At 51.8% G+C, this 140,877-nt stretch overlaps 2 protein-coding genes and 2 long non-coding RNA genes across 6 annotated transcripts; 2 read left to right on the forward strand and 2 right to left on the reverse strand.

Annotated features, from left to right (window-relative positions):
• Positions 1–702: 702 nt before the first annotated feature.
• TIGAR (TP53 induced glycolysis regulatory phosphatase) lies at positions 703–23,278 on the reverse strand. Of its 3 annotated transcripts, none has more exons than XM_017343388.4 (6): positions 23,001–23,278; positions 15,476–15,513; positions 11,540–11,661; positions 6,993–7,070; positions 3,764–3,901; positions 703–2,761 (listed from the first exon to the last, which is right to left on the reverse strand). In XM_017343388.4, exons 1-6 carry the CDS (start codon positions 23,177–23,179, stop codon positions 2,345–2,347), a joined length of 972 nt encoding a protein of 323 aa, XP_017198877.1. In that variant the 5' UTR covers positions 23,180–23,278; the 3' UTR covers positions 703–2,344. The 3 variants fall into 3 exon arrangements, with proteins under 3 accessions (XP_017198877.1, XP_002712870.2, XP_089159886.1); XM_002712824.6 differs by having other exon boundaries at positions 3,764–3,874; positions 23,001–23,117; XM_089303760.1 differs by lacking the exon at positions 15,476–15,513 and having other exon boundaries at positions 23,001–23,117.
• A 53-nt stretch (positions 23,279–23,331) lies between these two features.
• Positions 23,332–28,624, forward strand: LOC149124695 (uncharacterized). Its single transcript, XR_016212967.1, has 3 exons — positions 23,332–23,411; positions 28,140–28,175; positions 28,506–28,624. It is a non-coding gene; the product is annotated as an uncharacterized LOC149124695 (long non-coding RNA).
• Positions 28,625–42,043: 13,419 nt separating this feature from the next.
• CCND2 (cyclin D2) lies at positions 42,044–65,909 on the reverse strand. Its single transcript, XM_002712830.6, has 5 exons — positions 65,327–65,909; positions 63,439–63,654; positions 61,136–61,295; positions 55,036–55,184; positions 42,044–46,789 (listed from the first exon to the last, which is right to left on the reverse strand). Exons 1-5 carry the CDS (start codon positions 65,516–65,518, stop codon positions 46,640–46,642), a joined length of 867 nt encoding a protein of 288 aa, XP_002712876.2. The 5' UTR covers positions 65,519–65,909; the 3' UTR covers positions 42,044–46,639.
• On the forward strand, positions 64,245–97,568 carry LOC108177000 (uncharacterized). The gene is made up of 3 exons (XR_016212966.1): positions 64,245–64,578; positions 94,248–94,493; positions 97,321–97,568. It is a non-coding gene; the product is annotated as an uncharacterized LOC108177000 (long non-coding RNA).
• Positions 97,569–140,877: the final 43,309 nt, after the last annotated feature.

Here is a 140,877-nt window from a genome sequence, read left to right on the forward strand (position 1 = left end):
GACTCACCAGTGAGATCGGATCATCAGTATACAAATGCGGGGTGGGGAGTTTGCTGATTAGCAGTCATGGAAAAGCTTATTAAAAGAAGGCAATTTTCACTCATTAGATTAGCAAATTTTACACAGCATCAAGGGCTGACAAGGATTTAGGAAACAGGAATTCTACATGAAGGCACTTAGTCCAACACTAAGACACCCATCTCTCACATGGCTCTCAAAAAATAATTCAGTAGAATTCTGAGTGCTGCCAGTCAGTATGGCCATTCTGAAGAGCCACCTGGCTTTTGTAGAACCTGGAGATCCGTTTTTTAAAAGATTTATTTATTTATTTGAAAGGCAGAGTTACAGAGAGGGCGAAACAGAAAGGTCTTCCATCCGCTGGTTCGCTCCCCAAATGACCACAACCAGGTGGATCCAAAGCCAAGAGCTTCCTCCAGGTCTCCCACATGGGTGCAGGGGCCCAAGGACTTGGACCATCTTCTACTGCTTTCCCAGGCCATAGCAGAGAGCTGGATCGGAAGAAGTGCAGCAAGGACACGAACCGGCGCCCATATGGGATGCCAGCACTGCAGGCTGGGGCTTAGCCTACTACACCATAGCGTCAATCCATACCTTATGACCAGCACAAGGAGTCATGCAAATGACAATTCCCTGTAGCTTATTTTTATAGGAAAGTAATAAATAAACCCAGAAACCCAGCAATAAACAAAATTTTTTTGTATTTATTCCACAGAATGCAGTGGCTATCATGAACTAATTTACACATAATCAACAGAGAATACCAAGACATAATAAAGCATACAGACATCCTGATATTTAGTGTACTTTTTTTTTTTTTAAAGCATCAGAAAATACTGTTTCCTTACAGACGTGAGGCGAGAAGGCAGAACAGATGAACACACTCAGACCCACTGTACCAGCTGCCTCTGCGGGCACAAGACTGTGACACCTGGCTAGAGGGAACTCTACTTACATCTTAATCTTATTTCTTTAAACAAAGAAGTGATTTGCTTCTGCATGTGGGAAAGTGGATCCTCTGTCCTTTTCAGTTATCTTTTCAAGTGATGTAGTGTCCTTCCTCTGCTCAAATGCACGCCGTGTTCTGACACTGGCAGAGGAACTGGCAGCACTGGACACTGAGAAAACAATCCTGAACTTCACGTATGATTTAAAGACGCTCAAAGCACATGTTGGTCACACATCGTTTCTGCCTTAACCGACATCTCTAGTATCGTTCCTCTTATTAGCTGAGACTCACGGCATTCATCCACCTGGTGGCTTAAAGAAACCACATGGACAACATTCTCTCCATTTGCACAGGGGTTTCTGAAGGACTGCACAAAATCCCTTTCCGCCAGTGCCCCCTGGTGGAGGAAGCAGTCACGGCATCTGTGGCTTCCACCAAAAATCACTTATGGTTATGAGACCACCACTCCTCTCAGGACAGTGCTCCCTACTTTATCCTGAGGTTTCCTGTAGTGTATTGTTAACCGTTTGCTTTCTTTAGAGCCTGAGAAAAGCAAGAGGTGGGTATTTTTCTCCAACCTCGAAGTCAAACATTTTTCTTTCTCCTTTTCGTTCTGGCTTTCCTGGTTTCCAGAGACTTGCCTTGTCCAAGACACCATTCAGACTAAGTTGTTCTTGCATCTCCTGCTCAGCGTGCTTTGTTAGCGTGCTTTAAATTGAATGACGTTTTAACTTCTTCCCCCAGGCGTTCCACAACCATCAGCACCCACATTTTGAGCCCGCCAGAATAAAACATTCCAACAATTCACCTCTACATAAAGTGTTTCAGTGTTACTTTCTCATTTCACTTTACATAAACTCACGATGGTAGATATTTCATTGAAAGGACTTTTGATATAATGCATAGTCACTATAAATACACAGTGGGAATTATAAATAGTTCTTTGTTCCAAACACTGGATGTAGTAGTAAAAAACATAGAGTATCTTTCCAAGAGTCAATAAAATGGGCTGGACTTCTTCAGATGTTAAAGAAAAATGTCAAGATAAAAAAAAAAAAAAAAAGGGAGGGTGGGAATATAGAATACAGTTATTAATTCCCCAATTTGCAATCGCAAGTTACATGTAGAGATGTAACTGAGCAGGCTGGGAAAATGCCAAAGGACTCATACAGAAGGAGCCACTTCAACATGGTTTTCCATCACTGTCTTGTGTGGCTATGATCCCCCGGAGCCTGCTTCTTAACCCTTTGCAAATCAGCACTAGCAAAGGACAGAAAAAAAAAAAAAAAGAAAAGAAAAGAAAAGAAAGAAAGAAATACAGCCAAAGGCACTCCCTTCAGAAGCTCAAAATCGTGAGACTGCGATGGAGACTCAAACTTAGTGGGTCGCAGTCGCTCCATTGAGATGGTCCTGAAGGTTCATACAGACACACTGCACTGTCGGCTTCGCTTCTCCTCCCTCCTCAAAGCCTACGATAAAGAGACTGAGCCCCGTGTTGGGACTGACTGACATGAGTTCGGATTTGCTCAGAGTCGCTGGTAAGGAACATTTGAGGTCAGTCAGAAAATAACCAAACAGGCTTCTCATGTAGGCGCCGTGACTCACAACTAAGACGCTGGCCGCTAATCCTGAATTAAATTCGGAGCCACAGCTTTCTCCTAAAGGAAAGATCTCTGCCAAAGAACTTTCCAGACAGTTGCTGGGAGCTCCTCGGGGAAACTGTTCTCTTTGACCTGCTTCTTTCAGGATGAGCTGACAAAGAAATTCAAAGAAGTCTTTCCCACGCATTTTCACCTAGAAGGAGAGAAATACAAGGTGAAATCAAGTGACATTAATGACTTCCCGAAAATATGAACATAACTGATGTTTCTCTAATCTGTCAACCTGAGAACCACACACACAGACAAGTCTTGACTTCTATTTCTAATCACTCCATCTTATTTCCATGAGCACACTGGGCACAAAGGCAAGTGGGAAACAGCTTCTAATTCCCGACTCCAAAGCACTCCGGGTCCAGGCAGGGAAATCTATAAGCATCCAAAAACCCATAAGTAGTGCTGGCCAGGAAATTTGAGCTGGCACTCTGTTCAGTTGGAACGAGAACTACAGATCTTGCTCTTATTAAGTTCCAGTTTTGAATCGCTTTGCTTCTTGAGTGATTCGTCCACTCCGTCCTTGAACATGACTACAGTCGCTTTGCTGGCTACCCCTGCTGCTGCTCATGGCACTGCTTCACATTCAAGGACTTTTTCATTTACTTAAAAAAAAAGATTTATTTATTTTGAAAGTCAGTTAGAGAGAGATAGAGATATCCATCTGTTGGCTCACTCCTCAGCAGGCTGCAACGGCCAGCATTGACCGGGCTAGGCCAGAGTCAGGATCCAGGATCCAGGATCCAGGATCTTCATCCTGGCCTCCAATATGAGTGGCAGGGGCCCAAGCACCTGGCCCATCCTTGGCTGCTTTTCCCAGATCATCAGCAGGGAGCTGGATCCGAAGGAGCAGCTGGGACACGGACTGGTGTCTACACAGAATGCCGGTGCCGTAGGTGGCAGCTTCACCCATTTCTTCCGAGTACCACCTAATGACACATTTCCTTAAATCCATTATCAGTAATGACTGACAACTTACCTGTGAATGAGAAATTCAGGATAACTTTAAAATGCAAAAAAAAAAAAAAAGATACAGCACCGTGCTTTATGAACCAAGCAACTCTCAAGCTGCTTAGCCATAATTCACAAACAGCTAATTTACAGAATAAGTGAGATTTGGCCCTCCTGCCATTGGCCTACATACCTCATCTAACGTCTCGCCTCCGGGCGGTGTGAATACAGGGCATTCTTCCCCAGCTGCTTTGGCCATGGCCCGGAGCTCGCTGAGTGCCTTGCCTTCTGCAACCCCATATTTCTGCAATGGGCCAACAGATAAAGGTGCCTCGAATGGATTTGCAACGCAACAATTAAGTGCATGTTCATGGCAAATTTGGAAAAACACCCCAGGAATAAGTTTAGTTTCCTTCTCTCTGAACTGTTCATGGGAACGTACGCTCTGAAGGGCTTTAACCCTAGAAGACAAGGTGTATGTCTTGAGCTGCATGCTCCGAGTAGTCTGTATGGAAGAACTTACTGAAGGTAATTTAAGTGGATGGTGGGACTGCACTGGCAAAGTACCCGGACTGTGGGCCTAGAGACCACCTCACACACCCAGCTCTACCACGCATACCACCTAAATACACCTCCGTATTTACAGGTGATGACGCTGAGTTCCAGAGAAGTGAAGCAATCTGCAGATTCACAGCCAATAATCAGCAAGGTTAGACTTCAAGCCCAGATCTGTGTGCCTTCAAAGCTCATTAACTTCCCAGGTTCATCAAGAGCAAGCCCGAGCCAAGGACACGTAAGTCACAAGAGAAATACAGCCAAGAAACATGGGAAATCTACTGCCCTAAGAATCCATAATGTGAAAATTACAATGACGACATGCGTCAGCTCTTAGAAGGGAAGGGCAAAGAGCCTAATGAGCATCGGGTGTTGGTGTAAAACACACACTCTCTCCTGGGTCGTTCCTGAGAAGACGGATGAATGGGCGCTTTCTGGAAGGCAATGTAGCGATACGCATAAAAGCCTGAAGAAAATGCACACTTAGGGTCAGCACTGAGGTGCAGCGGGCTGAGCTGCACAGCCCGCAACACCAGCATTCCATACCATCGCTGGTTCAAGTCCTGGCTCTCCAATTGTGATCCAGCTGCCAGGACCCTGCCAATGTGCGCGAGAAAGCAGAAGACAGCCTAAGGACTTGGGCCCTCGACACCCTAGCCGCCCCCACCATTGCGGTCATTTGGGGAGTAAACAAAGGACAAAAAATTTCTTTCTTTTGTCTCTCCCTCTGTCACTCGGCCCTTCATATGAAATAAATCTTAAAAAAAAAAAAAAAAAGGCAAAAGAAAATGCACACTAATAATGCCTGCATCTAAAATTGTATGCCAGGCCGGCGCCGCAGCTCACTAGGCTAATCCTCCGCCTTGCGGCGCCGGCACACCGGGTTCTAGTCCCGGTTGGGGCGCCGGATTCTGTCCCGGTTGCCCCTCTTCCAGGCCAGCTCTCTGCTGTGGCCCGGGAGGGCAGTGGAGGATGGCCCAAGTGCTTGGGCCCTGCACCCCATGGGAGACCAGGAGAAGCACCTGGCTCCTGCCATCAGATCAGTGCAGTGCACCGGCCGCAGTGCGCTGGCCTTGGCAGCCATTGGAGGGTGAACCAACGGCAAAGGAAGACCTTTCTCTCTCTGTCACCGTCCACTCTGTCAAAAGAAAAATTAATTTAAAAAAAACTGTATGACACGTGAAAAAATATTTAATACAGACACAATTTAAATAGATGTTTATTAGTTTATTATTTACATCAAAAATTCATTTAATATGTGGCTGTCAGCAGTAGCTGGTTGCATAACTTTCAAAATATCCATAGACTAGAAGAACACCGAGCCACTAATTAGGTAATCATATCAACACAATTTACAAGACTGAAAAACAATCATTATACAGTAAATGAGAAAGGCTGGCTTAAAAGCAGTACAGACAGTGTGATTTTCTTCAGAAAAGTGCACACACACAGATAGATGGACGGGCAGCCAGCCAGCCAGCCAAACACGGAAAAACGTCAGGAACGCTCATGCCAAAATGCTCACAGCGCTTATGCGTGCACAGTAGAAATGCCGGCTGCACTTTTTTCTACATTGTTCTCTTTTAACTCCCTACAATGAACATGGATCACTTGTATAAGGAAGTACTTAAGGAGACAAGTCAGCAGGTGGGGTTTGCCCTGAGGATGACCAAAGACTTTGCCACCATCATCAGGTGGAGGCCCCAGTACTTGGGTCCCTGTCATCCATGTGCAAGACATGGGTGGGGTCCCTGGCTCCTGGCTTCAGCCTGGCCCAGCCAAATGCAACTGGACACTTGGAGAGAACACTAGAAGACAGACTCTCTCTCTCTTTCTCCCTAATACTCTGCCTTTCTAATAAATAAATCTTTTTATAAAGGGGGTGAGAGGTAGGGGAGTGTTTCACAACCTCTTGCAGTAGAAGAGAACTAGTAAACTGCTTTATACCAGGTGTAACAACTGCACTTCCCAAAGATGGCGCTAACTGCAGTGTGATGAGCAGACGGGACAAGAGGGAGCAAGAGAGAAAACAGGAGAATCACGGCTTCAGTGGAGGTGAAGGACGACACTGGCATGGCAGCAGTGGGTTTACAGAGAATGGAGCAGCTCTGAGCGCTATGTAGAGGTACAACTGACAAAGCGACAATAGACTGCACAGCGCGAGAACCAGTGGGTAAAGCAGCAGGTGCGCAGTGCTGAGCTGGAATGAGCGACGGGGCACACACACAGATAAAGAGCAGACAGCGTGCTGTGGGAGCACGCAACTCAGGTAAGAAATCTAAGCTGAAACACTTGCATACAGTTTGAACTATGCCAGAGACCACACAAAAGCCGAGCACAGCAATCCTTCAGAAATGCCCTAGGCGTTGTGTGGCATTTCACCTAGCTGCAGGAGTCATCAGAGAGCTGGCAGGGGAACTGGTAAGCCTACAGCTGGGTACAGCAGAGAACATACTGCTCTAGGAAGGACCGGGGCTCAAACCTCTGACACTGCTCCATGGCTCTGGGTAAACCATGGCCTCTGGGAGACTCATATCTGGTGAAGGAAGTGGGCACGAGAAAACCATGTGTGCTGTAAGTCGGGGAGGATTGCGAAGTGAGAACTTTTCACTTTTCAACTCAAAGTTCATTTGAGTGTCCCTTCCTTTATACTCGAAGATGTTTATTTCAATAACTTCATTAATAATTAAGGCACTACAACATACGAGAGTATGGAACAATGGGTCACAAAGTAGCATTGTAGCATATGCTAGCTAGCCATCTCCCAATCCCCGATGGAATTACATTTAAGTTTCAGTCACATGACAAATGGGGGAGACTAACTGATAGTTTGGGGTGAAGAACAATTTGTAAAAAAAGTCACTTACCCTTTCCCGAAGTCTTGAATCATACTTTACTGTCATGTCTTTGCAAAATTTGCTTTTCTCCAAAATACCATGCATAGTCTAAAAATTTTAAAAACAAGTTTCATTTCTTACAAGAGTGATCGCCATTCTCGCTGAAATGTTAGTACAGTACACACCAGCTTTGGCAGTCACTTTCCTTTGTAGAAGCTGCCTCCATTGGTCCCTTTATGCCTGATGTTGACATTTTCTTCTAACCTACAGACCAAATGCAGACCACCCCTGCTTTTGTAAATAAACTCTTATCAGAACACAGCCACACCATTCATTTAGGTGTTGCCCATGCTGCTCTGGTACTCGGCAACAGAGCTGGACAGCCGTGAGAGAGACCACATGAACCAGAAAACCTAAAATAATTACTATCTGGCTCTTCACAGAAAAAAGCTTGTTTCTTCATCCTCCACTCAAATCTGTCTAAACTTCTGTTAAACCCACCTACTGGGCATTAATTTCAATATGATTTTCAGTTCTAGAACTAGCATTTGATTCCTGATTATTTTTTACAGTTCTCTATTGAAATCCTCAATGTCATCTTTCACCTATGCATAAAATGGTAATTTTTTAAAAAAGAATTATTTCTTTATTTCAAAGGCAGAGTTAGAGGAATCTTCAACCTGCTGGTTCACTCCCTAAATAGGCACAACAGCCAAGGCTGTGGAAGGCTGAAGCCAGGAGTTTGGAACTCCTTCTAGGTCTCCCATGTGGGTACAGGGGCCCAAGCACTTGGGGGCCATCCTCCACTGCCTTCCCAGGTGCATTTGCAGGTAGCTGAGTTGGAAGTGGAGCAGCAGAGGTACTCAAACTGGTGCCCATATGGAATGCCAGCATCACAGGCAATGGCTTAACCTGCTCTGCCACAATGCTGGCCCCAAAATATTTAAGTTAAAGTCTGGGGACTAGTTACCAGGTAACTGCTGTGACTCTGTTGTTGTTTTTAATTTTTATTTATCCAGTTGGGAGGCAGAAAAACAGGGAAGCTGGAGTCAGCAGTTGGAACCAGGAATCAAACCCAGGTACTCCAATGTGGGATGCAAATGTTTTAACTAGCATGTTATCCACTAGGCCAAACAGCACCCCTCTTTTCTTATGTGCTCATTCTTATGTTTCCTTCTCTCATCATACGTCTTAGTGCTTTTGACAAAAGACACTATATTTGCAAAACTGCAAAAATTTAGTCCACAATCTGCCTTTTTTCTGCATACCCTCTACAGATTATCACTACTGAGATGATTTTTATTTATTGGGGCCAGCGTTGTGGTATAGTGGGTTAAGCCACCACCTATGGCACACCAATTCACGTCCCCGCTGCTCCACTTCCAATCCAGCTCCTTGCTAATGTGCCTGGAAAGCAGCAGAGGATGGCCCAAGGTTGGACCTCTGCTACCCACATTGGAGACCTGGAAGGAGTTTTCTGGCTCCTACCTTGACCAGGCCCCACCCTGTCAGTTGCAGCCATTTGGGGAGTGAACCAAGGATTGAAAATCTGCCTCTACCACTCTCTGTAACTCTGTCTCTCAAATAAATAAATCTTTTACAAAATTTGTTTTTGTTTATTTGAGAGACAGAGTACAGAGAGAGGGAGAGAGTGAGTGCACTTCCATCTGCTGGTTCACTTCCCAAATGCCCACAGTGGCGGGGGCGGGGCTGGAGCCAAAGCCGGGAGCCAGGAACTCGATCCAGTCTCAGTGTGGGTGGCAGGAACCCAACTTCTTGAGCCATAACTGCTGCTTCTCTGTGTTGTACAGTTAACAGGAAGCTGGAGTCAGTAGCTGGGGCCAGGTAACAAACCCAGGCATTCTGATGAGGCTTAACCACTAGGCCAAATGCCTGCTCCACGTTTCCACATTTCTTTGTATTAACCTATTATATTCACCAACTGTTTTGCTCACCACCTTTTCTGAAACTCAGATCTTTCTGGAAGCTATTTTCCTTCCCTTCCAATTATCCTTTGAAAGTTTACTTTATGGTCTGCTTGTCTGAAAAGTCTTCATTTTGCTGGGTACAAAACTCTAGGCTGATCCTTCTCATCTCTTAGCATATGAAAAGAATCGCTATCAATATGGAATTTTGCTGACAGCCTAACTCTTGGTCTTTAGTGATGATTTTTTTCTCCTTAATCATGGAAATCACTAGCTCAGTCTTAATCTGCAGAGTTGTATTCCATTGCACATATGTACCACAATTCATGTGTCCACTCATCTACCAATAAACACATGGTTTGTTTCTACTCTTTTTTTTTTTTTTACAAGGAAGCTTCTACGAAACAACTGTCTGCAAGTGTTTAAGTGGATATATGTTCTTATTTCTCTTGGATAAACTTTTGGGTTTAAACTTGCTTCATGATAATGTAAGTATATTTGGATCTGTCCAATAATTTTCCAAAGTACTTGGTTCACTTTACAATTGCATCAGCAATGTCTGACTTCCAACTGATCTACAGTCTTGTGACTTAGTATTAGTCATTCAAATGTACAGTAGCATCTCATTGTGATCTTAATTTCCATTTCCATGACAACCAGTGATGCTGAGCATCTGTTCATGTTTACTGGCCTTCGAGTCACCTTCTCGTGGGACGTACCTGATCAAATTCTAACCTTCAGCCCATTTTAAAGTAGATATTTGTCCAAATACAAAATTCAAAGAATTTATACACTTTGTCAGATACACACACACACACAACATATATATTACATGAGAACACTGTGGGGAAAATGGAATCAAAAGATATCTAAGAGTATTTTAATGAAAAAATTTATGCATAATGTGGTCTTCAAAAAGTTCAGAAATGTGTATCATGTAAAAATTATGCCTGGATTTCAAAACTTTTTTAAATTTACCTTTAAAAAACTGAAAATTTCAATCAGTTAAAATCTAATATCAAATTTTTCTTTTACAGTTCATCCTCTAAGAACTCTTTGGTCAATACAAGGTTGTAGATTTTTCTCCAGCATTTTCTCATATAAATTTTATATACTTAGCTTTTAGATTTATTCAATTTCAAGGCAGTTTTTGTATATGGGGAGAAGATTCACAGTTCATGTTTTTCCACATGGTAATCCCATTGTTTCACCACAGATATCAAAGGCTACTCTTTCTCCACTGAATTACCTTGGCATCGCCACCAAAACTCAACTGACAACAAAAACTAAAACAAAACAATTGATTGGGTCTATTTTTGGTACCTTAACTTTTACATGAAAGAAAATACTTTTTATATCTCCATACTCATCCTTGTGCCCACTCCCCCATTTTCCTTTTGGGACTCCAACTACACATACAGTACATTGATACTGCCCCATATTTCCCTGAGACTTGGTTTTTCCTCCTTTTCTTCCCCAGTTAATTTTCAAATATTCTGCTGCTATGTCTTCATATTCACTGACCTCTTCTTCCATAGTATCTAGTCTATTGGTCCCATATTGTGAAATTTTCATTTCAGAATACTGTTTTTCATCTCTAGGTCAATTTGGTTCTTTAAAAAGATTTTTTTTTTGGTATATTCTATTTCTCTAATTATTTTCCTCCATGGTTAGTTTCTCCTCACTACTAAGGTGTGATTCCTCTGGAATCTATACCATATGCTCTAGGTACTCAACTAAATCTCTCCTGTTTGGCTGACGGGAAGTCCAGTGAGCTCTGAAATCACTCTGCTTATAGTGCCGCATTGACTGTTCCCTCCCCTGAGGGGCCGCTGTGTCTGGACTCATGCAGCTCCCCCAACGCATGTGCACAAGACTAGGTTGCCGAGGATTGAAGGGGATCCCTACACACTTCTAGAGCTGTCCCTTTCCAGCTCTCTTCCAGGACCCTGCTCAACCAGCTCGGCTGTTAACCTCCCAAAGCTCCAAGAGGCTTTGTCTCCTCCACTCACTGAGACTACTGAGCTTTGTCTGGCTTCCCCTACCAGAGGATAGGAACTGGTTCAGCTGCAAAAACCAGGACAAACCCCGGACTCACCTGGTCCTACTTCATTCCGCCAACCCAGGCCCACACAGCCAGATGCCCAAAGCCTGGCAACAGCTGTTTCACATATTTGCTCATGTTTGCTGGGTAAAATTCTACCCCTATCACCCAGTCGTGGTGAGTCACAAAAATCTCGTGTCATTGAGCTTGCACAGGTTGGTTTGGTTCTTTGTAAAATTTCTGGCATCATTTTTATAGCAGTCTGTGCCCTGAGGATTTTTCTAACATGGTTTTTTACTACATCCAGTCATTCTAGTATGGGCTATATTTTTGGGTTAAATTCTCCTGCCTGTTGTTTCTGCTGGTGCACTTTCTCATGACACTGTATTTGTATTCTTAGATATTTCCCTAATGGACTCTAATTTTAAAATGAACCTCCCAAAAATATATAAAGTAAAAATTTTTTAAATGGCATGAGTTGTTTTGGGGGGTTGGGAGGTAGGAGGTAATGGCTGTGTGTTACTTAATTCCTTACAGACTCTGACAGATTTTTCAAGCTTACACAACTGTTGAGACTCCTGACCTGTGGCCCAAGACCCTGAACTTACCTGTTTTGTCCTCGTGAGGTCGCTGGAGAAAGCATGTGAAAACCTCACATTATGCAGAAAGACACCAGCGGCGGCTGCTTGTTTAAATCCAGTTTCTGAAAGCGGTTCATCTACTCCTTGTCCTGTGGTGTTTACAAGAAGGAATGACAACACTCAACAATGTACATAATAAGAGATGCAAATTAAATCACATATAAGAGAACACACAGCGAGTCCATCTGCATTTAACGGAAAGGTTTCCTGGAGTGCTTTCACACAGCTGAGAGAAAATACTATAAAATCAGCTTACAATTCTCTAAAAGCTGAGGTATGCAAATGGTTTCCTAAAGAATGTTTGCCTAATGGAAGTGGGATGATGATGAGAGGTGTCCCCTCCCTTGCATTTGCCCACCTCCTCCTCAGCTGTATTTTCTAACATTGGCTCTGAGCTGCCAGGTGCTGTGCCAGGGTGGCAGGACTAGCACCTACAAGTTGCCCCATCTTTATGTCCACTGTCCAGCTATTCAGTATTCTAACAGTATCACTTTTCTTTTTTCCTTCTGCCCTCCCTTTCTTGTTCTTATTTAAAAATAAATAAAATAAAATGCTTTGGAACCTCTCTTTCCCTGAGGAAGGCTCAGCAGACACTTGGAAGAGCCCTCGTACTACAAAAGCACTGAACGTGGTGTGTTTTGCACGGCTGGGATGTACAGGGACCATCTCCAAGGGACCAGGCACAGCAGGAAACCGACCTGAGAAGAGATGGAGCTGCCGCGCTAAGAGCACCAGCTGTGGGGTGAGGGCAGAGGCTGCTGCACAGGGCAGCAAGGGGGGAGACACAGAAACGGGAATGCAACATTCCTGGAAGTAGGGTCTCTGCAGGGAGGCAAACACAGTCCCAGGCCAGGGTAAAAGCAAATGCTATGGGACGGGCGCTGTGGTGTAATGGGTAAAGCAGCTGCCTGCAGTGCCAGCATCTCATATAGGTGCTAGTTCGAGACCCGGCTGCTCCATTTCCTATCCAGTTCTCTGCTATAACCTGGAAAAACAACAGAAGATGGCCCAAGTCCTCATGCACCCGCATGAGAGACCCAGAAGAAGTTCCTGGCTTCTGGCTTCGGATCTGCACAGCTCTGGCTGTTGCAGCCAACTGGAGAGTGAACCAGTGGATGAAGACCTCTCTCTCTACCTCTCCTTCTCTCCCTGTGTAACTCTAACTTTCAAGTAAATAAATAAATCTTAAAAAAAAAAAAAAGGCAAAAGCTAATCCTCCCCAGAGCAAATCACTCTCAACAAAGGCTAATCCACTAACTGCAAAAGAACAGTAGTTCCTTCAGTAGAAAATCACCCATAAAGAAGCAGAAACAACAAGTAACACATTTGGAATTATTAAGACTACAGACGATTCAAGCAGCCAACAGGGGCCAAAATAACCTTGAATGAAAAATGAAGATAGAATCACAAAAGCAAGCAATTAGCAGGAAATTTCAAAAAACAACCAGCTCTCTAAAAGAACCAAATAGGTCATTTTAGTAAGGACAAGTAGAATTGCTGAGGACAGGCAGGGAATCCCACAATGGTTAGGAGAGACTGCTGAAAAGGGGGCTTAAAGAACTCAAAGGCAGGATTGACGATGTCACCCAGAGAACAGCACAGATGAAAAGAGATGGGCCACATCTTAGAAATACTAGAGATGTGAAGGGGAGAAGAACTCCTAGCAGGCCTGTGTGCCTGCTAGGGGAGAAGAACTCCTAGTGCGCCTGCTGTAACAAAGGATCACAGATTGGCAATGGTGGCTCATAAACAATCAAGTTCCCAAGGCTGGGGGACGGCCAAGATCAGGACGCTGGCCAGCCTGAGCTCTGGTGAGGGCCCCCCTACAGCGTGCAGACTGCCAACTTCCCTTTGTACAGTCACATGGCAGAAAGAGGGCGGGAAGCTCTCGGAAAGGATAACCTGGCCATTGCAGTGGGAAGTTGAACACACTTCACTCATAAATTATCTAGGTCAGGTAGGCAAATTAGTAGATTTGCAAACTAGTAAAGCTTAGAAGATTTGAAAAATAGTCAAGATTGACTGGTATGTAACTCTAACCCCAACTGTTGGAGAGCACAGATTTTTCTCAAGTATACAGTAGATGAATTATAAGAATAAGAACTACATTAACAAATGTCAATCGTAAATCTGTATATGAAATATATGAAACTTGTATACCTTAAATAAAATTTTTTTAAATGTCAAAGATGTAATTATGAGATGTATGAAGTTTGTATTCCTTAAGTAAATAGTTTCTGAGAAAAAAAATGCCAAAGAAGCATTATCAGCTAAACCATATCTTTGGAACCCAAAGCAATTCAATGGGAAGTCAACTACAAAAGATTATAAACAAACATAAAAGGCCCATTCATTAGGAAATCTAAAGATTTTGAACACATGGGTCAAGGAAGAATTCATAAGAGAAATTTAAAATAGTTAGTGCTGAATGCCTACAGAATCACCGTATATCAAAGTGCGGGTAGGAAATCAAAATGGTACTTAGAGGGGCCAGCGCTGTGGCGCAGCAGGTTAACGCCCTGGCCTGAAGCACCGGCATCCCATATGGGCACAGGTTCTAGTCCTGGCTGCTCCACTTCCAATCCAGCTCTCTGCTATGGCCTGGGAAAGCAGTAGAAGATGGCCCAAGTCCTTGGGCCCCTGCACCCACTTGGGAGACTTGGAAGAAGCTCCTGGTTCCTGGCTTTGGATTGGCGCAGCTCCAGCCGTCGCAGCCATCTGGGGAGTGAACCAGCAGATGGAAGACCTCTCTCTCCGTCTCTACCTCTCTACTACTCTTTCAAATAAATAAAATAAATCTTAAAAAAAAAAAATGGTACTTAGAAATATATGAAACTTGAACTCTTCAAAAAACTTAAAGAACTAAGCATCCAACTTACAAAGTCAGGAAAAGACACAAAACCTGAAAATTCATATTCATATTTCACTGTCAGCTAGCTTCTAATGAAGGAAGACAAATGGGAGGTGCTAAGGGAGGTGGCAGGCCACAGGGTCTGATGGAGGGCATGGGTGGGGTGCAGGCCATGGGAAAAACAAAGGTTCATTCAAGTGTCCCCATTTGAGTCTCCAAGAAAGGGAGTCAGGCCCACTGGGCACGAAAACCAGTATCTGCAAACCCCAGAATCCCAAATGTTAAAAAAACAAAACAAACAAAACAACAACAACAACAACAACAAACCTAGATGTTTCTCTAATCACAGCACAGAAATAGTGTGTCTAGCTGATTGAGCGCCCAAGATAGCCTTTTTTTATTCCTCTTTTATTTTTCCCAAAAGAATCCTTTTATTTAAGGAATACAAGCTTCATGCATTTCATAAGTACAACTTTAGGAATATAGTGATAAGATATAAAAAGCCAGACTAGCTGGATCATAGGGCAATTAAAAGATCTAAGTCAGGATTAACAGAACAAGGAGGGAGAATCTCTCCAGACTCCAATAATAACCATGTGCAAGAATAGCTCTTTTTAAACCTCTCCTTTGTTTCTACTAAAATTAAAATACCTTATCTTAGCAGAAAAACACTGTTAGTGCCAGTCAGTAGGCTACATGTTTCCAAATATGAAATCCTCTTAAACCCAGACAGTCGTATTTTAAGACATCTACACCAAATATAGCTCCCTCTCATCAGCTGACCGGGTGCTGGGAAGGCGTGGAAAGAGCAAGCTGGAGAGCCATTCTCACACCAGCTCCATCACGAGCTCCGCTCCTCCGGTCCGAGCTGCTCTGGGCCCAGCTCCGCGGATAGAAGGCGTTCATTCTCGCATCTGAATTCAATTCCATCCCAGTCTAGAGCTGCCCTCAGCAACCTCCCCTACCCCCGACACACTCACCAAATCTGATTAACTCACAGATCTCATTAATACCACAGGACAAATCTAAAGTCACAATCAGATTATACCAACCTTGAAGTATTTTCTGTTTGTTAAATCTTGTCTCGCCACTAAAACAGAAAAAGGAGAAAAACTTTATTACCAAGTTATGTTGCTTTTGAGAGGTCAGAAAAAAAGTAAGCAATGAAGGGTAATGATATTCATAAAGATACTTTTTTTATATCACACTTACACTTACAATAGTCAGGGCTGGGCCAGGCCAAAGCCAGGAGCCTGGAGCTTTCTCTGAGTCTCCCTTGCGGGTGTAGGGGTCCAACCACCTGGATCTTTCCCTGCTTTCCCTGGTGCATTAGTAGGGAGCTGGATCAGAAGTGGAGCAACCAGGACTCAAACCAGTGCCCATGAGATGCCAATTCTGCAGGTGGCAGCTTAAGCTGCTATGCCACAGTGCCAGCCCCTATATCATGAATCTTGTAACATAGCTCATAATCTAACACATAGAAATACAGTTTATTCTAAACTAATAACATTGAGGTAGGAATCTCAAAGTGTCCCAAACTGTACAGTTTAGGAATTAATCTTTAAGCAAATTGCAGGTAGAAAATTCTATTTTTTAAAAAATATTTTTTCTAAATAATATTGCTAAAAATAAACATATTGATCAAAACTACTTTCAGGAACAGGCATTTGGCCCAGGTCTATAGTGGAGTCTCTGGGCTTGGTCTCAGAGCTGTTTCCCATCCGGCTTCCTGCGAATGCAGAAGCTCCCGCCCATGGGGAAGACCTGGACTGAATCTGTCTCCTGGCTTCAGCCTGGCCTCACCCAGCTGTTGTGGGCATCTGGGGGAGTAAACCAGGGAATGGAAGACCTCTCTCTCCCTGCCTTTCAAATAAATAAATGATTTTTTAAAACTCCAACTACGTGAACGTGCAACAGGGCCAAAACATCAGTACTTGTTATTGGACTGAATAAGCAAGTGCAAGGGCATCCGAATGGAATGGGAACAAACAGCACAGACCTTCCAAAGCCCTACCTTCTCCTGGCCCCTAGGAGTTAGCAGTGTCATCTTCCTGGCCAAACGCACCAGGAACTGAGGTTTGGGTACTGTACTTCGAGAATTAAAGGAACAAAAATAAACCCTAACAACCCTGAAGCACCCAAACAAGTGGAAAGAAGTCGAAACCTTATCACAAAGTCGCTGGGGTAACTGAGACTGGAAGGAGGAGGAGGGAAGGGAAGTCACAGGCCAGACCGGATGGCGGGGCAGAGCTGCAGTAGAGCAATTGTCTGGGGCGAGCAGGATGGAGTCGGGGGAACTGCACTCCCATCCTTCTGTGCTTACAAGGCTTGCTGCCCCACACCTAGGGATGTGCAAGAACACCTGGCACTTCAGTTACAGGGCATGCAGATGCCCACTTTATTAGGTAATGCCCAAGAGGCTGTACCAATTTACAGCACCCTGCAGTAAATGCACCAAATGCCTGCCCCTCAGTCAGCAACACACGAGCTTTCCATCTGTGCCCATCCGTACCTGAACAGGTCACCTCACCATGATTTTAACTTGTGCTTCCTGATGACAGTGGAGGACAATCACGCCTCTGCTTTGAGGTGAAGCACCAGTTTAAAAGTACAATGATAAAAACCTTACAGGATTGACAGCAGCATCTCCCACATGGCTAACAGAGGCCCAAACACTTGGGCCATCCTCTGCTGCTTTCACAGGCACACTAGCAGGGAGCTGGATCGGAAGTGGAGCAGCTGGGACGTGAACAGGTGCCCATATGGGACGCCGGTGTCATAGGCAGCAGCTTTACCTGCTACACCACAACACCAGCCCTGTAATTGTCCTTTAAAAAGAGATCCTAAGTATAGATACAGAAACACTAGAGATACATGATTAAGTAGAAAAAAGTGCAGAATAATAGAGTAGAATATAATATGAAAGTATAGGATGCCGGCCGGTGCCGCGGCTCACTAGGCTAATCCTCCACCTTGTGGCGCCAGCACACCGGGTTCTAGTCCCGGTTGGGGCGCCGGATTCTGTCCCGGTTGCCCCTCTTCCAGGCCAGCTCTCTGCTGTGGCCAGGGAGTGCAGTGGAGGATGGCCCAAGTGCTTGGGCCCTGCACACCATGGGAGACCAGGATAAGTACCTGGCTCCTGCCATCGGATCAGCGCGGTGCGCCGGCCGCAGTGCGCTGGCCGCGGCGGCCATTGGAGGGTGAACCAATGGCAAAGGAAGACCTTTCTCTCTGTCTCTCTCTCTCACTGTCCACTCTGCCTGTCAAAAAAAAAAAAAAAAAAAGTATAGGATGCCACCTCTTTTGCAAGGAGGGAAATGATAAATATTTGGATCTGTACAAAGAAACACTGAAAAGAACCAAGGGTAAAAGAACTGCTACACGCTCTCAACACAGCGCCTGTGTAGCCAACCAACTTCTAGCAGGAGCCAAAGCAGCATATAGTCCTTAAGCTTAAAATCAAGGATGAGGAGAAATTTTACATTTTTTCACCCAAAACAATCATTCAAGCACCACCAAAAAAGTTCACGTCTATAAAATCATGCAAATTCAGCAGAGATGGTCACCTTTTGCACCCTTACCAGCTCTCAAGATATTAATTTAATCTCAATAGCCGATGTGATGAAAGACTCAAATTAAAATGAACTACCATACTCTCAAAATGTCACCTTATCAAAGCTAAAATCCCAGTAAATTGATGGCTTTGTAAAGGCTCTGCTCCACCATCCAACAATTTTTAGTGAAAGGAGAAAAATAGCTGTGACAATGAAGAATATCTAGAAGCCATTTAGCTTTAGTCAGGAGAGGGCTGGTGCAGACATAACATCATTAACCACTGGCATCCACATTTAGCTTAGTAGGCATTTTTGCCTTCAAACCACTTTATAAATATAACAAAGCAGAAGTCCCAAAACTGAGTTTTTCTCCCAAACCCCCATCTCTTGTTTTATAGCTTTGATCGGCTTGATCGAGAGGGTTATATAAATTCTTGAAGCAAGTGTTTAAAGTTAGTTTGTTCTGAAGTGGGAGAGTAGATGGCTAACACAGCTTTCCTAGTAATCTACCTCTCTCAACCCAAATTCGGCTAGGAAAGCGGCAGACGAGGTAGGGCAAGCTGAAAGGTCAGAGGATATATTCTGAAGGGGTCAGGAGTAACTCCACTCCTTTTCAAACTCTGCAGTGAGATCCATTTCCAAAACAGAACACCAGCTCTGCAGGAATCCAAATGCGGTTGCCAAGAAGTGAAGTCTTGTGAGCGGCCATTTATAGGCCTGCAAACGTGCATCTTTCATGCTGCCAGTGACCCACTGCTCTCCACTGCAAGGATATTTTGTTAGTCCTGACTCACATTCTGTGGCTTTTTTTTTAAAGAAAATCATACAAAAAACTTAATTCCCCCATTACATCTTTCTACAGAATCCAAATTCAAAAGCAATTTGTTTTGTCCCAAGACATTAATGAAAAATGAGTGTGCATTTGGGGGACATTTACAAAGCACATAGGATTTACTATAAACAGAAACGTGAAGCCTCACTTGATACTTAATCATGAATATAGTTTTTTTTTATAAATTGATCAGTATTTTTTTAAAGACTGATTTATTTATTTGAAAGGCAGAGAGCTACAGAGGCAGAGGCAGGGAGAGAGAAAAAAAGAGGAAGGTCTTTAGTTCACTGGGTTCACTCCCCCTCAGGTGGCTACAACAGCCAGAGCTAGGCTAATCCAAAGCCAGGAGTCAGGAGCTTCCTCTGGGTCTCCCTTGAGGGTGCAGGGCCCAAGGACTTGGGCCATCTTCTACTGCTTTTCCAGGCCATAGCAGAGAGCTGGATGGGAAGTGGAGCAGCCAGGACTCGAACCAGTTTCTATAAGGGGTGCCAGCACTGCAAGCAGTGGCTTTATTCGCTAGGCCACAGCACTGGCTCCTCATGAATGTAGTTTAATCCTTATTCCTCTACACCAATTAATTCACTTGTGAATACAGATTAACAGCTAGTAATATAGAAACTTGCACTCTCGATGATTTGAAAGGAAAAAAATAAACTTGTAAGATACCCAGCTTATGATATACTTTAGTTTATATATAGATTAGCCCTAGTCCCAAAGGCTCTCACCAATTGATCAACCTCATCCCCAGACAACAAACATCACAGTAATGTAACAATTAAGATACAGCTGTAGGTGGTCGGTGCTGTGGCTCACTAGGCTAATCCTCCGCCTTGCGGCGCCAGCACCCTGGGTTCTAGTCCCAGTTTGGGCACCGGATTCTGTCCCAGTTGCCCCTCTTCCAGTCCAGCTCTCTGCTGTGGCCGGGAGGGCAGTGGAGGATGGCCCAAGTCCTTGGGCCCTGCGCCCGCATGGGAGACCAGGAGGAAGCACCTGGCTCCTGGCTTCAGATCGGCGCAGCGCGCTGGCCGTAGCGGCCATTTGGGAGGTGAACCAACGGAAGGAAGACCTTTCTGTCTCTCTCTCACTGTCTATAACTCTACCTGTCAAATAAATAAAAAAATCTTAAAAAAAATTTATCTATAAGCATATTGAATCTGTTAAAAACTGATGTAAAATTAAAAAAGCAAATTCTATGTTCTTCCCCACTAGCCACAGGACCTTAAGCAAGTTAGAGGGCCTGAGTCAACTTCCTCACCTCACATGCAGGGTAGTAGGTCTTATCACTGATATACTGCATATGGGGTAAGGGGGATTTGTTACACAAGTGCCTGACATGTAACCATTTATTTAAACTGTGTTCTTTAAATGTTTCCTGAGGGCCTCCAAATTAAGCTCTTTCTAAACAGCAAGGAAGGAATGAAATTCACATGCACACAACTGTCCTCTATTAAGACTCTGAATACCGTGCCTTCATCCAGATGTCCCATAACTCTTAAGTTTCAAAGACAAATCTGAATTTCCACTTTAATTATGGCCCTGTCTAAATAAGGTCAGAGTTTGTGCACTCAAGAGGCCTCCATAGCCTTGGCAGCTCACGACAAGAGCCTCAGGTGATAACTAATGTCATAAATAAGAGTGTCAATTGTTAAATCAACAACGGGAGTCACTGTGCACCTGCTCCCCATGTAGGACCTCTGTCCTTGATGTGTTGTACTATGAGAATGGTAAAACCAGTCTTCAAACAGGACCTTTATACTTTGTGTGTCTGTATGGGTGCAAACTGTGGAAATCTTTACTCAGTATAGAGTATATACTCAGTATAGATTACTCAGTATACAGTATATAAAGCTAATTAAAAATGAATCTTAATGAGGAATGGGATGGGAGGGAGTAGGAGATGGGGTGGTTTGTGGGTGGGAGGGTGGTTATGGGGAGAAGAACCGCTATAATCCAAAAGTTGTACTTTTGAAATTTATTAAAAAAAAAACTTTTCTGTTTAAAAAAAAAAAAAAAAGGTAAATCTGACCCTGCTGGCTAGGTCCCGAGAGCATACCATACCTCAGGGGAAGGGTGACAGGGATTCGAATCCCTGTGCTGTGACCCTAAGTCAGTCAAGAGTCACTGCCCCCATAAAGTAGTCCAAAAAACAGAGAGGAGTTAAGAGTTAGGGTGGAAATGGATTTCCAATTTTGCTACTGAAAACCTGTGGTTTGTAAAGAACTTTGGCAGAGTCCTGGTATTATCTCCCTATAAAGGAGAACAGGCACAGCAGGTTAAACCACTGCCTGCAGCACCTGCATCCCACATGGGCGCCAGTTCAAGTCCTGGCTGTTCCACTTCCAATCCAGCTCTCCAGTAATATGCGGGGAAAGCAGATGGCCCAGGTGCTTGGGCCCCTGCACCCATGTGGGAGACCTGGAAGAAGCTCCTGGCTCCAGCTTGACCCAGCCCCAATCGATGTAACCATTTGGGAGTGAACCAGTGCATGAAAGATCTGTCTTCACTCTGTAACTTTCAAATAAAATATATAAATTTATGGTGCTATTGACATAGTAGGCTAAGCCTCTGCCTAGGGCGCTGGCATCCCATATGGGTGCCAGTTCATGTCCCTGAGGCTCCTCTTCTGATCCAGCTTTCTGCCTATGACCTGGGAAAGCAGTGGAAGACGGCCCAAGTCCTCGGGCCCCTGCACCCGTATGGGAGACCTGGAAGAAGCTCCTGGCTTTGGATCAACCTAGATCCAGCTGTTGCAGTCCAACTGTTGGGGAATGAACGAGCAGATGGAAGACCTTTCTCTCTGTCTCTCCCTCTGTCTGTAGCTCTACCTTTCAAATAAATAAATAAACCTTTAAAAAAAATCTTTAAAAAATTTATATATATATATAGAGAGAGAGAGAGAGAGGAGAAGGGTAGAGAGAGAGAGAAAGAGAGAGAGAGAGAGAGAGGAAGGAAGAACACAGAAAGACAGCAGCTAGAAGTCAGCTGAGGGATGAAATCCCATTAGTGTTCCATGAAGGCAGAAATCTGATCTTCCCGTCTGTAGAACCCAGGTCACCGCCACACTGTAAAGCATCTACTCAACAGGCTGCTATGATACACTGCACATAAATGGCTCAAAGCCAACTGCATTTCTGTTGGCTGTCCTTGCAGAAGCTACTGAATCCTCAGGTACATTTATTCCCCTCTGCTGTGCCCTACACTTCACCTTTCCCTGTTAGAACCTCGCTGTGCCCTAAAGCCCCCAAACCCGATACAACTGGGCACAGATAGCCCAAAGATTAGCGGAATGGCCGTTGCTTAGGAAGGCCCCTCACCTGGACATTCAAACTCACTGCGACAAAACGCTGCTAAGCACCGGACCTACCACGCCCTTGGGCTACAGACCCCTCCCCAGAGATGACATAAACAGGCGGACTCCATATTCACTTTCAGCCTCCTCACCAGCTCTCCAGGCGGCCTGCAATCCAGTCCCCAGCCCCCTCCGCTGTCCTTTCTACAACCAGTCTTTTCTGAGCCTCTTCCAGCCCTAAAAATCCTAAAACCCAACACCCCACCCCACCCCCCCGAATGCGCACAAGAGCCCAGGAGCTATCATCAACCTCATCTGTGGATCAGGACCCTAAGGTCGGGTTAGCTGCGTTCTCTGGGGCCCAGGCTCCTAGGCTGCAGCCTCGAATCCCACCCAGGTCTGTTTTATTTAAAAACTCTGTGCGTGGACGCCTGGTGGACATGTGCTGAGAAGGAACAGCACGGACGACGCTGTGCTGCGTGCTCATCTGTGTGTGACCCGAAGGCAAAGCGTGTGCTCAAGTCTGCAAGGCCTGAGGTCCTCTTATCTCTCCCAGAACCCGAGGCTGGAGGCAGGGAATCAATCTCAGCCTCACACCGGTGGGGCTGCCGGCCCGCGGGAGGCAGCTAGCACCCAGATCGCCAGACCCCCGGGGCCCACAGCGGCGCCGAGGCCACGGCTGTCCTCCTGCCGTCCAAGGACCGGGCTGGGGGCCTCCATCAGCGGCTCCGGGCAAACACCACGGCTGCCTTTCCTCGCCCGGCGCGGCTAGGGTTAGACGAGACAACCCAGACGCAAGCGCCGTGAAAACCGCTGCCGGCGAGGTTCCCTTCACCAGCCCAGAAACCCTCAGCGAAGACACCGGCGGAGGCAAAGGCCCCGTGCGAGAGAGCAACACTCACTGGCGGACAACGGTCAGGGCGAAGCGTGTCATCTTCACGCGGCCGGAGGCACGAGAAGCAACAGCCACAGCCAGTCCACCGCCGCTGTCCCGCACCGAGCCGCGCCGCTCCTGCACTGCGGGATCACCTCGCCCACACGACTTCCGCCAACCCGGCAGGCCGGCCGGCTCCGCAGCCATAGGCCGAGGCGGCCCCCTACGTCAGGCCGAGATGGCCAATCAGAGCTGGAGAAAGCCCGCGGGGCGGTGGAGACTGGAGCACGATGGGGCCCCACCCAGGGATGTGGCGCTTGCGCCCCTGCGCGCGGGCCTGTGATTGGCTCGTGGCAGGTGCGTGCGGGCCCCGCCCCCGGAGTCCGGCTGCGGGATTCTTGCCCGGGCAAATGTGCGCCCTGCAGGCTGGGTAGATAAGGTAACCAATGTTTCGACTTGGGGTTGAACTGATTTGAGGCTGGGATGCAACCAGTAGTTTTTATAGCTGCTCGATGTGATGAATCCCTCCCCAAACTATGTCCCCGGATTTTGGGGAAGCAGGGCGAACGAGCGAGCCGTGCAGGCTTGGACCTGCCCAACTTCAGCCCCAGCTCCTCCTTGACCAAGCCTGCTTCCGTAACTAACCTGTAGCGACCTCCTTTGATTCCTCTTCTGGACCGAGCCTCATCCTTGGTCTGTTAAGCCGGTTGGTCAAGAATCCACTCAGCTGATTTTCAAACAAACTTGGTGTTATCAAGCGCCACTTCCCTGTTGCCATGGAAACTTCACCGCTTCCTCTTGGTGATTTTCTGAGTTCTCCCTCACCGCGTCCATCCTGCCCCCTGGCTATAAATTTCTCCAGTCTCTGTCCCATTGCAGTAGTCTTAATCCTTGTTACGAAGGTCTTGAATAAGGCCTTCCTTGCAGTTTTTAACAAGGCTCAGCTGGGTAATTTACCTTCAACAACCTCCAGGGCCTTGAGAGAGTTCCTCAATCTCTGTAATCCCTGGTAAAGGTGAACTGGGATAACCTAACCATGGCATGGATAAAAATTGATAACATTAGGTAGGTGTTAGAACCTGTTATATATCCAATATGGGTGTCAGTTCGAGTCCTGGCTGCTCCACTTCCCGCCCAGCTCCCTGCTAATGGCCTGGGAATAGCAGCACAAGATGGCCCAAGCGCTTGGGCCCCTGGCACCCACCTGAGAGACCTAGTGAAGCTCCTGGCTCCTGGGAGTGAACCAATGATGGAAGATCTCTGTGTCTCTCTTTCTTTGTAACTCTGACTTTCAAATAAATAAATAAATATTTTAGAGGAGTGAACAAGAGATTGCTGTAAATTGGTACTTTAAGAAAAAAAGAATTTATTGAGCCACTAAGTTACAATGAAGCATTTGGGTCACTGATGCCTCAAACCCCCAAAACATGCTATAAACTTGATAAAACCATGCACAAATAACCTAAAGCTCAGTGACTGCCTATTCCTTGGGAAAGCCCCTCACCTGGACACTCCAAATTGCTGAGACAAGGGACTTTACCACGCCCTTCTGCTGCAGGACCCCTCCCAAAAGACAACATAAACAGGCTGCTGCCCATTGCCCACAGGGCTCAATATTCACCTTCAGCCACTCCACCACACTCTAGGCAGCCTACAATCCTATCCCAACCCCCTTCTATGCTTTCCTGCAGAAGGCTAAACTTCGGCCTGCAGTGCCAGCTTCCCATATGGGTGCAGGCTCAAGACCCGGCTGCTCCTCTTAGGCCAAATGATCTTCACTTGAGAGATCAGAGGTCTGACCTGCAGGTGAACTTAGCAATGTCTAGGCTCACGTAGCTGGTCAGGGGCAACACAGACCTGGCTCAGAAGTCTGCAAACCCACCTGTACACTAGAATCATCTAGGGACCAGGCTGCTCCCTAGAATAATTAGTTGTGAACCTCTGGAGGAAAGACCTAGGAATTGATATTTCTTAATCCGCAGCTACAAGAGTACTTCAAAAAAATTCATGAGAAATGAAATTAAAGGATCTGTTTATTTTGGTGCAAAGAGGAATTGGAAATCCGCGCATCATTTTTCACAGTGAACATTTCCCAGGAGCTTTGTGAAGGCCCTTCGACCAGTTTTGAGAGCCGGAAGTTTACAGCAGTGCTTCTCAAACTTGAATGTGCAAGAAAATCAGAAACTATCCTGGGAACCTTGTGAAAATGCAGGTTCTGGATTTAGAAAGTCTAGAGAAGGGGCCAAAGTCAGCGTTGCTAATAGCTGCCGGGTCAGCAGGAGGCATTTCCAAATGAGGGTGGAAGGGTATAACAGGGCCACAGGGGTACACCATCTGTTCCCACAGGTACGCCATATAAGTGATCTGAATGTGTGAGTCAATTCGTTCAGCCTAACAGGTTCTCCTAGTAATGTGAACTGGAAAATGAAATGAAGTTAGTAGTTACCTGTGAGGGCTGAAGCAGAACACAAGCGTGGAGGGAAGCCCTGAGATAGAGCTGGGGCTGTGAGAAGGCATGCAGGGTGAAACAGAAACCAGGAATGATGTAAACTTGAGAGCAGAATACAGAGGACAGGCTATGAACAAGTGAGATACTAGAAGAACCACGGGCCAGCACCTTGGCTCACTTGGTTAATCCTCTACCTGCGGTGCCGGCATCCCATATGGGCTCCGGGTTCTGGTCCCGGTTGCTCCTCTTCCAGTCCAGCTCTCTGCTGTGGCCCAGGAAGGCAGTGGAGGATGGCCCAAGTGCCTGGGCCCCTGCACCTGCATGGGAGACCAGGAGGAAGCACCTGGCTCCTGGCTTCGGATCAGCGTAGCTCCGGCTGTGGCGGCCATTTGGGGGGGTGAACAAACAGAAGGAAGACCTTTCTCTGTCTCTCTCTCGCTCTCACTGTCCAACTCTATCTGTCAAAAAAATAATAAAAAAAAGAAGCACATAATTACATGGATACTTCAAAAGGTTTATGGAAAATGGAATTAAAAGCTAAGTTTAGACGCAGGGATTGTGGCACAGTGAACTGAGTTGTTGCTGGGGCTGCCCGCATCCAGTTTGAACCCTGGCCACTCTGCTTCCAATACGGCTTCTTGTTAATGTACCTGCAAAGATAGTGGATGATGGTCCAAGTACTTGGGTTCCTGCTACTCACATTGGAGACCCAGATGGAGTTCTGGGCACCCGGCTTCAGCCCCAAAGGTTGTAGGCATGTAGGGAATGAACAAGCAGATGGAAGATCACTCTGTTTCTCCCCTTCTCTCTTTCACTGGGCTTTCCAGATAAATAAATAAATCTTTTTTTTTTTAAAGAAAAGTTTATTTGAGTGCAAAAAATATTTTGAGATACATGCATAGTTTTTTCATAATATGCATCTTCAGGCTGGTGCTGCAGCTCACTTGGCTAATCCTCCGCCTGTGGCACCAGCACACCGGGTTCTAGTCCCAGTTGGGGCGCCAGGTTCTGTCCTGGTTGCTCCTCTTCCAGTCCAGCTCTCTGCTGTGGCCCGGGAGTGCAGTGGAGGATGGCCCAAGTGCTTGGGCCCTGCACCCGCATGGAGACCAGGAGGAAGCACCTTGATCCTGCCTTCAGATTGGCACAGCACGCCGGCTGTAGCAGCCATTTGGGGGGTGAACCAATGGAAAGGAAGACCTTTCTCTCTGTCTCTCTCTCTCTCACTGTCTACCTCTGCCTGTCAAAATAAATAAATAAATAAAATGCATCTTCATAATGTGTACTCTGATGCAAAATAGTGAAATCCAGGCATAGCTGTTTCGCACACATTTTCCGAGAACTTGTGAGAACCTCACACAGACACAGACACAGATGAGTAATACATTTAATACCTAGTCACTAGTCCCTTTAGCTGCCATGGTAACAGATACCTTGTAGGTTCTAGCTTTTATCAGGTAATCCCCACACACAATTTAAGATTTATTTATTTGAGAGGCAGAGTTACAGAGAGAGGGAGAGACACAGAGAGAGAGGTCTTCCACCTGCTGGTTCACTCCCTAAATAGCAGCAAGGGCCAAAGCTGGGCCAATTCAAAGCCAAGAGCCAGCCTCTTCTTCTGGGTCTCCCACAGGGATGCAAGGAGCCAAGCACTTGAGCAGTCCTCTGCTGCTTTCCCAGGCCGTTAACAGAGAGCTAGATCAGAAGTACAGCAGCCAGGACACGAACTGGAGCCCATGTGGGATGCTGGTGCTGCAGGAAGAGGCTTAGCCTTACTAGCCACAGCACCAGCTTCCGACCCCTTTCTCTTTAAGGTGCTCCAAGCACATTTCCAAAGCCTAAATAAAGCCACACTCTGCTTTGTCTCACTTAATGCCGGCAGTAACTCTACAGGGTAGGAGTTATTATTTCCTTTTTTTTTTTTAAGATTTTATTATTTATTTGAGAGGTATAGTTACAGACAATGAGAGGGAAAAACAGAAAAGTCTTCCATCCACTGGTTCACTCCCCAAATGGCCACAATGCTGGAGCTGGGCCCATCTGAAGCCAGGAGCTAGTAGCTTCTTCCGGGTCTTCTATGCAGGTGCAGGGGCCCAAGTGGATGGGCCATCTTCTACTGCTTTCCCAGGCCACAGCAGAGAGCTGACTTGGAAGTGGAGCAGCCGGGCTCAAACCAGCTCCCATATGAGATGCCAGCACTGCAAGCAGTGGCTTTACCCACTACACCACAGCCCAGCCCCCCTTATGTGTCATTTTTAATGCTGAAAGTTATTTTCACAAGAGTTATTTTGGTAGTAAAGCTAAGATAGTTATAAAGTCAAATCTCTGGACCATCATGGATTTTTTTTTTTTTTTTGACAGGCAGAGTGGACAGTGAGAGAGAGACAGAGAGAAAGGTCTTCCTTTTGCTGTTGGTTCACCCTCCAATGGCCGCCGCGGCCAGCGCGCTGCAGCCGGCACACCGCGCTGATCCGAAGGCAGGAGCCAGGTTTTTATCCTGGTCTCCCGTGGGGTGCAGGGCCTAAGGACTTGGGCCATCCTCCACTGCACTCCCTGGCCACAGCAGAGAGCTGGCCTGGAAGAGGGGCAACCGGGACAGAATCCGGTGCCCCGACCGGGACTAGAACCTGGTGTGCCGGCGCCGCAAGGTGGAGGATTAGCCTAGTGAGCCGCGGCGCCGGCCGGATTTTTTAAAAAATATTTATTATATTTATTTGAAAGAGTTACAGAGAGAAGTAGAGACAGAAAAAGAGAGAGGTCACTGGGATTAAACATGACAATAGGTCTGATCTGATTTCATCATCATTTTAAAAAATCATCTATTATTTTTCACTTTATGTTTCTGTGTGGGAGCAAACTGTTGAAATCCTTACTTAATGTGTGCTAGGCTGATCTTCTGTATGTTAAGATAATTGAAAATGGATCTTGATGTGAATGGAAGGGGAGAGGGAGTGGGAGGGGGGAGGGTTGTGGGTGGGAGGGACGGTATGGGGGGGAAGCCATTGTAATCCATAAGTCGTACTTTGGAAATTCATATTCATTAAATAAAAGTTAAAAAAAAAGAAAAAAAGAAAGAAAAAGAGAGAGGTGTTCCATCCACTGGCCATCACTCCCCAGATGGCCGCAAAGACCGGAGCTGTGCCAATCCAAAGTCAGGAGCCAGGAACTTCCTCCGGGTCTTCCATGTGGATGCAGGGGCCCAAGGACTTGCACCATCTTCTACTGCTTTCCCAGGCCATAGCAGAAAGCTGGATGGGAAGAGGAGCAGCCGGGGCTAGAACCAGCACCCATCTGGGATGCCGGCGCTTCAGGTCAGGGCTTTAACCTGCTGCGCCACAACGTCGGCCCCCATCATGGATTTTTAAAGATACATATCTTTTAAATTGGTGGAGACCTGTTTTATAGACAAGTCCATAGTCATTTTGTGTAACTGCATCATGTGTGGTTGTGAAAAGTGTGGGGTCACTCATTTTTGGATGCAGAGTTCTATAGATGTCCAAGTATGTCTGAAGCAAGTTGATTGTGTGATTGAAATCTTCGATAAATAAGTAAGCAATAAAAATTCTCATGGGCTCACTCACCAAAACGTGTCCTGAATCCACCACTTCTCTGTGTGACCTGCTAGGGTTTGAATACGGTTTGGCTCTGTAGAGACTCATGTTGAAATCTGGTTGCAGTGTGGGTCATTAAGAGGAACTGATGGTGTTCTTGCAAGACTGGACCCCAGACGAGAGCAGGTGTGGCAGAGCAAGGCAGACGCTCGTGTTCTGTCTCTTTCACTTGCTCCTGCTTTCCACTTTCTCCCGTGAGCTGGAGCAGCACGGGGCCCTCACCAGAGCCTTCGTCGGGCTCTTGGACTTCTCAGTCTCCAGATCTGTGAGCCAAAGTCGATCTCTACCCTTTCTGAGTCACCCTGTGTCAGGTGCTCCGTCAGAGCAACAGAAAAATGGACTTGGGCACTGTGTTTCGGTGTCCTAAGGCTGAGTCTTCATCATCTCCTGTTGGGACAGTGGTGACAGGTGGCTAGCCCGGTTCTGCTGTCTGTTCTCATATTCATCCATCAAAGTGATGTCTCTATGATCGCACCATGTCACTGCCTTCCTGGAAGAGTCTCCAGTGGATTCTCACTGCGCTGGAATAGAGTCCGGCTCCCGCAAGGCCTGTGTGATGCCCTCCCCTGGCTTCTCTCTCACAGTCTTTATATTTTACGTTCCTTCTCCTCCCAAAGCTCTTTCTCAAGCTATCTGCATGGCTGCCTCCTTCGCAGCCTTCAGGAACCAACTCTAACGTCACATCCTCAGGGGGCTTCCCTCAGGCAGAGCAGCCTCACTGGTTACTGTATTACCCTAATTTATAGTACTCAGGTCTGAAATGAAATCATTTACTGCTGCTCCAGCTCCAGTGTCTGTCTCCTTGACAGCAGGGACTATGCTAACTAATCTAACTAATCTCTTCTACGTCTCCAGCACCTGGAGTAGTACCAGAAACATTTTAGAAACCCAATCAATATCTACTATCAGTGGAGGACACGTCCTGAAAGAATATGTCATAGTCTGATAACATTCCCCTAATATGTGGTTAAAAGGAAAAAGGGAGCAGGACAGAAAACCATCAATTCTTAATGAACCTGATTTAAAAAAAAAAAAAAGCATTTTTTTAAGAAAAGAAAAAAAACCATGTCATTTGTGTCAAGGTTTTCTCTGGGTGGTAGTTATAATGTGGAAAGTGCTTGTTCTGTCCTACTACTAATTTTTTTCCAGAGATATATGCACAATAACTAAGCAGGATTTTTTTTTGCAAATAAAATGATCCAGGGGCGAGTGTTTGTCAAAGTGGTTAAGATGCTACTCAGGACACCATCTCAGATTGCAGTGCCTGAGTTCAAGTCCCCGCGCTGCTCCAAATTCCAGCTTCCTGCTAAAGCAGACCCAAGGAGGCAGCAGGTGGTGGCGTGAGTGGTTGGGTCCCTGCCATCCATGTGGGAGACCTGGACTGAGTTCCCAGCTCCTGCCTTTGGCCTGATCTGGCTCTGGTTATTATGGTCATGTGGGAAGTGAACTAGCTGATGAGAACTTCTGTCTGTCTGTCTTTGTTTTTCCCTGCCACTCAAGTAAATGAATTTAAGAAGAAGAAGAAGGAGAAGGAGAAGGAGAAGGAGAAGGAGAAGGAGAAGGAGAAGGAGAAGGAGAAGGAGAAGGAGAAGAGGAGGAGGAGGAGGAGGAGGAGGAAGAAGGGGAAGAAGAAGGGGAAGGGGAAGGGGAGGAAGAAGAAGAAGAAGAAGAGGAGGAGGAGGAGGAGGAGGAAGAAGGGGAAGAAGAAGGGGAAGGGGAAGGGGAAGAAGAAGAAGAAGAAGATTATCCAGATGGTTGGTGAAGAACAGAGTCTATATTGCTTCATGGACACGACCATCATACCTACCGAGTGAGACAAGCTGGGTTACTGCTATTGCTACTGAAAAAGAGTACAACTGAGTATTAAAGAAAAAGTTTAGTTGGTGAGTATGGGTGTTTTTGAAATGTTATGTTTGTTTTTAATTCTGTCAACCTATGATTTTAGGTTAAGGCTCTCTAAGACTCACCAGAATACAGACAAGAGGATTTTAAGCCTAAGACAAAATGGACAGGTACAATCAACATCCAAGTACGGACAGAATTTCCAGGACCAACTGACAATGTGTCTCGCAACTGCTCCAGCTTTTCCAACACTACTACTTAGCTGTTTTCTTTCTGTTGCTTAAAAACTTTTAAAACAGGTTAAACATGGGAAATTGTAGCAATTTATGTAGCTTTAATAAAAAGAGAAAGCCTTGAACTTCTATTGGCTGAGATTTTCTTGCACCACCCACTGTCATAATTGATTACATGCTGGACCCAGATGGAAGAACAGAATCTCTTGGCCAACAGAAAGTCACGAATACATGGTAAACCATCTGCTTTGTCCAGTGACTGAGGAATAATAACGTGACCAATGATCCAAGCGACCAGGGGCTGCCAGTCCCACTGTGCCCAGCTCTCCATCAGCTTGCTGTCTGAAGGTGGAGGGAGATTTGTGTTGGCAGCCACTCGGCCAACAGCTGACATCTGTCACTGATAAGTCCCCATTATTGCTGGTTCCAAAAAATCATATCTGCCACTCCAACCGCTTTTCTGCTGATGGGCAGTTGAAGGATGCCTTCTCAGACTGATGTGCTGCGGGGGACGCCCCTTCATTTGCATATAGGCAGCCAGTAATCCTTTTTCATGCCTTGCCTCTTAGCCCGTCAAGCCCAGGTTCACTGCTGTCTGGGAGAATGGCAGCAGCACGCAGGGAGGGGAAGTCACGAACGTTGTAAATGCTTCCAGTCGCATCAAAGCAGCCTCCGTCAGAACGCACAGAAAGCTGCACGGGCCTCCACCCTGCCTTTCGGGCAAAACAACACCCGCATCTGTAAGGCCTTTAGAAAGGATTAACACAGCATCAGAGTAGGTGATTCTTGTTGAAGTTTCCCATGGATTGGGCACTTTAATCCTTTTAATAATCCAGCAAGTTTTCCTACCTATGGGAAAAAAAAGGAAAGCAGAGGCTCAGATCCTATACAGCGAGGATGCAAACTCAAGTCTTCTTGTGTACGTGAGCTCTTGTCCCCCGACAGCATGCTGACTCTTGCGGTCACGATGATGGTACGCGGCAGATGGATGTGTGACGCAGTCAGTAACATTCCCAGCGAAGACACGCGTTGGGAGAGTGCCCTGGGGAGGCCAAAGCTCTTGCTCTCGGCAGAGTGTTAAGGCAAAGATAAGACCTTTAGGCTAAAAAATCCTGCACTCTCGGCCAAATACCTGAAAAGCTTTGGAGCGTAGGGCAAGTTAAGACAGTAGGAAGTGCTGCAGCAAAGTACATCTTCCATGGTGCCTTCAGCTGGGCTCTGCAGCGACACAGGGAACGTGTAGGGTACCGCAAAAAGTCCACAGCAGCGGAATTAAGAGGTAAACTTAGGGTTGGCATTTGACCTAGCAGTTAAGACGCCTGCCTTCCATATTGGAGTACCTGAGTTCAATCCTGGCTCCAGCTCATGATTCCAGCTTCCTGCTAATGCAGAGATGAGGAGGTGGCAATGATGGCTCACCTACCAGGGTGACCTGAATTGAGTTTCCGCTCCTGGCATTAGGCCTGCCCAGCCCTGGGCATTGTGGGTCTCTCTCTCCCTTTCTTAGCTGTCTGCCTCTCAGATACATAAATAAAATATTCTGAAAATATAAATTTATTTTTGTGCAAAGTCACTTTGAAGTCCATTCATAGTTTTTTCACAATCTGCGTTTTGCAGCAGTTGCCATGAGCTCTTTGAAGACCCCTTTCTGAGTGAGTGACTGCCTTTAAAACATCGGATACAAGGGGCTTTCCAGAAAAGTCCGGGTTGAGTACCTGTTATCTGAAATACTAGGGACCAGAAGCATTTCAGATGTTGGAGTTTTCTCGATTTTGGAATATTTGCTCGGATTTTACTGTGATGAGCATCTCCAAACCCAAAATACTCTGGAAGCTGAGTTTTTTTGTTTGTTTGTTTTTTTAAGCATCATTCCAGTGCTCAATAGCTTTCAGGTTTTGGAGCGTCTCAGATTCTGGGCGATTGGATTGGGGACACTCGGCTTATAGTGATCAAGGTGTCGGGAGGCTCCCTGGGCTGGGCAGTGACTGGAGATCTACAGGGGCCAAGAGTGCCTTTGCACTTCTATCCCCACGCTGCTGGGTGATCCCGAACATGACCTCCTGTGCAGGGACGGAGGTGTTCACATCCTTGGCAGGATAATATTTTGGGATATTAATCAGTGTGGTTCCTTTGGTGTTTTCCCTGACATTTTTTGAGCCCTTCATCCTCTGTCCCACTTTTCATGGCAGGGATGTTGAGCACAAAGTGACAAGGAGCATAATTTCTCTTCCTGGAGGACAGTGAAAGGAGTCGACACAGCCGAAGCCTGGGAGACCATGGTGACAAGACAGCGCTCGCTTGCCTGCTCCTGGCCTGGAGTGGTTCTCCGGACTAAGTAGGGGGGAGAGGTAATTGGAGAAGCAGTGACAGCAAGGATATTGGTGGGTCCTGAGTAACAGGAACAGGCCAGAGATGTGATTTTTTTTTTTAAGCAATGTAAATTTGGGGGCTTGGGAGGAAAGCACAACCCATGGTCCTTTCCCAGGTGAGACCCATAGAGACAGCTAGCAGCCGGGAAGTGACTCTAGATAGAGCCGTGGACAGTCTCTAGGCTCCGAGCCCCAGCATGGTGTGGGAACAACAGGATACTTCTTTGGCATCTAGGAATAGGAGGAACGTCATGGGGAAAGCCGCAGTCACGGGGTTTGCAATCTTCCCTAGAATGTTCCCAAATTCTCCACGTGTGTCCATGTGACCCAGGAGGCTGCAGGCAGTTGTCTTGATCAGCTCACAGTGCCGGGGGCTTACAGCACCAGACACTTCCTTCCCACGGCTCTGAAGGCTGAAGGCCATGGTCAGGTGTTGGTGAGGGCCTTCATGAATGTCTCGATGCAGCCTCACCCAGAGCAAAGAGGGCAGCCCCCTGGAATCCCTTTAAAGGGCGCTAGTACCACTGGCGAGGGGTCCAGTCTGACGCGTGAAGTTCAGAAGGGACCCGGACATCCAGGATGGACACAGTGTAGACAAGGATGTCCCCCCTCCCCACCAGGGCTGGACGACCGGCACCCTCATCAACACACTCGCGGTCCACAGGCACTTCCCTGACCTGGGTCTACATTCTGAGGAGTGCTTTCCTCACTGGGACTCTGAAGTTTCACAAGGGGGGGCGGGGGTCCGGGTGAAAACAGCAGCCCGACGGTCGTGATACAAGCTAGAGAGAGGCCTCATGAAACAGAGATAGGCGGACTGACCTCCGTAGCCATCTTAGAGACTCTGCATCTTATGTTGTTTTGTTTTGTTTTGTTTTGTTTTTAAGATTTATTTATTTGAAAGGAAGAGTTACAGAGAGGCAGAGGCAGAGAATCAGAGATCTTCCATCCTCTGGTTCACTCTCCAAATGGCCACAAAGGAGCTGGGCCGATCCGAAGCCAGAAGCCAGGGGGCTTCATTCGGGTCTCCCATGTGGGTCCAGAGGCCAAAACACTTGGGCTATCCTCCACTGCTTTCCCAGGTGCATTAGCAGGGAGCTGGATCGGAAGTGGAGCAGCTGGGACTCGAACTGGCGCCCATGTGGAATAGCAGCACTACAGGTGGCAGCTTTACCGACTACACCACAGCAGCAGCCCTGACTGCGCCTTTGAATGAACAGAGTGAAGAATCCCAGGAGACTTGGCACTGCAGTCTTGGGGTGGGGACTAGGACCTGGGCCATCAGGGGCGAGCTGAGCCCGCTGTCCACCTGCAGGACTGGGAGGCCTTTGGGCTGCTTGTGGCTGACTGAAGGTAAGAGGCCCTCACCTTGACAATGCCTGCCATGTAGAAAGCAGCTTTCAGGCAAGAGGTTGGTGCAGACGGAGCCAGGCTGTCACAGGTGCCGACGATGCCCCGAGCTGATTGGGAAGGCCTGCTCTCTGTCTGCCGAACGTCCAGATGTGGTGACTTGCTTTCATTCTAAGTTGGTGGCCAAGTTGTGAGGGAGTGGCCAATGGCAGCTTTCGATTTTTGGTGGCTACAAACATTAAGTGTAAGAATTTCAGAGTCGGCGGCGCCACGGCTCACTGGGCTAATCCTCCACCTGTGGCGCCGGCATCCCAGGTTCTAGTCCCGGTTGGGGCTCTGGTTCTGTCCCGGTTGCTCCTCTTCCAGTCCAGCTCTCTGCTGTGGCCAGGGAGTGCAGTGGAGGATGGCCCAAGTGCTTGGGCCCTGCACCCACATGGGAGACCAGGAGGAAGCACCTGGCTCCTGGCTTCGGATTAGTGCAGCGCACCGGCCGTGGTAGCCATTTGGGGGGTGAACCAACGGAAGGAAGACCTTTCTCTCTGTCTCTCTCTCTCACTGTCCACCTCTGGCAGTACGCCGAGGTCACAGGTCCTGGAAGGGCTTCAGGGCATGCCCTGAAGGCCTGAAGCCAACAGCGCCTCCCCCAGCCCTCCGTCCCACCCTGAATGCTGTGGCTAAGCAAAGAAAGCCTAACTGGAGAGGGGACCAGAACTGTGGGCGGCTGAGATGCAGGCTGTCCCGGTGAAAAGTAGGGGAAAGCACTTACCTCCTGGCACCTGGGCGCCCGGGGCAGAGAAGCGCAGGAGCCAGGCATTCGCACACCAAGGGCACGGCCAGCAACCTGCGCAGAGTGACAGCGACAGCGACCGTGGAGTAACCAAGGCTGGGGGCAAAAACGTGGGCGAGAAGAACCTGCTCTCTAGGCTGTAAACCCACTGCTGGGTCTCCCGCTCCCTGAGGCCCTTTCCTTTCTGATTGCATGTTGTTTTCACGGAAGGAGACTCTCTTTTCTGTTTGTTTTGTTTCATTTTTCTTTATTTTTTTTTTCGGCATGTGACTTTCTATCATCATTTTACCCATTCCACCACTCCAGCCCAATTCCTTGGGGGGCAGACTATAGATACGCAAAGTAGCCCAGTGCCGTGGATGGTGCATGGAGCTCCAAGCCAGCTACTCGTGGGTTCCCGCCCTGGCCAGACCCCTTACTGTGAGCCGAGTGATGGCTGTGACCTTCACCTCACTTAGCTGCAACACGAAGGCTGAAGTTCACCAGGGAGTTGTGAAGATTGCGTGAGAGGTAATATTTTAAAACTACGGAGTGCACTTAGTGGCTGGTTATCTAAAAGTCTCCTTATCAGGGCCGGGCTGTGGCGTAGTAGGCTAAGCCTCCGCCTGAGGCACCAGCATTTCATACGGATGCTAATTCTAGTCCCAGCTGCTCCTCTTCCTATCCAGCTCTCTGTTATGGCCTGGAAAAGCAGTGGAAGATGGCTTAAGTCATTGTGCCCCTGCACCTGCATGGGAGACCTGGAAGAAGCTCCTGGCTCCTGGCTTCAGCCTGGCCCATCCCTGGTTGTTGTGGCCATTTGGGGAGTGACCCAGAGGATGGAAGACCTCTCTCTGTGTCTCTTCCTCTCTCTATAACTCTGCCTTTCAAGTAAATAAATATATATTTTTTTAAAAGTTCTTTCTCCAGTGCAGTAGGTTTTGGTAATTGAAAGATTGGTTCCTATCTGATTAATAATTTCTATTTATTTGAGGTGTGTGGGCGACAGAGAGAGAAGCATGTACTGCAGGGGTGTGGAACATAGGGCCTGCAGGCTGTGTAAGGCCCTCACAATCCTTTGATCTGGCGCTGCCAAGGAACTCAAAACGCAGTAAATCTATGACAGGCTAAATTTTACATTGACAAATTTTTTAAAGATTTATTTTATTTATTTGAAAGTCAGAGTTTCTGAGAGAAAGAAGGAGAGACAGAAGGGGACAGAGAGAGATATTTTCCATCCATTGGTTCACTCCCCAGATGGCTGCAATGGCCAGAGCTGGGCCAATGCTAAGCGAGGAGCCAGGAGCTTCATCCGGGTCTCCCACATGGGTGCAGGGGTCCAAGCACTTGGGCCATCCTCTGCTGCTTTCCCAGGCACATTTGCAGGGAGCTGGATTGGAAGTAGGACAGCCAGCATCTGAACCGTCAGTCATGTGGGATGCTGGTGTTGTAGGCGGCGGCTTTACCCACTAAGCCACAGAGCCCGTGCCAAGTTGATATTTTGTATGGCCCACAAATGATGTTATAAATATCCAAATGGCCTTGGGCAGAAAAAATGTTCTCCACCCCTGAGCTGCAGGTTCACTCCTCAAATGCCTGCAGCAGCCGGGGCTGGATCAAGCCAAAGCCAGGAGCTGGAACTCCATCCAGGCCTCCCAAGTGGACAGTAGGCGCCCACAGACTTGAGTCATCAGTGCTCCCTCCCAGGCTCTGCGTCAGCAGGAAGCTGGAGTCAGGAGCGAACTCAGGCCCTCTGGTGTGGGATGCAGGTGTCTTCACGGCTGTGTCAGCCACTAGCCGGCACACCTACCTGTGTGTAATTAATCTCTAGAAAGGCCAAATCAGGTGTCTCTCTTGTGCTCTGCTCTGGCTAACGACAGCCAACACCCATTGTTCAGGCCCTGGCTATGGGCCAGGGACTATTTCAGTGCTGAAATGAACTCACTCAGTTCTGGGTAACAGTCTTAGAGGACGGTACTGTTACTATGTAACCCCATTTCACAGATGAAAAACTGAGGCACCTAGTTGACCTGCGAGTTACTGGGTGCGGCTAAGTAACGTTCTGCAGGTCACAAAGCTCATGGATGCCTGCGTGGGGTTCAGAGCAGGCAGTCCACCAGGCTACCACAGAGCAGCAGTGACGCCTTGTCTGTGTCAGCCGTCAGCCACCGAGCCCAGGGCTGCAGGGCCCTCGGCACTGGAGGAGGTGCCAAAGGAGCACCTGTTGAGTGAGGGGCTCTGGACAGCATGCCTGGCCCACATCCAACTCTCATCGGTTCAATGACCCAGCAGTGCCCAGGCGCCCCCCCCGCCCAGACCCCGTGTGCAATGAGGTGGTGAAGAGTGCGGTGTTGAATGGGTGGGCAGAGTGAAACACAGCCTTGGGGATTCGCACTGTCCCAGGGACCACCACATCTCCTAAGTTTGTTTTCTCAGGGGGCCCTGATGGTGTCGTGAGACCCGAACAGGATTCCATACACAGAGCAGCAAAAGCTGATCTTTAACCCGGGCCAGTCCGGTTGCGTGCACACTGCAGACCTCAGTGTGGGGCCGAGTATTTGGGTTTCAGAGACAGTTTCAAAAAGCTGGTCCAGGGAGTGGTCATTTTAAGCCTAGTGCGTGCGCTCCCACGTCCCACCTTGGAGTGCCTGGGTTCGATTCTCAACTCCGGCTCTGGCTTCCTGCTAACGCAGCCCTCGGGAGGAAGCAGCGCTGGGCCCCTGCCGCTCACGTGGGAGACCTGGACTGTGTACCCTGCGTCTGGCTCTGGCCCCGACTCCGCCCCAGCTGTCACAGGCATTTGGGGGCGTGAACCAGTGGATGGGAACTCTTTCTTTCTGTTAATGTGTCTCTTCTCTGCCTCTTACATTAAAAAAAGATATATAGTTCTGCACCCTAGTTGTGCGCCCGGTGCAGATCGGGCTGTGAGCTGCACACCAGACAGGAGGGCTCAGCGAGCCGCGGGGGCGGGGGAGCAGGCAGCCCTCGCTGCCTCGCAGGCCTGTGGTTGCCCGGACTTAGATTTCCCAAGAGTAGTTAAAATCCCGACTTTCATGTGAAAGCTCTCATCTTATATTGGCAAGCAGGTCCAAGACAATTTCAATCACTGTGGGAGTCAAACTAATTATGTCTGCAGGCTGCCAGTTCGCCATCTCGGGATTAGATTCGGGCAAGATCAGAGAGGTGATGAGTCAGCACCAGCCACCCGAGACGAGGGCGGGACGTGGAGGTGGTAGGAGCACCAGGTGAGAGGGCTGCGGGTGGGAGGTGCTTCCCACACGCGGCGGGCGCTGCTGAGGTTTGTAAGTTGGTTCCTCACTGTGGCACTGGTGCCACCTAGTGGACTGAACTGGAAGAGCCGTACATCTAAACCTCCGCGTGGACCCCTGCAAATTATGCGGAGTGATTTATGGAGGGGGGGTGTGGGAACCCTGAGGGCCCTCCCCCGGCCCCCACCCCGAAGGCCAAGGGCTCGTCCGCAGGAACCGGAGCCACACTGTGTTTTCGATAAGCTGCAATGGGATAATGAGATGGGAGTCAGAGGGAAATAAGTCCAGCTTTGTCTTGCTGTTTTCCCAGGCCGCCCAGCTCTGGCTGACTCAGTCTGTGGTCAGCGCAGACAGCAGGCCTCCAGAGGCCAGAGAGAGTGAAAGCCACCAGTCATCTCCCTGAGCCCCCCCGGCCTTCTTCCTCCAGGCCTCCTGAGAAATGAGCTAGGTGGTAATCCCAAGTCAGTGTTTGTGGCCCCGAGTGCATCCCATTTCGGGAGGGCGACCTCTGTGTTTAAAATCCATTATGCTGTGTGTGCTCTTCAAGCTGCCTATTTGAATATTTTCCCTTCATTTAAAAAGTCACTTCCCACCCTTTATTTCTGGAAAAGGTCAAGACTTTGTTCCTACTGTTTCCAAACGCTGCTGCCCCCACACGGACATCGAGTTGGGGCAAACCCGGTCTCCTGGGCAAGAGCCCTCCCCCAACGCGGCCTCGGTGGAACTCGGGCTCGTCTGCATTGGCTCAGGTACTTCTGGGCAGCCTCGCAGGCCCGGGGACACTTCTGAAACCCTGGCGCCTGGGGTTGGCTTCTCTGCCTTGAGGTCCAGTGTAGGCCTGCACCCGGGGTTGGCCATGGATGGACACCCAGAGCACGCCGGAGACGGAAGCCGCATGCGCACAGCCACCAGACGCTGTGCTGTGTGGTTACTGCTAAGGAGCGAGGGAGCAGTCCGCTGGGGAGCGCTCCATGGCAGTGCGGAGAATATGATTGCTAAGCCCGCTGGAAAGCTTTGTTTTATTTATTTATTTATTGACTAATAGGAGAGGCAGAGAGAGAGGCCCCCCCCCCCAAACACACACACACTGGTCCATTCCCCCAAATGGCCACAATGACCAGAGTCAGGGGCTGGGAGCTCAATCCAGGTCTCCTGTGAAAGTGGCAGGGAGCCGGCCCCGCGGCTCACTAGGCTAATCCTCCACCTTGCGGCGCCGGCACACCGGGTTCTAGTCCCGGTCGGGCGCCAGATTCTGTCCCGGTTGCCCCTCTTCCAGGCCTGCTCTCTGCTGTGGCCAGGGAGTGCAGTGGAGGATGGCCCAAGTGCTTGGGCCCTGCACCCCATGGGAGATCAGGATAAGCACCTGGCTCCTGCCTTCGGATCAGCGCAGTGCGCCGGCCGCGGCAGCCATTGGAGGATGAACCAACGGCAAAAGGAAGACCTTTCTCTCTCTCTCACTGTCCACTCTGCCTGTCAAAAAAAAAAAAAAAAAAAAAAAAAAAAAAAGTGGCAGGGACCTCAACTACTGGAGCCACCACTGCTCAAGGATGAGCCAGGAACCTCAACTACTTGGGCCTCCCAGGGTCTGCATTAGCGGGAAGTTGCAACCAGGAGCCACAGCCAGGACTCACACCCAGGCCCTCTGATATTTATGGGACGTGAGCACCTCAACCTGAGTCCTAACTGCTGGGCCAAATGCCTGCCCCGGAGGGCGTTCTTTCATTTGAGTGGCACCTCTGTGTCCTGAATGGACACGCTCCTTGGAAAGTGGCTGGTGGGAAGGCCCAGGTGCTCACTAGAATGACAAAGGTCTTGCAGTGAAGGGTGACCTGGACCTGAAGGAGCGCACACAAGGCCAGGCTGGTATCTCACCCGGAGCCGTGCATGCTGTCTGTGCTGCTCTGCAGGGAGAAGCATTTGGGAAGTGGGGCTTTGACCCTGGAGAGCAAGCAGATAAGGAAGAGGGGAGAAGGGCCCAGCTGATGGGCTGGCAGAGAGCAATCTCCAAGATGGTGCCCAGGGCTCTGGGAGCTCCTGCCTGTGGACTCCACCAGGCAGAAACGCAAGGGAAAAACGTTAGCCCTGGTGTCTCCAAGACTGATGGAAGTCAGTGAAAGATAGGGACAAGGAGGACTCTCCAGTCCTCGTAAGTTTCAGCGCCATGTTGCTACAGTTGGCAGTCTTCCCCCGAAAGCTGGTGTGCTAGAAACCTAACCCTCCACCTCATGCCGACGGCATTTGGAGGACGGCCTGGGGGAGGTGTCTCGCATTTGGAGTCATGAGGGTGGGGGTCCCCAGGACGGCATCCGTGCTGCACGAGGTGGGCTTGCTCTGTCTCTCCGTGCGATGCCCACCCCAGACGCCAGCTCTGGGCCTTCCCAGCCCCCACACTTCCATTCTAGCAAGAGAAAATGTACGGGCAGGCACATGAACTGGGACTATTTGAGATCAGTAGGGACCGCCTCATTCTGGCCTGCCCCAGAGACCAAGTCTCGTCTTACTGCTTGCAGCTCAGTGCAGAATGGAACCGGCAAACAGCCTTCAGTGGCTTGGAAAGAGAGCCACTCGAGTACTGGTGCAATGGCTCAGCCACTCCCCTCTGCATTCCCATTCCTGCTGGGAAAGCTAAGAGCAGCTGGGACCAGGGCCTGGCGCTTTCTGCAGAGGTGAGGGTGACTGTCCCACCCCTCTCCCTGGCTCCGCCTCACCAGCCTCCACCAAGGGCAGCTGTAGCCCAGGCCCCTCACGTGAGGGACGCACAGAGCGCCAGGAATCAGGCAGGAGCTGCTAAGAAGGCTGCAGGGGCGGGGTTCCCCAGAGACTCCCCAGGGTCAGGACAAGGCACGGAGGGCTTCTGATAGCTTCCAAGCCAGGCGGCGCTCCTTCACGGCTAAGGGTAGGTGGCCGCTGGGGCTGGCGTCGGAGGCCCGGTCACGCTGCCGGTGACTTAGCCACCTCAGGGAACGGACGGAGGCTTCTGCTGTACAATCAGATGGCACAGGAAGCGCAACCGGAAGCCACCACGGCGTCACCAGCTCCTTGTGTTGGCACGACACGGACGCACAGGTGGATTACCTTCCGGGCTAGGGTGTGCTGATCCCTGCCCTCGGGAGTCCTGCGGGGAGACCGGTGTATTCCGTTCCGAGGAACACCAGTCTCTAAATAAGTCACAAGCGGCCAGACGATGTAGGTCAAGGTGAGTTTATTGTCCAAATAGCATAACCTAATTGCATCCCAAACCATTTTCAAATCCACCTTCTACTCCATCTTTAAACCAAGTCAGAACAGGGTATGGATTTTTTTTTTTTAAGTCACTTAACACTGAACAGAGAAGGCCTCGTCAGAGGCAGCTGACTACACCGTGTCACTGTCACAGCCAACATTCTGCCACACTTCCTAAAAACCTCGTTTACATCCATCACACTACTTAGCATCCCGACCAGATAAACAGCCACACACCTCTTACAGAGTACATGGTGAGAGGCTAACATGGACTTGCTATGGTATCACACTCGTTTTAAAGCAAAAAAAAAAAAAATTAAAATAAAATAAAAAGAATAAAAAGAAAAAAAAGGCCAAGATGAAAAACTATAACTGAGAGAGAGAGAGAGATCTGAGGTACATGGTACAAGGTAATGAACATAATGGAGAAACAACCAGTGGCCCGGGGATTTGCTGGGGACATAGGAGTTTGGCCGGCAGTAAGAAACTAAAACTGATTCAAAACAAAACAGACGCTTTTCTCTTCTCAAGGACAGGCACCTGTCAGCGTACATGGGAAACTGTAAGGCCACGGTCGGTAAGGCACTTTGCGTCCCCTGCAGGCGACGGGACGGGATGGGACGGGGACGGAGGCTCCCGGCCCAGCCACGCTGACACGCGGGGACATGCGAAGGCAGCACAAAAGTTTGTGCCGAGGGACTCCTGCAGGTGGCTCAGAGCCTGGAACCATGCAAAGCCATGTGCCATGAGAAGCCAGAAACACCCTCCTGCACCTTCCCACCCAATCTTGTACCCACGGACGGACGAATGACTGCATGAGCAATGTCCCAGGTCCGCAGCCACGGAAGCCTGCGCTCCATCCAGGGCTGCACAGGGGACTTTACCGTCTCAGCATTAATTTCCCTTTTAAAGCTATTCCCAAGGTTGGACTGTCTCAAAGATAAACAAAGAGGAATCCTGTTGGTGTGGATGCCAACTGGCGCGCTCCAACGTCCGCCTCGCTCCTACCTCCAATCCCGCACTAACCAGGATTATCTTCTTGAACTAGAAACTCAGTATTTACACGACATAAGGTGCAAGTGTATTTCTTCTCCCAGCCCCGTCCCCCGTGGCCCATGGAGAGAAAATCCCCCTGCCCTCCTGGAGGGACTCAGCCGGTCCTCACCTGTGGGTGCCAGAGCTCCCCGGGCAGCCTGGAGGGGCCCTGAACGTACCGGGCCGCAGGAAAGCCACAGCTCTCTCCCCACAGTCAGCCCTGCGGCTGGCCCAGAGAGGCAGTCGGTGGTTCCTACTCCTCCGGCCTCCTAAGCCTCCGCCCGCCCGAGCCAGGACAGAGCACCCAGCCCAAGGGCAGCCCGAAGCCCCCTCTCCAAGGAGCTCACCCCCCAGCGCACCTGAGGCAAGGGGTTTGCAGAGGAAGCTGCCGCCACTTCCTCCCTGGCTGACCCCCACCTGCACGGTGTTTCCCCACTCAGCATGTATTTTTGGCAATTTCTCCCCCACAAGACTGGGCCAAAATAGGGGAAGGGTTAAAATTTGGCAAGCTGGGAGTGGGAGGACAACTCAGCCCCAACTGATGGAGAAAAAAAAAAAACTTAGAAATTAAGAAAAAAGATCAGAATAAATGTGGAACCCGGTTCGTGGGAGGTGAGACAGAGGGAAAAAAAAAAAGTTCAAATCCATGAGCAGATCTGAACCTCTCTGGGGTGAAAACTCCTTCCTACGGGGAGACCAGGACCCAGAGAGGGTGTGCGTCCCTCCAAGAAATCCAGGGCTCCTGCTTTTGCTTATGTAGGACACAGAAAGAAAGCCTGTTGCCCTGTCGCCGGCACCGGCCATCCCTCGCGGCCCCACGGCTAGGAGAGAAAAAGCTAGAAAGACCCAGACCGCAGGAAGAGGCTGGGAGGGCTGCTCCTCCCTCATCTGTCAGCTTCGCGCACGTCCGAGGGCTGAATCTGCACCAGGACTCCCCGAGAACCCCAGGGACCGGGCCTTCCCCGCGCCGCGCCGCGCCGCACAGCGCAGGCTCTGGGTGAACACTGGCTGCTCCATTTTCTGCTCCCGAACCTCAGGATGCGCCAGCCATGCCCCACCAGCGCCCCCCAACCCCCGAGAATCTCAGGGTCAAGCTAGCTCAGCGAGTCCCAACCCCCTGCCATCACACTTCCTGCAGCCTCTCAGCCACCTCCCTACACTCACCTACCCCGTCTGTTCTTTGTGCCAACTCCATCATGTGATTTTGAACCCCGGAATCTCGCGGTCCAGCCTCGCCGAGGACCTGGCTGGCCTACTGCTTGCCTCACCCCGGTCTGAGCACCACACACGCTGCAAGCTGCAGGCCTAAGACCTGGGACAGCTGCAGAGATGACGGGGGAGGGGGTGGGGGTCTGTGCACAGGAGCGAGACAGAGGGGAGACGGCCGCCCGCGAGCCCCGCGCCTGCTGCAATGCCCTCCCGCTTCCTTCCTGACGCCTACAACTCCCGCGCCCATGCCGCTGGGTCCAAGCTTGAGTTCAAGGTCTGCCTTGGGGGGGGGGGGGTCTCTTGGTTCAATGCATTGTTTTTCCATCATGAGGAGGATACCGGAGTCAGAAAGGGAGCCCGATGGCCTGTGAGCAAGGGCAGGCCCCTGGGTGCGGGGCCTGGCGAGTCCTCCTCCCCACCCGACCTCGCCTCGCCCTCCTGGGGACTTGCTCCCAAAGCAGAAAGTGTTCGGCTGTGAGGTAAGAAAGTCGTTGTCTTTTGTAGTTATTGATTTTGTCCAGTAAACCTGAGGTAAAGAATGCACTGTCTTTGAAGAATGTGATCAGAGGAAAAAAAAAAAAAAAAGAAAGAAAGAAACAAAACCCACTAACCATGAATATGCTACCGGAAGGAACAAAGGATGGGAGGGCTTTTCCAGTACGAAGAACTCATATCTTAACCATCTACTTCAGGACTTGGAACTTAAGCAGTAAAATAATATATTATAAAAATGTTTATAAAATAGCAGCACACTTGGTGAAACATTACAGCTAGGTACTGTTAATGTGAGTAAGGATGAACGATCTCAGCTTCTTAGCAGCGCAAAAAAAATAATAAAAAACTGAACAAAATAAAATGAAAATAAGAGACCCTTAGATTTTTCTCCATCTTCAACCCTCACACTACGAAACAAGGCAGAATCTGTGTATAAAATAATTCTTCAAGGTAGCCCTGTTCTGATTTTTTTTTTTACTTAAAAAAAGCAAATATTGTAACAAATAGCTTCATTACCTGTCAATGACAATTGTGCAAAAAAAAAAAAAAAAAGTTGTCGCTCCAACCTCTCTGCTAACTGAATGCCTCGAAGAAGTGGAGAGGAAACAGAAAATTCAAGTACGCTGAATACGACTTTGCAGTGAAACTAAGGGAGCCGCACGCCACACCCGAGGTCCAGCCGTCCGCGAGGACGCCTGCCCTCCCCGTCGAGAGAAGCTGGAGCTGCGGAGGAGCCCTCCGCGCCATCCACGTGCTAACAGGGCTTTGTTCAGACTTTTCCGAGGAATGTCGTGATGGGAATGCCAGCGGAAAGGGTGGGTACCGGAGAACTCAAGACTGGGGGCAGGATGGGGAGGGGCCAGAGAGAAGAGGGGAGGAGTCAGTTTGATTTGCATAAACCATCCCATCTACCCCTCGGGAACAAATTTTCAAAGTGCTTTAAGAATGGAATGGTTTATAACAATGCTCAACTGTGGACCAGACATGCCAATCAGCACCAAAAGATCAGTTTTTTCCTAATACGGGATGCCACGGTCGCTGTACCCTCTCTCAAACAGCAGGAGAAAAGATCCCATTCCAGATCCCACCCTCTGTTTCCATGTCCCAAAGAGTTTTGGTTAGGGCCCGATAGCTGCATTTCTCTCCCAGATGATACGGCGGAGTCTGGGATGAGCCACGTGTGGAAGGAGAAGTGCCGAGTGTGGCAAGAGAGGTGGGGTTACCACCCAGCACCCCCTGTCCAACCAGCCACATGCTGCCACAGCTGGTGGAGACTGGAGGCACTTCTCCATCCAACGTGGTTCAATCACAGCAAGTTTTTTTTGGTACTCCCTCCCCATCATGCCCCCCCTCCTTATTTCGAATTCCTTGTTGAGTTCATTGCTTGGCAATCTAATCATTCCATAAATGGCCTACACAGTTCCTTGAAATGCCACTACAAAAAGGGGTGTGTATGCACTAGTTCATAACATGACAAAGAGTCTCTTCTAATTGGTTCCCATATTGCAGGCGTACATATTGTCTAGCTACTCTGCAGGGTTTCCGGTAAGCATTTTACTATCACTTTTAACATAATCAAACAACAACTGTTCGCATATACAGGGGATTCCCTTATGTTGTACTTTGAATAGGCACCACACGCTTTTAATTATTGTTTGGATAGGACCTTTTTCTCTCACTTCTAACAGATCTTTAAATATGATCTACGTGGGGGCAGATTTTTTTTTTAAGTTTCATCCTAAAACACAAAGAACAAAACATAACCAGAGAGGAGAGTGCAGATGACGACACGCCTCTCTCGCTCGGCCCGCCTGGCATCCTCACAGGTCGATGTCCCGCACGTCTGTAGGGGTGCTGGCTTGGTCCAGTTCATCCTCCGACTTGGATCCGTCGCGCTGCTCCTGACGGAACTGCTGCAGGCTGTTGAGCAGCACGGCCTCGATCTGCTCCTGGCAGGCTTTGAGACAATCCTAGAAAGACAGCGGGCCAGACCAGAGCAGTCAGTGAGAAGATCAGGACACAGAGCGTCGGGCTTGGGCTTACTTCTTTAAAAAGCAGAGCAAGAGGGAGAGAGATCCATCTCCCACCCACTGGTTCACTCCCCAAATGCTTCCGGCAGCTGGGGCTGGGCCAGGCTGCAGCCAGGAGCCTGGAACTCAGTCTGGGTCTCCCGCGTGGGGGGTAGGGGCCCAAGTACTTGAGCCACATCACCTGCTGCATCCCAGGGTGCAGGAAGCTAGAAGTGGACGTACAGTCAGGACTCAAACCCCACACTCCGACTTGGAACGTGAGCGTCCTAGCGGCTGTGCCAAATGCACACCCCCACAGTTCCACGACTGTTTTCCAGGTGAAATACCCACTCAATGTGAAGTGATGGAGAGGGGCCCCCAGGGCAGCCCCCAGCTGGCAGCCTCAGCGTCACCTGGGAGCCTGTCACAGCTGCTCCATTTATGGCCGTGATCAAGGGGCCAACTGGATCCAGCCTGTGCTGCTGGGAGGTGGCAGTCAACAGAGAGGCCACCAGCAGAGCTACAGTAAAGCGAACCTCAAAACGTCCCTGAGAAAAATGGTACTAAAAGGTAAGTTTACCTGGGGCAAAAAATCTGCAAATCCACACATACAAGGGAGTCCTGAAAAAGCTCATGGAACACATGAACGATGAAACTATCTACATACGGATCCTAGAATCTCTTTGCCCCAAGATAAACTTAGGCTTGAATTCCATGTTCCCATGAACTTTTTGTAGTGCCTGACTTTCCCAGCACCTGGAGCACCCATGAGAAAGAAGACAGAGAAGGAGACCATGCTGACCCTCACATACCCTGGTGCTTAGAAACAAAACACAAACAAAAATCCCGACGGTCTGCCTATTTACCATTCCTGTACTTCTCATAAAAATACAATACAGAATGTTTACCAAACATTCTGGACGCCTGGGCTGTCCAACTGGGGAATAAGGAAGAAGCTGCAGCATTGCTTTTATTAGTCTATATTTGGTAGGGAAACTGTGGAGTGTGCCTGCCTCAGGCAGAAGTGTCTCGCAGCTGGGTGGCATGGAATGCACCCGCTGTCACGGCTGTCACCGGGAAGGACCACAGCTCACACCAGGCAGTGGGAGGCAAGCTGAGGAGCCCTCTCCCAGCCCCTCTGCTCTGCAAAGCTGCCTCTCTGCACCTGCTCAGGCAGCACATGTGGATGGGGAATTCGGAAACGGAATCTCCCGGTGCTTTCCCACAGCAAGAAGCCCTTCCTCATTTTCACCACCGACAGGTTACCACTTTGCCAAGCACAAAAGCATCATCGCCGTTCCCTTCCGACTGCTTTTAAGGAAAATTAAGATGAGGAGCGACAGCAGACCACGAATGTCCCTGGAGTGCCAGGATGATGGAAAGATGGAGGTGGTGTGTGCACTCATGCACCGTCTTTGTGGGCAGCAGCTCCGTGCTTTAACGTCTGATCTCAGTTTCCCCGTTTTTAAAATGATAATGAAACAAATAAAGAACAACTGAGAGAGCATAGAGTGCTAAGTAGTCACTCCCTGGAATGTGAAAGAATTCTTTAGATCTCTTTCAAAAGGCATAGGGAGTAGCACTGACCCCCGAAGGGTGGAGGGAGGAGCGCTGTGTGTCTGGTGCTGGGGACAGGAACTAGACAAGACCCAGCCCAGCGGTCGAGGTCTCATACCACCCTGGACAGAGCAAAGAGGAAGTCAACCTCTCAGACCGCTGCCATCTGCCCAGACTCTAGCCTGCTAAGCACTGCCCGTCACAGGTGGTCAGACACGTGCAGGGTCTCGCCCACCCCCGGGCGTGGCTGTTCCCCGCCCGCCTCCAAGGCCCACCCCACAGGCGTGGCGGGGCGCACAGCTCATCACTGGCTCAGTGGGAAAAGCAGAAGGTGTCCTGTCTAGGGGCGCTAGCGTTTCAGTAGACGAGATTTCAAAACCTTAAGGCTGGGCAGGTGTCTTGGTGCTGTGGGTTCGGTTGCCACTTGGGACGCCGGCATCCTGCATCAGAGCAGCCTGGAAGCTTTCGCTCCCTAGAGAAAACAGCAGGCTTCTCAGCTGATGGAGAGACTGTGTGTGTGTGTGTCGGGGGTGGAGTGGAACAGATGATGGCTCTGCATGGTTCAGTTCAAAAAGAACTGCCCATCAAGGGTCAGGAGGAGGAGGGTTCAAAGGGGGCCTCGTGGGGAGAGGCTGGGTGCAGCCGTACAGATGCTGTTTGGGACGCTTGCATCTTGAGTTCCAGTCCTGGCTCCACTGCCAATCCCAGCCTCTTGCTAATACGTATCCTAGAAGGCAGCAGAGGGTGGCCATAGAACTTGGGTCTCCGCCACCCTCATGGGACATCTGCACGGAGCTCCTGACCCCTGGTTTTGGTCAGGCCCATCCCCGGCAGTTGTGGGAATTTGGAGTGAACCAGCACTGGGAGATCTCTGCGTCTCTGCCTTTCAAAGAAGTTAAATAAATTTTAAAAATTTAATTTAAAAGCGGGCCTTGGGCCAGTGCCGTGGCTCACTTGGTCAATCCTCCGCCTGTGGCACCGGAATTCCATATGGGCACCGGGTTCTAGTCCCGGTTGCTCTTCTTCCAGTCCAGCTCTCTGCTGTGGCCCAGGAAGGCAGTGGAGGATGGCCCAAGTCCTTGGGCCCTGCACTCATATGGGAGACCAGGAGGAAGCACCTGGCTCCCGGCTTCAGATCGGTGCAGCGCTGGCCATAGCGGCCATTTGGGGAGTGTACGCCTTTACTCAGAAGACCTTTCTCTCAGTCTCTCTCTCTCACTATGTATAACTACCTGTCAAATAAAAAAAAAAAAAAAGTGGGCCTCCGATGGTATAACCTCTTGGTGAATACGTCCTAAGACACAGTTGGTGTGGAAGACCCTGCTGCCCAACAAGACACAGGGGCCTACTTGCACATCCTGCTGGCTGTCTTCTCCTCTCAGGCCCTGTGCCATGGGAATCTATGATACTAAGGTGCTAGGACCAACCTAGGACCCATGGCCATCAGTGCACAAACACACCAGCATCCGCCACAGAGCTGCTCCTCCACAGGGGAACACAAGGCTCCAGAAAGCTAGAGAACTTGACTTCAGGCACTGTCGACTCCTCTGTTTGGGTCACCCATGTTCCTAGTCTTGGGGAGGGGGTGGCCTCTGCCTCTCCTCTGGCCACCTGAGACCTTGGAGCAGGGGCAGGGAACATCCAGGCTGGGGGTCATCCAGGCCCACAAAATCGTCTGGTCTGGTTCTGCTAAGGCAACTACAGGCAGGGTTTGAAATTCAATAACCTACCCCAGGCCAATTTGTAAGTCGATAATTTAGTACGGCCCAAAAATGATGTTCTAAATCTCCAAATGGCCCCTGCCTCAGAGGAACAGTCTTGAGAAAATCCTACATGGAGGACCAGGACACTGGACACTGGACAGTCACTTCTACTGGACTTTCAGAGCCATGGGCCTCAAGACAAGCACAAAATCAAGTTCACAAGGGCTCTTCACCAGGTCATGGAAGATGCGTGTTACCAAAACACCACGCATGAGCTTAAAAATTTTTTTCTGCACCAAAATAAACTTATCTCAATTCTACTTCTCCACAACCTTTCTCAAGTTCCAGACAAAAATGTGTACCCACGCTTTTCCGAACACATCGGATGAAGGTTTGGTACACAGTGCATATGAACGAGGTCCTTTATCTGCCCCATCTCAGGTTCAAGCCAGGTCATTACCGCGGCCCCTCGCTCTCCGAGAAGAAGGATCACTACAGCAGTTACTCCACGGCTGATGGGCCCTGAGCCCCCCTCCCTGCTCTCCTGCACATCTGGGACACAGAAGGACCTGGAACCTCTCCGGCGTCCACGCAACCCTTCAGGCTCTCCTTCCTTACGGTTGGCACTTTGATAATGACTACGTGAATCCCCTCCCTTGGCTGGGCAAGGTAAGAAGCTGCCTCGGAGCCGGATCATGTCAAACCTCCTCCCGTCTGATGGTGGAAAGACGGAGTCAGTAGCACCTGCCCTGCGTCAGAGCTGGCTGCCTGCACAGAACGCCCCGGCTGACTGTTGCAGGAACCCTTCCTGGACCCCAGAGGGCACAGGGGAAGTGGCACTGTTACCTGCAGCCGGACACCCAACTCCACAGAGCTCCTTTCCGGCCCCAAACAGGAGGGCGGGAGAGCGCAAGGGGCTGGGGTGGACAAGAGTGACAGGGAGGAAGGAGGCAGGGAGCCGGGCTGAGAGAAGACGGGGGCTACTGTATTTCCAAGAGGGCAGCATCAGACGAGGCAACATCTACCAGTAACCCCAGAACCGCAGGATTTGGAGCTCAAACAGCCAGATGCCCTCATTTTCCAGCTGGGAGCTGCAGCCTGGGGACCTCAAGCAGCCGGCCGTGCCATGACATCAAATTCAATGAAAACTGAGCCCGGCTTTCAGCAAGTCCCACCCCATACCTCCTCCCTGCGCACCTCTGCTTCCCCCGGGCTCTGAGTAAAGGTGTACAGGCCGCAGCACCCGCAGGGGAGGGAGACACAGCCCAGGCGGCTGCAGCAAAGGACCGTGGGCCCTGCGCAGGGGAGAGCACCAGCCCCTGTGCCGAGATGCCCGCCCGACGTTAAGCTGATTAAAAGGAAAGCCGTAAGGCTCGTCTGTCAGCCCGGACAGGTGGCACTCCAAAGCGCTGGAGGTCGGCAGGCCTCCAGCTCCCCCGACGCCCGGCCCCCGGCCCCCACCCCCCAGCCTCGGAGCCCTGACAGAGTGTCTGTGATCCCCGGTGGGCCCCTGACTTCCTCTGCGTGCTGGCTCGGGCTCGGCGCCCTGCACCCTCCTCTGCCTCCATGAATGGGCGGACGGAACTCCTACCATTCGCCCGCAGTGTGACTGCATCACTCCACTGTCACCACACACGCACTGCACTCAACAGGGGCACAAAAGGCTGAATGAGCCCCAGACCCGCGGCCAACTCCAGCGGAGACGACTTAGGAAACTATCTCATTCTTCCTCTCTTCGCAGGCGGCTCGGCTGATTTCCTTGCATACCCAATGAGGCCCGCAGAAAAAAACGAGGCAGGAGAGGGAGACGTCAGCCCCCCGGCCCTGTCCCACCTCCCCACCCCCCGCTTCCAGGAGAGGAAGAACCAGCCCCTCTACCCCCCAGCCCTGCCCCACCTCCTCACCCCCAGCTTCCCTCCCAGAAAGCCCCCACACGGCTGCTGACCACAGGCCCTGGGAAGGCCACCAAAGGCAGAATCAGCAACAGGTGCCTCAAGGCCAAGGTGTGCCCAGCTAAGGAGGAGGACAAGACCACGCAGGGCCAGCACGTGCTCAAAACCCCGGCTTGCTCCCCTGCTCTGCTGACAGCTTGCTCACAAGCCAGGGTGGCCCTGAGGAAGGGACACCCAGGAAGCTCCTGTGGGACACGCCAGAGGCGTGGGACCCAGACAGAAGAGCACAGCAGGACCCGACGGCTCAGCACCTCAGTCAGGAAAGCAATGTTGTGTGAAAATTCGGGGCGGCTCCAAGATGAAGTCCGGTGTGGCGCAGAGGCCTGGGAGGTGCAGCCACGCACCTGCACACCTGCACAGCTCTGCAAAGACCCAGGAGCCGGAGGAGCGCGCAACGCACTTGGAAGCCCCTCTGCCTGCCCTTGGCCTCTGTTCCTTCCTTCCTCCCTCCCTCTCCTCGGCGTCACTGCCCAGGGACTCTGCCAGGGGCGCTGGATAAAGAACTAAGTCAAAGCTGGGCCTCGTTCAAGAGGTTCTGTAGACAAGCGGACAGGGAGATGGACGCTGGCACCGAGCAGGAGCGGATGGGAAGAAGAACCCGGTGCTGCCTGAGGAAGCGGGCAAGGTTCACCAGGGACCTGGGGACCGGTCCCTCCTCTCCAACCCACTCCTGGCAACGGAAGCCGGGGACAAGTTCCCACCCCCGAAAGCCGGAGCTGCCTCTCTGGCTGCTGTCTGTTTTTAGCAACTCTTATAGCTGGAAGGAAAAAGTACTTAAAATATACCACCCTCGGAGACTTTTATTCCCCGTAAAACTGTCGGGCTTCTCACTCAGCTTTCTCTTTGGAATGAAGCATTCCGGTTTGTTTTGGCAACCGGACGGAGCAACGGAGAGCGAGTTTCTCAGAGCTGCCCGCGGCCCTCCCGTCAAGGGCTATCTGCCGCCGGCCCGTGAGCCAGAGACGCTCGTCCGGCCATCTCGGGCCACCGCAGGGGACGCTCTCTGGACGGCCGAATCCTGCCAGTCCCCAACCTGTCTGTTGCCCAAAGTGGCCGAAGAGATGTCAGCAGCAGGACAAGCGGCTCCTTCTGCTAACCTCTCCACCTGTGCACCAGGGCCAGGGGACAAAACACCCTGGCAAAGGACAGCTCAGCACAGGCATGGCCAGGGCTTTATACACGTTCATGCACACACAGGTGCACACGCACACATAGCCACATGTGCATGTGTGTGTAACCTCTTGTTAGAGTAAAATGTACCACTTAACCTGTCTGTTTTCTTTTTTTTTTTTGGACAGGCAGAGTGGACAGTGACAGAGAGAGACAGAAAGGTCTTCCTTTTGCCGTTGGTTCACCCTCCAATGGTCGCCGTGGCCGGCGTGCAGCGGCCAGCGCACCACGCTGATCCGATGGCAGGAGCCAGGTACTTATCCTGGTTTCCCATGGGGTGCAGGGTCCAAGCACTTGGGCCATCCTCCACTGCACTCCCGGGTCACAGCAGAGAGCTGGCCTGGAAGAGGGACAACCGGGACAGAATCTGGTGCCCCGACCAGGACTAGAACCCGGTGTGCCAGCGCCGCAAGGCGGAGGATTAGCCTAGTGAGCCGCAGCACCGGCGACTTAACCGGTTTTAAACACACAGTGGCAGTAAGCACGTACACAGTCGGCACAGCCACTGCTCCATCTCTGAACTTCATCAGCCATCTGAGGCTCCAACTCTCTGGGGCCTGGCGCGCTCCATTCTGCTCTGCCTGCTGGTGTCTGCCTGACCTCACCCACCGTCCTGTGGGTGAGACCCATCTGTGCCGGTTTTGGGATTCCCTTCCTTTCTAAGGCTGAAGAACACCCCGCAGCACGCAGGGACTGCGTTCTGCCACTCCACTCCAAGCCCATCTTCTGCGCCTGGGAGGCCGGCCTCGTATGTCGATCTGCCCACTGCGTTTCTAACCCATCAGTCACACGGCACTGAGCCCGCAGTCGCCCAGGATCTTACTGTGCTGGGGTTCTGCATGTTTCACGCTTGACTCCTGTATGTTCGCTGAAGGTAGAACCCTCACCTATTTCCCGGGCCCGCCCACCCCGCCTTGCAGCACCTGGGGACTGTGCCTTGCTCATCCCTCCACCTCCCAGTGCAGCAGGCTGCGCCAACCGCAGTACACCTCGCAGAAATGAATGCGGAGCAAGTGAGCCCGGAGACACACCTCGCCTCCCGCCAAGTGCTACTGCACCCTCAACGGTGGTCCTTTTATGCTCTTCTGAATGGGAGGAGGCTGAGCCCCTTGGGCAGGTACACAGCAGCCAGCCGGGCCCAGAGCCGCCCAAGCCTTCCCACAAAGCACAGCGTCAGGGCAGACCCGGGTCTGAGCCCCAGCTCCATGGCTCAAGTAGCTGCGTCCCTGCCACCCACGTAGAGGACCTGATCGTGTTTCTGGTCACAGGTCCAGCCAGGCCCTGGCTGATGTGGATTTGCAGAGTGAACCAGAAGATGGGAACTCACGCTGTTTCTCAAATAAATGAAATAAAAAAAAAAAACCATTATAGACAAAATTGAAAGAAATATACTCAAGAGGAGTGAACAAGCCTCTGAGGGTACCTGTGGCCAGCCTGGACTTACTGAGATCTCAAATTTTTAGGTGAACAGTGGCATGCACATTATATCCCAATAACCATGCTCACGCTCGGTTTTTAGTTAAAAAATGAATGCTGAATCCCAGGTCTTAGAAAGCAGGCACGCTGGGGGCCCACACAGTCGTCTTCCCATCACCCCAGCCTCGCTGCCGAGTTCTTCCCTGTGCTCCGTGGTGGACAGGCTTTCTGAACCTGAACAGGAGCCTCCACCTGCTGCATTGGGTACTACCTGGATGTTGGCTTTATCACGGGGACACACACACACACACACACACAACGCCCCAGAGACATCGTCATCAAGCCAATGCACTCTTCCCGAGCTGGGAACGGACATCTGGTTTCGACCAAGCCGGCGGCGGCCACCTACCACGTCCGTGTTGGTGATCTTGGCCAGCAGCTCGGTCAGGGCATCGCAAGTGAGCGAGCTCACTTCTTCGTCCTGCTGGAGCCCGCAGATGGCTGCCCCCACGCTTCCAGTCGCGATCATGGACGGCGGGTACATGGCGAACTTGAAGTCTGCAAGGAATGCGAGGTAGAAGGTCAGGACACAGAATGAACTTGGCTCCAGGAGCTCCCCCGCCTGCAGCAAGATGGCGGCAGTGGGACACCGTGCCCTGAGCGCACGCTTTCCTTTGAGGCCTTCCTTCACCGTGGCCATGCCAGATTCAAGCAAGGAGACTGAGGCAGGGCAGAAAGAGTGCTTATTTGGGTGCACACGGTGGGTCAGAGAGGACTCTGGATCTCGACCCTCCAAGTCCCATGGGAAGCACATGAGCCATCAGCAGGTGCACAGTACCAGGTCTGGCCCCGGTGTGTGGGGCAGCAGGGTTGTCTCTCTGGGGGTGAAGGCGGGCACAGAGGGAAGTCCGAGGCCAGGACAGGAAAGACACCGAATGTGCCACGTAAGTGGGGAAAACCCAGAGTTCAGATGCTGGAGGGAGCGAAAGAAGTAGCAGCAGATGTGATCAGCCCAGTGAAGGGAGGAAAGGGAAGCTGGAAACACGCTCTCTAGAGTCTCTTGATGGGCTTCAAATCCCTCATGGCCCAAAACAACAAGCACAACCAAGTGTTTTTATTCCACAAAGGAAACGAAGGATGGACGCTGTGGGTTGACTTTCACTCGGCTCCCCACTCCTGGGGTCTCACAGCGCCAGGGGAGAGGGCAGGACCTTCCTCGCGTGACAAGGACCGATCGCTGCGTCCTGACCAACCTGCTCCCGTTCCTCAAGGAGCAGACACACGGACACCTCACAGGGGCACAGCGCTCGGCTGGAAGAGCCCTCCCGTCAAGGGGAGATAACCACCGCCACAGCTTCATCCGGCTCCTGCCGCCCACGCGCCTCACAGCCCGTCTAACTCACACACCAACCGTGGACGGCGCACGCGAGCACGTGAAAACCCCCGACTTGGGAATGCGAGCTGCTTAGTCCCCACCCATGAAAGAAGCGACAGTCTCGTGGCTCCTCCTCGCCACAGTCCCAGAGAGCAGCGAATCCAAAACCCACGCAGTGCTGTCTCCAGCAAGGCTCCCGTGAACTGACCCTACTTAGCAGCACAAGGTGCCTGTTGGGGGAGGGGTCACACTTCAAATCAGAGCAGAAATGATCAGGTTGAACCTGCTGCCCTCAGCCAGCTCACCTTGCCATCTCCTGTTCTTCCCAAACACTGCTCTGTTTAAAAAAAAAAAAGTGTTTCGAAGGGAGCCATCCTGTTAATGGCGAGCCGGAGCCCAATGCCCCAGCACCACGCTGGCGGGCTTCTCAGAAGCACTGGAGACCACTGAACCGTGCACCTGCCTCCCCTCTCCTTTCACTGAATCAGGAACACAGAGCCAGCCCGGCCATCTGTCCATCTGTCTGTCTCCTTGGCGTTCTCCGCTTTGCCCAGTCACCGTTTCCACCCCATTAGGGCTGAACGTGTGGCACCCAAAGCCTGCTGACTGTCACCAGCTCCTGTCCCCGGGGCAGGGGGTGTGACAATGCCAGGCTCCCTGCCCCCTGCTCTGCTGTAGGTCCTTTCCACATGGGTCACAGGAGAGCGCGTCTCTGCCCAATAACCTCGTTAGCTCCCCCTGTGACATTCATAACACAAGCAGGCAGCCAGCCCATGGCCCTGGGCCCACGAAAACCCTGCCTGGGAGCATCTGGCAAGGAAGGGGCAGGCAAGGCTCCCCGGCTCCCCTCCCCTCTGCCACAGGCCTTGGCCCAGGAAGCACACCTCAGCCTCACCCGTCTTTGTGGTCTCGGGGCTGGCGAAACCCACTCTTACTTCTGGTGTGTGAATTAGCGCCGAGAAGGCTGCGGGTGTGGGTGGTCTGTGCCGGGGTGGAACAGTGCACGGGGGGCCTCTACCTCCCTCCTTGCTTCATGGAGAAGATGCTGAGGCAGTGTGTATGCGCGTGTGCGTGTGGTCTTGCTGGGGCCACTGTCCAACCAAACCAATGCACGGTGCTCCTCCCTGTCTGACAGCACAGAGGAGACCCCTGAAAACGCAGGGCGCTGTGCCTGGCAAAGCCCCCAGTCTCCTCCAGGCTGAAACCCCAATCTATCCAACAGGACGCGTCTTGCAGACGACAGCTGGCCAGGGCACTAAGAAGTCTCCTCACCTGCAGATAAGGATGTCAATGTATTTATCTCACAGAATCGTCCTCAGGAGTAACTAAGATAGTGCACACGTGAGCACAGTCCCCAGGCTGCCACCCCCCTCCGGGCCACCCTCACGAGTGTCCCCGCTGGACTCCAGTGAATTCTGAGTGTAAGGGGCTTGCTATGCCTCTCCCTCGAGCATCTCCTTTCACAGGTGACCCGATGACATCTTCAAGGGTTAAGTCAAGCGATTTGCCCAGCGTCACCCGCAGAGGCAGACTTCGGACCCCGGGCCCAGAGCTCTCTACGGCCACCGCCATAGGCCCCAGGGAAAGCCGGCTGCTCTCACAGGTCAGCAGTTGCTCCGTGCCGGGGGGATAACCCCCTGAGGATGCACCCTGAGGGTCCCGTGGTCCCCCTAAGCTGAGAGGTGCTCACTGTATACAGCTTACTGTATTCGCTTCCTGCTGACAGCATCCGGAACTCAATGGGTTGAGAACTAAGGGTTGCACGTGGTTACCAGGGCCTCCCAGCGCGGGGAGGGCTGCTCTGCTCTTGTTCGCCACTAGGGGGAGAGCGAGCACGCTGTCTGCTCTAAGGCTGAACGGGAGGGGGAAGCCCAGGTCAGCCTTTTCCCCCCTCTCCTCCTCCAATCGCAGTCTGGTGGAGGTTTCAAGGACCAGAACTGGGCCACCAAATGATGCCAATGGCGTCACTGAGCGCGCACCTCACTGCCACCCCCAGGGCAGGTTTGGCACACAGAGTGCCCGGGCACACTGATCCAGCTATAGAGGCCTAGGAGAGAGGAGCAGCAGCCGGCTCTGGCACCTGTCCCCAGGGCTGCACGCATGTCCCTCAGTCCCAGGACCAGTCTGCTCAGGGGCTCACAGATGGAAAGGTGCCCTTCCCACCACCACCAAGGTTGACCTCCCATCCTGGGTCAAGGGCAAGGCTTCTGACCTCTCTGGCCATGGGTGGTAAACCATGAGGCACCTTGCCTTACGACAGGGAGGGGCTGGGAAAGCGCGGGGTCACCCTCACAGGGGCTCAGACACGGGGAGGGGTGCTACCGGAGGCTGCACCCCAAGAGAGCCCGGGGAGGGAGGGGGAGCCCCCGTCCTGCCAACGCCATTGGCTCTCCTGGACTAACTGCAATCGCCTGTCCGAGCATGACATCATGTCTCAAGGCTCCCAACACTGGGGTGAGATCCTGACTCATCTCCTGGGCAGACCTGGGGGCTCCGAGCAGCAGGGCTGCAACTGGGGGTGGGGCACGGCTTGGGCTGGCTCCCCAGCACCAAAAGCCCAGGGGAAGGGCATGCGGGGAGCTGTCGTGTGAGGTCCCCTCACCCCCACCCCAATGCCTGCACTGATGGCGGACAACTTGAGGCAGTCCTGTTCCTCCCCCAGCTCAAGCCAGAAGGGAGTGGGGAGGGGGCACCGCTCTCTCTGGCTACCGTCCTACCCCACAGCCCCACAGCCCTTCCCGCTCCCTTCTTCCCCTTTCACACACACATCCGCTCCCCACTCCCCACACAGCCACCGCCAGCTCTTTCACAACCCTCTTTCTCCACGAACTGGCCACACAGTCCCTTCCGGAATCTCCCCTCTGCCCCTGACTCCAAGCCCCAGGCTGCAGGTGCTCCATCAGCTCTTGGGCAGAAGCTGGGGTGTGTAAGGAGCAGGCGGAGTACAGCAGGCTCAGGGGAGCCCTACCCCCCAGGCTCTACCCCCCGGCACCTGCTCCTTGCCCCTGGCCCGACCCAGTGCTGGAGACGCACCCACTCGCCCTGCCCTGGCCTTAGAATGCAGATTCTCGCCTCCCCAGAAGGAGTTTTCCCCAGGAGAAGCAGCGCTGGGCACTGGTGCTGTCCGGCCACATGCCTCCCATCTCTAGGCTGTGCACAGTGCACAGCCCCGGGGGGCACACGGGGAAGGTTAAGCCTTAGGAGCTCAGTCCACCCTCTCAGGAGCCAGGAGCCTCCAGAGAGCCCCTCTGCTCCGACCCCTCGGTGCCTGGAGCTTAGGGCCTGGCACCGGGTTTCCACTGGGTGGGAGGTGTTCTTCCCCCTATCCTGCCCCACTCCAGGCACCCCGCCCCCGCCCCCGCCAGCACCCCCGGAGAGGCAGCGCCTGTCTGACTGCCTCTGCCTCCCTTTGGGCTCTGTTCTGAGTCTCTGAATCCCAGGCTCCCTATTCCGGCCCCAGAGTTGGCAGCCACCCCAAGGATCTGGGCAAGAAGGCCATGGGTGGGGGATGGGATCCCCAACTTCAGAGAATGGGCCCATACAGACTCTGGGGACCTGCCCAGGCCTGGTAATTCCACCCAGCACCCCGCCCCGGTCCGAGATCAGAGAGGAGGCCGGAGCGGACAGACCCCTAACCTAGAAGATCTTCTCCGTCAACAGACAAGGTCACAGCAGAACTCTGCCTATCAACAGCTGGGCACTGAAAGAGCTCAGGGCCGGAGGTCGGCAGCCGACAGGCCAGGGGAAAAGGACTGGCTGACCCCTCCCCCCCAGTGAAAAAGAGACAGCTTAGCCTGGGAGACAATGACAGGTCACCCAGGGTCTGACCTCTAGCTGCCCAGGCCAGACAGCAGAAGGGAAGGAGGCGAAGAATGGCTTCTGTCCAGCAGGCAGTCAGAGTGCACAGGGCTCCGGAGGCCTGGCCCTGGGGGGCCCAGGAAGGGCAGTGCCCTGCCCCTGTGCACCCTGTGCAAGCCTGGGGACCTGGGAGCTCTGCAGGGGCAGGGCTGAGAAAAGCCAGCAAGGAGGGCCCCAGCCTCCGGAGCCTGGGTCCCACTGGGCGGAGGAGAGGCGTTGCAAGCATGAAGCCCTGGAGTCCAGGTCAGTGGCAACAGTTTTCCTGACCCCGGGGCAAGAGCTGTGTGTGGGGCAAATGTATCCACGCTGGGTTCTGCAGGTGCAGCTGGGGTTCAAAGGGGTCAAGCAGACTCTCCCAGGTCACTGAGTGAGAAGTAGCAATGCCTGACCTTTTGACTGCCAACAAAAAGCACACACACTCTTAGACATTATATAATCTCCATGCTAACTCCTGGGCAGCATGTAACAAGGTTGAAGAAGTTAACTCCCCGATGTGCCTATACAATTCAGCTACACTTGACTATGGGGGCTCCTTAAGGTTTCTGACTGTGCCAGCATGAACTCCTGACACCTCTACCCTTACCACCACCAAGGAAAAAAAAAATTAAAAAAAAAAAAAAAAAAAAAAGCTGGCCATGGTTCAGTCCAGTGAGACAACATCAAACCAACTCCTTTAGTTTATTTGGAAAATGCAAACGGGCCAGGCAGAACTGTGCGTCAAGTGCTGGCTCTCTCTGGTGAGGGACGCAAAATGCCACCTGCCGCTGTCGTGTTCAAGGCCACAGCCCAAATCACAACAAAGCCACGTGGTGCTGTGAGGGCGGCAGAACCCAGAGCTCTGGGCAAGTTCACTCCCTCCCGCAGCCTGGACAGAGACAAGGCACTAAATGCCTCTGGCCTCCCCTCTCCCCCCCACTTACCGTAGCCAGGCGTGTTCACCTTGACATTGTTCCTGGGGACCTGTGTTTGTGCTCCCGCCCCAAACAAATTTCCTCTTGGGCTTATCTCCAAGCCATCCTTTTCCTCGCAAGATTAAAGATTTGAGCCCCACCGAGTGAGCAGTACAGCTAAGCTTCAAAGAGCACTTTAGACATCATAAAGGGTATGTTAACAGGTACTCATTTTTCTCCCCTCACCACACCTGTCCTCATAAACCATTTATGAGCTCAGCCAAGCAAAGAGAATGGAGCAGCTCCAAACGCAGGAATGCGACCCCAGACCCCCCGGGCGCCCCTCCCCCATTTCTCCCCCTCCCCCCACCTGCCCCCGCTCTCACCGGTGGCGCAGAGAGCAATGAAGGTCTGCGCATGCTTGCGGATCAGAGACAGCTTCTCCCTCTGCTGCGGCAGCTTGCGCAGGATGTGCTCGATGAAGTCGTGAGGGGTGACGGCGGCCAGGTTCCACTTCAACTTCCCCAGCACCACCAGCTCCCACTCCTGGGGAGGAAAGCAGGAAGAGAGGCAGAGTGTGGGTGGGGGGGGGCGGGGAGGCACCCACACCGGTCACCCAGGAGGGCTCCCTAACTCAGGGTGCCATGTTCTTTCTTCTCCACCCTCACCCAGACGGAGCAGGGCTGCCGCCTGACCACCCTCAGAGCCAGGCCGACAGGAAGATCCACAGCCAGCCAAGGTCGCCGCGGCCCTCTGCTAGTAATTTATTGTATACGTTTCTATCGCGGGCTTAATCGTCTTTTTTAGCCTAGTGGAAAAAAACGAGGCATGCACATAACACTGCTTGGCCCAACTCCTCGGCAACCAATTCGCCGGCTTTCTCTTAGTGCCAAAGTGCCATTTTTCTCGCCGCTGTTAAAGCGTCTCCCCTTTGACACACCGTGCAGAAGTCCTGGGGGTCGGCTGCTCTGAGCTTCGGCCTCAAGGCTTCCCAGTTCTTTGCTGTAACGGGCACTCGCAACCCCATTGTACGGAAGTGACACAGGACCCCTCAGCCTACAGCCTTGTATCTGCTGGGTCCCTCCCCAGTGGCCCAGCCAGCACAAAGACAGTGCCTTCACCCTTTTATTACAGCAATAGCTATAGGAAATTGTGCTCCAAGGCAAACAGGCCGAAGAAAAAAGCTTTTAAAAAATGTGCAACCCGAGGGGAAATACCATCAACAAGTCCTCTGCAGAACAGGAGCCCGGGAGACTGACTCTCCACTGAAAAACCCAGAATCTCTTGCATTTGCAAAGCCGGGGCCAGATGCTGGGCCAGCAAGCAGAGCGCCAGGCCTGCAGCACGGGTGGTGCTGAGCGGCTTGGGGCTACCCCCTTTCCTTCTCTGGGCCTCAGCACTGCGTGGACAATAGGAGGACTCTTTTTCTGATTCCCGACTTCTGGCACAGACAGGCAATGGGGAAAAAGCAGGTTTTTGCTTGGTGTGATGTCATTTCATCTGGCACCACACTGACACAAATGGAAGATTATTTTTCCTGCTCTCCTGGACGGAAAAACAAACCGGATTTCAATTCTCACGATTTTTTTTTCTTCGCAAGCTTTTGTTTCAGCCTGGGCTTTCTGCAAAGGGCTGGGGCTGGAGCCCGCAGCAGAGGGCTAACACCACTGCCGTCTTCAAAGACGGCTCGAAACCCTGGCCCTTCCTGCTCACAGGGGAATGTGAGCACAAACCGCGGGTCTGGCACCATGATTAAAGGAAGCAGATCTCCCAGCAGAAAGCACCTTTCTGGGCCTCCCGGACCAAACCAGAAGCAGCTGAAATCTGGCAGCGGTTCAAAGGTGAAGTCATTCATGCCCCTCTGTGCATTCTCGGGAACTGCTCCCCCAGCCTTGCGCGTGTCTGCCACTAGGTGTCAGCACAGCCCCAGGAAGACAGAGGCTCACAAAGAGCTCAGTTCACGCAGCCGGCCTGGGCCCTGTGCACTGCAGGCAGGCCAGGCCAGTGGGCTGCGGGAGCCAGGGCAGGCAGGGCAGGGGGAGGGGGCGCTTCTGCAAACAGTGCAGAGAAAGGTGCGCAAGCCCCTGTAAGTGGGGGGGGACCTCAGAGCCCTGCACCGTGCCAGCGCAGCCCCTGCAGTAGGGCAGGTCTGAGAAGCATGCTCCAGGGTGGGCAAAAGGGTGCCCCAGGCAAGACAGGACCCCTGGGGTTGCATGGAGGTCACCTTCCCCCTGGCCCCCTCCAGCCCAGGGCCGAGCTCTGGCTGTGCTCCAGGTTAAATGAGCTGGTATTTCGTGAAGGGCTGCTCTGTGTGGAGAACAGTATCGATGTATAGGACGTTACCTTTGAACTCCAGCCACACCATGGCACATTCCTATCTCCTGCACACAGCCCCCACTGATGTGAGGAAAACAGCCTATGTTTCCCAGAGGTCAATGTTTGAGGAGTTGGAATTAGAATATTATTTCTTCATTAAAGTGTCCTACACACAGAGAAGGTAGCATGCGAGCCCACACACAGCTCTGTGGGCAGAGGCTGAGGGCTCAGTACGTGCCAGGCACACAGTAGGGACACAGAAGGCGACGGCCTGGGATTCTGAGCATGGGGTGCCGCTGAGGGTGGCCCCGTGAGCTGGGGCAGGGCTCTGGCTCCCAAGACAGGGGGCACGTGGCGGGAGGGGCTGCGTTACCAGCAGCTCCTGGGGCTTGATGGAGTTGTCCGTGTAGATGCACAGCTTCTCGGCCGTCAGCGGGATGGTCTCTTTCAGCTTGGAGGCCAGAAACATGCACACGGCCCCCAGCAGCTGCAGATGGGTCTTGGGGGTCGGCACCCCGGCCAGGAAGCGGTCCAGGTAGTTCATGGCCAGCGGGAAGACCTCCTCCTCACACTTCTGTTCCTCACAGACCTGCGGTGGGCACGCACAACAGGGGTGGGCGACACACAGGACAGTGTCCACAGAGGGAGGGAGGGAGAGAGAGAGAAGCGGAAAGAAAAAGTTCATTTCTGCAAAGTTTTTTTTTTTTTTTTTTTAATATTCTTGCAGGAAGAGGGAGGGTGCTAACGCTGGGGAAACTGAGGCAAGTGTCCGCAGCCCGGGGCGCGCGGGCGCTGGCAGCTGGGAGCGGGGCCGCGGGCGCGCGCGGCGGCCGCCGCTCCCTTCTCTGCGCACTCGGAACTCACTCACTCTCTTTTTTGGATTTCGTCATCTTTTCAAAAAATCAATAAAAATATTCTGGAGCCTCCGGGGGTCTACTTCTTGGCCCCATCCGGATGCCCAGACCCTGCTCTACCATTCCCGACAATTGAAAAAAATGCCCGAGGGGGTCCGGGCTGCCCAGGGGCCGCTAATGGGGGGGTGGGTGGGGAGAGTTGGGGAGAGAGGGGGAGGGTGTAGAGGAGGAAGAGCCGCGGCGCCGGCGCTCGGAGCAGGGGGGCACGCCTTCAAAAAATAATTAAAAATCGAGGAAATACCCCAGCAAAGCCCTTTTGGCGTGAAAACCCCCCAGAGGATCCAGGCTCCCTGGCACGCGGGTTTCGGGGGCTGCAGCGGGCTGCATCTCGACCCCCGGGGCTGCGGATCCCGCGGGGGAAACTCGCAGCGGCTGAGAGCCGCGGCGGGAGTGTCCGGCGGCGGCCCACAGGCGCAGAGCTGGGGACGTGGTGACCACCGGGCAAGGACCGGGGCCCGGGGGGCTCCGGCTGCCAGCCGAGGGGCGCCCCGCATTCCGCCTCAAGGACACACACACACACACACACCTCCTCCTCCTCCTCCTCCCCCCGACCCTACCCCGCCCAAGCCTCCGCAGCGAGGAAGCTGGGAAGCCAAACTGTAAGTAACCTCCCCGAGGCGGGGGTCGGGGGCACGGGCACGGCCGCGAGGGCCTGCCGCGGTCTGGGGGTGCGCGGGGGCGCGGGCGGCGGTTCCCGGGCTCAGCAGCCCGAGTCTGGAAAGCAACATGGCGAAACCACGGCAGGTCCAGAGCCGTGCATACGTGGGCACGGGGCTCGCAAGACGCAGACTTGCAGCGAGGCGAAAGAAGTGGTTCTTTTTGGGTTCCCCTAAAACACACGCTTTTCCAGGGCGACTTCCGGGGCTCCCGAACTCCCCGTTTCTCTCCTTCCCCCTCCTCCTCCTTCCTCCCCCTCCCCCCCGAAGTGCCAACGCGGAGTCGCGACCACACGCGGGGACCTGAGGCTAGGGCGAACGGGCTCCTGCCTTGGCGGGGGTCGGGGGGCTGCTTTCGGACCCGGGGTCCCCGTTTCAAGCTCCCACTCCCTTCCTTGCCATTGCTTCGAGAAAGACAGGTCGGCGGGGGAGGGGGGCGCCGAGGAAGCCACATGCACGCAGCACGCGCGCGGGATGCTCCCCCCCCCCACCCCGGGCCAGCCGCGTTTCTCCCAGATTTTCCTCTCCCTCCTCGCCCCCCCCCACTCCCCGGGACCGGGAACAGAAATGCGGCCACGCGTCTCGCCCAGGGGCGCGGGACACCCTCGCGCAGCCGAGCTGGGAGGCCAGCGCCAGGGTGGCCCTCTTTCAGACTTAGGGTCCGAGCGTGGGGGGCCCCTGGCAGCCCTACCTCCAGCATCCAGGTGGCCACCATCCTGCGCATGTAGGGCTGGATGTCCTTCTGCACGCACTTGAAGTAGGAGCACTGGGGAAGGTAGCGTTCCTCGATGGTGAGCAAGTTCTGCAGGACGCGGTCGTCCAGCAGGTTGCGGTCCGGCACGGCCCTGCGGACCGGGTCCACCTCGCAGCACAGCAGCTCCATGGCCAGCCGGGCGACCCTTCGTTCCCCTGCCTTCTCCGGACTGCAAAAGTTAGGTTTTTTTTTTTTTTTGGAGGGGGAGGGGAGAGAGTTCCCCTTACCTCCTTCCTTTGGCTAAATAGGGAGTTTTCGGGGGGCGAGCCGAGGGCAGAGGGAGAAGCGGAGGAGCCGAGAGGAAGGGCTGGGCGGTGGGCGAGCAGAGCCTCGGGGGCTGCCTGCCTCGCACCCGTCCTCCCCTCAAACTTGTCTCGCTCTCTCCAGCTCGCTCTCTTCGCCTCAGAGGCAGTGACGCAAGCTGGCTGGGCAGTTGGTTCTCCTCCCTCTCCTCGCTCCCCTCTCGGGTTCCTCCTCCCCTTCCCTCCCCTCCCGCCCCTCCTCTCCTCCTTTCAACCTCTCCCTCCTCCCTTCCCCTCTTGTTATTAAGGAGAACGGCAGCTGGCCCGACCCAACTTCAAACGCGGCCCCCGCCCCCCCACCCCACCCTGCTCCGAGGCCCTCTCGCTGCATCCGCGAGCGAGTCGGGGGCCCCGGAGAGGGGGACCCACGGAAACCCACCGACTCCTCTCTCCTCGCTCTGATTCTGCACACTCCGTGGGCGCGTCGCATCCAAAGACTACCCTCCAACCGTGCTTTCCGCGAAATTGATGCTAATATTTCTGCCCACGTCTTCCAGCCCCAGGAATGGAGGGCAGATGGCGGAGGGTGGGTGGGCTCAATTGAGAAAGACCCTTTAGGTGAGGGGACTTAGAAAACAGCAACCTCGCATAGCCGGAGGTGAAGGTTATGTCCCTCAAGTTTATGCTCCTGATAACCTGGAAGCTGTTGCAAAAGCCTAATTAAAGGGACCGGAGCAACGTCGCCCACCCCCACCCCCCACTACCCCCCTGCAGCTGTCTGTGGAGAGGAAGAAGAGGAAAGAGTGGGTGTTAGGACGGAGGGGGCCGCTTTTCTGGTTGGATAGCGACTACGACCCTCGAGTTGAAGGCAGGATGCTCTTGGGGGCGCTGCGGGTGCCACTGGCCACGCGGCGCAGCGCCCCGGGTGCGAGGGGCCGTGAGCAGGGCCGCCAGCGGTTTCTGGGCGGCCGGCGGCCACGCAGGAAAAAAAAACCCGCTTCCTCGCCCCGGCATCTGCCCACAAGCCGCCCGAGGTGTGTGCGAGAGCGTGGCCGCGCTGATACCGCTTTCTAGGAAATAGCCCGGGGGGAGGGGGCGAGGGAGGGACACGCTCGGGCTCCCCCCTCCGCCGACACCTTTCCCCGGAGGCCCCATGCTGCCTCCCTGCGTGGGTCCTTCGCCCTCATCCTCAGCGACCCCTCCGGGTCCGCGCCTCTCTCGCGGGCCAGGGCTTTCTCCGGATGGAGACGCTGCCAGCGCGGTCAGCCCTGACACGTGCTCGAACGCATCCTGGGGTCAAGGCTGTTTCTCCCGGGGACACGGTGGCGTTTCCTCGCCTCCTTCCTCCCGCCACCCCCGCCACAGCCTGTCTTTTCGGTGCATTTTACGGGGTGGGGGGTAGAGAAGGGGCGCGCGTTGGGCGCCCCCAGCGCCGAGGCCCAGCTGGCACGTGCACCGAGCGTGGCGTGGGTCGGGGCAACCCGGGCACGGCGAGGCTGCGCCACTGCCCGCCGCTCCGAGAAAGGGGGCCCAAGCAGGGGCGCGGAGAGCCGCGGGGAGCGGGGAGGGGGGGGTGGAGGCCGGGCTGGGTGAGCTGTTCACTGGGTTCCCAGCACGGCGGCGGGGGAGCGAGGGAACCAGAGGTGCACGCGCCGCACTCGGGCCCCGGAGGCAGCCCCTTTAAACGAGGGTGGGGCGGAAGGGGTGGCTGGGGGGGAGGGGGATATCGCTTTAAAAGGGTGAGTAAGAGTTTGGGGCGCCGTCTCCCCTCCCTCTATTTGCATAGCCAATAGCTCTGGGGCTCCTGCTACTGCGCGCTGATTGTTACCGGGCAGATTACTTTTTTTTTTTTTTTTTTTTTTTAGTGGGACGCGTTCCCCGCTACATCAAAAGGAAGCCAGGGGAGGGCGGAGGGAGAGCAGGGACCGGGGCGGGCGGAGGCCGAGGAGGGGCCCGGGCGCCTCCGACCAGATCTACGGCCACGGGAATGAGGCACCCCATCTCCTGTAAGGAAAGAAAAGGGGAGGCGAGGGGGCAGGCGAGGAAAATGCCTAATTGCCGTGGAAGCCATTAGCTTTCGGGAAGAGAAAGCGCTCCCTGAGCAACCCAAGTTAGCAACTCAAAGTGAAACAGCGCCGAGCGGCAGATGACACCCGGGCCGCGCACGGTGCGCCCCACCTATTGATTTTACTCAACCTGGACTGCCCGGCCAAAGCGTTTGAGTCACCGCGGAGAAAAGACATTCACGCGCTTAGATTTTAAGACCCCATAAAGGGATTACTCAGACTTCCCTTCTGCCACCTCCGAGCGGATCAGAGCAAGCTCCGGGGGGAGAGGGCAGAGAAGTCGGGGGCGACAGAGGTGTTTGCAGCGTGCGCCGCGCTCGGCGCGCAGGCTCCGTGGCGGGCGAGCGCTTCCAGCCGCGGACCGAGGGCGGCCCCCACCCCCACCCCCCCAGCGCCCGAAGCATCCCGGGCTCGGCTCGCGAAGTCGGGCGGCGGGGGCGGGGAAGAGGCGGGTGGTCGCCCGCGGGCCTGGCCCACCCGGAGGCCGGAGCCTGGGTGGCGGGTCCTCACGTCTGGGGAGCGAGCCGGGGCCCCCCGCCTCTCCCCTCCCCTCCCCCCTACCGGCGTCTAGCTTTACAGGCACATTCCTGGGGGAGGGGGTGGGGGCGAGAGGAGGGGCGGAGAGGGTCCCGGCGGGCGCCCCCTCCCCCGCCGCCTTCTTCATTCATGCCGACGCGCAGGTTCGGGCGCTTCCCGCGTGGCAGGCTCGCCTCTGGAAGTTCCCCCATTCACTTCCCCTTCCTATTTCGGCCCGTTCCCGACTGTGACCCTCGCATCGAATCCGTCCCCGCCACGTCCCGGCCGCTCTGCGGTCCCCAGCACGTGGAGTGGGGCGTGAGGGAGCACCGCGTGGCAGCCAGGTCCCCGGAACGCTGGCCCTGGAAACGGGCGGCTGCCCCTTCGGTGGCCCCTCCGACCACGTGTCAGAACCTTCATCTTCCACCTAGCACGCGGGAAAAGGCACGTTGCCTCACTGGGCAGAGGCGCGCGGTTTCTTTGCGCTCAGACTTAGGTTTGGAGAAAGCGCACGCGCCTGGGCTCAGTGCCTTGGAAGTCCCTGAAAAAAGAAATAGATAGTGATGATTCTTCCTTATTCTTTTTTCATCCCCTCAAGGTGGGGTAGGGATCCTGTCCCTTCGTAGGATCGGCGATAAACTTGTACGATCGCAAGTTTTATTGGACTTTATTACGTGCCGGGCCGGCGCCCCACCCCCACCCCACCCCCACTGCTAGTTTGGGGAGTTTCGGTTGGAAAGTGTACAAAACCCTGTAGGTGTAGGGTGCAGCCTGGTGTTGGGTGTTTATAAGCACTTTTTTTTTTTTTTTGCACGAACCTGCAATGCCACGCACACATCCTCCCGAGCTCACCTGGCGGGTGTCTGCCAGCCAGGTAATCCCGCGGCCGCACAAAGCCGGGGAGCAGCCGGGTTCGAGCCCCGAAGCCTCCACGCAGGGACGCGAGGGGGCAGGGGCCGGTGCACAGGCTCGGGAATGCGTGCCGTTGACCTCCCCACAGCTCTCCAAGCGTTCGCGTTTCTCCAGGGAGGGATGGACGTTCGGAAAATCCAAGTCCTGCAGCCCACCCACGGGTGTTGATGGCCAAGTCCACGCGGGCACCCGAAGAGCAACAGGGCGGTCACCGGCAGGGTAGAGCAATGCGAGAAGGAAGAAGAAGGGAAACGTCGGGGGCCCGAGAGCCCGGGCGGCAGCGGAGCAGCCCCTCTAAGCCCCCGCGGCCGGGCGGTGCCATCCTGGGCCAAGCGCGCTTCGGAACCTTCGGGTGGCCCGCCCCGCGCGCCCAGGCTCTGCGGGCCTCGCGGGGCAGCGGCGGCCCGGCCTGGTTACTCCAGCAGCCCCTTGGAAGGGGGAGGGGGTCGCAGATGGGCCGGGGGCTGGATCCCCGAGGCGGCCGAGGCGGCCGGAGTGGGTTCCGAAGGCGGGCGCCCGCCGTCTGTTCACCCACCTCGCGGCTCGCTCCCCTCCCTTGGGAAAAAAAAATGAAAAAGACCCGAACTTCCCCCTCTTCCTGTCTGATTCAGCCTCAGGACACGCCTCACGCGGCCGAAAATAGCTCTGGAAATGCATTTACTTTAGAAAAGTGAATTTTCCGAGGGGATCTGGGGCGGGAGGGGGGCTCGCCTGGCTCGGGGCGCAGCGGCCGCCTCGGGCCCTGCTGGCGCCCCCGGCCCCGGGCGCCCCCGGAATCGCGCCTCCGCCCGGGGAGCCACCACGCGGCTTTTTCGCGGAATTTTGACGTCACCCACACGTGGGGGAAGGGGCTGGGAGAGCTAGAGGAAGCGGCGGGGGAGGGGGCGGCGCGGGCCCTGCCGGCTCGCCGCGTCGGCGGGCGGCGGTGGCGACCCTCGGCCCGGAACCGCCCGGCCGCCCTGCCCCCACTGCCCCCGAGGACTCGGATTTTCCACTCTGGAAGTCGAGATCCGCTCTCGGCTCCGGGCGGGGGGGGGGGGGGGGAACGACAACAACAACAAAAACACCAACTTACTTCTCTGGGTCGTGGTCCAGTTCCGTGTGAAAGGGACCTGGGACGGAGTACTGGGGCGGCTGGTCGCGACCCCCGCCCCCTTGCCCTCCCCACCCGCGGCCCCGGAGGGGACGTCCAGGTGCTTTTCGGTTCCTCGGGGAGTGAGTTCTGCGTTTGCTTTTTCCTCCCGAGCCTCCCACGCGCGACCCGCGCCTCCCCGCCCCCACCCCACCCTGGCGGCCGTGGCCGCCGCGTGGGGTGACCCTCGAGCCGCGCGAGTCCCCCGTGAGCGACCCTGGACGAAATTTGCTGCACTGAGAGAGCAAGTCGGTCCAGAAACACCCCGTGAAAAGTTCTACAAATAGGCAGAAAGCGCAGGGAGGCTCCCCGCCCGGCCGCCGGATACCCATGTGGCGTCTGCACGCATGCAGAACCTTCTAGACGTGGACAGCTGAAAGCTGCAAGCGCCGGGGGAACCCACGCGCCCCCCGTTTCCCCTAAACTTGGGCAAAAGGCACTTTAATCTTCTTCATCTGGGGAGAGAGAGCTGAACTGTGTCACTTATTTTCTAAACCCACGGTGACAGTCCCGATAGGATGCGGCATTGGAGAGGCAGCCTGGGTGGGCACACTGGAGAGAAAACTTGGGTGTAGCAGCGTCCCCCCACTGCGGGGAAGGGACTGTGCGAAGACCCGCGTGCCGAAAGCCAGGGGCTGCCTAGACAATGTGCATTTGAGGTGGAATTACTTGTTTCAAAAGTAGGGGAGAAGTTTTCTGTTTGAATCAGTTATGAATTGTGGAAATGCTTCTTTTTTAAGCTGATGGACTTTGCTTGTGAGCGGTACCTTCTTCCTTCGTTTGAACACATCCTCTCTATTTTTAACTCATTATTGATTTGTTTTTCGTTGAATGATGGCTACTCTGACCCAGGGGGTTTTGTTTTGTGTCTTCTGGAAAAGGGGAAAAGAGATGGATAAAAAGGGCCACAACCATTGCAGAGGCTCAGCCTGGGCGAACTGTGTTGCACGGGGCTTCCTTTTTTTGGTACTTGATTTGATGGACACTTGGTTTGTGTGCACAAAGGCAGAAAAGTGGAATAAATTTTGAAAAATTTTACAAAGGAGGGAGCCAAAGGAAGTATTTAAAAAACCAAAAAAAGAAAAATGCCCTTCGAATTTTGCTGCAGCTTGATTTGAGATATGTAAGGTGTGGAGGTGAAGTTAAGCACTTTGTAGATGTAAATTCTTTGACAAATGTCCAGACTACCACCACCAGAATTTTCTTTTGAGCAGTAGTCAGTTTCATTTGTTTTCTAAACACTTCACTTTTCTTCCAACTCATCCCTTCCTTTTTAAAAAATACTCACTTCCCCAGTGTGATTGAATATTCTTTTGACTTCAGGGTTTTGCACAGCTGTGTCAGTTACACATTGTAACAATATAAAAATTCCTAATAAATATTCTTTAGTTAACATTTTATTTTTCAATCTTTAAGCATCAGGATTGCCAGCATCTGGTAGTACAATTTATACCATAATTCCACAACATGCTGAATTCATATTCTCCAAACTTTGAGAAACTAATTAATAAAAAACGGAGAAATAGTTTCCTTCTAGAATCTTTTTATTTTTATTTTCCTGGTGGCAAATTTCAGGAGGTAAATTTGAAATTTTTTCTAAAATTATTTTCCTGGTGTTCTTTGTTGGCATTAAAAAGACTGAGTTTCAAAATGTGAAACAGGCTGTTTTAAAAGTTGTACAGTCTTCCACATGTGTACCTCTGGAGTGAGGGGTTCTTTCTATTTTAGGATTGACCTGAAAGCCAGAGCTTTGTCTAAGTGTGCTAGACAATCCAAGCTAGGTTGGATTTAGACCCCTATGAGGAACGCATTTCCTCTTTGCTCAGCCTTAACTGAGGGTATCTGCTCTTACATGAACTTGAACAAAGTCTGTGCCTGTACATTGTGTAAACAGCTTAGAGAAGCACAACTCTGGGACAGGGAGGTTTATGTGGAAGGTGAATGAGAGCAGAAAATTCAAATTTATTTCTGCTTTAGTTCTCTCACAGCACATTTTCACTGTGGTCCTGTGGACTATCAACCAGGGCAACTCCTTGCTTGTGATGTGTGGAAGTGAATGCCTTTGAGCCCTGTTTGGTAATAATAATCATGCTGATGATAACAGTAATTCTCCTCAATCTTGCAATGAGTATGTGTCATTTCTTTTTAAATTGTTATCAAATTGTAAAGAAATGAAAGTTGGGGTTTTGTTCTGGGAAGGAGCAATCTCACGCTTGTGAAAAGAGAGAGTCACAAAAATGTAGCACACTTTTTGCCTAAGGGGAGGAAAAACTCACAGAGTTGAAAAGGGAACCAGAAAATTCCCGAATTCCATTGCCTGATTTCCAGAAGCTTTCCTTCCTCATGCCCACATATGTTTCCGTTTTGTAGGGCAGCCAGCCGGGTCCACCGGGCAAATGCAAAGCCAGGACCCAAACCCTTTCCTGGTGTCAAGGAAGCAGACGCTCTGGATGCATTTCCATAAGGATCCAGATGAAATGTCTCACATCTGGCATCCCGTGGCCACCAATTATTTCAGGATTGTGAGACTTTATTTTAAAAAGATATTTTGAGAGAGGGGGAGTAAGCTCCTAAGTTAGGTCTGTGCAGGCCATTTTGCTTTCGAGGCGTGCTGAAGTCATTTGTACTGAGGAAATTCAGTTGTATCAAGCAGTCGCTCACGGTCCCTGTTGTATGATTCCAGTAAAGCAGCAAATGGCAAGTTTTTCTACTCTCTCCTTTCTGACGAGTATCTATTCTTGCAATGTTTCTTTGTAAGTAAGATGGTATATTTTATTTAAAATATCCTTAACAGAACAGTGAATGAGACTCAAACTTTATTTGCTTTTGTACAAGAAAAGTTCATATAATCCCTCTTTGTAGTGTAATTGCTAACAATTTTATGTCATCCAGCAAAGGATTTAAATAGCCCAGTAATGGAGCGCCAGTGAAATTTGCTGCACTTGGCATGAAAACCATATTTACTGCACGAAATCAAAGTGCGACCTTCCATTTAGACACTCGACATTTTCTCTAGACTTTAGGCTTTGTTCAGTGAAAATCGTTCAGATTTAGGACAGCATCGGTCTCTACCAGAGACTAGATGTGGGCTTTGCTGGGAGCCGGGGACCGAAGGACCTCATGCCATTTTGGCCAGTCACAGAATATGCCTTCTGTGTCTGCAAGTGTGCAATTGAAACTCTATATAGCATTCACTGAGGTTACTCATGCTGAGAGATCACATATGTGTTAAACTGATAACATCACGGGTCTGTGCACAGAGACATCGGGCCGGGGGGGGGGGCATGGTTCACATTTGTGAAGCAGAATGTAAGTGGTTTTTAGGGAACAAATATGCTGAAATTTCTGGGCTTTGGACAATGCCTTTGACTTTTTCAATTTTTTTCACTTGTTGCATTAAAATGAAGTCCTCTACTAGACATTGGGTAGGCATAAGATAGATAATCACTGTTTTGGAAGACAGGTGTGAACAAAAAAGGATTGAATAATACAGTTCCTACCCCCGGAGTAGCACATTGTCTAGTCATAAAGCTGGGGAAGAATATCCCAGCTTTGTGGATGTCTCTTAAAAAATAATGAAACCATAGAGTGGGAGGCGTGGAAAAGGTACCATTTCCCTCCTTCTCACACAAGTCACCTTAAAGCAAGGAGGCAGAAATTTATTTTCTCTTAGAACCTGCTCTACAGTAAAGTTACCATCACTTGGATTCCGTCATGTTTTTAAAACTTTTCTTAATGGATTACTAGTCCAATGGACCTAGTTGGTTGGATGTCTGGGTCACATGTTACGGGTCTGGGGTTTGCTGGCCCGTCACCCTGAGCGCCTTCCTCTCTTTGGGAGGCTACATCCCCCAGAGCACCTGGTTTGTGTCCTAGCAGCCCCTCCCCGTAGCTGACAGGCTCTCCATGAGTGTCCCCCTCCCTTCGTTAGGGAGTTTGAGGTCACAGCGCTCATTCTCTTGTCCTGGGTCGCGTGGACATTGAGGGCAGAACAGAGTCCTCTGAGTATGAGGCTGGGTAGCTCCTAGAGCCCATGCAGAAGCTGTGCTTTTGGTGAAGCCGACATTGCCTGGAAGTCGCCATACTTCCATCCTGCTTCCTGCTCTGTCCTCAACTAGGTTTTGACTTCGGGGGAGCTGCTAGGTTTCCAAGATTGAGTTTCATCATCTACGAAATTAGCTAACTGTAGAAAGGATCATGAAGTTCCCTTCCCACTCCAACTCACTAAAACTCCAATGACTTTAGAAACCATTATTGTCACCAAAACAGCAATCAAATCGGTGTGGCGTCTTTGAATATATTTTATGTTTTTGTGTGAGAGTTCTGAAATTGTAGATGTAGGTATGTTCTCACTTCCTAGGTGTCTGGGAGATAGTAATTCATCAAGGGTTAAGAGCCGTAAATTCAGTTCCCCATATAGGTGGGCACTTGGTCCATGTTGCCCGCTAATGGAAACTACCGTTTTCCTTGTTCTAAGCCAAGAGACTAGCAATGTCAGTCTTTAAAAAATTTAGAGGGGCCAGTGCTGTGGCGTAGCGGGTAAAGCCACCGCCTGCTGTGCTGGCATCCCATATGGTTGCTGGTTTGAGTCCCAGCTGCTCCACTTCCAATTCAGCTCTCTGCTATGGCCTAGGAAAGCAGTAGGAAGATGGCCCAAGTCCTTGGGCCCCTGCACCCACGTGGGAGACCCAGAGGAAGCTCTTAGCTCCTGGCTTCAGCTCAGCTCAGCTCTGGCCGTTGTGGCCATTTGTGGGAGTGAACTAGTGGATGGAAGATCTCTCTGTTTCTCTCTCTACTTCTGCCTCTCTGTAACTCTGCCTTTCAAATAAATAAATAAACCTTTAAAAAAAATTAGAAACTGAAAACATAGCCATATAACATGATTCCAGGGTACATCAGGAAATCTTCGCGAACAGATCAAACTAGCCTGATGCTTATTCCTACAACTCGAGCAGAACCCTTGTTGAGGTACCTCTAGACATGGTTTGGAACAGACTCTACCTTTCAGCTCCCTATTTAGGTGACTCAGTGGCAGCTTGTGGCCTTGGCAGGGCTCTTAAAATGAGGCTCATTCCGTGAAACTCTTGGAACACATCATGTTGTTTTTTTCTTCTGTTTTGTTTTTTGTTTTTGGTGAAAAAGGATTAAAGTAAATTTCCCCACATTGCAGTCTTCAAAGCAGACATCCCTTCCTGCTCGCTGGGCTGTCCCAGTGGCGGGAGCAAGGGAGGAAGGGTTTCTGCCACTCCCACTTCTTGCCTCTCTTAGCAGTGGCCTGACCATGTGGGAAACTCCACTCCTGCGAGTTCTCTCCACGCCAACAGAATCCGCCCAAGTAGAGGTTATTTGCTTTTACAAAAATGGTGTTTGTACTTGTTTTCAAAGTATGGCTACTGAGAATGAGAAACTTGTAGTAGGTGATGAATAATGACACTTGGGGTAGTTTCTAAATAGTGTTCTCTATGAAAATTGTTTAAAAAAAAACCCATGCTGCATGGTACCGTGAAGGGAGTGCTGGACTTGGGGTTGGGGAGATGTGTTAAGGGAGAGATGTGTAAGTTGGGGCAAGACTTGGCTGAGATCACAGCACTGGGGGTTCTAAGAAAATCCAAGGGTCCCCTCCCCCATCAGGCTCCTGTCTGGCATGGAGGACCCCACAGAGTGTCCCTGAAAGGTGTTAATGGTGCCTCTGCCCAAACATTGCTGCCGCTGCTGAGCTCCTGTGCCCTGAGGGAGCCCCGGTGTCTAGCCGGTCTGTGTTAGATTTCTGTCTTAGATTAAGCCAGCTGCTTCTCCAAGTCCAAACTTAGCCCTACAAGTGACCGTCTTCCTACTGTGTGATGGGCCCCGAGCTAGGCTCTTTATAGAATCTTCCTCCAAACCATGTGACATTTGGGTCCTGAAGCACAAATCGGATAAATGACTTAGTAAAGGTCAGGCAGCTAGTTAGGGGTCGAACTTCCTGCTTCCTGGCAGTCTATCCGTGAGTGCTGTCGAGGCAGAACAAGCCGTCTCCCTCACTTGCGCTGACCTGCGGTCAGTTACTTGCAGGTGCTGGGTGGCTCTGTCTTCTCTCCCCTGCGTGAACGACCCTCCTCCCTAGCTGGATGGTAGCCCCCGGCCAACAAGCTACCCTTTCTGGATCCCGACTGGTTCGCTGATCCCTGTGGGCGCCTTCTTAGTGCGTGGCTGATCCTGGCACTGACTCTGGAACACGGTGGGGCCGTGGACAGTGCCTCTTTGCCTCTTCCTCCCGAAGGCTCCTGGTGTAAGCGTCCACTGGGCGTGTGAGTCTAGACTAGGAAAGAGAAAATGGCTATCCCATCTGCCAGAGGCTGACGGCATTCGTGAAACTCAAGACTGCACTCTGTTTTCTTATCCTTAAGTTGGGCGAATCAAATGGTGAATCATCTTACCTCGTCTAGGGTCTCTGCTCCCAGAGAACAGACTACTGCCTCTGATAAAACATTAGAAGGGAGCATATTTCTGTTCTTTCAAGTAGCTTCCTCTGCAAGCATCCCAGCGTGGTGAGGGAGCCTCGAGTAATCAGGTGGAGGACCAAGGGTAGCTCATTAGGGCGGGATGAGGGGATTGATCAGTCATTTCTTTGCTCTGAGCCTTGGTTTTCTCATCTGTGAAATGGGGATGACGATACCTACCCAGAAGAGTGGCTGCAAGGAATAAATGTTGATAGTAAGTTGAGCATAGTGCCCTGGCATAGACTAAGCACTGAAATAAAGCTAAGTGAACCTTAGGATCGTTTTGTGTTGTGTTCTTTCAGAACCACTTCAGCCCTGGCAGCCTGCAGAATTATTAATGTGTTTTCTGTACTCTGTGAGATGTGGGAATTTCTATTCCAAATCTCAGCTCTGGGGTGTCTGCACCTATGGGGGTACATACAGACCCACCACCAGTGCGTATCAGTTGCTGCCCACATGGTTTAATCTCAAACCTATCCGTTCTAGACTCGAAATAACACGGACACACAGTGAGAGGTCATCTTCCAGCTTCGGTAGAGAGAACTGCAGAAACCCACCCTCACAATCCTGCAAGTGGGAAGACTGAGATTCTGAATTCAGTGCTTTCCAAAGCGAGTTAGGGGCTATAGGAGTTCATTCTCGTGAGTGGTAGAAAGAAGTGTAACACTTGAAACTCACGATTTCACAGATATTACAAGGATGCTTGAAGAAGGAATCCAGTTTTTAAAAAACTCAGTGAAAGCCGGCGCCGCGGCTCACTAGGCTAATCCTCCGCCTTGCGGCGCCAGCACACCGGGTTCTAGTCCCGGTTGGGGCACCGGATTCTGTCCCGGTTGCCCCTCTTCCAGGCCAGCTCTCTGCTGTGGCCAGGGAGTGCAGTGGAGGATGGCCCAAGTGCTTGGGCCCTGCACCCCATGGGAGACCAGGATAAGTACCTGGCTTCTGGCTCCTGCCATCGGATCAGCGTGGTGCACCGGCCACAGCACGCTGGCCGCGGCGGCCATTGGAGGGTGAACCAAAGGCAAAGGAAGACCTTTCTCTCTCTCTCTCTCTCACTGTCCACTCTGCCTGTCAAAAAAATAAAAAAATAGAAAAACTCAGTGAAATGAAGAAGTCGTAAATCAGCCCAGCTTTTAAGAAGCAGGAAGGCGGTACGCAGAGAACTAAAATCTGGCCAACTGCGACTCCTGCTCTGCCTTAGACAACTCAGGACCAGTGGGATGGGCAGCTCACCTCCACCCGCGGTCACATGGTCTGTCGGTGTGGGAGCTGGCGCCAAAGCAGCACCCGCACTCCCGGAGCGGGAGAAGTCAAGGCTCCGCATGGCTTCTGTGGGTGGCAGCAGCACGGCTGCGATTCCCTCGTTCTTGTCAGCACCTTCCCGCATTGTTGTTCTGTTTCCCAGCTGCGTTAGGCTCTCTGCATGGCTTTGCCTCTGTCCTATCACTTTTCCAAACTTCTCTGCCTTGTGTGGCTTATCTGACAGTTCTTTGGAAAAGCTCCATTCTCAGGGCTTCTCATTATTTGACTTGATTTTTTAGCGTGCTCTCTGCAAACAGCCCTATCCCCGGGGCTTGTCCAAAGCAATCAGCAGTAACATTTCAACTACCTGGGGTGGCCATGCCAACTGGGGCTAACCAGAGGCGACCAAAAAATGCTGAGAGGGAAAACTAGGGCATCTGCTATCCACAGGGGGCTTTGAAAAGCTCGGACATATCCCTGAGACTCTCAGAAGCCACACGCACAGCTTTGTGCATGCCCAGTGCGGACCTGAGAAGCCACCCATCTCCCATCACCAGCTGGCCTTGAGGGTCTGACCATGAAGGAAGAACTTGAAGTGCCTACCAGGTTGTGGAAACCACCTCAGAGTCCCTGAGTGAAGGCTGGGGACACGTGGGTCTAAGGTGTTTCTGGAAACTTGGGTTTGGTCGTCGGCTGACCATGCAACAGCCAAGCAGAGGCTCCAGTGGCTGCACAGGACCAAGAATCCGAACTTCGCAGAGTTAGCTCAGGAAAGTCATGGCCGCGACAGTGAGAACAATGAGCCAAGCAGGGGGAGGGGGCAGGGAAGCCCTGGTGTCCAGGTTGGTCACATTATATTATTTAAAAGCCCAGTTTTCAATTGTTAAAAAATTATTACAAGATGCACAAACAGGAAATGTGACTTAAACACGAGGGGAAAAATGCAGTCAAAAGACACTGGACCTGAGGTGGCTCAGATGTGCTCTGAGGCCTACTGCAAATAAACCATTGTCAGTATGATCAAAGCACTAAACAAAACTATCTCTAAAGAATTAACATTCAGAAAGAGACAAAAATTACCTTAACAAATACAGGGGGTCAGCCTTTGGACTATTGGGTAAAGCCACTGCCTGTCCCAGATGCTCCACTTCCGATCCAGCTCCCTGCTAATGCGCCTGGGGAAGCAGTAGAAGATGGCCCAGGTGCTTGGGCCCCTGAACCCATATGGGAGACCTGGAAGAAGCTCTGAGCTCCAGGCTTGGCCTGGCCCAGCCCTGACTGCTGTGGCCATTTTGGGGGTGAGCCAGCAGATGGACGATCTCTCTCTTTCTCTGTCTCTCCCTCTCTCTGTAACTCTGCCTTTCAAATATTTTTTTTTTAAAGTACATAATGAAAATTTTAAATTTAAAATTCATAAGAGAAGCTCAATGGCATTTTTGAGATAGCAGAAAAAAAAGAACCTAACTTAAACATAGGTTCATGGAGATCATCCAGTCCTAAAAACAGAAAGGAAAAACAGTGGAGAAAAATAGAATTTTAGAGATCTGTTGGACACCATCAGGTTTCCTAACATATACATAATTGGACTCCCAGAAGGAGCAGAAAGAAAGAATATTTAAAGAAATAATGAATGATAACGTCCCAAATGTATTTAAACACATGAATCTACCCATGCGAGAAATGAATTAAACTCCAAGTAAAATTAAAAGCAGGACAGTTACATCTAAAATACTTCATAGTCAAACCTTCAAAAGACAAAGAAAGAAACTTGAAAAAACCCAGGGAAAAACCCAACTCATCTCATGTGAGGGTCCTCAGTGAGTGTAATGGTTGACTTCTGATTAGAAACCGTGGAGACCCTCAGGTTGTGGGGTACGAAGTTCAAAATGCTGAAAGAAAAGACAGTCAGGGCTTGCATTGTGGTGCAATGAGTGAAGCCCCTGCCTGCCACGTGAGCACCGGTTCTAATCCCAGCTGCTCCACTTCTTATCCAGCTCCCTGCTGATGTGCCTGGAAAATCAGCTAGAGTTGGCTCAAGTACTTGAGCCCCTGCCACCCATGTGGGAAACTTGGATGGAGTCCCCAGTTCCTAGCTTCAACCTGGCCCAGCTATGGCCATTGAAGCCATTTGAGGAGTGAACCAGTAGCTGGAAGATCAATATCTCTGTCTCTCCTTCTCTGTAGCTCTGCTTTTAAAATTAGAATAGAATAGAATAATAAAATATTTAAAAGTGAGATAACTTTTAATTCCCTATCTGGCACAACTATCCTTTAACAATGAAGGGAAAATTAAGATATTTCCAGAGAAACAAAAACTGAGAAGTTTTATTCTTAGCACACCTCCCTACAAGAAATACTGAAAGAAGTCCTTGTGGCTTAAATGAGAGCACACTGAACAGTGACTCAAATCCACACAAATAAATAAAAGCGCTTATAAGTGAAACTATGCAGGCAGCTGTGAAAGACAACATCAATGCAGTTTTTTTCTTTTTTTATAAGAGGTTTCTTCTTATCTGCTTTAAAAACAGTCGCATAAATCAACAATTATACTATGGTGCTGATGGACTTACAATCTATAAAGATGTAATTTGTATGACAGTAAGAGCATGGAGGAAAAAAGGGGGTGGAATAAAGTTTTTGTGAAATTGTTAGTATTAATACAAACTAGGTAGTTATAAATTAAGCTGTTAATTGTCATCCCCAGAAAACCCACTAAGAAAATAATTTTAAAAATGGGAAATGAGGGGCCAGCACTGTGGCATAGCAGGTAAAGCAGCTGCCTGCACTATCAGCATCCCCTATGGGCACCGGTTCGAGTCCCAGCTGCTCACTTCTGATCCAGTTCTCTGCTATGGCCTGGGGAAGCAGTGGAGGATGGCCCAAGTCCTTGGGTCCCTGCACCCATGTGAGAGACCCAGAAGAAGCTCCTGGCTGCTGGCTTCAGATCGGCGCAGCTCTGGCCGTTGCGGCCATTTGGGAAGTGAACCAGCGGGCAGAAGACCTCTCTCTGTCTCTCCCTCTCGCTGTCTGTAACTCTACCGGTCAAATAAATAAATAAAGTATCTTTAAAAAAAAAAAAAAAAAAGGATGGGTTCCAAATTTTCTACTGTAAATGTTTCTAAAACAATTTTTAAATTTTATTTTCATTTTTCAATTGAAAAGCAGAGAGAGAAGAGGAGAAAGAGAAATCTTCCATTCAAATAAATAAATCTTAAAAAAAGGAAATGAAGCAATGAGAATTAAAATGGCATACTGAATAATATATATTTGATATGAAAGAGTAATGGAGGAATAGATCAAAATAAGGTATGTATGGAAAACAAATCCTATCTTGTCAGCGATTCCACAGCATGCGAACTGACCAAATATCTCAGTGAAAGGCAGAGAATGATTCCACTGTATGCTGTCTATGAGACGCATGTTAGATCCAGAGATGAATAAAGATACGCCCTGCAAATAGTGGCCGCAAAGGAGCAGGGTACCTGCTAATACCAGACAAAGCAGACTGTAAGGAAAAAATTGTTACTAGAGACAAAAAGTGGTAAAAGGTCCATCTATCTGGAAGACCTAATGATTCTGAACATGTACGCACCTAATAACAACGACGCGTTCTGTTCTGAGCAGAAACTTGCGTCTCTGTTTCTAACTCCTTGCTCTTATTTCTGTCCCCTGGAGCCTCTCACACTCTAACTGTAGCCTCTGTGTGACCGGACAGGTTTTCCAGTATTTGAAGGCAACGCTTAGGTCTTTCTTTACTTTCAATTTTTTTTTTTTTATTTTTGATTTTGAATCTACAAAATATTTTCTTATGCAGAAAAGTTACTGCGGTGTTGAGAGAGGACTACTTTCCTAGAATTTCATAGCTGGGAGGGAACCGAAAAAGATCCTGTTCAGGTCTTTACTTCTGTAGGTGAGTCAGCTGGGGTCTAATCGGGCGAGATCACCGAGCTAGTCACGGCAGAACAAGAAACATAATCTGGGTTCCCCACCTCTTGTCCCGTGCTTATTTTCATAGTTTCCTTCTATGATAGTTTTCCCTTCTCTGGGTTGCTGGCTTTGGGGGAGGGGGAGAGACAAAGAGAGAGGGGTTAAGTAACTCTTTTTAGTTTTTTCGGCATTATCTGGCATCCTTCGTTTTGAATTTGTCCATGGCAGAATGTGCCATAGAAAAGTGAAACTAAGAGAAGGGAAAGGAACTCCCTTAGGCACAAAAAGTCACAGATTCTCATCTTCTTTTTTAAAAATGTGTATAGGTTTTGTCACAGACCTATTTCTTAACAAAGTTGACACATGCAGGAAGGCAGAACTGAGAAAAATCCAAGGACCTGGCACCGGAGGCCTGGTCAAGTACTTGCTGAAGTCCCCCTGGCTTCTGGAATTTTTCATTGCTTTAACCAATTAAAAATTCTGGTATTTAAACTACTTTAATTTTTTGTATCATTTTCAACAAAAAAATATCCTAATTGATAACTCTTTTATTGTTACCTTCCTCTTGATATCCAACTCTTTGTCACTAGCTTATCATGTTCTTTGGACAGAAACTAAATTACTAATCTCTATGTCTCCATGCCACCTGGGAAAGACCTGGTAGTAAGCTGTCACTCATCTCGACTTCCTGTCAGGATATTTGGTTCTCCCTGGTACCTGTGGCGTTTGGACATCTTTGAATTAGAACAAGAAGACAGCCAGCATCCCACGTTAGAAGACACTGCGGCTTGGCCTTCTTACGGTGCTGTAATGATAGTTACATAAAATACTTAATCTATTAGCTGAACCTCACTGGGTACGAGGGATTGCCCATGCAGAATCGTCTGTTTTCCTCTCAGCTACCCTGGGGTACTGTAATTGTACCCTGTTACAAATTAGAAATCGGTGCCTGCAGAGCTTACTTAACTTGCGTAGATCACACAGCTTAATTTAGGAGTCTGCACTCAAATTACTATATCCGTATCTTTACGTTCTCATTGTACTTTAAAGAAAATGAAACTAGACTCGTAGACAATGCCTGATGAGTGGCTTATACATGAAAGGTGGTGCAGGGCTCTAATCATCAGACCTATACTTAGAAATATGCTTTGGACTGACATCAAGAGGTTGGGAAGTAAATGTACATTAACTTCAAATAAAAATGGTTAAAGGATGTGTGATTCACTTTTTATGATTTCTCACTTTCCCAGCATTTTCAGATAACCTGCCATCTTCCCAGTCCCATCAGAGAACTCTTAATGATTTTTTTTTCTTCTTCTTATTTGAATCTAAGAGTTTGAAGGCTCACTTGGATCATGGCAAACATATTGCCTGTAACAGCTTTTTTCCGTTCACAGTAATCTCTTGGCGTCTTTCCATGGCAATGCTTATAGATCTATTCCGTTTATTGCAAGTACAGCGTCACTCAACTGTTCATGCCAATGGGCATTTGAGTGCCCTCCCTCCCCAATTGTTTGCTTTTAAAGTAACGTTTCATCAAGCATCATTCTTTTTTTAAGTTTTATTTATTTATTTGAAAGAGTTACACAGAGGGAGAAGGGAAGCAGAGAGAGAGAGAGAGAGAGAGAGGTCTTCCATACGATGGTCATTCCCCAGTTGGCTGCAACAGCCGGAGCTGCGCCGATCCGAAGCCAGGAGCTTCCTCCGGGTCTTCCTATGTGGGTGCAGGGGCTCAAGGACTTGGGCCATCTTCCACTGCTTTCCCAGGCCATAGCAGAGAGCTCAATTGAAAGTGGAGCAGCGGGGACTCAAACCGGCGCCCATACGGGATGCCGGCACTGCAGGCGGTGGCTTTACCCGCTAAACTACAGCAAGCATCATTCTTTGTACAGTGGGGCGTTGGTGTGAGGCGGACAGTCTCAAGGTCTCGATTCTTTTAGTTTTTATTTATTTATTTATTTTTATTTATTTATTTTGACAACAGAGTGGACAGTGAGAGAGAGAGAGAGAGAGAGAGAGAGAGAGAGAAAGGTCTTCCTTTGCCGTTGGTTCACCCTCCAATGGCCGCTGTGGCTGGCGTGCTGTGGCCGGCGCACCGCGCTGATCCGATGGCAGGAGCCAGGTACTTCTCCTGGTCTCCCGTGGGGTGCAGGGCCCAAGGACTTGGGCCATCCTCCACTGCACTCCTGGGCCACAGCAGAGAGCTGGCCTGGAAGAGGGGCAACCGGGACAGAATCTGGCACCCCGACTGGGACTAGAACCCGGTGTGCCAGCGCCGCAAGGCGGAGGATTAGCCTAGTGAGCCGTGGCACCGGCAAGGTCTCGATTCTTTTAGTTCAGTGGTCCAAGAAGGGTTAATAAACATCCCGAATCCCCATTTTCAAAAGCTTCTCGTGTCGGGGAGCATGGCCGTACATAGCTTCTACTTCAGTGTAAGAGGGGAGGAATCCAAGAAGAGGGAACCAGAGGTGTTCAGATGAGTGGGTGACCAAGAAGACTGCCTGGAGGAGGTGGCCACCGAGTCTGGGCTTCCGTGGTGGGAGGGTTCTGAGCCCTGCTTGGCTTGTCCTCACGCCACTGCCGGGCAGTGTGCTTGTCACGTGGCTGGACCCTTGCTCAGACCCTCTGGTAGTGTGACTAGCAGGCCGAGATGGGAAGGAGGGATGCAGCTCAGGGGGAGAGTGCACCGTGTGCCCAGAGGACCAAGAACTGGCTGGTGTGGCCGGCTCGTGGGCCACCCTGGGGTGGCGTGGCAGTAGCAAGGCGTTAGGGGCATGGATTCGGGGTTCCTAGGAGGGGGACTTTCCTTTGGGGCACATGGTGAAGAAAGGGTAGAGAATTTTGATTTTTTAAAATTTATTCGAAAAGCAGGGTGATGGGGGAGAGAGAGACTGCTGGTTCACTCCCCAAAGGTCCACCACAGCGAGTTCTGAGTCAGGCTGAAGCCAGGAACCAGGAGCCAAGAACTGCATCCTGGTCTTCCACAGGGGTACCAGAGGCACAAGCACTTGGCCATCTTCCTCCGCCTTCCCAGGCGCATCAGAAGGGCGCTGGATTGAAAGTGGAGCATCTGGGCTGCCAGCTGCACCTCTGACAATGGGATGCAGGCACCACAAGCGGAGGCTTAGCCTGCCACACCACACTGCCAGCCCCAGGGCGGAGAATTTAAGGGTGGTGCGGACAGCTGTCCGGTAGGAAGATAAGATACTGAGCTGGGTAGCTGGGCGGTGTTCTGTACAGGTGACCTGGCAGCCCCAGGTTTTACTGAATCTGTTACTACAGCAGCCTCCCCACTTCACCTTGGGGGATTGTTTCTGCTTTGAATTCCAGCGAAATAGCCATGTGGAAGAAAAACTACAAAGCTTTTTGGGAAAAACAACCCAGCTAATGTTAGCTGCCTTTGTGTTGTCTATGTCCTTAAAAATTCTTCTCTATGCCCTACAGGCTTCAACGTGTCGTTTATCTCCTTTGTTCCACAAAACATCAGATGGCGACTTTAATGGCCTAACCCCAAAAAGATAACTCCACAGCCATCAAGCGTTTAACAGTGTTCCAAATAACCTCTCGCCGGAGCCCGCCTTCTCTGGGGCCATGTGGATGTCAGATACACACAATTTGAGTCACGCTGACATAGCTGGGATGCCTGGATTGTGATGGAATCTGGGGGGTACCACTCACGGGCTGGAGAGAAGCCATCGGGCCCGGCTGGAGAAAACAATGCCAGAGTGCTCACCATCTCTGCAGGAGGGGGGGTGTTGATGGCGAGGGGGTGACAGTCGCAGTGGAGAGGGAGGACGGCGACTCCACCTCAGGATGGGTACATATTTGTGATGCTGGGCCGGGGGAAGAAGAAGGAATCCAAGGGCATGGGCCAGAGGCCACGCCCTTCTTTTCCTGACCGCTCCCTCCCCCACCCCACCCCCACCGGCCCCAGCCAGAAAAATTAAGAAGGTACAAGAATTTCCCCCAAAGATGGTGAGTACAATGCCCTGCTCTCTTCAAGGGAGTGGGAGATCCCGAGTTAATGATAACAGCCAAAATGTACTAAGCAATCCCATCTACCAGGCTCCATGCTGGGCAACTTATATGGGGTTCGTTTAATTCATTTAATTCTCACAGCTGTGTGAGAAGGTAATTTTTCACTATTCCCATTTTATGAAAGAGGAAACTGAGGTTCAGGGGAGATTAGGAAACTTGCCCAATGATGTGGCACAGCAGGTAAAGCCTCCACCAGTGACGCCAGCATCCCATATGGGCGCCGGTTCGAGTCCCAGCTGTTCCACTTCCCATCCACCTCCCTGCTAATGGCCTGGGAAAGCAGTAGAAGATGGTCCGGGTGCTTGGGCCCCTGCACCCACATGGGAGACCCGGAAGAAGCTCCTGGCTCCTGGTTTCGGATCAGCACAGCTCCTGCTGTGGCAGCCATTTGGGAAGTGAACCAGGAGATGGAAGACCTCTCTGTCTCTCCCTCTCTCTCTCTCTCTCTGGAACTCTGCCTTTCAAATAATAAAAACAATAAATAAATAAACGCCCACATCACACAATGAGTAAGTGACAGAACTGAAACTTGAGGCACAGTCTTTCAAAACCAAAGCCAAGGCTCTTGGCCACTACACTCACTACGCTACCCCGTGGCTGCTTCACACCACAGCCACCCTCCCAGACGGTGGAGTGCTGGGTGCCAAGCCAGGGCAGAGCATTCTAAAACAGATTCCATCCAAACATGCCGTTCCTTCCGCACTAGCTGACCACAGTGATTGCAATGTGCAGGACCCCGGGCTAGGCACGTGAGGGGACACGAGCACGAGGATGGCCCAGGCACAGCGGCTGCCCAGGAGGAGGCTGTGGGCTGGAGGCCGGCCTGCGGGTCTTCATAGATCTCAGATGAGCTTGGCCATTTTTTTTCAATAGCCGGGGCTTGGTTGCTTTCTTCCTCTCTTGTTCCTTCTTTCTTCCTTCCTTCCTTCCTTCCTTCCTTTCTTTCTTTCTTTAATTTATTTTATTTATTTGAAAGGCAGTGACAGGAGTGGGGGGAGATAAGATTTTCTCCATTAGCTGATTCACCCACCAAGTGGCTGCAGCAGCTGGGGCTGGACCAGGCTGAACCAGGAGTCTGGAACTCCATCTGGGCCTCTCAAGTGGGTGGTAGAGTCCAAGTACTTTGGTCATCTTCCGTTGCCTTCCCAGGTGTGTTAGCAGGGAGCTGGATCGCAAACCAAGCAACCAGGACTGAACCAGTGCTCATACGGGATGCTGGCATTGCAGGCGGCATCGTTAACCTGCTGTGCCACAATGCTAACTTCCCCTCTCTCTTTCTTCCTCTCCTTTCTTTCAAAGTTGTTCTTCCTTTTTTAAAAGAACAAGCCTTTTCTAACTTCCTTTATGTCAAATACTGTGCTAAATCATTAACGTAAAGCTACTAGTGGGGTGGGTATTTGGTGCAGTGGTTAAGACACTGCTCGGGGGGCCAGCGCCGTGGCTCACTTGGTTAATCCTCTGCCTGCGGCGCCAGCATCCCATATGGGCGCCAGGTTCTAGTCCTGGTTGCTCCTCTTCCAGTCCAGCTCTCTGCTGTGGCCCAGGAGTACAGTGGAGGATGGCCCAAGTGCTTGGGCCCTGCACCTCATGGGAGACCAGGAAGAAGCACCTGGCTCCTGGCTTTGGATCAGCGCGGCGCCAGCCGTAGCGGCCATTTGGGGGGTGAACCAATGGAAGGAAGACCTCTTACTGTCTAATTCTGCCTGTCAAAAAAAAAAAAAAAAAAAAAAAACAAAGGACACTACTCAGAATGTCCACAAGCCATACCAGAGTTCCTGGGTTCGAGTCCCAGCTCTGCTTCCATTTCCAGCTTTCTGCTAATGTGCCCCCTGGGAGGTGGAGGGGGTGGCTCCAGCAGTTAGGTCTTCACCACCCATATGGGAGACCAGATTGAGTTTCTGGCTCCTGACTTTGGTCCAACCCTAGCTGTTGCTGGCATTTGTGGAATGAACTGGTGGATGGGACAGTGTGTCTTTTCTCTCTCCGCCTTTCAAATTAAGAAAAAAAAAAAAGAGCCCCCACTAGCACTCATCCCCTTATTTGTTCCCCTGCAGTCTAAGGTGGTAGACACCATTCTGCTCCCCACTTTTAGAAGACAAAGCAGCAGAAAGACAAGTTACTCGATGCCTCCGAAATCTGCCTGATTCAATATCCTACACTGTAAAATTAATAAGAACACACCCGAATATTGTTGAAGGCAGTGTTTTCCACACCTCTTCAAAGCCACACTGTGATAGAGATGACCACTGTTGTCACGGTGGTACAGACTGGGACACTAGGGCACAGAGAGGTTGTGCAGTTTTCCTGAGCTCACCCAGCAGGTAAGTGGCAGAGCTGGCATTGTGCTGTCTTGTTACTTCCACTTCAGAGTAAAATAAGGAGACATTGCTCGGTTCTCGCTTTGTGTCTCGCTTGACCTCTCCTGGTGGCCCCGGGTGGGTTGCCAGGGTATCGAAAGTAGAGTGTCCAAGCTGGGTGAGGACAGCCACTGCACTGCAGGCGTGGAGAATGCAGGGTGGTGGACGGCGGCCACAAGCCTGGGGCGCTGCCAGGCCGGGCCTCCAAGCCCATGGGTGGGTTGGTGGCCCCAGGGCTAAGCGTGCACAGAGGAGAGTGGCGGCTTCAAGGGCCCAGCAGAGGAAGCCCCAAGGAAGGGGGAGCGCAGCCTCAGCCCTCCGACGTGAGAAGGGCTGTTCTGTGCACCTGGGGACTTCGGTGGCAGCTCTCCCAAGAGCCAGCGTGAAACAGTGTTTGGGGGGGGGTTCAGAGGGACAGTGGGGAATGTATCCCCAGCATTGCATGGCACTCACTCAGTCCTGGACAGGGGGGCACAGGCGTGGCCTCGGGGAAGAAGGGATGCCCCCGAGGGCTGCCCGTTGGCCCTCTGGGTTCCTGTCCATCTGCAAAGCCGTGGTACCAGCGCTGCTTCGGCTGTGACGCCCTGACGCACTGACCACGCCCCGCCCCCACACAGAACTCACAGTTCTGGCCAGGGGACAGAAAGCACAGGTGCCCTGAGGTTGAGACCAGCATTCACGCAGAGCAGGGGGGCCTGGGGTGCTGAGGTCACTGGGGTGTGGGAGCCTCAAACACCCTGGAAATGGGCCTGGTGGGTCCCAGTCCCTCCGTGACACTCACACTCCATTCTTACAGCCCCTGTGCCCTCTCTGCTATTCACTTGTCGTTGTACTGAGCATCTCGGGGCACCTCCCTGGTATGGGGGCTCCTGGTGTTGGGAGCTGCTTGCGTTTCTCAAATGCTCAGACAGCCTTTCGCCCTAACATCCTACAAGTCGGTGTTGCTTTCATCACTGTATTACCATGAAGGAAAGAGAGGCCCAAGGTCACAGGGGCTCAGGAGCAAGTTGGGGGCTGGACACAGTGTTGGGACCCTAGCCGGAGGTGTCTGGCTTGTCGCTCCACAAGAAAGAACTCAGGGACCTTCTTGCTGTTTGTATCTCTCCTAGCTTCTAACAAGGGTCCACACGGAGCAGCTGCTCAAGAAACCAAGGTTTATTTTTTATTTTTTTAAAAAGATTTTTATTTATTTATTTGAGAAGTAGAGTTACAGAGAATGAGAGGGAGAGACAGAGAAAGGTCTTCATCCACTGGTTCACTCCCCAACTGGCCGCAATGGCCAGAGCTGTGTCACTCCAAAGCCAGGAGCCAGGTGCTTCTTCCTGGTCTCCCACGTGGGTGCAGGGGCCCAAGGACTTGGATCATCTTCTACTGCCTTCCCAGGCCACAGCAGAGATTGGAAGACGAGCAACCAGAACTAGAACTCCAAAGTTTATTGACTTCCAAACATGTCACTCAGTTTTACTGACTTGCTGGTTTTCTTTTTTTGTTTGTTTGTTTTTGTTGTTGTTGTGGTGGTTTTGTTTTTTGTTTTTTGTTTGTTTGTTTTTGGTTTTGGTTTTTTTTTTTTTTTTGTCAATAGTAAACTAGGATGCTCTTGAGAAGACTAAATGCTGTTGAATCTTTGCTGTAGATCACACGAGGTACTTCTTAAAAGATGTGAAAGAGATTTGCAGGCCGTAGCCTAGGAAGTTGTATTCCAAGTCTTTAGGGCAGCAAAAGAATAAAAATGTGAGTTGGGAAAATGGGATCCATGGAGACCACTCATTTCAGTAAAAGCTTGATACAGGGCCGGTGCTGTGGCCTAGTGGGTAAATCTGCCGCCTGGAGTACGGCATCCCATATATGCTGGTTCGAGTCTCGGCAGCTCCACTTCCGATCCAGCTCTCTGCTGTGGCCTGGAAAAGCAGAAGATGGCCCAAATGCTTGGGCTCCTGCGCCCACATGGGAAACCCAGAAGAAGCTCCTGGCTCCTGACTTCAGATCAGCCATTACGGCCAATTGGGGAGTGAACCAGCAGATAGAAGACCTCTCTCTCTCTCTCTCTCTCTCTCTCTCTCTCTCTCTGCCTCTCCTTCTCTCTCTGTGTAACTCTTTCAAATAAATAAATAAATATTAAAAAAAAAAGACAGTGAAAAGAGAATCACAGAATGAGAGAAAATATTTATTAAAAAAAAGCTTGATTCATCCAATCAGAACCTATTTTAACTTGGAGATTTGGAGAAGTTCCCACAGTGGAAGAGAGAACATACCATCAACATAAAACTGGCTCGGTGATGCTGCCCCTTGCAGGAGTGGCATTTGGCCTGGCAGTGAAAACACCGGTTAGGACAGCTGCACCCCGCATTGGCCTGCCTGGGTTCGGTGTGCGGCTCAGCTCCTGACTCCTGTCTCCTGATGGAGGCTCCAGGAAGCAGCGGTGATGACCACAGTAACTGGGGCCTTGTCACTCGCATGGGAGACCCGGATTTGATTTCTGACTCCTGGCTTCAGCCTAGCTCCTGTTGTTGTGGGCATTTGCGGGGCGTGAACCAGCAGCTGGCAATGTGTCTCCTTCTATCTCTGGCCCTCAATAAACACATTTAAATAATATTAATGTTTTTAAAACTGAAGAGTTCAGTAGAAAGCAAACAGAAGGAACCTTGCACACACTGCCAGAGCGTTCACGTGAACTTGATGCCCTCCATCTACGTCTTCAGTCCTGGGCCGTGAGGCCTGGCACCCAGTGGTGGTCTCCAGCCAGATCCCTGTGAGACCACCCGGAAGGGTGTGTTCCTTGCACTATGCTTGCTAAGATAGCGAAGTGGGCTCCTATTTTTGAGAGAAATCTCCTGATTTTTCGAGAAACATAAAGGACTTTTCCCCCCTCAAGTTATTATTCAGCTCCTAACAGTGGGGTTTGGAAGAACTTCTCCAAATTCTCCAAGTTCGGGTCAGTTGACCTTCTACTGTAACAAGCAAATCTGAAGCCGCAGATGAATTGGGGAACAAAACACTGGCTCTTAGCTAGGCATTCTCTTGGTGCTTCTAGAAATCGCACTTCTGCTGCATTTGAATGATTTCACTGAGTTGAAGGTGAGATTTATACACAAGCGCGCTTCAAGAAGTTGGTGGGTATGCTCTGGCTTCGCTTCAGATCATGTAAATCTTTTGCCTTTTACAAAAAGTTGGTGGAAAATGAAATCAAGTGATAAATTTTTTGGTAAAACCATTATCTACAAGGGGTCTTTGGAATGGCCGTAGAAAATGCGGATTATTGGAGCCAGTGCTGTGGCATAGCTGGTAAAGTCACCACCTGCAGTGCTGGCATCCCATATGGGCGCTGGTTCGAGTCCCAGCTGCTCCACTTCCCATCCGGCTCTCTGCTATGGCCTGGGAAAGCAGTAGAAGATGGCCCAAGTCCTTGGGCCCCTGCATTCACATGGGAGACCCGGAAGAAGCTCCTGGCTCCTGATCAGTGTAGTTCCGGCCATTGCAGCCAAATGGGGAGTGAACCAGCAGATGGAAGACCTCTCTCTCTCTCTCTCTCTCTCTCTCTCTGTCTCTCTCTCTCTCTCTCTCTTTCTGCCTCTCCTTCCCTCTCTATGTAACTCTGACTTTCAAATAAATAAATAAATAACTCTTAAAAAATGCGTATTATGAAAAAAAAAAACTATGCATGGGTTTCAACATCTTTTGGCACCAAAATAAACTTGTCTTTTAATTCTAATTTTCCATGAACTTTTTGAAGCCCTTCCTATTCAATTCAGAAAGTCCGGTAAAAAGTACCCGCTTGTTTAAGACTCCTAAAAGCTGCACTCTGCTAACACTGTGGAGGTGGTCAGCGGGTCCCTGCAGATGTCCACTTCCCAGCTATCTCCAGGTACTGTGCATCTTCCTGTGCCCCAGACATTGTGCCCTCCTGAGCAGGCCTCTCCACTGGGACCTCCGCTGCCGTCACAGCTGCTTCCCCATTGCTTCCCTTCCTCGGTTTTGTTAGGGTTGCTTTCCCCTTTTGGTACAGAAAATGTTCAAACATAAAAGTAGGAGATATCCTATCACTGCCAGGGATCCTATCACACCCACTCATCAGCTTCTACAATTTTTAACGTCGTGTATGGCCAATCTTCTTTGATACCTAACCAATCATAGCCTTCCCACCCCCTCCCCTCCCCTCCCCTCCCCTCCCCACGCCTGCTCAGATGACTTTAAAGCAAGTCCAAAGCCAGGCCGTTTCATCTATAAAGACTCCACGGGCACCTGTGTAGGGAGCCTTTGGTCCATGCATCCACCAGGTTACTGAAAAAGCGCATGGGAGGGGCGGACATGGGTGCAGCGGTGTAGACGCCTCTTGGGATGCTTGTGTCCCGTACTGGAGAGCCTGCTTTGGAGTCCTGGCTTCTCTTCTGATTCCAGCTTCCTGCTAGGGCAGCGTCCTGGGAAGCAACAGCGATGGCTCCAGCGTTTGGGCCTCTGCCACCCATGTGGGACCCCCAGATGGAGTTTCTGGCTCCTGGCTTCTACCTGGCCCGGCCCCAACTTCAACTGTTGCAGGCATTTTGGGAGTGAAGCAGCAAGTGAAATCTCTCTCTCTCATCTTTCAATTAAGGAAGAAAATAAAGCAAATGTAATTTTACAGAATTTGTGTTTGACTAGTGTTTGAGTAGTGGCTGAGACGCTGTCCCGTGTGGGAGGGCCTGGTAGTATCCAGCTGTGGCTCCTGACACCAGCTCCCTGCTAACGCAGACCCTGGCAGGGAGCCGTGAGGCTCAAGCGACTGGGTCCCTGTCACCCCCTAGGAGACCTAGACTGAGTTCCTGGCCCAGCCCAGGTCAGTGTGCGCACTTCGGGACTGAGTCAGCAGACAGCAGTTCTCCACTTCTATCTCGGAAATAAATGATCTTTTCTCAATTTGCTTTATCCCTGTTTTCTTTTAGAATTTGGCCTTCATTTAAATTACCTTTTAAAAACATTCCAGTAGTCATACATTTCATAAACACGGGTGTGATTTAGCCAAGTTCTTCATGACTCCCTTCAATAATACAAAGCTGGAAGTCGGTCCTGGACCCAGGACCTGTCTACCCTGCCCTGACACTGCCAAGGGCCCACGCCACACAGCCCCACCTAAGGCCTGGCCCTGCTCACTCTGTCCTGTGTTTTCAGGAGCAATCAAAGCCCTTTTTACAAAATATTTCCTGGTGTTCTGTGGCTAGGGATGGACACAGTTTTCCACTAAGCGATTTTTTTTTCCAGCCACACTGGCCCTTAAGAAGATGTTACTGAAGGCTGCACGCCTACTTCAAACATCTTTAGGGGCCCCCGGCTGGGGACTCGGGCGGGATTGCCAGGAACCCTACAGAGAGGAGGAGCCCGATCTTGGGGCCTGCCCTGGGCCCAGTGTTTACCCAGTCCTTGCGGAGGCCCTGTCTCGCCCGTCCCCAGACAGCGGATTCTTGTTAGGAAGCTGCTGCTCGCCACGCCGCGCCTCGGCCCCCACTTGCTTTTCCCATGTTTGTGTCCCTGGCGCTCTCTCCCCTTCCTTCATTGATTTATTATTTATTTTTTTTCCCGTGCTTTCCCCCTAAGTCGTCCTGTCACTGAACAGCTGTGCTCTGATATTAGATAGAATGATTTCTGTCCTCACAGCAGCTTCTGAACAAAAGGGTTTTAAGAGCCCTGATAAGTGAGCAGGATCTCGAGCAAGATGAAATGTCACCAGCATCTCCAACCATGAAAATCCCTGTGCAAAGCAGGGCCCGGCCGGGATCTCCTCTTGGAGCCTCCGAGAGTGGGCTTTTATTTTCCCAGTCTCCCTGTCGACCCGACATGGGAAAGTCGGGGAGAAGGTGGCCTTTGGCTGGCATCAAGGGCCCCCCCACCCCGGCTCACCTTCCCTCTGGGAGGCCCCTTGGGAAAGGCAGAGGGGGTTCTCGCTCTCCGTGACCATTATCTTCCCCTTGCTGTCCAGGTCCCGTCTTCAGCTGGATGCAGACACCTGCCACCACCTGGATGCGGTGTGGAGCCCTTGATCTTCTTTGCCTTTCTCTTCGAAGCCTGCAGTGTGGCCGCTGGTTGTTTTTTTGTTTGTTTGTTTGTTTGTTTCCCCACAGGCAGAGAGAGAGAGAGACAGAGAGAAAGGTCTTCGTTCCGTTGGTTCACCCCCACAAATGGCCATAGCGGCTGCGGCACTGCGCGATCCAAAGCCAGGAGCCAGGTACTTATCCTGGTCTCTCATGGGGTGCAGGGCCCAAGCATTTGGGCCATCCTCCACTGCCTTCCTGGGCCACAGCAGAGAGCTGGCCTGGAAGACGAGCAACCAGGACAGAATCTGGTGCCCCAACCGGGACTAGAACCTGGTGTGCCGCTGCCACAGGCGGAGGATTAGCCTAGTGAGCCGCGGCGCCAGCTGGTCTTCAGAGGAGGTAGCTGAGGGTGCAGGAAGCGGAGGAACTCAGCCACGGTGGCTTGGCAAGGTCGTTTTCAAAGTGGCTGCACCTCGCAAGCAGGTGGTAGAGCCAGAATGCAAATCCGGAATTTGAGGACCCTGAAGCTTCGGCTTTCTTCAGTGAAAATGATGCCTGGGTCTCTGGCCGGAGAGGGCTGGGCCAGGTTCTTCCACCTTCCCGGTTCCGGAGGGGGCCTCCTTCTAAACCCCAGGGCCTCAGAGCAAGTGAGGCCACTACTTGTGACACCGGCATCCCATCCTGGAGCACTGGTTCATGTCCCGGCTACTCCAGTTCTGCTCCACCCTCTGCTCATGTGCCCGGGTGAGCAGTGGAGGATGGCCCATGTGCTTAGAGCCCTTCCACCCATGTGGAAGACCCAGATGGAGTTCCTGGCTCCTGGCTTCAGCCTGCCCCAGCCCTGGCTATTGTGGCCACTTGGGGAGTGAACCAGCAGATGGGAGAGTCTCTCTCTCTCTCTCTCTCTCTCTCTCTCTCTCTCTCTCTCTCTGTCTCTCCCTTCTTTCTCTGTCATTCTGCCTTTCAAATAAATAAATGAATAAATCTTAAAAAAATAAATAAGCGTACACAGCCCCACCCCTGCCTCCCATCCACACCTTGTGAAGCACATACCTTCTTCCTTGTCTCCATTTCGCAGCCTCCAAACCCAGCCCTGTCCTGGGTCCAAACCCAGATTTGCACTGCCCAGCCCAAGCCTCTTCCTGATCCTGCCTTACGTGGGAACAGAAAGGTCAAGGCTTCAAGTAAGACGACAGATGGAAAGAAAAGCCTCCAAGCTTCTGGAGCTCCGTGAAATCCGTCATTATGAGGTTCCCTTGTCAGGGCTGCCAGGAGAGGGCTCACGGCAAAACCCGACAGCACACAAAGGCGCTGCTCATCACAGTCAGCGCATCTGACAAGCGGTCCCAAGGGCGGGGGTGGCGGGGGGGGGGCAGGGAGGGAGATGATCAGAGCTGTGATTTCATTTCCTGTCTGTTGGCACCATGCCTGCTCTCCTCCCCAGAGAGCCAAAGAAGGCGCCTTTTAAAAATGCAGCAGGAAAGATTTAGGTTAGACGCAAGGAAGAACTATCAGTGTCTAGAAACCCAGGAGGAGACCGTAAAGGCATTTCCTGCTCTGGATATCTGGGAGACAGGAATCCAGACTCATCTTTTTGGGGAGTTTAGGGATGGGTCTGCGTGGAGGTGGAGCTGTGGGCTCAGTGATTCCTGCAGGCATCCTCAGCTGAGGCCAGAGGAGGGCCAAGTTCCTGCGGCCACATCAGGATCTCCCCGTCTCCCATACCCCCCGCCCAGGGGGTCTGTGAAGCCAATGCCAGCATCCCCTCTCCTCTTCCTTCCCTGTTCCATCCTTCTCAGTCTGCTCTCACTGTCCATAGAGAGAAAGAGCCACCCAGGATGCAGGCTGGATCTCAGAGCCCACAGCCGGGCAAGCCCAAGAGGGCTTCCTTCTTTGGGAGAGACGGGAGGGTGGAGGATCTCTCTCTCTGGGAGTGTCACATGGCACCGCAGGTCCGCAGGGGAGGTGCCGCCCATCCCATTGCGATCTCTGGCCTGTGTTCTCCTGGCCTCCCACGGGCCTCCCTAGGAAATCATGGGGACCAAGGGAGATGCAGCCTGGAGTTTACCAGGGACACTCGGTGTGTGCCGGCCGCCCCGCCCCCTGCTGCCAGCATTTGCCAAGGCTGTGCCAGAAGCCGTGGGAGGACAGCGCTCCAGAAGCCAGCAGCCCTTGGAACCCAGAGAGGAGTGTGGCCGGCAGAAACCGCCCCCACCCTCCTGGCCCGGCCTGCCCCAAACCCCAGGAAAAGCTGGCTTTCTGTGGAAACTTAAGCCGTGCCTGCTGGAGCAGGCTGAGAAGGGGGTGGGGGTGGCCCTGCCAACTGGTGCCAGTGGGCATGGCAGGAGCATGACAGCTGGAGGGTAGAGAGCCACAGGCTGTCAGAGCCGGGCTCCTGCCAGCCCGTGCTAGGGCTCAGCTGGGGCAGTTGGTGGGGGGCTCCGAGGTGAGGCAGGTCGAGGCTGGGGAGCCTGAGGGTGGGGCACCGGGAGGTCTGGGGCCAGAAGGCGGGGCGTAAGGTGCACAGGGTCCGAAACCAACCAGAAGGGGAGTTGGAGCGAGCCTAGCAGGCCCTGGCTGGCTCTTCTTGCAATGGAGGGGGCTCCTTGCACGGCTAGAATTACTGTGAAAAGGCCATAGACTCCCCACACTGCTTCAGGTGCCCAGAGCTCCCTGGAGCCCTCCCCTCCACACACAGCCCTCAGGAGCAGGGGCTGTGGGAACGCAGGGTGCAGACAGGCCAGCTGAGGGGTGACAGCTGCCCCTGTGCTGCCCTGTCCAGGTCAGCCTCATACGCCCCTGCCTCCTTCTCCACGCTGGTCAGGGGTTTCTGCAGCTGGCACGCTGACATCATGAAAGGGCCCCGTGTTCAGTACGCAAGATGACATTTTAGGACCACTTTGAATAGCACATGACAGGGTTTTAAAAGCAAAATGTGGGGACTGGCGATGCGGCACAGTGTGTTAAGCCACTGCTTGCGGCACCAGCATCCCATGTGAGTACCTGTTTCTGTCCCAGCTGCTCCACTTCAGATCCAGCTCCCGGCTGATGCACCTAGGAAAGCAGCAGAAGATGGCCCAAGTGCTTGGGCCCCTGCACCGACTTTGGAGACCCAGAGGAAGCTCCTGGCTTCTGGCTTTGGCCTGGCCCAGCCCCGGTCGTTGTGGCCATTTGGGGAGTGAACCAGCAGATGGAAGACCTCTCCCTCTCCCTCTCTCTCTCTCTGCCTCTCAAATAAATAAATAAATCTTTAAGACAAAACAAAATGTGCAGCTATTTCTACACGTGGCCATTGAGCCACTGACTTCAGCTTCAGCCCAGCGCCTGTTTGAACCCCACTGGCCTCTCTCCCAACGCGGGCCCTCTCCGCGGTGGCTTCCCCACCCAGGGCTGCTCGGGTGGGAAAGGAATTGCGTTCTGCAGGCCGATGGCCGGGGAGCTGTGGTTGGCGCCGGCCTTGCCCGCTCCCCAGCTCGTGCAGCACACTGGTTCTTCCTGGGGCTCACCGCCTGCTGCTGACCACCCTTCTGACTCGGGGATGCTTGGCACTCAGGGCCTCTGGCTTGCTTGCTTTCTTTCTTTCTCTCTCTCTCTCTCTTTCTCTTTCTCTTTCTCTCTTTCTCTCTCTCTTTCTCTCTTTCTCTCTTTTGTAAAAACAGGATATTTCTTCCAGCAATGTGGTACTCACGTGCCTGCTTAGGAAACTCCCGCCTCGCTCTAGATTCCTGCTGCAGCATCTCAGCCTCTACAGCGTCCTCCCAGACCGCCCTCAACAGCCCGTGGGCCTGGACCCCTCCTCTGGTTAGCACGGTTTCCTCTCCACTTGGCTCATGCAACCCTGGCCTCCTCTTCTCTGTGAGCATCTGAGGGCAGAGGCCAGTTTGATTTATCTCGATCTACCCGCTCCAGCGACGAAACCTGGTGCTAATAGTTTTCCAAACTATGCATTGACTTCCATGACTTAACCTACCTACCCTTTAAGATGTTATTTTTTGTTGGGGCCGACGCTGTGACAGTAAAGCCGCCACGTGCAGTGCCAGCTTCCCATACGGGCGCCACTTTGAGTCCCGGCTGCTGTACTTCCGATCCAGCTCTCTGCTGTGGCCTGGGAAAGCAGTAGAAGATGGTGCAAGTCCCTGGGCCCCTGCACCCATGTGGGAGACCCGGAAGAAGCTCCTGGCTCCTGGCTTCAGACAGGTGCATCTCTAGGGATGCAGCCATCTAGGGAGTGAACCAATGGATGGAAGACTTTTCTCTTTCTCTCTCTGCCTCTCTGTAACTCTGCCTTTCAAATAAAATAAATAAATCTTTATATAAAATATATTATTTGCCCTAATTTTCCAGAAGGAAATTGAGAGGGAGCAATGGTAGCTCCAGAATTTTGATCCCCAGAAGGGACGTATGGGTTTTACCTGATTGCAGACAGGAGGACCAGGGCATTTAACCCCAAGGCTGGGCTTCCCTATGCATTGTTCTGACTTTGCAGATTGAAAGTTTTGGGAAATTTTGGGGACAGAAGCTTCCTTTACCAAGCCACTCCTTGGTACCACTTCTAGAGGGAAGGTAATTCCCTTGACCATGATCACAGAGCTAGAACCATCTGAACCCTGGGTCACTGCTGGGCAGCACTTGATTGCCAGAGGGAGGTTGGTTAAAATTTGCCGTAGGTGCTCTGTGCCAAGTCGCTAATGAGTCGTTAGTGTGGAGTTTACAGAAAGAGAGAGACCAAAGGCCCCAGTTTTCCCAGCTTATTGGTTAATAGGAGAAATAAGTCGTTAAAAGGTGCAGAATGGCACAGACGAAAGAAGACGCATCAGCAGGTGTCACCAATGGCAACTGGGCAGAAATCTCTATGTGGAGCTGCAGAGCTGCCAGGGAAGGGACCTGGGTAAGAAGGTTGGTTTGGGCGCCAGTGTGTGAGACTCAAAGTGCTGCCACATTCCAGCTGCAGCCCCCCAGCCACCCCACCCTCCCGTGTGGGGTCCAGTTCCCTCGTCCACATAAGAAGGGGCTGACAGTCAGCCTCGCCAAGCCCCCTCCAGTGCTGACGCGTTAGGACTTCGTTTTCAAAGCAGAGAAATCCATGAACGTGGACATCACTTAGACTGGTCTATTCCTGTGACTTTCTACAATCTCGGAGAACAGTCTCTGGTCTATTTCCATGCTCAGTGTCTGTTTTGAGGCTTGACTGTAGCCAGATGGCATTGGAAATCAGCTTCCTCCACCTGTATCCCAGGAATGCCTGGATTTTAATATTCATTCAAGTCAGAGCAGTCAGCTACGGGAAAAGAACCACTAAATAAACCAGAAACGTCTCCAAAGCCAAACAGAATAGGATTGAGGTTCTTCATGCTTTTGTATTACCTGGCCGGTTCTTCCTCAGAATAGTGCGGACGTGTGGATGATCTGACAGCGGGCAATTATATTTTTCAGGTTGATGAGCCAAGGCCTTCTCAGGGACCCACTCCAGGACCCAAACCCAGACTATTTTATTCTTGCCTGGAGCCACAAGTTGAGGGTCGCACAGGGTGGTGGGGAATTCAGATGCTTCCGAGAAATCAGCCACCCACTTGGAGAGTAAGAGGGAGATGCATTTAGTGATTCTGGTTCCAAGCTCAAGGCCATGTCAGGGCAAAGGTTACCAGTACTGAGTCTAGGGGCGTAGTGGCTGCCTGGGAAACCCATGCAGCTGCCAAATACCGTCCATCTAAGAGTCCCAGTGGGGAGCCGGCGCTGTGGGTAGTGGGCTAAGCCTCCAGCTGTGGCCCCAGCATCCCATATGGGCGCTGGTTCAAGTCCTTGCTGCTCCTCTTCTGACCCAGGTCTCTGCTTATGGCCTGGGAAAGCAGTGGAAGACGGCCCAAGTGCACTCACGTGGGAAACCTGGGAGAAGCTCCTGGCTCCTGGCTTCAGCTTGGCCCAGAAGAATCCCAGTGGCACTGAGAGAGGGCAGACACAGAGCGGGTGGGAAGAGGTGGCAAGGAGAATTTGGAGAAAGCCATGGAGGGATTTGGAGAAAGTCATGGAGGGCATGCCCCCTGCTGAAGCTCTGCGGAGCAGTGACTGATCCGGCGCCTGCAGGGAGCCCCTCAGAGGGAAGGCAGGAAGGGAAGAGGTGGACATGTGGGAGATGGAGGCCAGGACCTGTGTCCCAGAACACGGCTGGAGGAGGAAGAATCCTCCTGCCCACAGTGGGGAGGAGATTATTTGACAAATCTCTCATTTGTGCCAGAGAGAGTTTACTAAGTATACTAACTTTATGTGCTGTGTCTGCCTGGATTAAAGACACAGTTTAGGGTGGTGGTGGTGGGGGGGTGTTTGGTACAGGGGTTAAGGCACTGGCAGCCTATATTGGAGTGCCTGGGCTTGAGTCCTGCCTCTGTTTCCTATTCCAGCTTCCTGCCAGGCAACACCCTGGGAGGCAGCAGGTGATGGTTCAAGTACTTAGGTGCCTGCCACTAGTGTGGGGAATTTGGGTTGAGTTTCTGGCTCCTGGCTTCAGCCTGGCTGTTGTGGGCATTTGGAAAACAAACCAGTGGATGGAAGATTTCTCTTTCTCCTCTTCTCTCTCTCTCTCTCTCTCTCTCTCTCTCTGCTTTTCAATTGAAAATAAAATTTAAAAATTGTTTTAGGCCGGCGCCGCGGCTCACTAGGCTAATCCTCCGCCTAGCGGCGCCGGCACACCGGGTTCTAGTCCCGGTCGGGGCGCCGGATTCTGTCCCGGTTGCCCCTCTTCCAGGCCAGCCCTCTGCTGTGGCCAGGGAGTGCAGTGGAGGATGGCCCAGGTGCTTGGGCCCTGCACCCCATGGGAGACCAGGAAAAGCACCTGGCTCCTGGCTCCTGCCATCGGATCAGCGCGGAGCGCCGGCCGCAGCGCGCTGGCCGCGGCGGTCATTGGAGGGTGAACCAACGGCAAAGGAAGACCTTTCTCTCTGTCTCTCTCTCTCACTGTCCACTCTGCCTGTCAAAAAATAAAAAAAAAAAAAACAAAGAATAGAAAAAAAAATAAAAATTGTTTTAGAAACATTTACAGTGGTAAAATTGGAGCCCATCCTTTTTTTTTTTTTTTAAGATGTTTTATTTATTTATTTGAGAGGTAGAGTTACAGACAGTGAGAGGGAGAGACAGAGAGAAGGGTCTTCCATGCCCTGGTTCACTCCCCAAATGGCCACAACGGCCAGAGCTGCGCCGATCCGAAGCCAGGAGCCAAGAGCTTCTTCCGGGTCTCTCACGTGGATGCAGGGACCCAAAGACTTGGGCCGTCCTCCACTGCTTTCACAGGCCATAGCAGAGAGCTGGATGGGAAGAGGAGCAGCCGGGACTAGAATCGATGCCCACATGGGATGCCAGCGCCACAGGTAGAAGATCAACCTACTGTGCCACAGCGCCAGCCCCAGAGCCCATCCCTGAAGAAGATTCCAAAAAAAAAAAGAATTCCCTTTGTCCATGATCTCCTCTGTTTGCTGTCTCTTCTTCCTGGCTCCAGGGGGGAGCAGAGTTATGGGGTGTGGGCAGGAGGAGGGATGAGGTAGAGGGGCCAGGGTGCTCCATGTGGAGGTATTTTTTTATTTTAATATTTGTTTATTTATTTGAAGGCAGAGTTACAGAGAGAGAGAGACAGAGAAAGAGAGGTCTTCCATCTGCTGGTTCGCTCCCCAGATGGTTGCAATGGCATGCGCTGGGCCAGGTCAAAGCCAGGAGCCAAGAAGGAGCTTCCTCCAGGTCTCCCCTATGGGTGGCAGGGGGCCCACGTTCTTGGGCCATCTTCCACTGCCTTTCCTAGGCCACTAGCAGGGAGCTGGATCTGAAGTGGAACAGCTGGGACTTGAACGGGCACCCATATAGGATGCCTGTGGTGCAGGCAGCGGCTTAACCTGCTGCGCCACAACACTGGCCCCACATGGAGGTCTTCTCTTGTTCCCTGTCCTCTTCTGCACCCACTGAACCAGCAGAATCATCGGAAGGACACTAAAACCCAAGGCTCAGGATCCCTGGGTGCCACTCGGTTCTGCTGTGAATGAGGCTGGACAAATAAATAGGTTATTTGCATGTCATGTGTTGTGAGTGCTCGTGTTCCTTCCACTCGTGACTGTCTGCAACCTCCTAGCCATTGGCCTCTGTTTCTAGAAGCCAGGCCTTGACGACAGCTGGGTTGCTGGGCCACCAGGCACAACTCCTTGGACTCATTTCTCCCCAAATGAGAAAAAAAATGCAGGTGACCCCAGGAGCCCTGTTTCTTGGACTCCTTCCGTCCACAAGCAGGATGCTTGCATAGCCACAGGGAACCTCGGGCTTGCTGCTTTCTGGGAGGCAGACTTTGAGCAGAAGCTGCCAATAAGGGATTTGTACGCAGGGGGTACATTCCGCAGGGGCGGCAGAGAAGGTTTTGGCTTCCTTGATAGCTCTTATCTTGTGGTCTGTCCTGGGAAGGGGAACTTGCTGTGAATTTTATCCAGAATTATGGCTGCCCTCCAGATGCATAGGCTCCCAAGGATGAAGGAAAATCCCCCTGCTTTACTGAGGAGCCAGGACACACAGGGCACAGCAGAGCAGACAGTGCCTTGGCCTCCAAGAAACACACGCAGGCTCTGCCACAGGAAAGTCCCTGAGACGCAAGGCAAGGATCTGCTGCCCACCAGCCAGACGACTGGCCTCGCCCCTGCAGCTCCACACATTCTCAGTGCAAGCCAGGGTGCCCCTCGCCACCACCTGGACCTCAGCTTCGCCCCTTCCCACCCCTGAGGTCTGTGCATGGCTCACTCTTCCCTTGGCTACGCCAGCCCCTGCTTCCCCTAGCTACACCTGACTTCTCTGGCATCACCTCCAAGAAGCTTCTGGACTCCTCCCTGGGGATACCAAGGAAACAGACAGGCCTTGACGTAGGGCCTTGAGCGCTGAAGACAACAGTCTCCCCCATAGCGTACCCATAGCACAAGGGCTGCACAATGTGGACGAAATTAGGAAGAAAATGAAAAACTTCTATTGATAAAAAAAAAAGCACCTTAGGGACAGGTGTTGTGGCACAGCTGATTACGCTGCCATGCAGGATGCCTGCCTTCCGTACGAAAGGGCTTGGTTTGAGTCCCCTGCTGCACTGTTCCCTATGTCCTGGGAGGTAGCAGGTGCTGGCTCAAGTCCTTGAGTCCCTGCCACTCATGTGGGAGACCCAGATGGAGTTCCAGGCTCCTGGCTTTGACCCGGCTCAACTCCAGCTATCGCAGGCAGTGGGGCGTGAACCAATGGATGGAAAAATTTCTCTCTCTTTCTCTCTGTCATTCTGCATTTCAAATAAGTAAAAATAAATAGACATACCACTATAAAGCAGGGGGATCGGTTAATGATGACATATCAATATTAGTTCATTAGCTGTGACAAATGCTCCCTGCTAATGCCCCTGACAAAGCGGTAGAAGACGGTCTGAGTGTTTGGGCCACTGTCACCCACATGGGAGACCCAGACAGAGTTCCAGGCAATTGGCTTTGGCCTGACCTAGCCCTGGCTGTTGTGGGCATTTGGAAAGTGAACCAGTGGATGGAAGATCTCTCTGCCTCTCCCTTTCTCTCTGTAACTGTCTTTCAAATAAACAAATATTTTTAAAAAATCCTTCAAATAGTCTTTTTTCAGGTGTTTTATAATGGACACATGTTTTCATATCAGAACAGCATAGCTTGTTGGCGCTGCAGCTCACTAGGCTAATCCTCCGCCTGCGGCACCAGCACCCCAGGTTCTAGTCCCAGTTGGGGCACCGGTTCTGTCCCAGTTGCTCCTTTTCCAGGCCAGCTCTCTGCTGTGGCCTGGGAAGGCAGTGGAGGATGGCCCAAGTGCTTGGGCCCTGCACCCGCATGGGAGACTGGGAGGAAGACCTGGCTCCTGGCTTTGGATCAGCACAGTGCACCGGCCATAGAGGCCATTTTGGGGGTGAACCAGTGGAAGGAAGACCTTTCTCTCTGTCTCTCTCTCTCTCACTAACTCTGCCTGTCAAAAAAAAAAAAAAAAAAAAAAAAAAGAACAGCATAGCTAAATATCAGCATATCAGCTCAGCTGCGTGACACCGGGATTCAATCAGATAGAAGTAGCCAGAGGCACATGGCCCAGGTGTGTGTGGGGCTGGGCTGCATCAGGCTGTCCAGAGACTCAGGCCCTTCCTGTGTTGTTATTCTTCTCTGGAGAGTGCAAGGTCTGCTTCCACATCTATACTCTGCGGTACAGCATGAAAGACAGGAGGTGGACGGGACAGCTTCAAGAATTTCCAATTCAGGCCTGGTGCGGAGGTTAAGCCGCCACTGGCAGCACCAGCATCCCATATGGGTACCCGTTCGTGTCTTGGCTGCTCCACTTCCAATCCAGCTCCTTGCTAATGTGCCTGGGAAAGCAATGGATAATGGCCCAAGTGCTGGCACCCACATGGGAGCCCCAGAAGAAGCTCCAGCCTCCTGGCTTCCGCCTGGCCCAGCACTGGCTGTTGTAGTCATTTAGGGAGTAAACCAGTGGATGGGAAAATCTCTCTCTCTGTAACTCTGACTTTCAAATAAATAAATACATAAATTTACGTATCACTTGTGCTCAAATCTCATGAGCCAGAACTTAATCCAAATGTTTATAACCAGCTGCCAGAACCTGCAAAATACAGTCTTAATTTTGGAGGGCTATGTGTCCAGCTGAAGTGGAGGGGTTTGATTACATAGAAAAAGGCCAACAAGGTATGGGAGGCAATTAGCACACTTTGCCACCACTAATTATTTTGGTTCACTTGCATTTTATAACTGGGTTGAGAGTCCTGTTCAATTTTCTTTCAACCAATAAAGGTACACATTCAAAAAATGGAGGCCACCGTTTCAGTCATTAGCCAAGGGACCGATCGTGTTTCTGGTTCAGGCTTCTTGGATCCCAAGAGGTGTTTCACCCCAAATTCTAATCAAGTTTGCAGAACACGTGCGAGTTTCTCTGCAGCTCAGGATACCCCGGCCATGTCTATCGAGGTTTCTCTCCCAGTTCTCCAGGATCTCAGAGCACTTCTCGCTTCTTGCATGCAGAAAACCTGTCTGTGTTCTTTGGAGGACCCTCTTTTCAATCAGGAGTCTAGGGAGTGAGGAAGGACAAGGCCAGTGTCTGACAGAGATGAGCAGACAGAGAAAGAAACAATGAGAGATAAAGAATGAGAAAGGGAGATAAGGCAGAGTGGCCAGACATTGGGTCTGGGGCCGGGGGTGGGGGGAGGCAGGGATGGAGCGAGGTCAGGAGGAGGGACGGCTGCAGGGTGAGCTGACCGGAAAAGAGGTGGACATGCGTCTGGAGGCCTGTGGGTCCTTTACCGTCAGAAGGTGGGGCAGGCCTGGGAGGGCTGCTCACCGCCAGGGTCGGAACTCACCCAGGCGGCTTTGCACCGTTGTCCCCACCTCAAGGGCATCTGAGCAGGGAGAGGCAGGTGGGAGGTGGGAGAAGAGACTCCGGCCAGGTCTGTCTGCCCTGTGTCTGTGTGGATTTGCACAGGGTGTTTTTGCTGGGTCTCGTCTTTGGCTCCTGGGAGACCACACATAGTCCCCCCAGAGGCCTCCTGTCTGGTGCCTAGGTGATCAGAGGCACAAGCCTGAGGGTGACAGGACTGCTGAAGCGCCCAAGACGATTTCTCCCTGGGGAGACAGGGCTGGGCTTCCTAGGGGAGGGATCCATCTGGAAGGGCAGGAAGAGGTCTCTAACCCATAGAGATGGGGCGAGGAGGAAGGACATGGGCCGCCTGGAAACTAAAGGGGCAGGGAGGAAGGAAGAAGGAGGGAGAAGTGTCAGGAAGTGGGGCTGGTCCGGAGCTGGTAACTAGACTGCAACAAAGTGACTTCCTCCCAGCTGGGGCTGATAAACAAAGCTCTGCCTCGCATGCTGTCTGCCGGAGATAGGCTCGGCCCCAGGTGGCAGGTCCCTCACTCTACAATGGGCAGCATTCTGTGAACTCCCAAGTCTGGAGCGGACTCCTAGCCCAGCCAGGGTCAAAGCTTCCCAAGTCCCAGACACTGCCGGTGTCATCTCAGCCCCCTTGGGGTGCCAAGCGGTCCAACAGGCAATCCATCATACCAACAGTCAATCAACTAACAAGTAACCATCCCTACACACACACCACACACACACACACTTCCGCCCACTGGTTTTTGCATCACTTTGCTGTTGCTTAACTCATTCAGCCTATGTCAGCACGGGATTTCCTTTTATTTAGTGCGTATTTCTTTCTGAACCTCTTCATTCCCTTAACGTGTTTGACATGCTATGGGGCTTCAAAAACCCCATGGAGAAAAAAGGAGCAGGTGTTCGGCAAAGCAGCCAAGACCCTGCTTGAGATGCCTGCATTGCATATCAGAGTGCCTGACTCGAGTCCCAGCTCTGCTTCTGATTCCAGCTTCCTGCTAATGAGCACCTTGCGGGGCACCAGAGGATGGCTCAGGTACTTGGGTCCCTGCTACTTATGTGGGAGACCCAGATGGAGTTCTGCACTCCCGGCTTCAGCCTGACGCAGCCCTAGCTGTTGTGGGCATTTGGGGAGTGACCCAGTGGACTAAAGAAAACTGTTTCTCTCCCTTCCAAATAAAATGACAATCTAAAAATCAAGTCATGGAAAATGGAATTAAAAGATACGTTTATTTGATGCAAGAAAATTGAAACCCATGCATTGCCTTTTTTTTTGACAGGCAGAGTGGACAGTGAGAGAGAGAGAGAGAGAGAAAGGTCTTCCTTTGCCGTTGGTTCACCCTCCAATGGCCGCCACGGCCGGCACGCTGATCCGATTGCAGGAGCCAGGTGCTTCTCCTGGTCTCCCATGGGGTGCAGGGCCCAAGCACTTCGGCCATCCTCCACTGCACTCCCTGGCCACAGCAGAGAGCTGGCCTGGAAGAGGGACAACCAGGACAGAATCCGGCGCCCTGACCGGGACTAGAACCCGGTGTGCCGGCGCCGCAAGGCGGAGGATTAGCCTATTGGGCCGCGGCGCCGGCTCGCTTTTACATAGTATGGATTTCCCATGATCTTTTTGAAAACTCCCCTGAGAATGTTCTGACCTTTCTCTGCCCACGATGGTGGTGCTCTTTCTCTGGCCATTTGCTGTTTCTCTTTCTTCTCTTCCTGCACCCTATTGACCTCCCCTGTTTTTTGTTTTCCTTCCTCTGCATGCTCCCTTGAGTTTAAAAACATCCTCCTAGCTTTAGCAGTCACCTCTGTCATGTAGCTATTGGATGGGTTGAAATAAGAGGGACACTTATTATCACATAGCAAGAGGTCCTGAGGTCATGTCTGGAGCTGGATCATTTTGTGGCTTGATGACATCACTGGCCACCCTGCTTCTTCCCGTCTTTCTGCTCTGCCCCCCTTAGCATGTTGCTTTTTGCCTGCAGATCTGTCCCAGCATGGTCACAAGACAGGGGCAGCAGCCTTGGGCCATGCATCCTCACAGAGCCATATCTAGGCACAGACAAAGGGACGATTCTCTCTCCATTTCTTTTTAAAAACAACGACTTTCTAGAATCCTCCTTGCAGACTTCTGCTGGCATTTTGTTGTTGAGAACTATTGCATTGCATTTCAAATCTTAAATGTTTGCAATACAAGTGGAATTATCTGATTTTATTGGGTTAATCAAGACTCATCTGCTAGGGGTAGGGTGTGAGGCTCGACTCGGATTCAGTCTTGGAAAACATTAGCTGTTCACACATGGACCAAAGTGGGCTGTTGTAAGCCACGGAGTGGGGCTACCTACTGGACGATCCATGCACCGTGGGTGATGGCTGGACCTGTGTCTGTAACCCAGATGTTTCTCCAACATGCAGACCTGTATTTTCAACTCCCTTCTGGATGTTTCTGCTGGGACATCCAGAGGCCCTGCAAGTTTGACAGGCCCCAGTAGGATGCCTTCCTCTGAACAACTCTCTCTCCTGCGTCTCCCCATTGCTTAGGGCTCCAGCGCCGTCATCCTCTCCCAGGAAGGAAAATTCCCTCGGTCTTTGCCTGCTCCTTTCCCTTGTCCCCACTTCAGTCACTAATAAGTACAACAACATTATGGTGAGTCAGGGGGAGACGGGGGCAGGCATCTGGCCCAGGAGTTCAGCCGCTTGTTGGGAAGCCCGGCTATCCCATATTGCAGTGCCTGGGTTTGAGTCCCAGGCCTGCTCCTGATTCCAGCTTCCTGCTAATGCACACCCTGGAACACAGCAGCTGATGGCTCAAGTACCTAGGTCCCTGTCACCTCTGTCAGAGACCCGGATTGAGTTCCCAGCTCCTGGCTTTAGCCTGGCCCAGCCCCAGCAGTTGCAGACATCTGGGGAGTGAACTGGCAGATGGGAGCTTTGTCTATCTGTCTCTCAAATAAATCATTTTTTTATAAAAAGGGAGATTTGGTCTTGGGGAATCCCTGAGCAACCAGAAATGGCAAATGGTTTTTACCTTGTGTGTGTGTCTTGATTAATTCGCAACAGCTCTCTGGAGCCTTGTGTGAGAGTCTAAGGTGAGCCTGGGCTCTGGGAGGGAGTGTCTTGATTGATTAGCAATGTCTGCCGTGCACACTGGAGAGTAAAGGAGTGAAACACAGGCCTAGTATTTGCTATCTTCGTGCTGGGGTTGGTTTGTGAAAGGGGAGGGGATCACTTTCACGGGAGCCATAGCAGCAGTAAGATTAATAGTAGTTAGCATGTGTGGAGCGCAATCTGCATTCCTGGCACTGTGATAAGGACTTCGCACGAATGATCTCATTCAATAATTAGGTTTTTTTTTTAAAGATTTATTTATTTATTTGAAAGACAGAGTTATACAGAGAAAGAAGGAGCGGGAGAAGGAGAGGAGGAGAAAGAGAGAGAGAGGTCTTCCATCTGCTGGTTCACTCCCTAGATGGCTGGAGCTGCGCTGATCTGAAGCCAGGAGCCAGGAGCTGCTTCCAGGTCTCCCACACGGTGTAGGGGCCCAAGGACTTGGGCCATCCTCTACTGCTTTCCCAGGCCATAGCAGAGATCTGGATTGGAAGTGGAGCAGCTGGGATCTGAACTGGTGCCCATATGGGATGCCGGTGCTGCAGGCAGCAGCTTTATCCGTTATGCCACAGCGCCGCCCCCCCCCCCCCCATTCAATAAATAGTATCACTTGAGAACCCCATTATTGTTCCCACCGGGATACTGACCCTTTAGCAAGTAATTTGCCCGAGATGGTGCAGCTAGTAAACGGGATTCAGTCTGGTTCACTGGGCCCTGAGGTTCTTGTTCATTTCCACTGAGTAACCTGGGGCATTTGACCCACATGCTCATCTCCCCTCACTAGAACATTCCTCCGGAACCTGACGTGGGCACAGCCACCTGCGGCTCCTGCTGAGAGGCAGATGCTGACTGAGTGCCTCTGGGCTGGGGTCTGAGCTGCTCTGACGCCTCCCCGGGAAATGATGCTGCCCTGGCTCGCGGACCACACTGGGCAGCAAGACCCTGAGGAGCGGAGTCTGGGTCAGCTCGGCTGCCAGTGCCCCGAGCACACAGTAGGTCTTAAATAAGCACACAAGGAGCAGTCGCTATTATCATAATCGTTGTCTTCTCCACACTTTGCACAGCAAGGTGGATAGTTCACAGCTTCGCGAAACCTAGTATCAATTACAATTCCACACCATCCCAGGACTCTACTGAGCAGAGGCTGGGTTCACTCCCCGAGTGCCTGGGTTCCGGGGAGGGGAGGGGGGCAGAGAAGGACTTCCTGTTCCTGCAACCTGCTTGCCCTACCTCCCAGGCGCGTGGCTCTACTTTGGTTCCCGCTCTGCTTTGCAGCGAGATATGCGCAGGATGACATAGGTCATTTTCAGGCCTGGGCCCCTGAGTTACCTCCTGTGAAATGCTCACGCCTTCTCCCTCCCCCTGTCTGGTAGCGGGGTGGCCACAGAGGGGCTGCCTTGGAAGCTGTGGAGAAGGGGGCAGAGCCTCCACGCCAGGCTGAGGTCTTGAGAGACGCCCGCCCGTCCTCAGGGCCAGTCCGATGTTAAGTGAGTGAGAATTTTCCCTTGCCCGAAGCCCCTGGGACTTGGTGCTTTCACTGCCATAGTAGTTAGCACGTTTTTAAGCACTGCAGTTCCCTGTTTTTTCAGATAAGGAAGCTGAAGTCACAAACACTAACGTCGGTTTTTTCCAGGAACACAAACAAGCTAAAGAGTGAATGAAGCTACAGCCTAGTCTTCTGCCTCCTGCCTCTGGCCTTGCTCTGAACTGCAGGCGTGGGGGGCCCTGAGACCCTGTCCTCTAAAGGCCTTCTCAGCTTCCCGCTCCTCCTCTCGTTGTCTGGGGCTGCGGCTGGAGCAGAGAGTGGAACAGCCAGCCAGAGACAGGAGGAGCGGAGAGACCCAGCTGTGGGGAAGGAACGGCTGTAAAGTATGGACCATGCAGCTGGGCGTCTCCGCCCACCAGTCTCACAATTGCTTTCCTGTAGCTTCTAGGATCGAACCCTTCGCCAGGACCTGCGTGTCTTGACTCAGGTCTTTCTCAGAGGCAGGGCTGGGAGGGGCGGGTGGTGCAGACGCCAGTTAGGATGCGCTTGCCCCACACTGGAGGACCCGTGTTCGATGCTCAGCTCCAGTTCCTGGCTCCAGGTTTCCGCAGATGAGCAGCCTGGGCGGCAGCAGGTGATGGCTCAAGTGCTCGGGTTCCTGCCACGCAAGTGGGAGAACTGGGTTAAGTCACTGAACCCCAACTTTGGCCCCAACACAGCCCCAGGTATTGTGGACATTTGGGAAGTGAACCAGCAAATGTGAGTTCTCTCTCTCTCTCTCGAATAAATAAGCTTTTTTAAAAAAAAAAAAACTTATTTATTTATTTATTTGAAAGGCAGAGTTTCAGAGAGGCAGAGGCAGAGAGGTAGAGACAGAGAGAAACAGAGAGAGGTCTTTCATCCACTGGTTCATGCCCCAGATGGCCGCAACAGCTGGAGCTGTGCCGATCTGAAGCCAGGAGCCAGGAGCCAAGAGCGCCTTCTGGGTCTCCCAGGAGGGTGCAGGGGCCCAAGCCCTTAGGCCATCCTCCACTGCTTTCCCAGGCCATAGCAGAGAGCTGGATCGGAAGTGGAGCAGCCAGGACTGCAACCAGCGCCCATATGGGATGCCAGCACTGCAGGTGGCGACTTTATCCGCTACACCACAGTGCCAACCCCAATAAATAAGTTTTAAAAATAGGATTGATATCCGAGCTATATTTGGGGTTTGGTGTGGGATCTTTTTAAAAAATATTTATTTATTAATTTATTTATTTTAAAGAGTTAAAGAGAGAGAGATGGAGAAAGGGAGAGAGGAAGAGAGAGAGAGATTGATCCTCTATCTGCTGGCTCCCTTCCAGCACTTCCTGGCTGCAACAACCGGGGGTGGGAGGCAGGCCAAAGCCAGGATCTGCTTCTGGATCTCCCACATGGGTGTCAGGGGCCCAAACCTGTACCATCTTCAGCTGCTCTCTCAGGCCAGAGCAGGCAGCTGGGTGGGAAGGGGAGCTTCCAGGACTTGAATTGCGCCCAAATGGGACGCCGGCCTCACTGACAGTGGCTTTACCGCAGCACCACAGCGCTGGTAGAAGCTTTATCCTGAGGCAGGAGAGTCAACTCCAAGGATGTCCTAGACAGGGACGGAGTGAAGGATCCCTGCTAGTCCGTCTGTCAGCCAGGGCTCAGCACCAGCCGTGGGATCAACTCTCCACCGTGCATGGAGGAGACAGAGGTCATATCCCTGAGGGGTCCCCGAGGTCCCTTGTAGCTCCTGTGCCGTTAGTTTCACCATCTGACCTCTCACGAGCACCTCTGGCCTCGGAATTTCTCACTTTGTACATCCCGGCTCGCCTCATGCAGACTGAAAAGAAAGAAGAGAACGGTCAGAAACGTGCCTGGGAATGATCGGCCCTGGAACCCAGGGACCCAGTCCGTGCTGTTCAGTGCTCCGTTGCCAGTATCTGGCACACAGTAGGAGTCCGTGTACTTTTAAATGAATGAACGAATGAACCTAAGCTCGAGGCAGGTAGCCACTGTGTGCCTTCATTCACTCCTGGGGGCATGCGAGCCAGATCGCGGAGTCCAGAGGCCTTGCCCTCAGAGCCCACGTGGCTCTTCTGGTCCTCTCCCCACCCCCGGCCTCTCCTGCTCCTCGGGAGATTTGTTCTCAGCTTTGGAGCAGCACAGGCCTCTGCTCTGTGCGCTAGGACGTGAATACCGCTTGATCAGAGTTAGAAATGCTGGCAACCGGTCCTGGCTTGGTGTTCGGCTCACTGTGTGGGCTGACGCCTCTCACTTTGCCTCGCTGGGCCTTCAATGATCGTGATGTCTAAGTTTCCTGCAAGTTCCGACCTTCTAGGAATCGTCCCAAAGGGAGGCCTACTATGAGTCATGCACTTGCTATTGTGAATTTCTACCCCACATGTCTTTCCAGATGCATTTTAAGCTTCCTAACTGCAGAGTGGAAGAATCCCGTTTTTAGGAAAAAAGAGATTCGCTCTTAACAAGACAAAGATACCTGTTTTCACCATTTCTAGTCTATAATATTGGAAATTCTATCCAGAGTGATTAGGCAAGAAAAAGAAATAAAAGATGTCCGCATGAGAAAGGAAGAAGTAAAATCAACAGTACTGGCAGAAGATGTGACCTTCCACCAAGCAAACAAACGAACAAATCAAACTGTGAACAGATTCAGCAAACTTGTAAGATACAAAATTAGCACAGAAAATCAGTTGTGCTACTGGGGCCGGCATTGTGGCATGGCAGGCAACGCTGCCGCCTATAACGCCGGCATCCCATATCAATGCCTTTGTGGTTTGTGTCCTGGCTGCTCCACTTCCAATCCAGCTCCCTGCTAATGGCCTGGGAAAGCAGCAGAAGATGGCCCAAGTGCTTGGGCCCCTGCTCCCATGTAGGAGACCCTGGCTTCTGCCTGGCTCAGCTCTGGTCAGTGCCACCACTTGGGGAGCGAACGAGTGGATGTCTCTGTCTGTTTCTCCCTCTCTCTTTGTAATTTTGACTTTCAAATAAAATAAGATAGCTTAAAAAAAAAACCTTATGTAGAATACTGCACACAATGGAACACTGCACAGTGTTGACACGAATGACCCAGTGTGTCATACATTGATTATGCTGCATGAGGGAAGCAGGGAAGATGGAATAAGGAACAGCCTTGTGTTGGGTGATGTGATTCTAGGAGTTTGTTACACTATTAAAAATAATATCCGAATAATAGTGCTAGAAAGTTTATGTGTGAGGCAACTATAGGAGTGCATCATGAAGTAAGTATTACGAGCAATCTAGTTCAGTGAAAGTAAAATCCATTTAAAGAAATAGCAGTTGAGGCCGGCGCCGCGGCTCACTAGGCTAATCCTCCGCCTTGCGGTGCCGGCACACCGGGTTCTAGTCCCGGTCGGGGCGCCGGATTCTGTCCCGGTTGCCCCTCTTCCAGGCCAGCTCTCTGCTGTGGCCCGGGAGTGCAGTGGAGGATGGCCCAAGTGCTTGGGCCCTGCACCCCATGGGAGACCAGAAGCACCTGGCTCCTGCTTTCGGATCAGCGCAGTGCACCGGCCGCAGCGCGCCGGCCTTGGCGGCCATTGGAGGGTGAACTAACGGCAAAAAGGAAGACCTTTCTCTCTGTTTCTCTCTCACTGTCCACTCTGCCTGTTAAAAAAAAAAAAAAAAGAAAGAAAGAAAAAGAAATAGCAGTTGATAGAGGGCAAAGTAGTCATGGCTGTAGTGGGAAAGATAAAGATCCAGGATTCAGAGTGGAAGGTTCCAGCATAACAGCTTGCAAAGGTGAATTAATCACTCTGGTCTTGGCTTCCTGCACCCTACAACGCGTGGAAGTACCAAGAGCTCAACTAGCTACAGCGTGAGGGCTGAATGAGAAACTGCGGTGGGCAGCCCTGGGTGGGCTGCGAAGTGTTGCCGAGACGAGGTCTGCCTCCTGCCTGCCTCTCTCTCTCTCTCTCTCTGCTGGGCACCCCACAGCAAGCAGGTATCCATGAGGGAGGTGGGTTACATCAAGGAGTATTAGGGGAACCTTAGGGAGAAGACACAGGAGGGCGGCCGTCCATGTGAGAGGAAGGAAGGGGCAGTGCACATCCTCTCTGTGGCTGTTGATTAACCTGGGAATCTGGGGCTGCTGCAATGTGGCAAACTCTGGGCTCTTTCCTCCAGAGTGGACAGCTCCTCCATCACCCCACCTCCACCTCACCCACTGGAATCTTTTTTTTTTTTTTAAGATTTATTTAATGGGGGCCTGCGCTGTGGCTCAGCAGGTTAATGCCCTGGCCTGAAGCGCCAGCATCCCATATTGGCGCCAGTTTGAGACTGGCTGCTCCACTTCCCATCCAGCTCTCTGCTGTGGCCTGGGAAAGCAGCAGAAGATGGCCCAAGTCCTTGGGTCCCTGCACCCACATGGGAGACCCAGAGGAAGTTCCTGGCTCCTGGCTTCAGATCGGTGCAGCTCCGGCCATTGCGGCCAATTGGAGAGTGAACCAGCAGATGGAAGATTCTCTCTCTCTGCCTCTCCTCTCACTGGATCTTAAAAAGAAATTATTTATTTATTTGAGATGCAGAATCAGAGACAGAGACGGCGAGAGACAGAGAGAGGTCTTCCATTCACTGGTTTACTCCCCAAATCGCCATAACAGCCAGGGTTGGGCCGAGCTGAAGCCAGAGCTCAGGAGCTTCATCCAGGTCTCCCACGTGGGTGTAGGGGCTCAACCACTTGGGCCATCCACTACTGCCCTCCCAGGCCATAAGCAGAGAGCTGGATGGGAAGAGGAGCAGCTGAGACATGACACCAGTGGAGCTTAACCTACTGCACTACAGCGCCAGCCCCTCTTGTATCCAGTGACAATGTGACAATGTCATCAGCTTCTTTTTTTTTTTTTTTTTTTTTTTTTTTGACAGGCAGAGTGGACAGTGAGAGAGAGAAACAGAGAGAAAGGTCTTCTTTTGTCGTTGGTTCACCCTCCAATGGCTGCCGCAGCCAGCGCGCTGCGGCCGGCGCACCGCGCTGATCCGATGGCAGGAGCCAGGAGCCAGGTGCTTTTCCTGGTCTCCCATGGGGTGCAGGGCCCAAGCACCTGGGCCATCCTCCACTGCACTCCCTGGCCACAGCAGAGAGCTGGCCTGGAAGAGGGGCAACCGGGACAGAATCCGGCGCCCCAACCGGGTCTAGAACCCGGTGTGCCGGTGCCGCTAGGCGGAGGATTAGCCTAGTGAGCCGCGGCGCCGGCCATCATCAGCTTCTTTTAAGCTTAAGAGGCCGCCTGGCGGGTGCACCCTCAATGCATGCTGACTTTTGTAGCAGTGGCGGTCAGGGTTTCCCTATCCCTGGCTTTCTTCTTTCCTGGATGCAGAGAAGTCTGCACTTCCCAGTGAAGCTAGGAGGGACCACAGGTGAGACTTGTTTATGGACGGGGGGTAGAAGTGATATGGTCCAAGGTCATCTTCAGGGAGAACCATGTAAACCCTTGCACATCCCCCAAGCCCGTCTTTTTGGGACAATCTGATAATGAAGGCCACCTGCTGGGGTGGATGAGCCACTGGGTGACAGAGACAGGGTGGCCCCAGGAGGAGACACACTCAGATCTGGTGCTGCTTTTACACAGATGAGAAATGGACATTGGTGATAGAAAACAGCCGTGTTCCAGAGGATGGGTTACTGGAGGCCAGCTTAGCCAGCAGGACCAGCATGGCTTTTTCTCGGATGGTCCAGGCTGCAGATCCCATCACTTGGAAGAACGAGTCACTGCATGAGCCTGATCCTCAGTCTTTCAAATGGTAGCAACAGTAACTCCCGGGGTCCCAGGCGAGCTAAGCTGAGCGCATGGAAGGAGAGTGCTTGTCCCCATGTTCTGGAGCAGTTCGTGGCTCCCATCGGGTAGTATTCTGGCCAGTCACAAGGTCAAGGTCAAGGTCAAGACAGCAATGGCCTCCTTCCTTAAGGTGAGTAGATTGCCTTCGAGAATATGAGCCATGTTCTCTGGAGAACTTAACTGAACTCCACAAGGGATTGCTGGAAGAACTCAACACAGCAATCTGTGCTTGGAGCCCACAGAGGAGGGAAAGCATGGGGGGTGGGGGGAGCAGCCGAGGGTGGGGCTCACTTCCAGATCGGTGCTATCTGAAGCAGCAGGTAGCAGATGCAAGCTCCCGAGCCCCTTCTGTCCCTGCCTTAAGCTTCTGGCTGGCACGGGATGGTGAGAATCTTTGGAGCCGCCTGGCTGATCTGATTAGAGGACTCGCAAAGCCTGCGCAGATGTGCACCTAGAGAAAGTGGCCCGGGGAGTGTTCTGCTGGGCCTGCCAGGGGCTGCGGGGGCGATGGAAGGATGGGCAGAGCTCTTCCAGTCGGAAGACACACAGCTTCTCCAAGCCAGAGCTCTAATAGAAGACAGAGACGCTTGTGGCCTTTTGCTGAGTGGAGAAAACCTTTCCTGCAGCGCTTGCAGGGCCGGTGGGAGGGCTGCGAAGAGAATGAGCAAGACGGGAGCCCGCGTTAGCCCGTGGGTCACTGGGATTCTGTTCCCAGTTTTTATGAAGGCTCTGACAGATAAGGCTTAGAAGCTTGGGCCAGTGCCAGGACGCAGGGGCTTGCAGTGGGCGGCTGGGCGAGCACTCAGCACTCCAGGGGCCCTCAGTACCCTCACTGGGTCAAGGTTATTGTGCACCTGTTAAGCATGTACTACAGGATCCAGGGACAAGGGCCGCTTCCCCGCTCGCAGCTCCCCACCTTGGTTGAAAGAAGCCTAAAGCAAATTTTTGTCACTAGGATTTGGCCAGAGCCTCAGAGACAGAAGTGTTTGCAAATTTAAAGCATTGAACCTTGGCTTTGAGGTCTAGGAGAACCTTGACCTATCTCCTGACAGCTTCGAACCAGACCACAGTCACCTGTGTGATTATTCTTAGGGGCAATTCTTAGAGCAATTAGGGCCCCAAATGGAAGGCTACACCCAAATGAGGCCAGAGCATGGGCCAATTTTTTTTCAAAAAGCACTTTTTTGGTTCCCTTTAGGCTGCTTGTGCAAGCTGCTGTACAGCCTTCTTCCCACGCTCTTGCTTACAGCAGGGAAACGAAGACTGGGGTCAGCGTGACATGTGTGCAGGTGTGCACGTGTGTATGCACGTATGTGTGTGTGTGAGATCTCGCAGTAGGTTGGATGAAAAACCTTGAAGAAGCCTGAACTAGCTTTTGAGACCAACATTTATGAAGAGGTTCATGTAGTCTGGGGTGTTGGCTCAGGCAAATCACTTAACTTTCCCAAGCCTTGGTTATTCATCTTGCAAGTAAGATCAACGTGGCTTATTTCACGAAGATGCTGCCAGGATCCAGGGCGGCTCACTTCACAGCCTAGTGAATCACGGCCGACTTTCAGGACACATGGAAGCTGGAATCTGTGTTTCCCCAAAGCGGGCAGGACCACCCCGTGCAATCAGCTCGCCCCTACGCCACAGAGAACACCAGCACTGCTCTCCGCTGCCCTGCGTGCATCTGGTAGCCTCCCTCTTCCTCACCTGTCAGTCATTTCTATGAGCCCACCCCAAGTCGCCAGCCTCCCTGGTTCTCCCCTGCTTCACGTCAAGGACATTCTGGCCTCAAGTGTTTGGGGATATGCTCCCTGATCCTTTGGCACAGATGTTGGCCTGCTTGAGCTCAGAGCGAGGCCGGGGGCCAGGGTGGAGATGTGGAGGTGGGGGCGATCCAGGACGGGCCGAGGGGCCTCTGTGGTGCCGAAGGCCACACCCCCAGCCAGCGGGGAGACGTCCGGTTCCCCAGTTCTCTGCCCTCCTCTTCTAGACACCCTTGCCTCGCGCGGTAGGGTCACCTTTGCTTGTTCATGTAAAGCAGGGATAAAGATGTGTGATCTGTCCCCACCTGCCGCTCTTCTCCACAACTAACCGTGCATCTGCAGAAGTCTGACGGAGTCTCCCACCTGTCACGGCCCTCGTGAGGACTGGGGAATACACGCAGAGCGAGACTCGCGGGAGACTCCTGAGGACAGAGTTTGGCGGTGTTTGCATCAGGTGCCCTAGGTAACGCGGGGGGCTGTCCCCATCTCCTTGTTTCCTAGCTCTGCCCTGGGGGTGACACAGGGAGATGCACACCTTTAAAATGGGAAGACGACAACTAGGTCCCTGTGAGAGCTCCCCTCCAGGCTCTGTGGACCCAATTCCTCTGCAGTTCCTCACTGGACCCGGTCCTCTCCCCAACACTGTTCAGGCTCCTGGAGGGGTGGTGGGGGTGAGCCCACATTTTTTTCTCTAGTCCTGGAATGCTAGGAATCAACTGTGTGTTTCAAGGAAAAGATCACCTGGTTTAATTGAAGACCCAGCTGAAGTCAAAGTCAGTCGCTTCAAATAACCTCTTTCAGAGATGCGCAGTAAGATTTCTGGAGACCAGGGACCAAAGAAACATATAAATCGTGCTTGCCCTTGGGGCCCGTATGTGGCACAGTAGCTAAGCCACCGATCCATCGCAACACAATCAACCCATGTCAGATTTCCAGTCTGAGTCTCAGCTACTCTGCTTCTGATCCTTGCTGGGAAGGCAGCAGAGGACAGCTTGGGCCCTGGAGTCCTTGCTATCTACCCGGGAGACCAGGATGGAGCCCCTGGCTCCTGGCTTCAGCCTGGCCCAGCCCTGACGGTTGCAGCCACTTGGGGAATGAACCAGTGGATGGAAGACCTCTCTCCTACACACACACACACACACACACACACACACATCTCTCCCTCTCTTTCTGTTGTTCTACCTTTCAAATAAATAAATCATATATTTTTTTTTGACAGGCAGAGTGGACAGTGAGAGAGAGAGACAGAGAGAAAGGTCTTCCTTTGCCGTTGGTTCACCCTCCAATGGCCACCGCAGCCTGCTGATCCGAAGGCAGGAGCCAGGTACTTATCCTGGTCTCCCATGGGGTGCAGGGCCCAAGCACTTGGGCCATCCTCCACTGCACTCCCTGGCCACAGCAGAGAGCTGGCCTGGAACAGGGGCAACCGGGACAGAATCCGGCGCCCCAACTGGGACTAGAACCCGGTGTGCCGGCACCGCAAGGCGGAGGATTAGCCTAGTGAGCCGTGGTGCCGGCCAATAAATCATATTTTTAAAGAGTGCGTGCCTGCCGGGGAGGCAGGAACACTTGCAGGATTCCAGTGTTCCATTTCTTGAGCTGAATGATGACATGGGATCCTCATTTTAAAATAATTAACTAAGCTACAAATTTCTAAATAGCCTTACTGATACACAACTTGCAAATTATACAGTTCGCCCATTTAAAGTGTACAGTTCCATGGTTTTAGTATAGTTGTTAGGTAGGAAGTCAGATATGAGCTTACGTGTGTGTGACAGGCCTAAAGAGAAGGCGTCTCTGTCCAGCATATGCATCTGCATCTCAAAGTCATCCCGATAACGTTTCAGGGGCAGCCCAGTGTTCACATCCTGCCCTGCCCCCTCCTACCCGATAACCTGCCAGGTGGGGGTCCCTGCCCCTTCTGCTTGCACAGCTGGACATAGATGTCTTTTCTTTAGGCCTTTGTCACACACACATAAGCTCACATCTGACTTCCTACCTAACATAGTCACAGAATTGTACTGTCATCACCACAGTCCATTTTAGAACTTTTCATCAGCAAGAAACTCCTTACCCTTTAATGATTATTCTCTTACAGCTCATCCGCCTGAGCTCTGAGAAACCACTAATCTACTTTCTATCTCTGGGTCAAGCGAAACGTGGGCATTAGCAGTGCAAGCCACCCGTCCCATTTCACATACGGGGCAACCAAGGTTAAGAGTGGTAAAACGTTGGGCCAGCGCTGTGGCACAGTGGGTTAACACCCCGGCCTGAAGTGCCGGCATCCCATGTGGGTGCTGGTTCGAGACCCGGCTGCTCCACTTCCTGTCTAGCTCTCTGCTGTGGCCCAGGAAAGTAGTGGAAGATGGCCCAAGTCCTTGGGCCCCTGCACCCATGTGGGAGACTGGAAGAAGCTCCTGGCTCCTGGCTTCAGATCGGCACATCTGGGGAGTGAACCATCGGATGGAAGACCTCTCTCTCTCTCTCTCTCTCTCTCTGCCCCTCCTCTCTCTGTGTAACTCCAACTTTCAAGTAAACAAATAAATCTTTAAAAAAAAAAAGCCTCTGTATTAAAAAAAAAAAAAAAGAGTGGCAAAACGTCTTACCCATGATGCAAAGAGATCGAGACAGCAGAGAGCCCTGGCACTTGTCCCTAGAGCAGTTACTGAGCATGGTGGGGTGGGGCGGTGCCTGCTTCTCCTGAACCCTTGTCCATGCTTCCAGCCGTGCAGCTGTCTCCTCTGGTGGCCCCGGGACTGCGTTCTTCCCGCTTCTCCCAGTGGTGCTGTGTTCTCGTGTCTCTAGCTTTGCCCAGGCACTAGATAGATGCCTCCGACGCTTTGGGGGCTAAGGGAGGTATGTCGATCAGGGTCTGTGGGAAGCAGGTGCTGAGATGGAGTTAGGAGAGGAGAGTAAGACGTGTGAGTGAAGGGGAGAGGAAGCAGCCCAGGGCAGGGACAGTCGTGAGACCTCTCATTCACCTTACAAAGCCGGCTAGCCTGATGGGTAGCTCCAGACCAGAGCTGGCCCAAGTGTGCAGAAATCACCAGGTGGTCCCGCCACCACCTTGTTTAGTCACTGGCTGACTCCCACTCACCAGCTAGAACTTATCAGCTAATCACGCTCCCTTTTTTTTTTTTTTTTTGAAGAGATAGCTGAGCAGTGCATGTCCTCACCTGCCAGCTCCCCCAGACAAAGCCAGACACCCCTGTTGGGCTCCCTTGCTGTTGACTCGCTAGCTAGGACTCACCCAGAATCCAGCAGCAGAGACAACTCGGGGGGGGGACCTCAAAAACATCGTGGAAAATGCACATTACCAAGCAGCTCTGCATGGATTTCCGAGACTTTCTGAGCCCAGACAAGCTTATTTTTCCCTTCCTGTGATATTTTTGAAGTTGCCCACAGAGATCCAGACTCTACACCTAAAAAAGGGCCGAATCCCACCCAGCCCCCGGGTACCGTCTTTTGGGCAGCTTGTGAGCCAGCTGGGGACAGGGGGGTTTCTCCTGGCTCTTTGGGCCCCTTGTGCTGAGAGGTTGGGACAAGCTGAGCTTCTCCTAGTGCTGCTCTTCCTGGATGACTTCGGGTCCCTGATAATGGTCCCGGCTGTCCTCACCGTCTTTCCCAGCATCACCCAGCAATCCTAAAACACCGGGTTCTCTGGGAGGCCCCCCTGAATTGTGATACAAAAGGAAGATTAAAGGTTGCTTTGTCTCCTTGACACTCCTTGGATTAAGGACTGCCATATTTCGCCAAATAAAGAATAAACACAATGAAGCAGGCTCTGGGATCCCGAGCTTCCAATTTCCTCCCTATAGGATGGCAGTTGGCTGGGCTGCCTCCCTCCTAGCCCTCAAGGAATAGAGACTTCAATGAGATAATGGAGGTGAGAACCTCGGAGCAGCAGCCCGGTCCACTGTTATCAGGGCATCTTTCGCCCGGGGCTCTTGAAACCTCTTGAAAGCACCACCACATTTTCATCACAGAAAAATTGCCCAAGAGAGAAGGCGTCATTCCCAGCCCGTGGTGGGAATCTGGCATTCATCCTCACATTCCTCTATGATCACAGAGTCTTGTTTGGTCCAAAGAGACCACAAAGGGCATCTTTCTTCTGGTCCATCTGCAGAGAGGTCTGGGGCAAAAGGCCTAGCACCAGAGGGCCGCCTGTGCCTCCTGCCCGCTGCCTGAGCCCAGCTGGTGATTGGCGAGTGTGGCCCACAGTGCCCCGGTCTCCGTGGCATGCTTTCTGCAACTCCGTGGCATGCTTTCTGCATGTGCCAACCTGACTTTGACTTGGTTCTACTTCCTCCTGCCGACCCGCAAGCAGAATTTTGGGCCACTGCTCTATCATGTGACTAGTAGGTGACACAGGCAGAGCAGACCCCAAGTACTGTGGGAGTCCTGCAGGCAGGAGAGGACACAGCCTACTAAAGAGGGAAGCGACTCTTACCTCTTCCGGTCCAGGCAAGGCAGCTGTGTGAGCAGGTGCACAGCCAAGCGGGACACAGTTCCTTCGACTGAAGTGTCCTTGCGCCCACTCCTGAGACCCAGGGTGAGGAGGAAAGGACTTGCGCTTCAGAGCTGATGGGGTCTGGCTCTGCCACTCACTGACTGTTTGACCCTTGGGTGAGTGACTTAACTGCTAAGAGCCTCAGTTTCCTCAGCTATAAATTAGAGATAATAATTCCCACTCTGCAGGGTTGCTGTGTGGGTTAGAGATAATATAGGAGGAGTGACTGGATTCTAATGGGCACTCCATAAATGATAATTATAATAATCATTAAATTTTCTGCTATAAACTCAGCAAGTAACCATGCAGCACTATTCTTCAAGCATCCACGCATTCTAAAAGCATTTATATTGACTCCATTCAGCACTGTACTGGGCTCAGTAGGTGCCCTGTCAAGTAACAGAAAGCAGGAGCCCTGAGCTCAAGAAATTTAATCCTGACTTGAAGTCAATAAACTGGGGAGTGAACCAGCAGATGCAAGACCTCTCTTTCTGTCTCTCCCTCTCTCTGTAACTCTGCCTCTCAAATAAATAAATCTTCAAAAAAAGTGCAGGAGCTGGCACTATGGTGTAGCAGGTAGAACTGCCGCCTGCAGTGCCGGCATCCCATATGGGCGCCAGTTCTAGTTCCGGATGCTCCTCTTCCAATCCAGCTCTCTACTATGGCCTGGGAAAGCAGTGGAAGATGGCCCAGTCCTTGGGCCCCTGCACCCACAGGAGAGACCCGGAAGAAGGTCCTGGCTCCTGGCTTCAGATTGGTTCAACTCCAGCCATTATGGCCATCTGGGGAATGAACCATTGGATGGAAGATCTCTCTCTTTCTCTCTCTCTCTGCCTCTGCCTTTCAAATAAATAAATAAATATTTTAAAAAATGTGCAACCTGGGAGGCAGGAGAGGATGTCTCCAACAGTTGGGTCCCTGCCTCCCATGGAGGAGACCTGAATTGAATTCTTGGCTCCTGGCCTCCACCTGGCCCACCCCAGCTGACATGGGCACTTGAGGGATCAATCAGCAGAAGAAAGGTTGCTGTTTATCAAGCTCTCTGTGTCTTCACCTTTCAAATAAATTTAATGTTTAAAAATTTTTATTTCACCTTTTTTTAAAGATTTATTTATTTATTTGAAAGGCAGAGTTACACAGAGAGAGGAGAGGCAGAGAGAGAGAGGGCTTCCATCCACTGGTTCACTCCCCAATTGGCTACAGGGGCCGGAGCTGTGCCGATCCAAAGCCAGGAGCTAGGAGCTTCTTCCAGTCTCCCACATGGGTGCAGGGGCCCAAGGACTTGGGCCATCTCTTACTGCTTTCCCAGGCCATAGCAGAGAGCTGGACAGGAAGTGGAGCAGCCGGTCTCGAACCGCCTCTCATATGGGATGCCAACGCTTCAGACCAGGGCGTTAACCTGCTGCACCACAGTGCTGGCCCCTCGTTTTGCCTTTCTTATTCTGACCATTGCCAGACCGCGGCAAAAAAAATCTTTCTAAAAACTTTGAGTACCAGGGAAGAGCACCAAGAACTACAGCCTCCACGTGGGCTGGACTGTCATGGCAGTGACCATGGAGTAGATGTGGTTGGGGGTGGCAGAGGAGCAGGGGTTACCTTTGATTAGGGGCACAGTGTACACTGGATGCTTTATCACTTTGCTCCTGTGATGTTTGCCGCCACACAGAGGTTGCCCAGTGGACTGAGAAGATCCTGTTGCCGGGGGGACCCTCCATCTACCCCCCTACAAACACACCTGTAGCCCTGGCCACCCCTCCTGGCCCTGAAGGCAGGGTTTACCGTCCACTCCGTGTTCGATGCTGCTTGGTTCACGGCCTCCATTATTAGATGAGTAATAGACAGCAAGACATACACCTACCCTGTGGCCAATCCAGTGTTAGTGTAACATGTTCAAACACCCTGTCATTAGTATTAGCAATGATAATAAGGGCAATAATGAGCAAGAATTGCTTTTATTAAGCACATCAGGAGAATGCACTTTACAGCGTGTTCCGGAGACGCGGCCAGGGGCTCTGGGGCGCTGGATGGTGTCAGAGCATGTGCTGTGCCCCATTACGAGAGAGCTCCTCTACAATTACTTCTCTCCCCACAGCACGTCAGGACTCATCTTCCAAACATATAATAACACAAACGGACTTTCTGTTTATCAACGACTGCACTATAAGTGTGTGTTTCCTCCCCATTAGCCCCTCTTTTTAATAGGTATGTTTTGGAAATGATACCATAATTGAAGCCATTTAAAGACCAAAATACTTAGCCTTCTTCTGTTGCTGGTTTTCTCAGTTTTGGAAAAAGAAGGGGCATCTTAGCTTCCTTGGCCCTCTGACCTTTTCCAAGGTCAAGTACAGTGCTCTGACACAGCAAGGTGCAGGCCAAGGGTGCAGGAAGTGATTTTTGAATGAGTGAGTGAATGAATGACAGCTGCAGATCTCATAGGCCATTCCGTCCATGCCCCACAGGCTTGCCAATGGAGCTGTGTCTGCAACCGCCTGAGAAAGGTGGAGATCGTGGTGTGCCAAGTATATTAGTCATCCTTCATGATTGCAGCTAAAATGCTTGAGAGGAGATACAAATGAAGAAAGTAGGTTGATTTCAGCCCGAGTTTTGGAGGCGCACGGTCCAAGATCGGGTGGTCCCAATGGCCTGGGAGCAGGTGAGGCGGGGAGGGGTGGACCATGTGTGGAGGGCGGATTCCACAGTGAGCCCCCTCCGGCTGCAGGTCCACGGAGTCTCTCCTGGTAGAGCCACCTTGATCCTGGGGGCCCCGCCCTAGCCATTTAACCCCATCCAACTACTTCCCAAAGGCTCTCCACCTTAACCCACCAAGCATCAACAAACGACTTCAGGGACCAAACCTGTAGCACATGGGCACTTGGGGAACATACAAATAGTCCAGCTATAGCACACAACCTATAGCGTGAGAGTAATATACGGGCTGGCGCCGCAGCTCACTAGGCTAATCCTCCGCCTTGCGGGGCCGGCACACCGCATTCTAGTCCCGGTCAGGGCGCCGGATTCTGTCCCGGTTGCCCCTCTTCCAGGCCAGCTCTCTGCTGTGGCCTGGGAGTGCAGTGGAGGATGGCCCAAGTGCTTGGGCCCTGCACCCCATGGGAGACCAGGAAAAGCACCTGGCTCCTGGCTTCGGATCAGCGCAATGCGCCCGCCGCAGCGCGCCAGCCGTGGCGGCCATTGGAGGGTGAACCAACGGCAAAAGGAAGACCTTTCTCTCTGTCTCTCTCTCTCACTGTCCACTCTGCCTGTAAAAAAAAAAAAAAAAGAGAGAGTAATATACGTCCATGCTGGGACTCAGTATGCTTGGTTCCACGATGCAGTCTCTGGTGTGCCTACTGTGTTTGATACCTAGACCCTTTGATATTTTTTCTCTTTCTCCCTGTATATCTCAAATTATTTTCCATCATAATTATGTAACAATGGTTACTTTCTTAAGTTGTGCTTTAGTTTTAAACAATGACAAATGATATCAAAGATATTGTCCCAGTTGAATAAAATGCTTGATACCTGAGCCCAAAATGACTGTTACCAAACACAAATATGTCATCCCTTGCCCCTGTTTCACTTAGATTTTAGACACAGGTGACAATTCTTAGTCCTCACAAAAGATGACAGAAGTGGGCTAACTTACTTTCTGCTTCTTTGCCTTTCCAATCCTTGTGCTGTTGCTGTTGATTTCAAATCAGATGCTTCAAATGCATGAACGTGAGAGACCACGGGGGTGAAAGCATGGACCATACACGGAAGAATACCCCAGTTGATCCCTACCACTGTGCCATCAGGAGTAGATTCTGGACACAGGGAGCTAACTAACATCTCCAAAGATATGGAGATGGGGTGGGTGGCTGGGAAAAGAATTATGTATAATTCTCCAAGGTAACTGCCATATAGATACAGTGTTTATTAAAAGCAAGTCGTGCAAAAGTGATTATGTATAATTAAATTATATACAGATTTAATTAAAGTCAATATGTAATAATCACAGCAGCTACTTAGGACTTGGACCAAGATTTAGTCTTGGGAGGGGCAGGCTTTTGCCACTGATTTTGTTTAAGCTGCAGGTGCATGGTGATAATAAAATGCACTATTTTTTTTAAAAAAAGATTTATTTATTTATTTGAAAGTCAGAGTTATGCAGAGACAAGGAAAGGTGGAGAGAGAGAGAGAGAAAGAGAGGTCTTCCACCAGCTGGCTTACTCACCAGTTGGCCACAACGGCCGGAGCTGCACTGATCTGAAGCCAGGAGCCAGGAGCTTCCTCAGGACCTCCCACGTGGGTGCAGGGGCCCAAGGACTTGGGCCATCTTCTACTGCTTTCCCAGCCATAGCAGAGAGCTGGATCAGAAGTAGAATAGTCAGAACTCAAACTGGCGCCCATATGGGATGCGGGCACTACAGGCGGCAGCTTAACCTGCTATGCCACAGCGCCGGCCCCAAGTTGCACTGATTTTTTAAAAAAGATTTATTTATTTGTTTGAAAGCCAGAGGAATAGAGAGGTAGAGTTAGAGAGGGAGGGAGAGAGAGAGAGGGAGAGACAGAGACAGGGAGAGACAGAGACAGGGAGAGGGAGAGGGAGACACAGAGAGAGGGAGAGGGAGAGTTAGAGAGAGAGGGAGGGAGAGTTAGAGAGGGAGAGAGGGAGAGGGGGAGGGGGAGGGAGAGGGAGAGGGAGAGTGAGAGGAAGAGGGAGAGGGAGAGGGAGAGGGAGAGGGAGAGGGAAAGCCTGCGGCGCCGGTACTCCGGGTTCTAGTCCCAGTCGGGGTGCTGGATTCTGTCCCGGTTGCCCCTCTTCCAGTCTAGCTCTTTGCTGTGGCTTGGGAAGGCAGTGGAGGATGGCCCAAGTGCTTGGGGCCTGCACCTGCATGGGAGACCAGGAGAAGCACCTGGCTCCTGGCTTCGGATCGGCGCAGCACACCGGCCATAGCAGCCATTTTGGGGGTAAACCAACGGAAGGAAGACCTTTTTCTCTGTCTCTCTCTCTTTCTCTCTCACTGTCTAACTCTGCCTGTCCAAAAAAAAAAAAAAAAAAAAGGGGTGGGGGTGGGGGTGGGGGAGAGAAACAGAAAGATCTTCCATCCTCTGGTTCACTCCAAAAAAAAAAAAAAAAAAATCAGGTCTGGGCCAAGTCAAAGTCAGGAGCCTGGTACCCCATCTGGGCCTCCCATGTGAGCGGGTGGCGGGGGCCCAAGTACTCGGGCCATCGTTTTTTTGCCTTCCGGTTGGATGCTGGTGCTGAGGGCAGCGCTTTAACTCGCTGTGCCCTGAGTTCCTGGCTCTGCCCTGCCCCCTTTGCTGTCTGTCTCTAGGAAAATGCACGCTCAGGAAGCCAGGAGGACAAGGAGGATGGCGTTCCCAGGCTTCCAAAGGGAAGGAGTGCAGCCCAGTGCAGCCTGGCCAGGGCCTCTCACGTGGGTCACCTGGCTCCCCCTGCCCAGCCTCCTCGGGACTCAGCTGAGACCTGTCAGGTGGAGGTGGTGGTGACAGGAGGAGCTGGTGAGCTCTGGGTACGGCACCAAAGATCCTGCTTCAGGTGCCTGCATCCCACAGTGCAGTGCCTGGCTCCAGCTCCCTGAGAGTAGTAGGCCAGGAGCAAGTGCTTGCGTCTCTGCTACCCATGTGGATTGGGGTCGGGGCTCCTGCCTCCAGCCTGGCCCTGCCCCGGCTGTTGTGAGCGTTTGGAAGTACATGGAAGATTTCTATCTCTCTCTCTGCTCTGATCAAATAAATAAATGAACATTTTACAAAATATAAGAAAAAGAGAAAGGGCTATTAATGAAAGTCTCTGAGATTTTAGATTTGTTTATCATTTATTTGAAAGACAGACAGACATAGAGAGGCCTTGGCAATATCCAGTACCTGATGGAGGATGACAGGCATAGGTAAGAGCCTGAGAAGGAGCTGAGCACAGCCGTGACTCTGTGGGTGTCCCGGGGAGACCTAAATATGCCATCGCTATGACATGAAGGAAGACTTCTGTGGCTCTGTAGGTGAAGGGGAACCTTCACAAACACCACCTCCTTTCAGTCTCCTGGTACTTCTGTAAGGTGGACTCCATCAGCGCAGCCCTATCGTACAGTTGAGAAAGTCAAATGGGGGGAGGATGGCCAGTTCTCCAAAGATCGCGGAGGTGAGACTTGAACCCGGGCATGGGGGTTTGACTTGGGAGTTAACACACCACTCGGGCCGCCCACATCCTGCATCGGTGGTACCCGAGTTCAGGTCCAGGCTCTGCTTTCGATTCCGACTTCTTGCTAACGCACAGTCTGGGAGGCAGCAGTGATGACTCGAGTGTTTGGGTGGCTGCCACCCACCTGGGAGACGGGATTGAGTTCCCAGCTCCTGGCTTTGGCCTGGCCCAGCCCCAACTGTTGCAGGTGTTTGGGAGAGTTTATAAGCGGATGGGATCTTCTCTCTCTCTTTTCTCTCTCTGTCCCCCCTCCCTATAAATAAAATAATTAATCAATGTTTTAAAAGTCTCGGACCCTGTGTTTGTCAAGCTTGCATTTTTCTGAGTGAGTTTGTGGCCGTGGACAGAACTGGCCCAGAAGAAACCACATAAAGTGCACTAGAAACGCTGGTATTCGGCAGCTTGGACCTACGTCCCTTCCTATTGCAGAAGTGGAAAATGAAGCCCTGTTGGTTTTTTTGTTTGTTTGTTTATTTGTTTTTTAGTTTTCAAAACTGAGGCTTATATTCACAGAGTAGGGGCACAGTCCTAAACACCCAGGAAGTGACCATAAACCGAGCCCCAACACAGACGCCCATACCGGTCATTCCCAGCACCCTCCCAGAAGCGCTCTTCCAGCAACTCCATTCAACCTCATTGTTTTTTAAAGCCTCATTGTTTTTTAAAATACCCAACAATGGGGGCTGGCACTGTGGTTTAGAAGGCCAAGTCTCTCCCTGCAGTGCCAGCATCCCATATGGGCACTGGTTCGAGTCCCGGCTGCTCCACTTCCAATGCAGCTCTCTGCTATGGCCTGGGAAAGCAGTGGAGGATGGCCCAAATGCTTGGGCCTCTCCACCCACTTTGGAGACCCGGAAGAAGCTCCTGGCTCCTGGCTTCGGATCAGCGCAGCTCCGGCCATTGCAGCCATTTGGGGAGTGAACCAGTGGATGGAAGACCTCTCTCTGTCTCTCCCTCTCTCTGTCTATAACTCTACTTCTCAAATGAATAAATATGATCTTTTTAAAAAAATACCAAACAATCTATCAGACTAATATTTTTCATAAAGTTAGTTTGTCTGACGGGAGCTGAGCAGGGAGGCCCCTGCGCTGCGAGCCTGGCCCTGGATGTCCCACCCTTGGAGTCACTGGGCTGGGCCTGCAGAGCCCCCTGCTCCATGCCCCGACCTCGCTCCAACCCCTTCCCCCCAGGGAGGCTTGCCCTGACCAGAGCACTGAGAACTGCATGCCAGCCCTGGCCACTCCTTCCCTGCCCCCTGCTTTACTCCGCACCCCAGTCCTTCCCGTTCTACACAGCCCCCTTCCCCCACTCCTTGTTTATGCTGACGATCCCCTCCCAGAATGGGAGTTCTTTGAACACGGGCCTGGTGGTCTCGGTGGACTGCTCCAGCACCGCCTGCCACTCGGTGCGTCTTCCTGAAGAACAGACCAGCAGGTGCTCTGACGCAGGAAACTCGGCCTCTGATGTCACTGCTAACCCTGGCAATTGAGAACACAGTCGCGCCCATTTTCTTGGGAGCTGTGAGCTTGTTCAATAAGTTGTTGTCACTGCCACACATGAAGAAGCAAAGTCAAGGTAAGATCAAGATCGTCGACACTGGAATCCTGCACCTGCCTTTTCCCATTGTTTTGCTTCTTTAAAAATTTTTTCCATTATTTTACAATTTTTTTAAACATTTTGCTACATTCACCTCAAATGTGATCATTAAAAAATGCTATTTTTTCTTGAGAGCAGAGATCTCAATAGTATCACGACAATGATCATAAAGTAGAGAAAGAAGTTATTGTCATTTCCGTGGAGTAATTCAGTGACGCAATGTCCATCACCCAACACTAAACGACATGGCAGCCACACAATTTTTATACTCATTCTGTATATTCTATGTATCAACTTCCACAAATAAGAGAAAAATGTGATATTTGTCTTTCTGGGGCTTCTTTTTAATTTTCTATTAAATTTATTTTTTATTTTTATTTGAAAGACAGAGTAACAGAGAGGGAGAGACACTGAGAGAGAGAGGTCTTCCATCCTCTGGTTCACTCCCCAATGGCTGGGCCGATCCAAAGCCAGGAGCCAGGAGCTTCTTCTGGGTCTCCCACATGGGTGCAGGGGCCCAAGCACTTGGGCCATCTTCTACTGCTTTCCCAGGCACATCAGCAGGGAGCTGAATCGGAAGTGGAGCAGCCAGGATTTGAACCGGCATCCATATGGGATGCAGGCCAGGGCTTTAACCTGCTGTGCCACAGCGCCGTCTTGGGCTTCTTTTTCTAAGAGCTGGTGAGATGAGGAAAGGAGGGACAATAAGAAAGAGAGAGAACAAAAAGTCCTTGAGAACAGAGGGTGACCGTGAGGGGATGAGCTGACGAGAAGGGAGACCCTTCAGCGAAAGCAAGCCAGGCCTGCTTCCCGTGGGTCAAGTTCTAAGTCCAGGGCTAGACGTCTGGGCTCGGGCTGGGCTGCCAGCCTCCTATGGCACCTGTCAGTGCTCCTCACTCTGCTGCCCTAAATCCACACCACACGTGAACACACAGACGAACAAGACAAAGGAGGAAGGGCTTGTGGTGCTGTGAGACTTTGTCTTCGGAGGCAACTGGATATCACCGAAGAAGGCGTTCATTTTTCATTCTTGAGGTTGTATTGATCTATTTGAGAGACAGACACTCAGAGAAAGAAAGCAAGCTCCCATCTGCTGATCCACTCCCCAAGTGCCCACAACAGCTGGGTTTGGGTTAGGTGAAGCTGGGAGCCAGAAACTCAATCCTAGTCTCCCATAGGGGAGGCTTCCCTGCTGCCTCGCAGGGTCTGTGTTGGTGGGAAGCTAGAGTCGGGAGCCAGAGCCAGGGAACTGAGTCTGGGGACTCTGGTGTGGCATGTGGGCATCTTAAATGCTGGGCTAAACACTGGCTCCCGTTTTAATTTTTTCCCTACAGCTCATGGTCATTACTGCACAGCATACATGGTGCAACTGAATGCAGACTGGTAAATGCTCAGATCCATAACTAATCATTTTATTTGATAAGTACTTACTGATGCTTGCTACGCGTTAAACATAGAACAAGAGTCAAGTTCGGTGAACAAGAGAGACAAGGCTTCTGCTGTCCTGGAGTTTGCATTCTTGAGGCTGTGGATGGAGGACAAATAGAAGTAAAAAAGGGAGAACATTTTAGGCAGTGACAAGTGTCATTAAGAATATCAAAGGCGCTGTGAATGAGAGTGCCAGTGTGTGTCGAGGTAGGCAGGAGAGTCCTTTGGGAGGACGTGATGTTTGAGTTCAGACCTGAATTGTGAGAGGGGACCAGAGGTGTATGTACGAGATAATGGCAGCCCCGCCCGGCCCTGAGACACGGGGAAGCATGGTTGGTGACCTTAGAACACGGACAGAGAGGTGGGGAGAGGCAGGAGCTGAGGTCAGAGATGGGCTGCGTCATTATGACCTTGCCTGCCGTGGTGAGAAGTGTCAGAGACGCGAAGCGACATGAAGAAGTGTTTTCTGAGCTGGAGAATGACATGATGTCGCGTTTCACGGACCACGTCCCCAGCTCGCAATGAGCGTGGAGAGAACGGTGCTCCAGTGCTCCGTTTCCTTTGTTTGGGAGGTGCTTCATCCATTTCTATCGAATGAATGAACAAAGACAGCAACCCCAGGGTGGACAAAGCTATCACGGAGAGGGCACTGACCTCTATCTGGACGGAGAAGAGGCAGCTGTACCATTTGCTCAGGCAATTCACACAACTTGATTCTGAGCCTCCACTTGTTCATCTGTAGAATGGGACAGTACCTCCCCAAACTGCCTCCCATGAGGTGTCAGACGGATCGATGGAGGAAATGCGAGACATGCATGTATAAAGAGTGCTGGATGATGAAAGAGGTGATGATAATTGGCGCAATCTCACAGCTCCAGACACTGGTGGATTGTCTGAGAGGTTTGCTCTGAGCCTGTTGCTCTCAGCCTGTTTGTCTCAGCTGGGCCATTCACTCCTGTCTGTGTACAGCGGTGCTGCCTTTACCCACCGCCTTAAGCCTCAAGAAAGGCCCACAGCTCCCGTGCACAGCAGAAGTCCTGCCCTTGTCCTTAGCACGGGACAGCTGACAAACGCCGTCAGCGCTGGCCGCTGTGCGGGGAGGCCGGGCAGGCGTGATCTCGCCAGCAGGCACGCCTGCTCCACCTGTGTCGGTTTACTGTCCCGGCAGGCAAGCCCTGAAGATGTGAGGATGTCCTCTTAGGGAGACGCTTCCTACCCCATGTGAGGGGGTGTTTTCCCTGGGAAAGGGTTTCCGTCAGCTCCCATCTGACTGCTGCACTGAGTGACGTGCCGGGGAGTCCGGGCCGTCCCTGTGACCCTGTCTTCTTGTTCTGCCTTCAGATGCGTGGTCTCTGGCACCAAGGTGTCTGGATGCTCCTAGCCCCACATATATAAGAGTATAGAAACGGAGGGACCTGAAGCCTGGCAGGGCAGGGCCACAGGGAGGTGGGTTCCAGAAGCTGCCGTGAGTACTCGTGACGGGGTTGGACACGGTGTCCCCTCCAACTGCCTCCCCCCTCCAAATCCCCGGGCCACCCAGGTCAGGCGTTCAGGACATGGCCGGCATTCAATGCCAACAGCAGAGTATAAACGGAAACAGGTTGGCGGGGGAGCGGCGAGAGGACCCTTTTCTGGATTCCTGCCAGCGTGGGGAACCCAGCCAGGTGTAAGCTCCTGGCAGCCTGCTCCTCTGGGGCGTGGGGCAGCGCTGGGGGAAAAGGCAGGCCTGGGGCTCAGGGCTTTCCTTTATGGGCCATGAGGCAGGTGGCCGTCCCTGTTGGGACCTCGGTGTGCTCACTGATGAAATGGGGGAGCAAGGAGCCACGGATGACGTGGGGCGTTGAACACGCATCTGCACGGTGTCTGGACTCTCCCTCGTGCTATGAATTTGGGTTGCGCCTCCTCAGCTTCCAGCCAGTCCGGATCCTCAAATAGCTCTCCCTGGCTAGACTCCGCAGGGCTCTGTCCAGTGAATCAGACACCCATGAAAGACATTACCCTTGAAATCCAGAAAGGTATGAAAATCAAAGGAGAACACGCTGGGGGCAAAATACTTTTCGGGTTCTGCCTGCTCAGCTTTCTGCAGCAAGGAAATCCATGAGAGATGCTTGGCTGAACCTGGAGCCGGACTGGCTCCCCCACCCACCGCAGGAGCGCGGCTGGCACCCAGGGGAGGGCCCCAGACTGCTCTCACCGGGAAGTCCCATCTTCCATGTCCACAGCTACCCAAGACATGCTGGAAGGCGGTATGTGGGGGTCACGCTGTAGAAAGGGATTTTTTATTTTATTTTTTAAAGACATATTTTATTATTCTAAAAGGCAGAGTTACAGGGAGAGAGAATGAGAGGGAGAAATACTCTTCCATCCTCTGGCTCACTTCTCAAATGGCTGCAACAGTCAGGGCTGGGCCAGGCAGAAGCCAGGAGCTTCTTCTGGGCCTCCCATGTAGGTGTAGAAGCCCAAGGACTTGGGCCATCTTCTTTTCAGGCTACAGCAGAGAGCTGGATCAGAAGTGGAGCAGCCAGGACTTGAACCGGTGCCCATATGGGATGCTGGCACTTCAAGCAGCGGCTCTACCCGCTATGCCACAACACCAGTCCCACAGAGGGCTTTATACCGCAGTTCCTTTAAATATCTCTATGCCAAGTAATCTGATTTACTACACATTGACTTAGAACCCTACTCAATAGAGAAGTTTTTGTGTCCCCTGACTGGGGACAGTCTCTGTACAGTGTTTGGTTTCTGCTGGGAGTAGGGCATGGGTCTAGCTTCAGCTCCTGTCTTCAGGGCTGTCCTGCAAAGCTTACGCATCCCAGAGCACGGCCTATGTGAGAGGCGGATGAAGATGCAGAGTAGAATAAGGCTGGGCTGTAGGCAGACTTCTTTGGACCTTCAGACCAGGAGAAATGGTGCCTTAGGGTTGACCAGTTGGTTGACTTGTACCCTGGCATGTTGGTGTGAGCAGGTAGAATGCATGGGAGGGGACATCCCTGCTGCCGTACACGTCTCTCCGTCTTGGATGCCACTGGGTGCAGCTCCCCACGCCTGCCCTCCTGAATGAGCCTGGGAAGTGCATTTTCCCTACTGGGTCACTGGGTTGCCTGCCTCCCTCAGTCCTGTACCCTCTTGGGTTTTGAGTGGGTGGCACTCACCCTGGGAGGTGTCGTCACTCGCATCCTTGCGGCCCCCGGCTTATCTATAGGAGAGAACGCATTTAGACCATTTAAGCTCTGGAAGGGAAGAGGGCAAGTGAGAAAAGGTCCTGGAGGGCATTCGCAGAGGGCATCCCTGCTTCGTGGGCGTTGGAGTCACATGGGAAACAGTCCTGTGACCCCCAGGTGGCTTTTGGGTGTCTCCTGCCCAGGGCTAAGTTATGGTTTTTGGGTTTTCCTCCAACAAAAGCAACGCCTCCGTCTAAAAGAAGGAGCCAGGGCTGTTTGAGGCAGCCCAGGGCACACCAGGGTGAGGGGTTTTGTAAACAAGCCCAAGTCAGAAAGGACAGAGGTTGATGGATAGCCATGGGCTGCGTTCCCAGGGGATTTTGCCTTCTCCTCCTCTTCTGTGCATTCCTGGTTCCACGTTGGCACCATCTGTGTCCTGCTCCAGTAATTCAAGGGCCATGGGAGAGGCCTCACAGGAGATACAACCCCGGGACTCCTTTTACCAGAGAGGTGAGGCACTGTCTAAACAGTGTCACAAGAAAGACCGGCCTCTGATCCCGGTGTCACGGAGCGCTGGGAGAGCATGGTTCGTAAGGGGGCTGAGAAATCCCTTTTATCTTGGCCTGTGTCTTCTGAGCAGTTCTGTCATTCTAAGGACATCTTTCTGGGGAAAACACACCGAGTGTTCATTGCTCGCCTCCTATCAACTTACAGAAGGGAGGATCCGCCCTCCTCACCCGCCAGCCTCAGCCCTAAGTGCTTTCCATTCTTGCAAGCAGTTGCTTGCCTACTGGGCCAGAAAATGGAAAAAGCTGTGCTGATGATCAAGATGTTGATTTCATTTGACTCCCACAATCGAGAGGGCAGGGCTGGTCCAGGATTGCATGGACCAGTGTGTCCTGCAAAGGCAGAAGGTGGCTTGGGGGCAGGTGTTTGGTCTCACAGTCAAGATGTCCATGTCCGGACCTGGAGTCCCTGGGTTCAATTCCTGGTTCTGGCTCCCAATTCTAGTTTCCTTCTTCCAACACACACCCTGGGAAGCAGTAGGTGAGTTGACCCCTTAGCCTCAGGCCCAGCCGGGGTTTTGTAGACATTTGAGGGGTAAACCAGCAGATGGGAGTTTGCTTTCTCTATCTCTTTGTCTCTCTCTGTGCTCTCAGTTAATTTTTTGTAGAAGATAATAGAAGAACAGATCTTTCCCCAACTACTTAAAAAGCTGTGTGCCTTTGAGCAAATCATGTCCTCTTTAAATACTTTCTTTGTATGTTTGTTGTGGGGATTAACAATGACGTGTTTAATGTGCCTGGAACATAATACCTGCTAAATAAATGGTAATAAATAAATGGTAATTACAGCAGTCTTGATTGAGGTTGCTTGCAACTCATTCCTCAACAGGTTGTTATCACAAATGAGCTTCTAACTGATTCATTTAGGCAGCCAATCAACAAATATTGACGGGGTAAGACACGTTTACTGAACAACAGTAAACTTCCTGGAAGTGATGTTGGGACCTTGAACTTAGAATTTCAGATGCAAATACTAACTCAGATGTAGGCTAAACAGTCATTCTTTGATTCAAACCACAGGGGTCCCCGCCACATCTCACCTCATGGTAGAGGACACAACCAGTTTTTCTCTCTGGACAAACTTCAGGTCCCCACCTCCATGTGGGGGTCATCTGTTTGAGGTGTGCAATCCAGTGGCTACTGACAAGCAGAGCCACAGATAGAGCTATATTTGGGGTTGGATATCGGAGGTCTAAGTATTGGTCTGATCTGTCACTAGAGAATTTATGAGAATGGAGTTGAGATTTGCAAGGGGATCTGTCTGCAAGGGACATTTTTGCATTCTAGCTTTGTTGTTGTTTTTCTTTTTAGATTTATTTATTTGAAAGAATGACAGAGGAAGAGAGGGAGAGATAAATCTTACATATGCTGTTCACTTCCCAAATGCCCGTAATAACACAACAGCCAGGGTTAGGCCAAGCGAAAGCCAGGAGCTAGGAACTCCACCCTGATCCCCCATGTGGGTGGCAGAGGCCCAGCTGCTCAGACTGTCACTCACTGCCACCCACACGCATTAGCAGGAAGCTGAATCGGAAGCATGGGGCAGCCAGGCCTTGAAGCGGGCACACAAGCAGGAAGTGTGCCACAACTCCTGCCTGAATCTTGTAGTTCGTTGTTGTTGCTGTTTTTTAGAGAGAGAGGTCTTTTTTTTTTAAGATTTACTTTATTTATTTGAAAGTCAGAGTTACAGAGATAGGCAGAGACAGAGAGAGAGGTCTTCCATCCACTGGTTCACTCCACAGATGGCCACAATGGCCGGAGCTGCGCCAATCCAAAGCCAGGAGCCAGAAGCCAGGAGCTTCTTCCAGGTCTCCCACATGGGTGCAGGGGCCCAAGGGCTTGGGCCATCTTCTACTGCTTTCCCAGGCCATAGAAGAGAGCTGGATCAGAAGTGGAGCAGCCAGGCCTAGAACCGGCGCCCATATGGGGTGCTGGCACTTCAGGCCAGGGCTTTAACCTGCTGTGCCACAGCGCCAGCCCCTGTTGTTGTTTAAAAAGCCTCAGTAACAAAAGGGATCCCTGCTCGCTGTGGACTCTGCGTGCTGGCTCTCAGAAGGCTCCAATGGTTGAGCCTGAAGGGTGGGCCCCTGGGCTGCAGGCCTCAGTCTGCCTCAGTTTACTGAGTGCCCTGAGGGAAGCAGCCTCCTGGCCCAGGTACGTCCACTAGGGATGTGGCAAGGTCCTTGCTGAGCTCCCTGGAGACTGATGTTTCCCGCGGTTGACAGCCATGAACACACAGGTGCTCAGCCTCACCGATGGGCACTGTATCACCACCATAGATGCCACTGAGGCAGAGGCTTCTGGAGAAGACACAGGGCTCAGGGGAATGCACCTGTCACTGCACTGACTTCACTTGTAGAATCGAGAATTCCTGGGCTCTTGCTTCTTAGGCTCAGCACTGGACAGTGGGTCAACAACCAAGGAACATTCCAGAACTGGCCGGGGAGAGTCATTCCCCAGTTTGGACATTGTGGCCTGGAGCCATCCAATGTCCTGTCTCTACAGGCTGTTTCCAGGGGAGCCATGACTTAAGTCTTGTCTACAGATCTCTGAATGTGTAGAAATTCAGTTGTTACCATACCCTCACCCCTACCAAGTCACTGGACATGGCTTAAGATAGAGATATCTAGAGGGAGAAAATGCCTCCATAGGGGCTAGTGCTGTGGCATAGTAGGTTAAGCCTCCACCTGTGGCGCCAGCGTCCCATGTGAGAGACCGGCTGCTCCACTTCCTATCCAATTCTCTGCTATGGTCTGGGAAAGCAGTAGAAGATGACCCAAATGCTTGAGTCCTTACACCCTGGCTTCAGATCAGCCCAGTTCTAGCCGTTGCGGACATTTGGGGGAGTGAACCAGTGGTTGGAAGACACCCCCTCATCTCTATCAGTAATTCTGCCTCTCAAGTAAATAAATAAATCTTTAAAAAGAAAAAAAAGAAAATGCCTCCATATAACTGAGTGTTTGCTCATTCATTCATTCAGCCCACAAATATCTGTGATGCACCTGCTACAGGGGCAAGCACCGTGCTAGGCTTTGGCAAGGCAATAATGAACACAATCAGAGTCTCTGCTCTTAGGGGGTTTATAATCCCATGGGGAGGGAGAGCTTAATAAAAGACTCAAACACTGAGTCTAGTCAATGGCTGACTCCAGCCACAGGCAGTGTCAGGAAGGAAAGGCAGTGGGAGCGCTATGGAAGAGGTTGCCTGTTGCACCCTTCGTATCCAGTTTCCCCCTTGTCTGCTCACTGCATCCCTAACTGGTTAGGGGGAGTAACAGGCCCAGTTACTCCTCTGGGATGACTATTTGACTATTTTGGAGCCAACAAGACATGGTAAAATTCCTGGAGTGGGATTTCTGGAAACACTCTTTAATAGAGAGTGGGTGTTTTGCGATGGCCAGAGCCCTGTGAAGGCCTTGGTGACGTCAGGAAGAGGCCTCTGCACCAAGGTACCTGACAGGGCTGCTAGCACTCGCTCGCTGCCTGCCTCTGGGGCCCCTGCCCCATCTTGGAGCCCATTACTCAGAAAGGGATCTTTGCAGCTCACAGATGAAAGTGAGCTTCCAATAGATAAGAGTGTTTACTCGTTAATCTGACCCAGATGGGCGGGTATGAGGGAAGGCTGGCAGGCACTGAGGCCCCGTGGGAGGTAACTGGGTGAGGTTAGGGCAGGGGTGCTCGGAGGAGGACTAGGGTGGTCAGAGGCCCCCAGGGAGAAGCAGCAGCATCTGTGGCAGGAAGTGGAGGACCAGGGTAGGCGGGGCACAGAATCTGCCTGCGGAGTGATACAGGGTGGCCTTGGCATCCTGCAGGCGGGGCCTCAGTGCCTGCCAGCCTTCCCTTATACCCGCCCACCTGACAGGGACTTTGGGCATTGTCCTAGGAGCACAGGAAGCATAGGGGGCATGAGTAACCCATCACTTGTCTCTCTCTCTCAGCTTCTCAACCAACCAAGCAACCAAGCAACCAGCCAATGCATCGTCTGGCAGCCTGGCTGGCAGGAAAGCTCCTGGAAGGCAGGGTGTCCTCCGTCTGTACTCCCCAGGGCTTGAACAGCCAATACGCATTTGTGAAACACATGAGCACACCGAGGGAGGGATGGGTGGGAGTTGTTCGGGTACACTGCTTTGTCCTGGCTGCCTGTCTCCTGGCCACATCTCTGGAATAGCTGGCAAGGTGCAAGAGGCCTTGGGGGTTGAAATACACTCCGTGCATATGAATGTGGGATTTTCTCAAAGCAGGTTGTCCGCCAGCTGCCAGCCCCAATTCCTCCCTTGTGCCCACTCTTCTGTCTTTACATCCCATGGGACTGGGGGCTTCCCGAGGGCAGAGACCTCACCTTAGTCATACTTGGTAGCCCAAGCTCAGTGTGTTCCAGGCACTCAGTGAGTGCACAGGAAATGGAAAGTGAGCTTGTGGGCTGCAACCAACCACGACTCCGTCCACGGACCCTCGCGGACCCGAGCTGCCTGTGTGAGCTCTGACTACAGGCAGAGTCGGGCCAGGACTGGTGGAAGATTTCAGCTGTGCAGGGGCCAGGAGGGGAAAAAGACAAAAAAGCAAGGGCCAGCCAGGATCGCCGAGGGGAGGAAGAGGTCAGGACGTGCAGAGGGAGGGCCGTGCACATACCCGCCCAGGGCCCATCTCTCGCTGTCACCCGAGAGTGATAGCAATTCGACCACGTACAACCTCGGCTAGTAGGGAGCAGCAGATTAGGAAGGGACAAGATAAAAGCAGGATTCAAGCTGGGTTTGGATTTCACTCGGGTCACACACTGGCAAGTTTCCTAGCTCACCCACGCCCAAGAACCCTCTGCAAAACGGAGAAAAATAGTGTCTGATTGGGTTGCTATGAAAATAGAATACGATAATGTATCTAAAGTGCTGGGTGCTGTAGCTGACACTTTGAAACTCACAGAAAGTAATTATTAAATTGCATGACAAGCTCTGGGCTAATGGAAGGGATGATTACGGAGCCGGCCGGCAGAGGCGGGACCCCTCCCCCAGCCCCACGCCTGGAGCCCTACCCGGATGCTTGTCATTCCAGCCTCTGGCCTTTTGGGAGCCCAGGTTTAAATGCAGATTTTATCTGGGACTGTTTCGTGGCATTCATTTCAGTTATTAGCACCTCAATTCTAATCAGATTAACCTCACTTGAAAAAGAAGTCCTGGGCCCGGAAATGTGGAGTTGGGGAGGGGGGAGGTAGTGAGAGGGGATCAGCGCAGCCCTGAGGTCCTTAACCCTTGGATGGCCTCGGCCCAGTGGAAGAGCCGCGGAGGAGAGGCCTGCGGCGCCAACAGCACAGCAAACATTGCTGGCTGGTCCAGCAGAAAGGGACGGGACACTTTCCTCAGGGTGTGGCTGGGCTGGAGCCACGAGTATTTATTTACTTATTTGCTTGTTTAAAAATGATTTCCAGCATCCCATACTGGAGTCCAGGCTTCCCATCCAGCTCCCTGCTAACGCGCCTGGGAAAGCAGCAGAAGACAGCCCAAGTGCTCTGAGCCCCCCGCCACCCACACGGGAGACCCGGATGGAGTTCCAGGCACCTGGCTTCCGCCGGGCCCAGC

The sequence above is a fragment of the Oryctolagus cuniculus genome, chromosome 9 (genome assembly GCF_051225735.1).
Source record: "Oryctolagus cuniculus isolate XC-2025 breed Fujian yellow rabbit chromosome 9, ASM5122573v1, whole genome shotgun sequence".
In the NCBI taxonomy this organism is placed as follows: Eukaryota; Metazoa; Chordata; class Mammalia; order Lagomorpha; family Leporidae; genus Oryctolagus; species Oryctolagus cuniculus.

Bases quoted from the DNA above. Each gene is read 5' to 3' on its own strand.
- TIGAR (XM_017343388.4), bottom strand. From the start codon at position 23,179: ATGGCTGCGGAGCCGGCCGGCCTGCCGGGTTGGCGGAAGTCGTGTGGG. The intron at 15,514-23,000 runs GTGAGTGTTGCT...TTTCTGTTTTAG, and splicing joins GCCCTGACCGTTGTCCGCCA to TGGCGAGACAAGATTTAACA. The intron at 3,902-6,992 runs GTAAGTGACTTT...AATCCATTCGAG, and splicing joins ATTCAAGACTTCGGGAAAGG to GCACCTTTATCTGTTGGCCC.
- CCND2 (XM_002712830.6), bottom strand. From the start codon at position 65,518: ATGGAGCTGCTGTGCTGCGAGGTGGACCCGGTCCGCAGGGCCGTGCCG. The intron at 61,296-63,438 runs GTAACGCAGCCC...TTTCCTCCCCAG, and splicing joins TCAAGCCCCAGGAGCTGCTG to GAGTGGGAGCTGGTGGTGCT. The intron at 55,185-61,135 runs GTGAGAGCGGGG...CATTCCTTGCAG, and splicing joins CATTGCTCTCTGCGCCACCG to ACTTCAAGTTCGCCATGTAC.